This window comes from Falco biarmicus, chromosome 2 (assembly GCF_023638135.1).
Source record: "Falco biarmicus isolate bFalBia1 chromosome 2, bFalBia1.pri, whole genome shotgun sequence".
Taxonomy (NCBI): domain Eukaryota; kingdom Metazoa; phylum Chordata; class Aves; order Falconiformes; family Falconidae; genus Falco; species Falco biarmicus.
Genome location: NC_079289.1, coordinates 6,839,958 through 6,984,136, shown reverse-complemented (window position 1 = coordinate 6,984,136; position 144,179 = coordinate 6,839,958).

Below are 144,179 nucleotides of genomic sequence, written 5' to 3'. Positions count from 1 at the left end.
TAGGTTATCTGTTGCTTTTTCCCTGTCTGTAAAGAGAAATTCCCTGTCTGTAAAAGACAAATTTCTCTCCTTGTTCTTTTCTAAGTATTTACAAATAGTTTATTTATGATGGTACTTTCCTGGGACTTAAAGCTCCCCTACTCTTCCTTTTCTCCCACTTTAAAGATGGTCACTTCATTTTTCTTTCTTTCAGTCTTCCAGAAATTTGCTCATTTTCTATGAGATCTGAGAGTGGTTCTTGGAATACTAAAGAGAGAAGATCATTGGGTCCAGCACATTTGAAAGCACCTATGTTTCTAAGAATTATTAAATTTATTCTTCCTTTCTGCTTGTGTTAAATGTCTGACCACTTGTAACTTTTCAACAGAAGCCTGATGCAAGAAAGGTGTCAGATGTTTTTCCCTTGTAGTGATAGATTCATTGTACAGTAATCATTGAATCAACTGTTTCTTGGTTTATTCTCTTACACAAAATGTACTTACAGATAGTTTTTGCCTGTTTATTTTGTTTATCTTTCTGTAATTTTTATTTTTGACTTCATTCTTAAAATTCTGCTGCCATTCTATTTTAATTTAACTGTTCAATCTGACTTTGTTTTCACTTCCTATTTGTTGTGGAGAAAAAGTCCCTGATGGAGCTAAATGGACCTCATACTGCACCTCATGTTCTTATTACTTATTGCTTCTTATATACATGTAAGTCATGTAATACTTATTACATGGCGCAGTAGTTTTCATGTCTGAATTTAATGTTTTCTTTTAAAAGAACTGCTGATATTACAAAGGCTCAGACAGTCATTTTTGTGACATTTATGGCAATTTCCTGGACTGCAATTCAGGATTTTGCCTCCTTTTGTTGGATCTGCTTGATGAACAAGACACTCTCCTGGGCAAATCACTTTGCCGCAGTTTCCCCATCTGTAAAAGTAATATTTTTCCATATATATATACACACCCACATATATAAGATACAATATAATATAATATGATACAATATAATATGATATTATATAATGCAATATAATATAATATAACTTTACAAAGCCCTTTCAAACCCACCAGTGAAACACTGTGGGGCATTATTAATTAACAGAATAATTGAAATTCCCTAATGTCTTCTGGAACCATATACTATAATAAGCAAAGTGGTTCAAAGCTGCTGTTTTGACATTTTAAAGTGTTTTGATGATCTGTGTTTAAGCAAGTAGACGGTTTAAGGGGAAAAAAAGTTGTAAAATACAGCCTTTAAATTTAAAAACATGGTTTGACTCCTCTAGCAGTTTCAGCTGAAGCTTGCAATAATATATCTAAACCACACACATTTATATTAATAATATTTTCTCATTTATCCTGTTTTCTAAGCGGGTAACAACACATATTAATAATTAACTGGAAACACTAGAAACTTCAAAAGGGTAAGGTGTTTGTCATTCTAAAATGAACTGAATTTTCTACCTTTAGCTTGAAAGCAAAAGTGTTCAGGCTGACAAATCTATTAGGTAATGTCACCCATAATTTAGTGGTTTTTTGCAAATGTTAGCTACTGACAAGGGAATACAGTAGTATGAGAGTGAACTGTATGGCAGGCCATTCCATGTCTGATGCATCGCTTTAGTTGGTTGATTGTGCCAGCGAGCATGTTAAATTCTTAATACTAGTCAAATTTATTTACTGTATAATCCTTTTGTCCCCTTTCTTTCCTTTTTATCAGTGGTTCAGAGCCTTGAGGGCTTACAGAAAGAACTATTGATGACCACAGTGCTCTCTGTACATCTGGGATAATTCATTGTTAACAGTGACATTTTCAAGTCTGTGCTGATATCTGTTTATGAAGAAAACACTGTGCTGATTCTCCAGGGACTGCAGAGGGGAAAAAAGAAAAAAGACATGAAAAAAAAGTTATAATGTGGCTTTTATGGAAGAAGATGAAAGATTTGTTTTGTTCTCTCTCTTTTTGCCTACATCAAAAGTGCTGTTTATTGTGCAAAAGAATGAATGATACAGACTTTAAAAACTGATTGCTTTTGCATTTGCTCAGCTTTCAGAGTAATATTGACAGGTGGAATGCAGACAAGCAGAAAACATCAGGGACCTGTATCCTTGTGAGAGGTGAAGTGGGAATGTGGCTCCCATACAGGGCAGAATATTTTGCACAGGGCTACATCACTCGCAAAGTTTCAGACTTGTTTTCTTCTTTTGGAACTAACTATTGGGAAAAAGGACCTACTGTGCTTTTGTTGTGCCCTCTGCAGCTCCCTTTAGATATATAAAGATAACTTGCAACTGTTTATTTAGGGGTTTTATTTTCCAATGATAGCTTTTTTCTTTTTCCAAACAATCTAGTTCTAATTATCCTAGCTACACAGAGTCCTTGGAAGAGAAGAATCTGAAGAGGAAGCTGGAACATGAGGTACAACTGGGAAAGGTGAAGCAGTGGTTTGAGATTAGAGGCACTGTAGCATGTGGAAACAAGGTAGTATCTTTCCATCTGATGTGGTAGAACAGAAGAGCAGCAGTCCAGGTTTTCCCATTCTTTGACAGTTTTTCAAGGTTTTCCCTAGTGAGGACACTTTTTGACAAGCAGAAGCAGAGAATTTCCTTACGTCAATTCAGCTGTATAACTTTTCTATCCATTTGCATGACAGACATTTCATAGATGGTGAATTTACCATGAGCAAGGTATAATGTGTTTGCAGTAAGATAAAGCCATTCATACTAGACATCCATAAAAGCTCTACACCTTACAGAAAAAAGATGCAAATCTCAGCAGCTAAAGATCCCAAGACAAACTACTGAACAAGATGTGGTGGGTTGACCTTGCTCGGCTGCCAAGATCCCCATTCAGCTGCTTTCTCATTCCTTGTCCTCACGATGACAGGGGAAAGAAAAATTAGATGGAAAAGCTTATGGGTCGAGGTAAGGGCAGGGAGATCATTTACCAGTTACTGTCACAGGCAATACAGACTTGACTTGGGTAAGATTAATTTCATTTCTTGACAATTAAAACCAGAGTAGGACGGTGAGAAACAAAGACAAAACTAAAACCAACTCCCCCACACCCCTCCCTTCTTCCCAGGCTTAAACTGGCTCCTTCATTCCCGACTCCTCTATTTCATCTTTCTAATCCCTGAGAGGTGTGGGGGGATGGGAATGATGGGGAATGGGGGATACAGTCAGTTCATAACCCTTAGTCTCAGCCACTCCTTCCTCCTGACATTGTTCTCCTGCTCCAGTGCAGGCTCTTTCCCACAGGAGACAGTCCTTCATGAACTGTTCCAGTGTGGTTCCTTCCCATGGGCTGCAGTTCTTCAGGAACAGACTGCCCCAAGCATGAGTTGCCCATGGGGTCACAGTCTTGCCACAAAACCTGCTCCAGCCTGGGATCCCCTCCATGGGCTGCAGCTACTGCCAGGACCCTCCTCCTGCATGGGCTCTCCACAGGCTGCATCTTCCTTCAAGGCACATCCACCTGCTGTGGCATGGGGTTCTCCATGGGCTGCAGTGTGGCTATCTGCTCTGACACGGTACTCTCTTGGCTGCAGGGAGACGATGTACTTCACCAATTTTCTGCACCAGCTGCAGGGGAGTCTCTGCTCCAGTGCCTGGAGCACCTCCTCCTTCTCCTTCTGCACTGACCTTGGTGTCTGCAAAGGTGTTTCATGTTTTTTCCTTAGTCTTCTCTTTCACAGCTGCTGCACATAATTTTTTACCTTTTCTTCAATATATTCTTACAGAGACACTACCAGGGTCACTGATAGGCCTGGCCTTCGCCAGTGTCAGATTTGTCTTGGAGCCAACTGGAATGGTGTCTGTCCAGCACAGGGTTAGCTCCTGACCTCTTCTCACAGAAGCCACACCTGCAGCACCCCACCACTACCAAAATCTTGATACCTACACCCATTACACAAGTGAAACAACTTTAGGACACTCTCACAATATTAAAGTGTAGAAGGAACCATTTATACTATCATTTGTCACAAACCATTATTTTTATCCAGTTTCCCTAGTTCAAGTCTGCAGTTAACCCAAACTTTTTAGTTTGGTCAGGTATCAATGACATGTACATAACAGGAGACAACAGCTGATGGTAATGCTAAAACACCTTAAGGACACCAAATCAATTAGGTTAAAAATGTCCCATTTAAGTAGACAAAATGAAGCAGATGAAAGCAAAAATGTCTGCCAAGATATTAACTATGTTGAGGCAATGGAGAATTGTTTCTGACTCAGGTGAGCAGTATGAATTAAATGAACAGGTAGCATCACCCAGATAACTGAGATAGCTCCTACCTGACTGTTCCAGAAAGAAGGATTATTGTGCATAAAGCTATGGTAAAACTGGTGCTTCAGAAGTCCCAGAGTCAGGAACTGCTAACTGCAAGAGAGCACAACACTGGAGAACTACTATTTCTTACTGCTTTCTGCATTCTTCCCTACAAAACTAATTTTGGCAAAGGTTGACAACAACCTTGGGCTAGGTGGACCTCTTCACTAATATTGTATATTTGTTTTGTATGTGCCTATGATAACAAGGCACGTACATGTACCCCCTTCCCTCTCCAAAATGAAATTATGTACATTTATTCTTACATCTGCAGAAAATGCTTACCCCTGAGGTCATATTGTAACTCCTGTCTTAGTATGGTCTCACGAGCATTAAGCAGACAAGGGCAGTACAAACAGCAAACTTGCGGGCTGGTAGCTATAGATACTGGGTCAGAACAATTACTGTAGATATGCAGGCTTCTATCACAGGCATAGGCCAAGGAATGTCTCCCAGATTATGGCTCAAGGGTTCTTTTAGAAAGTCGTGTAATTTCATCTCTGAGATCTGAGGTGACTGCAGCCGAGAGATACTGAAGTAAACAGGAGCAGGGTCATTTCCCTTCGATTTCTTTGGCCCTCCCAACAAATCATTCCTATGTTTCCCTGCGTTCAGTGGTAGCAAATTACATCTTATTTCAATGTTGAATTTGTCTGAGTTCAACTCCCAGCTCTTGGCATGGTAATAAATTATGGGAATGGTATTATAGTCTTAGTATAGTAATACAATAAAATTTTATGAAGCTATCATCATGCCTTATAAAGTAGCAGGAAAGGACACAACCTTTTTTCCCCCCTTCTTCTTCTTTGCAGATCATCTACTACAGTGACAAGAACAATTATGGAAACAATTATTGCAGGAAAGAGCAACGATACTGAGGCCTAAGTTGCCCTGCATGAGTCTAGTTTTACAGTAGTTTAACTTCAATAAAATCAACCACAGTAACAGAAAAGGGAAATTGAGTGAAGAGGATCCTAAAAAATCCATCTTGATGACCTGAACGGAATCCTAACTGCTTATCAGGCTTGACTAGGTTCAATAATATTATCTTTGTAATTACATGTTAACTCAGTTGCTGCTGTCAGGGATCAGAATCGCTGCATACGTTGCTGTTAGTGACTGCTTTTTTTCCAGGAGGCTGTTGCTCCTCCTGGGTATCATCAAATAAATGAAGGTCCTGGGGAGCTGTGCTCTGCAAACATTTTATTTTTATTTTGTTTCTCCACTTCAGGAATCTGCTGCTTTTTCAAGTAGTGGTTTGTTGTGGGGTTTTTTAGCTTTTCTGTTATGAAAAAAATTCTAATTAGAATTAGGTCTCCCACAGAAAAACTACTCCAATAGCTTCAACTGCACGAAGAAATTTGTTTCATAGATCTATAACATTATTATGCACCTCCTGTTTATTTAGTTATACCTTGTTAAGGAGACACAAATAAGAGACCTATCTGTCAAACACTGGTCATGAATATCAAATCTTTTAATAAAACTATTTTGAAGCTAACAAAAATAAAGGATGGGATGGGCAGCAATTTTTATTGACTAAGGAAACAATTAACCTTACCTCACAGGTTTTGCATATTATTGTGCAAATTGCTAATTTGTTAACTCTGATGAAGTATAGCTGCCTCTCAAATTGGAGTTACCAAATAACAAGATATTTCAGCAAGCCAACAAAACCCACAGCTGAGGTAGGTTGGCTGAGAACATGTGTCTCAGTGGACTTAAATATAAATTGTGCTTACTCAGCACCTCAGTGAATCTGACTAGAAAACAGATCTGCTCAGAATTGAAATGGTGGAATTACGAGTCACTGAAGATCTTCTGTGTCTATTTGTATAGAAGGCGGCACTCTGTGAGCTTATAAAGAGAGCAGAACCTGTCGTCCCAAATTCACTGTTTGCTTAATGTTGGCTGGCTGAATGCAAATTACATTCTTTCACATTAGTTGCATGTCAATAGAAGATAAGATATAGATTCTTAACAGAATGCTAATGCTTTGCGTTACCCTGAAACTCCCAAAGAAAGTCTTTACAATCTGCTTTTTTTCTTTCTTGCAGAAATGATTAACACTAGCAGGAAGCAGGGTCAGTACTGAAAGCTGACCAAAAATCCAACATGGCATTTAACTCATAAATTAAATTATAACTCTTCTCCTGTGCATCCCCCACATTTTAGTTCTTAGTTATGTGAGTTCTGATTTTCCTCTATTTCAGAAATTTAGACTTAAGCACCTGTTAAGGTCATAGTACTGCGGCCACAAATATCACACCCTAAGTTGTCACATAGCCAAGTTTTCACAGCTACGTCGTACTTTTCTGTCTATAGAATTGACCTGACAGAAACTGAAGAATTGTTTTTCATATGGCTTGGATTTTTTTACATGCATCTGCTCTGCTAGAGTTAGTTTAGTAGCTCTAATCTGATCTGGGAGAGACACAGAAAGCCCAGGCAGATCAGCATCACATTCTGTGCACATTATGTCCAACGTGTCTTGAATGCATGTGTTTGTGCATGCACCCACTGCAGGCAAAATTCATTAGAGTCTAAAACTGACAAAGCTGTTGTCTCCATCTGAACTCAACTCCATGGCTTCCCTCTGCAGTCAGTGGAGAAATGTGGACATTACTGGCACAGTTTGTATGCCTGTAAAGATGAGGGGTATTTCACTGTGTACATGTAGGCGGCTAATAAGGTGTCTTGCCCAGCCTCCAACAGCCTCTCCAGAGCAGTGCAAGTGCCTCATGGATCTTTCATTCATTGTTACGTTGGTGTCCTGAAAACCTCAGGATACCACAATTGGCCTATAAATGCTTATGTTTGTCCATGAAATCCCATCCTGGTAAGTTACAGGCAGGGAGCTTGAGTCGTGGAGGGAAAGGAAGGTCCAAACCCAGCAATGCTCCTGTTGCACCTCCAGGCTCTGGGAAACCATTACTCCCCTTATAACTAAGAAAAAGATTAAAAGGAGGATTTCTGAAAGTATTCCATGCTGACTAGATTATGTTCTCATTGAATTAAATGGCAGATATCTTGAAGTGTTGAAACTTTCTCTCTTGCTACCTATCACGTTTCATTCAGTATTTGAATAGTGACACCAGCCCTCAGTCTGCCCATGTTCCTTACTTCCACTGACCTGCTCACTTTATGAACAAACAGCTGTGTATTTTGTCCATGGTGATTTTCAAATTTCTAGAAGGTGCATCTCAGAAACATTTCAAATACTTTGTGACAATGTATGGGGTTTGCATGGCCAGGTGTTGGTGTTGGGGGGCAGGCAGCTCCCCCCTGGCTGCCAGAGCCGCGCCGAGACCAAGTCCCGCAGCCGTGGGGTCATACCCACCATGGCAAACTCCTTCCTTTTTATTTAATAAACTACAGCATGTCTCTTCTGCAATTGCCCTTGGTTTTGGTATAAGCAGAACGCTTAATTGAGTAGTCAAAGTAAACTAATGTGATGAGATCCAGATACACTGAGCAATGTAATCTCTGTTTCCTTATGTTGTTTTATTTGGAACTACTTTTTTTTCTCTATTCTTGGAGATGAGCAGACATTTTCTTGCTGTGTATCTGCTGGCACCAAGCTAGGGGTCTCATCATGAATAGGTCTGGTCAGTGCTATGTTACAAAAAATAATTCACTTGATCAGCTTCAGAACTGTACAGTCATTACAATCCCCACTTTGAGATATTTTTCAAACAAAAACCCTAATAAACTGATATTCAGGTGATGACTGGATAAATTCTGGACATTTTAGCAGGATGTGGAGATAACCTCAATTTCCTCTCTGCATGTAGGCTGCAAAAATGTGATCCTGGACATAAGCCACAAAACTTTTACTTCCTATTGAAGTACTGCCAAATCCTGTCATGTGTGTTACAATGGGAGGACAACTGATTAGCTCTATTAATTTATGTACAGAATAGTCTTCCTTTCACATGCTTATTAATAGAAAGATTACTAGTGTAATTGACCAAATCCACTCAGCACAATTAAAATGGATTTTAAGGACTTTGATGTACATCACTGTAAGCAAAGGAAGCAACAGTTAAATCCCCAATTAACACAAAGAAAATATGAGACAGGATTTTGTATCATTTCACTGCAAGCAAACAGAAAGAGAACAAATCCCCCCCCTGTAATGTAGTTTACATCCTACGACAAGCAAAACCAATTTAAAGCTATTGTAAATCTTAAATTATTCATTTCATTCTCAATAGGTCATTAAAAAGCCTCTTCTATCTTCCAACATTTGAGTACAGTACTTGGTTTATAGCAAAGAACACACAAGGGAGAGGAAGAAGTGGAAACCCCAAAGGAATGTAAAAGTTGAAAACACAGAACAAGCAAAACAAAGCTGAAGGTCTTTTTATCCTTGGGATTTTCAAAGTGGTTTGAGGGGATTTACTGAGTGTATTGGACTCCCTCACTTTTCGTTGGCTGAAAAGCCAAGAGATCAGCAGCATGCTGGATACTGTCTTATTCTTAGTGACCCAAAGACTGAGGGTATGTAGGTAACGTGTCCCGCTGTGACTACCCTGGTGGGAGAATCAGGACATATTAACACTTGCAGAGTACAGTGTTAATGTGATTAAAGCTTGCTGCTATTAAAGCCCTCTGCTTTGCGCTACAGACATATATGAACATGCTCTGTGAAATCACACAGCTTCTGGAGATAGGGCTAAACCTCGGCATCCAGTTGACTCGCAGACTTTATCTTGTCTACAACTGTCTGTCTTGGCCATGAGACATAGGAATTAGTCTGCCATCTATGTCTTTACCCTGAGAGACCTGAGCCTTTCAGAGAACTTTCCTAGTATATTTCTGGAAGTATCATTCTGTGATTCATGTGTGAGTACTTCCATTTGATGTTATCACATAGAACATGTATTTTGAACCTTAAGGGAGCTTTAAACTTCAACCTTTGAATATTCTGATTGTTAGCAGCCTATGGGATACTAGCAGGCTTCATAGTTCAGCTTAGTGACTCACTTGATAGTCCTTCTGTGATAGAGCCATATGTGAATAATACTGACTGTGGAAAAGCATGTTATTTGTTAAAAATAATTGCACGTAGTGTATAAACCAGCTTTTCACTTGAAAGTATATTTACTCAAGTGGCAAACGTACTGGAAGATCTACTGTGTTGTAAGGTAGGATGGCCACTGTCTCTGAATGCAGAGTAATCTCTGCAGAGGTGTGCAGAAAGGGTGCCACAATCAATGTGACTGAAAGAATGGAGCTCATGAGACAATTTTCTGTTTAAAAAGGGAACAAAATAAAGCAATTTCTTTGTAACATGGGCTACAAGCCAAAAAAAATTAAAAAATCTGCCATTTCCTTCTGCCACTCAGGCATTTTTTTTCTAAATATGCAAAGACACTGTATGTGATGGAGGTAACAGCTAGCCCTTTTGCAATCGTTTTACTTTGTTTTCACTCTCTGATGTGGCTGTAGGGAACCTGTTATGCATATGTATGAGACTAGATAGAAGGCTCAGAAAAGTTGCAAGAAAAATACTAAAAGTAGCAGTACTAGAATTTGTCCTGCAATAGGATCAGTATGAAGCCTCTCTGCCTTCCAACATCTGTGAGGAGCATCTTTGCACTAAGGTAGTGCAGGATTTTAAGTGACTTGCCTTTAGTAGGGTAAAATCTGATTGTGACTGTGCTTACATGGAAAACATTGTCCTGGAAGGGTTTTCTGGTAGGGATTTTCTGTGTGTTTTGGTTTCTTTGGTGTTTGGGTTTTTAGACGGGGAGGAAGTTTGGTTTGGATATTTGTTTTGTTTTGTTTTGATTTTTAATTTTTAAAACTGGAATATGTGTGCCTGATTGTTAACTCAATTGAAAGTGACTGAAAAAGTCAGTCAGTCTTGCCCGTCTTTTCCTTGGTTTTGCACCAACTCAGCATGTTTCCTTGGCCTTCAGTACTGAGTCAGGGACACCTCTAACCAGATGTATTATCTATATAATGACCTATTTACTAGGTTCAAATCTTCACCATGTTCTGTGGTGAGAAATAGGCACTTTTAAGCAACAGTTCTTTACCTCCTAATACAGATGCCTAATGCAGTTCAGATGAACTGTACTCCAAAAATGACTGTGTGTCTCCAGTTATAATGCAGAGAACCTGGCATGAGTACCACAGGTGTGGATATTTTTACTCTCCAAAATCAGGTGAAATTGAATACAGGCTGTGTACCAGCCCATTATGGAGTCCTCAGTGGTGAAACCCCACTCTAAAGGAGTTTGAAACTATCTACACTCTTCACTTTGTAGCACTTAATTCCTGTCTTACACTTCGTCTCCAGCTTCCAGACAAAAGAGCTAGGATAAATGTTTATGAATGTTTCTGCTGGCTAGACAGCTCAAGAAAAGTAATGGTGAACCTTTTGAAGAGTTTTTCCCTTTGTACAGGAATCAAACTGATTTTAAACTAAAGCCCTGAATACAAAGCAAAAGCATTGGTGCAAGGAGTTAATCAAGAAGCACTATTCTTTCACTCACCCTCTGCTTGAAATCATGTTAAATTGCAAGGGTAGATTCAACTCTAGATAAAAGCATCTACATTTACGTCTACCTGTATGTATCTTCATGTGTCTTAGGTGACAATCCTGTCACCTGAATCCTGGAAAGCAATTCAGCTGGCCAGCAAATACATATGTACTGTAGAGTGGGCTAAATTTCTCCCAAGATACTTTTTTTTTTTTTTCTTTTTACTTTTTACTACATTAACTAGAGAATCAGCTAGAGTACAAGGAGACCTGAAAAACTCAGCTCACTGGAGGATACCTGCCCTTAAATAATGCTAATCTCTTAATCTACAGCTGAATTTCTTAGTATTTGGAAACTCCCAACTAAAAGGAGCTAACATACCAGTGAAGGCAAGATTTTCATGCACATTAACAGATCAAAATAAAAGATGATCAAGGAGTTCAAAGCTTCCCACCTCCCAGTTCAAGGAGATGCACATAAGAAGTTCATGCTTCTTCTAGGTATGTTGCAAGCAAACATATTTTCAAGTAGGTAGTTTATTAAAGAAGAGTGACTCATTTTGTTGCCTGTAAAAACAGCACTGAAAATAGACTGGCTGGTGTCTGGAAAGTTTAATTATGATTTAAGTGGATTATGCTGAGATGTTTGTTGTTCAGTCAATTACTTAGTGAAGGTAGATGCAATTTCCTTCAGCTTTCTTACTCCCTGGTAGCATTTCTGATTGAATTGACTGCAAAATGAATTCCTCTGAATTGCTGACTAACTCTGCAATATAGATTACATACTAGCACTCTGGGATTCTTCAGCAGTGAATTTTCAAGATGAACTGTGTGAAACAGAGCTTTAAATACCCTTATTCAGCATGGGTTTTAACTGTTGTCTGTACCATGCTACTGGGCACCTAATCAGTGAATAACTTACTGGCTTTTGGCAAAAAATATTCACCATAGATCATCCTGGTTTCAAATAAGCAACAAGTAAAAGAAAATGAATAGAGGAATTGTGTTCATAAACACATCCCAACTGATAAAGAGGGAGGAAAACACAGTTCCTTCCAGATTTCAAAGTGTTTGGAGAAGGAATATGATATTTTTTATTTTATATCATCGCATTTTCTTTTCTAATTTATGAATCACCAGGATTCACAATTATGTTGAATTGTGCTTATTACAACTATGTTAAGTCTTTAGCATGAGTTCTTCAATCTTAAATACTTAGAAGTTCTAAGTGAAACTGTGCAAATAACAGGGAAATATAATCTTCATTCAAGTTTAAGATAATGTCAATGACATTGTGCTTGCCATATGAGCTCTGTTCGTCTCCCGACGCAATTGGACTAGATGACCACTGTAGGTCCCTTCCAACTGAAATATTCTGTTCTGTTCTATTCTATTCAACAACCCAGCATGATCTGTTTTATTGTGAGTTAATCTTCAAACAGTATTTTCCATATCTATGTATAAAGCATAAATATGACAATCTCACTGAGATCTGCAGAATTTTATCTGATTTATATACTTCTATGAATGCTACTCTAATTTACCCCAAATGAGCATTAGGCTGTAAAAAATTGCTACTAAAAACAAAATTTGTATGTATGGTATGCTGATATAATAAGAAAATGTGTGAGAAAGGCAGGAAAACATTATGTCTCCATTTGAAATTGCCGTTCTTTGCTGTATTTTGTGTGATATAATTCTTATTGATGTGTCCTGTTAGGTTGTTGGTATCAAGCAAAAGCTGAACACTGACATTTTGAAAAGTAGAGCTATTGACAAAGACTCAGTGAGAAATTTAGAGGTTAAAGCCTTGTCATCAGAAAAACTTCTTAGCCATTTCCACAACATATATATATTTATTTTTTTCTGCTGCTTTTTCAGGTTCTATTCTCAAATTGTAGCCAGAAAAGACACCATGCCAAACCTTATTTTCACCAAAGTGCTAGTTAGGCAGGTAATGGAATAATTTATCATATTTTGCTATTTATAAAAGGTCTTCAAATGATTGTGAGCTCTCAGGTGGATTTATTATCTAAAATCCTTTTCACATTTCCTCAAAGAAGGCATCAGATTGCTACAGATCCCCTGTGGCTCCTTATTAGCCACAGAATTGAATTCCAGATGTTGTCTTCAAAGCCCTGCATGAAGGAAATAATTATTTTCAAAATTAACTCTCTACCTGTTGCCAGCTGTGGCAGGTGAAGTAAGCAGGTATACTTTCTTTCTCGTGCCCTGTTTTGAATGTGTGGGTACCATTTTCATTGCTGAATCTACCATGTTTCTTATGGTGTGACAACAATCCTCATAAAAAAATTCAGACAAGGATTAAAGCAATGATCAAATGAAGACATGATCATCCTTCAAAGAGCAAGCTTACCTCAAAAGAGGTCATGCTGTTTAATTTCACATTCTCAAGGGGCCCACTGTAAAATCAATCATTCTTGGGTTATGCCTGAGGCAGATGAAGGTCACAGCCTTTAGTTTGTTGGCAGTTCAGTCAAACTGAATCTCAGTATGGACTAGAGCTATCTAATGTTCAGATGGATAAATTAATATTCCCCTTTATCTAAAACTCTAGGAAAGAAAAGCAATCATGGCCTAAATGAGATTTAGAAAGAATAAGCCATTTTTAAGGAAAAATTGTAAGGTTAAGATAAAAGCAGGGGTAAGGATAAGACAGAGATTAAAGGTAAAAAGAGTGTTGGGGATCATGGACAGCACAGACACAAATGAACAAATTCAATCCACAGCAGTGGATCCAAGTGCTGGACCCGGCACTTCTCCTTGTTGAACCTCATTTGGCCTCAGTCCATGGGTCCACCCTGCCCAGACCCCTCTGCAGAGCCTTCCTGTGCTCCAGCAGATCAACACTCCCCCCAACTCGGTGTCATCTGCAAGCTGACTGAGGGTGCACTTGATCTTGTTGAGATCATCGATAAAGGTATTGAACTGGCCCCAATACTGAGCCCTGGGGAACACCACCTGGGACAAGTCGCCAACTGGATTTAACTCCATTCACCACCACTTTTGGGGCTCAGCCATCTAGCGAACAGTACACCCATTCAAGCCATGAGCATGTCTACAAGAGAATGCTTTGGAAGACAGTGTCAAAGGCTTTATGAAGGTCCAGGTAGACACCATCCACAGCCCTTCCCTCATCCACTAAACAGGTCATCTTGTCTTAGAAGGAGATCAGGTTAGTCAAGCAGGACCTGCCTTTTAAAACCCCACGCTGTCTGGGCCTGATCCCCTGGTTGCCCTGCACGTGCCACATGATGGCTTTCAGGATGATCTGCTCCATCACCTTCCCTGGCACTGAGGTCAGGCTGACACGTCTGCAGTTCGCTGTGTTCTTCTTCCAGGCCTTCTTGTAGATGGGTGTCACATTTGATAACTTTCAGTCTTCTGGGGACCTCCCTAGTTAGCCAGGGCTGCTGACAGATGATGGAAAGAGTCTCAGTGAGCACTTCCACCTGCTCCCTCAGTGCCCTTGGGTGAACTCCATTCGGCTCCATAGAGTTGTGTGTGTCTAAGTGGTGTAGCAGGTCACTGACCATTTCCCCATGGATTATGGGGGCTTTATTCTGCTCCTCATCCCTGTCTTTCAGCTGAGGGGGCTGGGTGCCTAGAGAAGAACTGGTCTTACTGTTAAAGACTGAGGCAAAGAAGGCATAAAGTACCTCAGTGTTTTCCTCATCCTTTGTCACTATGTTTCCCCCCCACATCCAATAAAGGATGGAGAATCTCCTTAGCCCTCTCTTTGCTGCTAGCGTATTTATAGAAATATTTTTTATTGCCTTTTACAGCAGTAGCCAGATTACATTCTAGCTGGGCTTTGGTGCTTCTAACTTTCTCCCTGCACAACCTCACCACATACTTGTAATCCTCCTGTGTGGCCTGCCCCTTCTTCCACAGGTCATAAACTCTCCTTTCCCTGAGTTCCAACCAAAGCTCTACATTCAGCCAGGCTGGTGTTCTTCCCTGCCAGCTCATCTTTCAGCACATAGGGATGGTCTGCTTCTGCACTTTTAAGTTTTCCTTGAAGCATGTCCAGCCTTCCTGGGCTCCTCTGCCTTTCAGGACTGCCTCCCAAGGGACTCTGTCAACCAGGCTCTAAAACAGGCCAAAGTCTGCCCTCCAGAAGTCCAAGGTAGCAGTTCTGCTGACCCCCCTCCTTATTTCTCCAAGAATCAAGAACTCATCATTTCATGACTGCCCAAGGTGGCCTCCAGCCATCAGATCACCCACAAGTCCTTCTCTGTTTGGGAACAGGTCCCATGGGCACCTTCCCTCACTGAGTCCCTCACCAAATGTGTCAAGAAGGTCTTTTCCACACAATCCAGGAACCTCCTGTACTGTTTCCTCTCTGCTGTCTGGTATTTCCAGCAGACATTTGGTCAGTTGAAGTCCCCCCAGAGAACAAGGGCTAGCAATTGTGAGACTTCTCCCAACTGCTTATAGAGTATTTTGTCTGTCTCTTCATCTTGGTTGAATGGTCTGTAACAGACTCCCACCATGATATCTGCCTTGTTGGCCTTCTCCCTGATTCTCACCCATAAAAACTCAACCTTATCATCACCACCATTAAGCTCTAGGACAATCAAAACACTCCCTAACGTACAGGGTTACCCCACAGCCTCTCCTTCCTTGCCTATCCCTCTGCTCTCTGCTTCTGCCAGTCATCCCACCATGTTTCTGTGATGGCAACCATGTCATGGTTTTCCTGCCGCACAATGGCTTCCAGCTCCTCCTGTTTGTTGGCCATGCTGCATGTGTTGGTGTAGATGGACTTCAGTTGGACTATTGATCCCAAAAGCCCTAATTTCTACATGACCATACTCAGGTGCTTCTGTGGATTCTAACACATCAACAACCCTTGTATCTTTGCTGCTGCGTTGATGTCCATCCCCTACCTCCACTGAGAGGGCAGACCAAAGGCACCTTGCTAGCACACCATCCCTCAAACACTGGCATTTCCCAGGCTTACCTCTAGTGAGCCTGGTTTTATCCCTTTCCCCCTTCATGTGATGCTTCAAGGTGAGACACTTAATCTATTTGATAGTCGGCCTATGTGACTGCAGTATGCAACTCTGGACATGTAATGAGGAGTTGTGGCTTTCTCTAAGGAGAACAAGAACCCTCTCTCATTCCACATGAAAAGCAGAAGGTGATCTCGCTGCAGTCATGGCATAGAGCTTGCTCTTACCGCATAGGCCCAGGAGAATCGGCGTACAGTCAATCCACTGGGGGACACTAGGTGTGAAATGTCACGTTCACTGTACATTTACAGAACCAGCTTCAGATGCAGCAGCTGAGCTGCTGGCTGGCGAAGTCCCTCCAAACACAAATACCTGCCCTGTGTACTGAAGCCCTAAATGGCACTGGCCAGGCTTCTCTGTCCTGCTGGTGCTGTGGTTCTGCTTTTCAACCATGGACTGTGGAAGCAACTCCATTTAATGCCTCCCAGCTCTCTCTTTCTGTGTGAATGGCATCTTTGAAGCAGTTCTTTGATTCTGTCTTTTTGCCATATGCATGCCCTGTACAGGGGTAAGAGCTGCAAGGTCAAACCCTCCTTGGAGAAGTCTCTTCTCAGCTATTCTTGGATTAACTTCCAATTCCAAACAACCTGATCTTACTCTTCTCCCTCCAATACCTTGATTATTGCTTTTTCAGCTTTTTTCTGTTTAATGGGGAAGGTTGGCACACTGCCCATGATGGCATAGATAGTCTGTCTCCCTTTTTACGTAGGGACATTTTAAGAACTTACATGATTTCAAAGCAGACTTAGGTGAAATGGGGGATTAAGGAAAAGAAAAAAATAACCTCATGAACAAATGCATGACTGATAAGGGAATTTTGAACTGTACATCTCCAATCATTCACTCCAGTGCCTGAGATTTTGTGGCACATATGGCCTTCTGTCAGGGGATTCCACAACAGCAGGCAGTTACTAACAAATAGCTCGCCATCATAAATAATGCAAAACTCAGCAACATTATTACTGCATACTGCCATGATCTATTTGTTTTCAGAAAAAAAAAGCGATACCTTTTTTTTTTTTTAAAAAAAATTAAATTCTAACTTTAACTACTTTAACAACAATTAAAGAGGAATTGGAATGTTTTGTTACTACAGTAGACAAGACACATTTCCCTTCCTTCCGAATCTAAGATTTAGATAGAAATAATACTTTTTTGGGATTTCATAAATCTGTGTCCTGGCTTCTCTTACACACTCATACCACACCCAGCTGGTCAGCTAGAAATGTAAAAGACATTCCTTATTGATCACTTTGGCCATACCCTTTTGAACCAGGACAGTGTTGTTTTGGTCATTAATCTTTTATTTTGTCCCATCTGGATTAATTTCAAGGGTGCTCAATGACAGCCTGTATTTTTCTAGGGATTTCACTTGTGGACTATTGGTGCTTTGCAGATTCTGGATAATGAAGACCTACTGCTGTCTTGTCAGGTAAGTAAGTATTACTATTGCCATTTGAAAAGGACAAGGGATGAGGAAATGAGGCCTAATTTGTGACCTGACAAAGATCATGGTGGAGGTCTACAGAATAATTTAGAATGGAAAAAAGTCTCCCAGGCTATGAGTTCTTTGTCTTTACACAGGATGGATCTTTGACAGATGCAAATAACTCCCTAATGAGCTGAGGATCATTCTAGCTTTTGAAACAGAGAAAGTGTCCCAGTGAATCAGGATAGTCCTCCATCTCATTCAGCAGCTTGTCTGTTAAAATTACCTTTGAGGAGCCAATTCAGAAGCGGACAGCCTGCAGTAGGACTTTTACTTATCCCCTCACTAGAAAAAAAAAATCTACTTAATTCTCCAAAGTTTTGTGATGAATTAAGATCTGAAGAATGCATACTTCTTTTCAGAATTCTTGGTTTTTAAAACTTACTGTTACAAAGCTGGATTTTAATGCTACCAGCTCATATCCAACAAAAACAGTTCAGTAGCTATCATTAATGGCAACTATGAACAGACACTCAGATGTCTTAAAGACCTAACTATAAATTTGAATTCCCAAGTTTTACAATCAATCCTTGATGTATGCACTTATTCATAGCTTTCACCACTCAGAAGATTCCAGTAAGGATGTACAAATCCTCTGTACTCTTCCAGGCTTCTCACTGGAAGCTGAATGAAATTCAAAGGAAATGTGCGTGGCTGTGATCTGTCTACAGTTTAACTGAAATGTCACCAGAGGCTCTAGAAAAGTTTGAGTTCTCCGACACAGTGCAACTTTATAACTTCCAGATAAAGTTCCCCTGCGCAAGAAGCATTTTTCTTAGGGCAAGGCTAAAACTGCGCAGGGAGCTCATATAGGACACAAAGATTTTTTTTTCTTTTTTTTTTCCTGCTCCCAATGCCAGGTGTATTTGTTCACTCATCAGTCTTTAATGTGAAGCAAGAGAAATGTGCACTTGGAAAGAGTAACAAACTCCTGCCAGTGATAACCTCTCAGCTGAATATATTTCTCAGACTAGATAGTAGCAGGGAGAATAAACTCTTCTTAGTCGTGCTGTTTAATGCAGTGCTGGTAAGTACTCAGCTTTTCTAATACTGTATAGAGCAGAAGGTTGCTTCTACCTTCTGTTCATGCTAATGCCATCCAGCTCAGGAAGGACCACTCTGATAGTTCAATCTAATCAATAGTTATGCATACATTTTGTCTCAATTCAGGAAGATCATACTGCAGCCTCCTGAGGATTCTGATTATTAAAATATTAAAAGATAGATATTTTTTGAGCTTGACAGAAACAAATGCATTTGTGCCCCATCAATAATATATCATCTGTAAATTAGTGTCTGAATCAGTGTTGTGTGGCTGCAGTGAAAAAAACCAGCACTGGCTTTATTACATAATAAAATGCCCTTAATTGTTGGACTAGAGCAGCTTTATAACATACCATTACTTTTGGTAACAACCTCTGCCTTTCATCGATCAGAAAATGTTATCAGTCAGAGCCAGATTGAAAGTAAAACTGAAGAATAATATTACAGGGCTGATGCAGTTGAGTGAAATAAATTGGTGCTGGCCTCGCTTTGAATTCAAAATGAAATATAATTAATAAGAAGATTTACACAATAACACATTTCCAACTTTTGAAGCCAAACGTTTGCATTCAAAGCCGCAAAGCATTACATACAATTTGACTGCATTTCTCAAACCATGGATGGCATGTTGTCAAGCCTCTTTTTCTTTGCTTGTTTGTTTGCTTTCTTGTGGCTTAATTAAAGAGCATCTCAAGGTATAGTCTGGAGTTACTTTAATGTCACTAAGCGCTCAGCAAGTGTGGCAGGCCTGGAGACTGTGATGGCAAGAGGCCGTTTGAATATTTTCTTGTTCCCATCTGTTTAAATGCAACTTATGGATTTAAGATCCCACCTTAAAGCACTCATATAATTCTTTTTCTATGTTGTTTGCTTGTTTGTTTGTTTTCTCCTCAGCAGAATTTTAAGAGCTAGGAGAGCATAGCTGGGGAACACTAACTGGGGGCTGTGATTTAGTTCCCAGTCAGACCCTCCAGCCTCAGCCATGACTCCGGAAAACAGACATATCTAAGGAACAACTCCAACAGGTCACTAGAACTACACATGTCCTTAACTGCTTTCTTAAATCTGTGCATTGGGCCATAATCCTTCTGGGCTGGAGCTTACATTTTAGAAAATCCTTAGCTCTGCCAGAACAGAAATGGTAACAATGGATGAGTTTAGGCCATTAATATGGAAAGCCTATATAATGATGTCAAGTTTCATGTCATGAATATAGCTAATTTGGGAGCCTATAATGAAATTCACTGCCAAGGTTATTTTCTACAGCTCTATACAGAATAATACTTATATTCCTGATAATCGAATTCGCTCTGCCTCACTCCCCCTTTCTCTCTTCTTTTCCCTGTGAGCAACACTGCTTGTGTAACTTTCCAGTGGTTCAAAGGTTTGCAGGTATAGGCAAGCATGCAAATATTTAAAATCTAGAGGGGAAACCTGTAACACAAAGCTCCATTATTCATCTCAACTTGATCAAAGTTTGTGGGTGTTTTATTTCAAGTGTGTAAGAACAAGCACGGGTGTGCCATGGGAGTGGGAAGTCTAAGTTAAGTTGCTGACTTAAAAGTGAGAACCAACTGTGGAGAATTGCAGAAGGATTGTTAAAGGCTAAAAGACTTGATGCTTAAGTGGCAGATGAAATTCAGGACAGATAAATGTAAAATGACATACACAGGGAAAAATAATCCAAACTTCACACATAAAATGATGGGCTCTGAACTAACTGCTATTACTCAGAAATAAGATCTTGGGGTTATAATATACAGTTTTATTGAACTCAGTGCTCAGCTCTGGTTTTTTTACCAGGTATGCAAACTTAGTGCTAACAATTGTTATGAAAGAGAATAAAATAGAAAATATCTTTAAATTACTCTGTAAAGTGCTGTTTTGCCTGCATGTTAAATTCTGTGTGCAGGTTTCAAGAGCATAATGTTATGAGGACAGGCCAAGTGAACAGTAGGAAGGCAATCAGTGGTGGGATGCAGATTTCACATGAGGACAGACCAAATAGGGTGTAACTTTTCAGTGAAAAATAATGGCAACTGAAAGAAGGTTATAACAAGGGTGTATAAAGTTCTGTGAGATGCAGAAAGGGCTCATAGGAATTAATTTTCTACTCTCTGTACCCATACAGAAACAAGTCAAGGTAGCTGGTAGCAGGTTCAGATCAAGCAAACCAAGAAAACGTTTCATTACACAACAGAGAATTAACCTCTGAAATTCCCTGCCACAAGAGGCGGTGGGTGTTGGAACTGTGCGTAGATAAGATGAACAGATGAATTATTGGAATAACAATACATTGAGGGCTAATCAGCTCAGACAACAGTGCCTCAGGCTGTCCCTAAGCTGCAAATTTTTGAGGAGCAGAGTTTTCTGGCTTAGTATTGCTGTACAGTCTCTGTCTCTGAATCCTCCTCCCCAGGCATCTGCTGCTGGCCACCTCTGATGACAGGATGCTAAGCTAGCTGACCCAGCACGGCTGTCCTTTTGTCTGTGCTTATTCTGTGTCATAAACTGCCCATACTCAGTCACCGCTATCGCATGTTACAGACTTGCAATGGTGAGGGCTGCAGAATTTAAAACTTCCCCATCTCCCTGCTAAGGCTGGTGCTGTTTCCACCTCAGAACACAGCATCCAGCCTCAGACAGAGTTTCAGTTGAGCCCATACATTTTTTTTTAATCTAAATCTGGATTTAGTCTAGCCATTAGAGAGATAGAGTTTGGACAATAAATTGAGATTAAAACCAGAAAGCTGCCAAGGTTCAACAGAGCTCAGCGCTTACGTTATCTCTCTCCATAAGCCGTCTAGCCCTGCTTATCCGCACAGAAAATGTAAATGCATCTTTCCAAAACAATGAAGAGATGAAATTAGCATCAGCAAGGCTCACTGCTTTCTCTCTGGCTGAAGATTGTAGATTGGAGGGAAATGTCTGGATTTGGTACATAAAAGGCAGCTGACAATTACTCCCTTTTCTGTATTTTCTCAGTACTTTTCCATTCATGCCTGATAGTCTATCTGCCCCACCTTCTCCTTCCTACAAGTGCCTTATCTCTGTATTCTTCAACTTATCACTGCAAAATTGAATTCTTTACAATGGAAGTAGTAGGAACTGAGCCTGCACCAAAGGAGAAAAAAAAAACAAAACCAAAAACAACCCACTTTTCAATTTGCTTAGAACTGCTGTGCAAATAAAAACAAGAAGAAAATGACTGATTAAAATGAAACTCCCAGCAGCAGACTTTTGCATTGAGTTTAAATTTCTGTTTCTCCTGAAGCATACTGTCTGAAAATTTCTGTTTATCAGCTGAAGTTCTTCTCTTCCTCCAGAATGTATCTGAACTCACATTTCCCAGCTCAAAGATGACTGAGGGCTAAATTGTGTGTTCTTTTATTCAGTCTAGCAATGCAGTAAGAAGTAATGAGATGCCTTCCCATTTGCTTGGTAGGGTCACTTGGAACTTGGGGCAGTCTCTTTTAAGAGTAGGGAGAATAAGGAGATACTTTTGTTGCTGTTTTTGCTATGTTTGTATAAAATACAGTCTCCACTATGCATGCTACAAAATTAAATACCAAGGTTTAAAGTTTACTAACCAGCGCTCCTGGTTTCAGGGATGACTTCATCTTCAGTGAGTAAATAAACTCTTTACAGTCACATTCAACATCAAGTATACTCATAGGCCTTGCTTTCATCATTAGGAAATGTCCAGCTACTTGTAATGACAGAGGAAATATCCAGCCAGTGAGTCTGTCTAACCTGGTATGCTGTCCCCAGAAGGGGCAACTGAAGATGCCATTGAGGGATAGTATGTGAGCTTGGCCACCTTCTGCAGTCCATTTCTTTCAAAGTCCCTGCCACTACTGCAGTCATTGGATAGGCATCCCTTCCTATTTCCTACTTTTGTTTATGGACCTGCTGGCCATGAATTTGCCTACAAGTTTTTTGAACCTGCTGATACTACTAACTGCCTCCCCCACTTCCTGCAACAACAAATTCCAGAAGCAGGTAAATAGCATCCTTTTGTTTATTTTAAAATCACCTCCTACCAGTTTCAGTGAACGTCCACACTGTTCAAGTAGAGAATGATTGCTAAAGGACATATTCCTTAAACATCTTTATATGCCAATTAAAAAATAGTTAACAAGTTTCTGGGTGAAGCGTTTAAGTTAGACTAGAACCATATAATCATAGAATGGTTTGGGTTGGAAGGGACCTTTAGAGGTCGTCTAGTTGAACCCTCTGGCAATAGGCATGGACATCTTCCACTAGATAAAGTTTCTCAGAGCCCCATCCAACCTGACCTTGAATGTTTCCAGGGATGAGGCATCTACCATCTCTCTGGGCAACCTATGACAGTGTTTTACCACCTTCATTGCAAAAAAAAAAAAAAAAAAAAAAAAAAAAAAAAATCTTCCTTATATCTAGCCTGAATTTGCCTTCTTTTAGTTTAAAGCTATTACACCTTGTGCTGTCTCTACAGACCCTAGTAAAAAATTTGTCCTCATCTTCCTTATAAGGTCCCTTTAAGTATTGCAAGGCCACAGTAAGTTCTTCTCAGAGCCTTCCCTTCTTCAGGCTGAAAAACCTCAACTCTCTCAGCCTTTCTTCATGGGACAGGTGCTCCAGACCTTTGATCATTTTTGTGTCCCTTGTCTAGACTTGCTCCAACAGGTCCATGTCTTTCCTATGCTGAGGATTCTGGAGTTGGACGCAGCACTCCTGCAAGAGTGGCAATATCACCTCCTTTGACCTGCTGGTCATACATCTTTTGATGCAGCCCAGGATATGGTTGGCTTTCTGGGCTCTGAGGGCAGATTGCTGGCTCATGTCCAGCTTTTTATCCAACAGTTCCTCCAGGTCCTTCTCTGCAGTGCTGCTCTTAATCCCTTCATCCCCCAGCCTGTACTGATCATGGGGGTTGCCCTGATCCAGGTGCAAGACCTTGTACTTGGCCTTGTTGAACATCATGAGGTTCATACGGGCCCACTTCTTGAGCTTGTAGAAGTTGTGCATCTCAAGTAAGTACCACATTTACATGTTGCAGGAAATGCTGAGACATATGTTCCAAATGAATCTTCAGTAATTTAATTTCCAGATGAATACATTTGGAGGAAGCAGCAGTCAGCATCTTGAGTAGAGATAACAACACATCTTGCAGAACTGTGAAATATTTAGAGTTTTCTAGCTGAATGAAAACCATATGGAGTGCAACCAGGAGTAGCAAACTACCCATCAAGATTTCATTCATATCTATGTATCCATTTTCAAAAGCAGTTATTAATTTCTTAAGTATTTCACCTTAATAAAATCAATTTTCCTTTCCATTTACTGAGTTGTCTAGTTTTCAGAGTAATTTTGACAGATGGAATAAATTGAAGGTGTCCCATTCTTCTGAGAATAGACACATCAAAGGGAACAGACTGGTCCATCCTAACAGCGCCTACAGTCCCAACACCAGTGGCTTCACATGAAATTTGTGGATGTTCCTCCAGCAAGTTGCAGAAGCTTTTCTGAGGATTGATGTTCTAGCTGTCTATTTAAGAAAAGTGTCTTCCGGCAGCAAGTCTTAACCAGATTATTGTTGACATTCAGCAGAACAAGAGGGATAATTTCTTAACCCTCTGAGACAAGTCAGCATTGCAAGCACAGTCTTTCTAACATTTAAGGGTCTTGGAACGGACAGCATGAGAAATGGGCTGAGATTTCACCTTGCCTGTCTGGGTCATAGGTAAATAAATTATGCTCTGATGTAAGCTGCAACAGTCTCCCACAGAGAGCTTGATAGGACCACTGTCAGAACTGAAAAAAGTAATATTGCCTTTCCTGGGATGCCTCACTATGCACTGCTCCCCCTGGTATCGAGATAAGCGCTTTGTTTAGCATCATGAATACACACCTTCTATAAGGAAGTATGACATCTGGAGAAAACCCAACCCATTATACTTACTTAGTCTTTGGAAGGGAAGCTGGCAAAGCTAAATAAAAATTCTTGTGCCATCAGAATTTCATCATTGTTATTGCTACTATTACTACCAACAGCCAGCAAGGGCAGCTGTAAAAGCAGCAGTCCATGTCATCAGGGCTTTTCCTTTAATTTTGGCTGTCCATTCTCTTTCCAGTTTTGTATGCTCCAGGTTTCTACTACCAAGCCTCCTTAATGGTGTACTCTCAACCATTTTATCCACTGTGCTTCCTAGTCCTTCCATTTATTCTGTTCCTTACATTTGTGTCTCTTGTACTTACCTGAAAACCAACAAAACCTTTCCTGCAACTGGCACCTTATTTGCTAGGCTTCACATTACTCTCTCTGATTAGGTAACTGTCTCATCTCATTCTCTATTCATTGTCTGACTGTTGAGATCATTTAGGATGGTGACTATGCACTGTTTTGTCTTTGCTCAGCACCTGACATGGCTGGATCCTGGTCTTGACTGCTCCAGGCAACAGCTTGATAATAACAAGACAGAATGTTATAATTCAGTAGTAACCTGTTGATATATGAAAATACATTAGCATGCAACAAAACCAAAGGATAGTGTCTTTCTTTCTATGAGCACGATGACGAGCCTTCACATTTAAGCTAAATCTCATACTTGTTTTGTGCAAAATGTAGATTGTATTACATATCTAAAGCCACACATAAGGACATCCATTTCTTGGCCTTTAATTACAAGGTTGTTGATTTGATTTCTGATATTATGAACCTATTTCTGTATGGTCATTTAACATGTCCATCAGTGTTAGCAAAAAATGAAAGCAGTGAAGATACACTCTGTTTATATATTTTCCCCTGTTACTTTAATTTGCAAAAATTGTCAAAGCCTTCAGAGCTCACTCAAATACTCCTTACAGTTTTCTAAAATACTAACATAAGGAAGTAAAACATTCACTCAACCCTGCCCCAAAATTCAAGAAGAGTCTCTCCATATGCTTTGTCAGCTTCTCCACATTTCTTTTGCTCTCTCTTTTCATTCTCCAAATTTGTCTTCAGATTGAGAATTCAAAGTAAACTTAAATCACACATGTATATCCACCTGCATATTCAATATAACAGCATGCAAACAAAAAGTAAGACATTCAAAGGTATCTATTTTGGCATACAACTAAGCGATCTGCTAGATAAAAATGCCAAGTTTCTGACAACCCTCAGTGGAGCCAACTGGCTTCTCACACATTTTAACAAAGATTAAAAAAGGATTAAGAAGCTTATCTTAGACATCTGTTTCTTTGGTCCTGGCCGTAGCATCTTTGGTTTAGTGGGGATCTTCACAGACTGTGAGGGAAGAACTGATCCCAGCAGAGGGAATGAGGTCTGGTAAGGTAGGTTGTACCAAGCCACAACACTGAAAATGTCATTGAAGGTGTCCACCAAGTTACAAAGGGACCACTGAAAGAAATGGATAAACCCAAATTGCAGGCAGCAACAGACTTACATTTAAGACCAGTGTAATATTAAATCTATATGACTGTGCAAATCCAATTGAGGAGCTGTGTTTTGGGCAACCCCAGTGCCATAAGCCATTGAGCATCTGCGGCTTCACCATCTTTTTGTGGTCAGGGAGCCTTTGTGGCAGTTGAGGGTGGCAGAGCCAGTGCATCATTGCTCTGTCTTAAATATAATGCATTGGCTTCCTGGCCTGGGAAGTCTTGCAACTGCTGTTTTCAATGGCAAACATGGACTCTCCTGAGGGGTCAAGGAGCTGACTTCAGGGAGAGAAGGTAAGAAGCACCCTTTTGCCATCTTGAACCAGGTGACAAGACCTCTCTCACCAGACCCTCCAGGCTCATGTTTCAGCAGCAATCAGAAGATGGGAGTTTTGTCCCCACAGGTACAAGAAGAAGCCTATGCAGAAAGTTCTGCATATCCCTGCAGGAGAGTTTGCATCTCCTCCACCATCCATGACATTTATTTAAATATCGAGAGCTTAGAAATAATTTCCATAAAAATTGAGTGTACAAAAAATAAATTGTCTCTATGAAGGAAATACCTAATAATGAAGTTTAAATGCTTCCCGTGAACTTAAATCACTTATATCTGCTTAGGGTGGGATGTAGGAGCATAGTGAAATGTAGGTTGTTGTCCTGTTGCTGAATGAGCTTGCCCCAATGCTGGGATTAGGTAATTAGGCAGTTTAGCTTCTCCAGTCAGCCAAGGTTGGACACAGTACCATGTCGATTTAGTGTATACAGTGCTTTGGCTTCCACATTGCTGCCGCTGCAAGGCTCTGCGCTTTGGTACTCTCAGCTTGATGGATAAATTTGTTATCTTACAATATATCACCCTCTTTGTGATTCTTACTAGACAAAGCCCCTTTCTGAATATGTTTTGTCAAGTTTCTTTAGACTAAGTAACAAGAGAAATGTTTGTACAGCAAACTCTTCCTTCAGATGCTCAGACAGTTTCTTTATACGTGTGCATACACATTCGTGATGCTTTCAATTGGTTTTTCTGGCGTATCTCAGAACAATTCTCTTCTGATGTTAGCTGTTGTTTGTCTGAGATTGTCTTTGTTTATGCAGTCTGGCAAAACTTAAATAAAAAGGCTTTTCCTGAAAACCTTTGAAGGCTGGGTGGCTCTGGATCCTGGGGAATGGCCGCACTCTCATACAGGGCGTTAATTTGAAATCATCATTAGTTTTGTTCTCTGCTATTATGGGTCATTTTCACTGGGGATATGAATGATTGAGGTAATATCCACTGTGCCAGACAAGCAGCCCCACCTCACAGCATACTGTCACTGACAACCATTAATGCAGGAGGTGGAATCAGCGGAGGGAGGGAAGGCTGACCGAGCAAATGGCACTGGGATCTCAGGCAAGTTGATGCTACAGCTGTCTCTGCTGTGTTTCTTCTGTGCATGACAGGAGGATTTCAGTTCACCAAGCTTTCAGTAAGAAGCACTTCACAAAGCCCTGCATTACATACTGTGGTAAGAATTAATATCTTTTGTTTTACCAGCAGATGTGATCTGAAACTGTGCAAGTTCCAAATAAATAGGCAGTGCAGAACACAGCACGTCAATCAGGATTTAAAGTCAAGTTATGTTTAAGCTCCAGAGTGCAGGAGTCTGGTTTTGCTAATAAAAAATGCAGTACTCATTTTCTTGAAAGACTTAACATGGCACTGACAACCAGATGGCACTTCTGATTTTTCTTCTCTGGGATAGGCTGGAGTTCTTTTTTCCCCCACCTTGGCTACTGATGTAGGAAAAAATTCTTGGCTACTTCTGCATCTCCAGATGATCATTTCTTGCTGAGGAAGTGGTGGTGGTGGGGTCATCCAAGGATTTTGCAAATGTGTATGAAGGCATGATAGAGTGACATGAAAGAATGTGCAAAGAACTGTGCATATGACAGGGCTGGTACAGAAACATGACTGTTGGGTTTTTTTTTCCCTTTGATGGGAAATGCCACAATTCTTGATTGTTTGAGTCCTTCTTCAACAATAAAATAATGTGTGCTCACTTTGGGGCAAGAATTGTATTTTTACACACGAGAATATCAGAGATACACAAAAATAAATCCACAGATGATGAAGCAAATGTGCTGCAAGGAGGAACAGGGATGTCCTACTCCAACATTTATGTGCCCACTATTTACTGTGAAAAATATTTTGCTACTTTTAAAGAAAAATCTTTCTTTTCCTGTTCAGGCTAGAAAAGATTAAGGCACTGAGCTGAAGCATAACATAGTAACGCATGTAAGTTGCACACAGGAAAGCGTTTTGTTTATAAGGGATGAAATTGTGTATTATTCCAACAAACAACTTTATACCACTTATACCCAGCCTTCCAGTTTAGGCATGAATTTTCCCTTAGGTCTGCATTGAGAGCCTCCTGAAGTCAATAGAAAGACTGCTGTTGAATTCTGATGGGCTTTGACTTAAGCTTTAATGGAATATATGCTCTTGCTTGACTGTGTGGTTTATATTTTGATGAATTACTTGTCATATTCCCTCAGATAATTCATGGCTTCACTGGAGAGATAAACCCAAATCTTGTTCAGTGGCCCCATCTTTTATAGGTATTGCAATTTACAATATATCAATCATCTGGCTGTCTTTAAGAAATTTACAGTAACATTGTAAAATTATATAAGACTAACATTTCAGAGATCAGAACTGGAGAGATTTTATTAGCACTTAAAATGCCCTACCTATATCCAATGACACATTTAATTTGCAATGAATTCCACTGAATACTCACAATTTCCAGAATGTTCCCATTAGTTATTACAATTGATACATTGCTATATGATGGACAAGAGGTAAGCAGGTAACGGAGCTATGTCCTGGAGCCCATCCCCAGGCACTGCACAGGGGCCTGCAGGATCAAGATTAGCTTCAGATGCCAGCACCACGTTACTGTCAATGGAAACCATGCTCTCAAGCTACAGGAAAGGCTGAGAGGGAGGTCAAGGTGTATTGTGGCTACAGAGCTCATGGGTGCATGGTCACCCCCTGCAGCAGCAATAGCCATCCTGAAAATCTTGGCCCTCAGCAGCAGCAGTAGCCAACTTGATTCTTGTCAAGAGCTTTTGCCCTCTCTAGCCCCTTGCTCTTGAGGAAGAAAGAAAATAAACTGCTGAGACATCTTGCAGTGGCTCTAAGCCAATGTATGCTTATATCCTGGTTTCAGCTGGGATAGTTAGTTTTCTTCTTAGTAGCTGGTGCAGTGCTGCGTTTTGGCTCTGATGTGAGAACAATGCTGACAGCACACTGATGGTTTTAGCTGTTACTGGGTGATGTTTGTACTAAATCAAGGGCTTTTCAGTTCCTTGGGCCCTGCCAGTGAGAAGGCTGGAGGAGCACGGGACATTGGGAGGGAACACAGCCAGGACAGGTGACCCGAACTAGCCAAAGAGCTATTCCATACCATATGACATCATGCTGCGTATATAAACTGGGGGAAGAAGAAGGAAGTGGGGGACACCCGGAATTATGGCATTTGTCTTCCTGAGTCCCCGTTACGTGTGACGGAGCCCGGCTGCCCTGGGGATGGCCGGACACCTGCCTGCCCAGGGGAAGCGGTGAATGAGTCCCTTGCTTTGCTTTGCTTGCATGCGCGGCTTTTGCTCTACCTATTAAATTGTTCTTATCTCCACTCTTGAGTTTTACATTCCTTTCCGATCCTCCTCCCCATCCCTCTGGGTAGGGGGAAGTGAGCAAGCGGCTGCGTGGGGCTGGGTTGCCGGCTGGGGTTAAACCACGACAGCTTAGAAGACCAATAACAGTAGCAACTAAGGATATGACCTTATGTCTATAGTATTTTCTTGCACTATCCCCCTGCTTTCTACTGGTACAGGATTAGGACTTCATTTCTGTTTCAGCCACATTTTATTATAATGATAGCTTGGAGGCCATCATATTCCTGAGCTTTATTTTTTGGCTCCATTCAAATGAGGCTAGTCAGGTTTTATGAAAGGTTAATAATGTACCTGTGAGAAGGCAGCACCTATTTCCCACTAATTGGAGGGTTTTTTGCTACAGGTCATGTTTTTGTTGGAAATATTTGGACAGTTTACTAGAGTTAGTTATCCAAATTCCAACAGAGACAGGAATGAGGGCTTGAGAGAAGGCAGCAAGGACTCTTAAATCAGCTCACATAACTATTCTTATTGGAAATGGTGCATGGTTGTGTCTTAGGAGGTTTTGTGATGCATCTTCTGCACCAAGGTCTTCCAGCCTTTCACCTCTTGTGTAGTGGCCAACCAGAAAAGCTCTGGCCATGTGTCTTACAGGCAAGTCTAGCAGACATGATTCATCTTTCCAAATTTTAGATATCTGCAGTGGCTCAGAGGAATGAAAGACGAACTTCTGGGCATGGTCCATCCTAAAATAGATACCTGAAGTATATTAGATGATTCACACTCTCTTAGTCTTTGTGGAATGGAGCCTAGGGTGACTAGCTCAGATGTGCAGGAGAATACTTAAAGTCAAGCAAAAGGTGTTTCATTGATAATGGCATCAGCGATGGCTGTGGACATTAAATTAGAGATGAGTGGTGGTTATCTGCTTGTTGTATTTGGGAATAAACATTGCTGGTCACAGCAAAAAGAAAGGTTTTCAAATACTTTTTGAACCAGATGAATGGCAAGTGTGCAGTTAAATGGGCTATACATGGCAAAGCTTTGCCTGGGTGTAAGTTATATCATCTCTAGTGTGTAACCCTCTCAGATTTGAGACTGAAGGAAAGCTTGGTGTAAGGATATCCCAGGCGCTTCACCATAAAGTGAAATGTGAATACATTTGATTTCAATAAATATGATTAAATAAACACTGCAGAGAGATCTGTAGTGACCTGTGAGTAATTTCTGCCTGGAATTAGGAAATAATTTTAGTTGATTTTATCTTTTTCCTCTGAGCAGAAGGAATAGAACAACAGCTGGGCCCAGGATGCCAGCATTTGTCCCTTTGATTTAAGGCTGGTTCCTAATCTTAAAAAAGTGTATGTGTGTGTGTGTCTGTGAGTTTTAATGAAAATGGCTCTCACTCATAAACACAACATTATGAATGCCTCAGACACTAACAGCAAAAATAATCTTGGCAAATAATCACCTTAATAATGATTTTCACTAATCTTTGTTCAGAGCTATTGTCTTTGATTGAGATGAAGAGGAACAGTAGGTAGTGCAAATTCAGAGCAATGCCAGGTACGTTCAGAAGATACTCTAAGGCTTTGCATTATAAAAGCTCCTTCTGATCTGCCATGTGTACAGAGAAATTGGCATGGTCCCTCTTAATAAAGGAGTAACACAAAGAACTTTTATCAGAATAAAGCCTGTGTTCTCATTAGATATTGCAGCATGGCTTCGCTATGAAATTTTCCCTTGTAATTTTCTTTCTGAGTTTAGTGCTTCTGTAAGGTATAGGAGTAAAATATTCACAAACTGCATGACAGTTTTATCAGGATTTGAACTTCTGACCACTTGAATGTAAAGCAGGATACTTTCCACTGCTTCAGAAAGACAGCGAGACTAATGCTGCTGAAGAGGGAAGCCTGAGATCTTCAGTCCTGAAAGTCAGGAGTGGGGAGCTGGAGGCTAAGAGGGCTTGTTCCTTTGATTTTAGGTCCACTGGCTTCTAAACCCTGATTTTGAATAGAAGTAACTTGTTATAGATGCTGTGTGCTCAAGGTGCTTGTCAATCAGGAGAGGAGACCAAAGCCTCAGCTTTTAGTCCACTCACCTATTAGTAAAATTAAAGACTATCATTATTAAAGACAGTGCCTGGGGTGCAGGAGCGGATGCTTAACAGTGCCTCTAGTTCCTAGACAGATGGCTGGTGCTTGGTAATATTTACCAACCTGTAGTAGACTAGACCCAAACCATATTAAACCAAATCCATGCAAACTAAGTTCAGTCACATTCATATATTTAACACTTTCCATAGTCTAATCGTCTTAGATGGGCTAGGGCTAGCCAACGGGAAACACTGAGAGCAGCCTGGGAACACCAATGACGTGAGCCTGCATGATATTTTTTGTTCTCTTATTTTTTAATCCTTAAGACTTGAAGTTTTGGATTCATTCAGAAACTGTATATAACCCCTTTCTTCCTTTTTGTAGTTCAGGAGACAAAATTAACATAATTCTCTAATCTCAGGTTGCGAAGACAACATCCAAACTGCGTTTCCTGTTGTGCTGCATGATTTCCAGGGACTGCAATCTTACCACTATGACCCCAAACAACAACCATGGTGGGTGGTTGTGGTCATGGTGCCTTCTGGCACTATGTGTACAGAAGGCAGCTCGTCATGGTGCCTTCTGGGCCCTGACACCAGGTATTTATTCTTGTGTAGTACTGTAAATACAGGGTAGCTTGGGAGTTACTCCACTATGGCACTGCTATCATTTGTTGTGTTTATACCTAGTAAATTAAACTTTGACAGAAAACTTTCCTAGGAACTGGAACTTGAGTATCCCTGCTATTAAACACTAAGATAGTCTCAGCAAATTTTTGGCCTGGACATACTCATGGTTAGGGGGATTGTTTGGAAAAAATAGCTTGCCGAAGACCATTTCCAGGAAGGACTCCATACACAGATGTCTAGTTTTTCAGGGTAAGAGGATGTGCATGGACCATTCTGTGCCAGTGGATTTCAGCACCAGGCACATTTGATTTGTGAGTACAGATACAGCTCATTCTGTTAATAATTTTTTCCCCAACTCAGTGTTCTCCAAGTTATTAAATTTAATTATTTTTATTTTGTTAAAAAAAAAGGTGTTTTCATCAGAACAGATAATTACTTGGTAATTTATTAATTTCTAAAGATAATTTAATTTATGAAGACTCATGCTTACATTTTTAGTACCTCCATCTACCTAGTAATTACTATGAAATTAATTTCTATGTGTTCTTAAGCCATGTTTGTTCTTCTTGTATGTCTAATTTGTTATTATTTTCTGTGTTCTTTAGATGAGTATGTGTGTGTTTGCATTAGGAAATGAAGTACTGTATAAAAATCTTGTAGAACAGTGTGGAAAAAAAAGCGTTAAGACCTTGAAAGCAGTGTCAGCAATACGTGTGTTCTTTACAGATGTTTGTCTAGTGTTTTTGAGGCCTTCAGTGATGGGAGTTTTGAAGTCTCCCCAGACAAGTCTTTCCTGGGCTCCATGAACTTTACCTTTACAAACCCTTTTGCAAGCCTGGCCTGGACCTCTCTGGTAGTTAAAGCTGTTGCTTTCTGTCTTCTTATTGCCATTCTAATACTTACTGTCTTTCCCCGTAGGATATTTCAGACCTCTGGTCCTTCCCATTGCTCTGCTTGATGTTTGTCCGTTCGGTATGTTTTTGTTTCTTTTGACTGATTGACTTTTGCCATTTTTTCGTGTTGCCCACTGTAGTGTCAGTCATGTCTGCTTAAAAACGTGTCGAACCTTTGTCATCCACCTTCGTGAAACTGTCCACAAATACAACATGTGACATAGCTCTCCATACCGTGAATGATAAAGTGGATGTTTCTATAACACCATGCCTTCTTCCTTTACTGTATAACTAGGTTGAGATCAGGAAATCAATGGCAAAACTAATGCAGTTTTCAAGAGGCCAAAGATCTCCTCTGCATACTCTGAGATGAACAACAGCGGGTGAGTGGAAAAACGGAGTGATTTGAATTGTCCTCTTGCACCAGTCCTGAAGGGCAGCTGCAAGTGTTGCCATTGCCAAGAACATGCGTATTCCATTGCATGTATGGATCTTTGAATCATGAGTAGAAAGCAATAAGACAAATCAGCACAACTGGAGGCAGAAGAAAACAAGCTGCAAGTATAACTTTAACAGTGAAATTATACATGGTGAAGATGTTTCTGCATAGTCTTCTGATTTTAGTCTGCTTCTGTGGGTGTCCTGTCTTTACCGCTGTTGAAAGAGCGAAACAAACGTGGGTCTTAAATAATATGCCATTTCCAAGCTAATGTGTGGAAAATCAAAGAAACGGGAAAATCTTGTAACAGTTTCTGTAATATTATTTCTTCATTTATGTACATCTATTGTTTTCTATTCATAATGTATCTATCAGACTCCTGTAGAACAGGCCCATTTCTATGGACATTCTTTGCCTTAACTTCCACCCTTTTAAACATTAATTACAATGATATTCTGAATGTGACAGTCCTGTGAGGATAGGCCTGTGCTTGTGTTATACCAGTTAGCTATTTTGGTTTTGTAACTTTAAGATAAACCATCAGTCATTTAATTTCTTTGCTGTACAATCAAACACATAAAGGCTTATCTGAAACTCCTGCTAATTGGCCCCTGTTAATTCGTATAAAGACACGTTTGATAACAGCTAGCATAAACGCAAGAGAGTAAAATTTGAAGCTGCGACTCAAACATTCCTGTACTAAATGGCTCCTCAGATTAGGTGGTGTGTGCATGCAAGTGGAACCAGCTATATAAGGAGTGCGACCAAAGATGTTATCCCTTCAGAAAATGGCACAGTGAATAAACACATAACTCTGTGGACATTCTTCCACCCCTGAATATTAACAGTACTGTGGTCTCCTGTGAGCCGAGACCCTGCATTTTGTTTCATGGCAATAAGGGATTTAGGATCAAAGCATGAACATAAAGCTTAGCTGTATGTTTAAAATGTACCTATACTGAACAACAGTTACACAGATCTTTGTTGTGTCACAGCACACCAAATTCTGCAGTTATTTTTTGTGTCCAGGATTTCTCATCACATTGATCACTTTTTTTTTTTCTTTTCCAATTTTAAGCACTTATCAAGGACTGGCTGAAGATCAGTCCTCTTTTAAGTTATAATCCAGACCCTTGGCTGGTCCTTTAAAAAAATATTGCCCTTAATTGCTTTCCATTAGGACATGAACGTTAAAGCTACAGTCAGTGACAGTCACCCATTAGAGACGAACCAAAAGAACGTGTGATCTCTGAGCCTTGAGGAAGATTAGATAGACATTACTGTGTCCTGAAGGTTATGGAAACTGCTGTCTGCTCTAGTTTCTCTGCAATAAACAGAAAACATGAGAACATTATCAGGTTTTGAGGTGACTCACCTTAAAAAAAATATATATATAGTAACCTTTGTTGAAGCATAAGAAAAGTTAATAAGGAAAGCATTGCTTCCCTGGCTAAGTAAATGGTGAGTATTTGTAAAGTGCAGCCTGAGCTGAGAATCATATTCTCTCTTCAATTGGAAGCACATGCAGCAGCAATTTATTAATGTTCTAATGCTGTGCAACCTGAACACTAGCTTTCAAATAGGTTAAATGTAGCACAGCATGTATAACATTAAGTATGGCAATTAAAAGGTCTTTGCATCCTATTCCTGATCAAAAATGATTGTCACTACATATACATGTTGTTGTCATTGATGTTCCTAATCAAAAATGTTTGTCACTACATATACATGCTGCTGTCATTGATGTTTCTGCCCTTAAACTTGCGGTTTCCTGGGTGTGATGGTCTGTCAGTTAAGTGCAATTACACTTAGGTTCCCTCATTTGGTGAGCTTGCTAATGTACGGGTCGGTGGCTGGGGATGGGGAGGAAACTGGGCCACGTTGCTCCTGCTGCTGAGGCTTTGAGAAGAAAAGTATCAGAGAGCTGAGAGGGGACTAAAGAGGATGCTCCTTCTTCCTTGGGTAGGTGAGGTGCATCAGCTCTGCTCTCCCAGCGGGGTGTAGCAGGAACAGCTCTGTTTGAAACCAAGAGTGCAACTCTGAAAGTGATCACAGGGCTGTTTTCCTTCAAGAGCTTGTTTCCCCAGATGTGCAATGATAAATACGTTAAATTCCTTTACAAAGGTGTTTGGAAGGTATAAATACCTAGGGAGTTTTATCACATCCTTTTTGAAGCAGAATTCAAAGCCTATTTTAGGAACCTCCCAATTTTTTTTCTGCTTTTGACTCTTTTCAGGATTACAGTCCCGCTTCTATTGATGTTTCCAGGCTTGCAACCTCAAGCCTGAAAATCACTGACTGCTTATCTCTTGTCCCTGCAACTAATAACTCAGCTTCTGCTGTCCCTAGAAACACATGCAGTGAAATGCCAAACAGGCTGTGCCGCTGAAAGAAAAAAAAAATATCCAGTTAAACTTGGGCCCTGATGCTACAAACATCGAACTGTTTGTCTGTTACAAGTTAAGGCTACAGATAAGTGTTGGCAGGATGGAGATCTTAGTCATAATATTTTTTTTATGATGAGAATTTCTGTCAGCTGTAGGTTTTGTGTTATCAACATCTGTCACTGAGGGCTGGGCTATGATCCATAAGTGTTTCAAGTAAAAGGAAACAGATTTTCCTCCTAAAAGTCAGAAATTGCCAAGCTGTTGTTTAGAGCAAAACCCTGCATTTAAAGCAATCTTCTCCTAATGGTTCAAGAGAGGCATTTAATTTCTGTGTGTTTTTCTTAATTCCAAGTGTCACCCGAGGTCTATCTCTTTGTCTCATAGCTGTGATCTCCTCTGTGTTAGTCACCAGGATATCAATATTGAGTAGCATGAACATACTAATTTTCTTTCCTGGAGTCTAAGTTTTAGCATTGCTGAAGCACACGGTAAATTTTTTATATATATATATATATGCTATGAAGAGTTTATTTACTGCTTTGAATGACTGTTGACTGAAGAAATAGCAGTACAGACTTGCACCCCCCTTACCCCATGAGGAACTGCTTGGAAGAGCTGCTTTGTTATGCATGGTGCTACTGTTTGTTACTTTCAAGAAATAAGCAGTCAGTGAATTTAATGTCCTAAACAGCGAACATATTGTACCTGATAATCTCTTGAGTTGCCATTATCCTCCTCTGTTGGAAAAAAATGTAGTCGTTATTCAGCAGACCACTCTGTTTCTGAAGAATCTAGTAGAAACCATCTTGTTAATTGGAGTTAACAGCAGCGTCAGGAGGAGGCTGATCCTCTCGGAGGTTTCTGTTGGCACTTCTATTTCTTTTTGTTTCAAATATTCTAACTTCCACAGGTCATGTATATACATTAATCATAATGCTGGCTCGAATCTGGTAGAATTGTTCAGATGCTGTCTCCATCTGCCAAAAGCTTACACTCCAGAAACTCCCAGAATGCAGCTAAATACTCATTTAGTGATTGTCATGCTTCCAGAGGTAGGTTTACCTGGGGAACAAGCTAAATGCGTGGGGCCAAATTCCTCAGCTGAGCAGGCTGAGAAAAATCGTCGAGTACTTGTTTGTGAAGCCCACAACTTCCATTTAAACAGGTTTCTAAAAACTGGGAATTAAGGGCAAGTTGTATTTCCTGAAAACGTAGAGCACTGATGCACTGGAACTCCCTATCAACATATGCTTCTTTTATATAAAACCTGAAGGAAGTTTTCTTAAATTTCTGTCCCTGTGAAGTCTTCAATAGCACATGGGAATCATTGAATTATAATTTGTTGGGCCACTGAAAGGCAATCATAAGACTCTGTACATAATAGCAGTATAATGGCAACAAAATAGGAAGAACTGACAGTCCTGAGGGCTTGTTTCAGCTGAGAAAAGATATATTTCAGTTGTCTGCCTAGCTGAAAGTGAATGGCTAGAGCACTTGTGCCCCATGGTACGAACTGATGTGACATCAAGTAGCTCTTGTTTAAATGTGATATAAAACCAGAGTTTATTAATTCAGACTCAGGGCCATGCTAATCCAGGATGGTTTATGTCCAGTTTGTGCTTCTTTACTCCTGTACCTGTACCTGGGTACCAAGTCTGTTCTGCATGTGTTAGATAACCCGTACCTTGTATACTGAGGTTTCTCACATAGCGGGGAGTATGGTATTTACTGATCAACTAGTACATCAAATACATAAATTCTATATGCATAACCTTAATTTCATTGTTTTCATATCAGTTAGGAAATGTAAACCATGGATCTATACAGACAGAAGAGTAAAGCAGAAATCCCGTAAAAGTTGGTGCTATTTATGTATGTAGCTGTCATAAAGGATGGAAGACTCTACTTGCAAGTCTATAAAAAGTGCAAGTTTCATGGCAAACATAGACTATAACAGCCAAATAGGTCTTCTTGTTAAAAACCGAGACAAGAGTCCAACCAGCATGAAACCTGGGTGTAAGACAGACTTCTGGCCTGGAGCTACCTCCAAGAACACGTAGAACTTGGGGCCCTAAACCACTCATCTCTCAAGCTTGACAGGGATTACGGTCATCTGACTTCAGGAGTCTAAAAGTCAGGCATCTGTTCTGAACTAGCTGTCTCATTTTCCTTTATGATCAATGGGGAGAGATCAGCAAGGTGATGATTCATTCCTCTTATCTCGGTCTGGCATGAATCATTCTTTCCACTTCTCTCTGTAAATTATTTTTTCTGTCCTATGCATGTATTCTGCTCTGTCAATTGCAAAACACTTCCAGCTGTTTTCCTCCAAGCTAGGAAAAAGCCACGGATTGCTACCAATGAAGAAATTACAGATTTATACAAAATTCCCACTCCGCTGCAGGTACAGCTTCACACGCTTCATTGAGAAGGCAGCTAGGGCTGTCCCTCCAGGATGGTGTGCCTGTCACCAGATGGTGCCACATAAAGGTGTAAATGAAGGTGACTCAAAATGGATGTTCAGTCAGGAGGAGATGCCAAGGCTTCACCCAGTTCCAGAAAAAGCTGCAAGATTAGAGCGCCTGACCTTGTAATTGGTATAGTAAGGGCAATTAGAGTAGGGGAAAGAAGAGGTTAAGCCTACAATCTGTGCCCTGCTTTCAGGTCTTCCTTCAGACCTTCCGGGTAAGTCAGAAAGTGGTTTCTATACAAACAACATATGCTGTTGTCTTAACCTTTTTCACAGAATTCCCTTCTCTTGGCTTTCTGTCTCCTCTCCAGTGTCTCACTTGCACAGTGTAGTAATTTTACTCCCCAGCACATGCAAGAAATAAAAATCATACCTACAGTATTCACATCTTGCAAACTAAAAGATAAATTTTCTTTCTCAATTGCAATGACTTTTTGAAAGGCTCCCCCCCCCCCCATCAGCAATCAGAAAGTGTCCTGTCTTCTCTCTAATTAATGATCATTCTTTTCAGGCATTGCAGATGTCTTCGCATATGGCTCATTACCCTTAAGACAGAAACGATGTAAGAGTTAAAGGTTTATTTCACAGGGTGCTTTGGGCAACCATGAAGGATGAAGTCATTAAAAATACTTTTAACTAAAGCGAGGGCTGCTGCACAGCCTCATATTTTTCTGCTCTTACAATATTATGTGGTGGTTATAACTTTTGAATCAAGGATTATGAGCATTTGTTCATGGTAAAATTTGCCTGGAACAGAAGAAAATTGAAACAATAGTAATAAAACATACATGTATAATCGAGATTCCAAAGAATTTACTTTTCTGGTAAACTCTAAATCAATAAAGTAAATTAATTAGTAATGTGTCTACATGAGTATTGATGAGCTGGCAGATTGTGTATGAGGATCCAGAATGCTAGGTGAAAGAAAAAAACTATGAAAATCAGAACAGGGAATAAAGGTTAAAGTTCAATGATACCGTACTACTAGAGGTTAAAGAGCTTACCGACACTAATGTCTTATTTTTTAATTCCCTGTTTAGCTTGATGGCTAGTAATTACTTCCTAATTCATAAACACACTGAATTAAATATGATAAATAATGAAACTTTCCAAAGTGACCACACAAACCACAGATAACATATGTACTTCATTAATATATGTACTTGAATACCTAAGCTGGATATTGCTACCCTTTCTGTCAATAGCCGTGCCACTACAGTGACTTTATGCGTGACATTTATTCTGAGGACTGCTGTGTGGCAGTCTCATCACCTTCAGTTTGTTCTTTGTGTTTGCAGAGTTGCATCTGTTAATAAAATGGCTTCTTTAATTTTTTACTTCTGACCTGTACCTCTGAGCTCTGGAGGCCTCATACAAACATGGCCACTTAACATAGGATCTTGTATAGGCATTCTGCTTTTGCAGTTCTGGAGTGTCTTTCAAGGAGTGTCCATCAAAGATGTGACTATGCCTTCTTTCACAATGTTTGTCTATCAGTCCTTCTCCAGTGGCAGAAATATGAGAACTATTTTTCTCTTTGAAGATTTGTGTATTTTTCCCTACGAAATGTAGATAAGATTGAAGATATATTTCTTGTTCCTGGAACAGATGGTTGCAATGTCTGTGATGATCTTAGTTCTGGATGCTTAAATACAGGCCCTAGAAAGTGTCATCTTCTTTGGAGAACTCAGCTGAGCCAGCAAAGATCTACTGTGGACCTGGTGGTCACTGGAAAGTTCTGAGCTCTTAGCTCCTCTGTGACTCTATGATCTCTATAATGGAGGGTATTTAAAAAGTAAAACTTGAGACCTTAAATTTGATCTAGATTTTATGAAAGAGTGAAGATAGGTGTGATCTCCTGGGAGAGGTGGTGATCAACTATCAGATCCTTTTCTGAGTATGAATCCAGTTTACACTAGCTTTTATATGGAATTGGCTAGTTGTAATGAGTATATCCATGATGCAGATAAGATTATTACAGAAGAAGGGAAAGGAACATTTCTAACCTAAATCATGCACTATTTTGACCAGCCATGTACTAATGAGAAGTCAAAGTGCTAACTGGAGTTCTAGAAATTCTGAAAGTCTCATGTCCAGTTATACCACATCACTGTGGTACCATCAAGAAAAATTTACAGCATTAATAATGACTGTCTCATCATACAGCAGGATAAGCCAGAATCTCCTAGGTAAACAACTCTAATAAAAATAGGCAGATGCAGCTTTATAGCACCAATAATGTCAGCCAGGATTCCAGGCGTTCTGTGAACCTACCAACAAATTTCATGATTTTCAGGTGTGTGTTCAATATCACAGGCTGCATTATGTCCATGGATGCTCACCTGTATCAACCCCCTGCCTGGGATTTGGCTTCAGCCAAACGTGCATTCCCATTACCTGATTTCATCCAACCAGTGACCTTTTCCAGGAATGACTGTATACCCTGCAGCTGTGAAGTACAGGAGCTGTTTTTATACATAGCTCCTGTGCTTCATCTATACATGAATGTCACTTGAGTTCAAATTTCCTCAACAATTAACTTGGTACTTCCATGTGCTCGTTAAAAATTATGAAAGAGAAAACTGGTCCTTGCTCCACTGATGGAGGACTCAGCTCTTGCAGGAAAAGGCCTGATCAGAAGTGACAGGAAGATTATGAATATTTTTAGGAATTTTAGCAGATTTCTGCCTATCACCTCTTTCAGGCAAGTCTGAAGCATCCAGAGGTGCCAAGGGAAATGAATTTATGTATAGAAATTATAAAATCTTCCATCTGTGGCTTTAGTTCCTAGTCCTAGTTTGAATCCAAATTATATCAAGCTTGGAACTGAATGTAAATTGGCTCTGGCTCTGGCTATGAATAAATATATCAGGGTTGGATGTCTAGAGTTTCTTGAATTCTATTATGTTTTAAGGTGCTTTTTGTCCTCAAATGCTGCTGTAACTGTTTCAGTTGAGGTTGGCATTGGTTGTTCCTAGCTCTTTTCTTAAATGTGAAATATTGGGGTAGAGTTCATTTTAACCAGCCCTTCTGGGTGTTCGAGGTTCCTGGCCGTACCGAAGCCTGGGAATGGGCATGTGTTGTGGGCTAATGGACATAAGCAATGTCCATAAGCAAAGTCATGCTGTATGGGAAGGCTTTCCAAATGTGCATGCTCTTTTTAGTGAAGGATCATAATTCACTGCAGGAGCTCTACTGTGTTCAGCAGAGGGCTGTAGGCACTTAGGATTGATGAAGAGGTTTAACACCCCAGATAACTCCTCGAAGAGTTCTTTGGCAGCTTCAGCAAAGTCTGACAGGAAGGTTGTAGGCCAGCAGCAGAGCCTTACCATTGCAGCTTTAACGGATGCATTGCATTTCATCTGATTCCATGTAGCGTGGCTAAGATTGCTGTTCCTTAAGCAAAGGACTTCAGAAAAAATATTTGATGAGAAAAAGGGGCTTGTTTAACCATCAGTGCTATGCAAAGATAATGATTTATTGTCCCATAGTGAGAACAGTATTAACTTTTCACATATTGTTGGAATCCCGTTTCCACTGAATCAGAATAATTTATCTCCCAGAAACTGGAAAGTCTCTTGCTGGTGTTCAAGACAGTGATTGTTTTATGATGTCCTCATGTGTGGCATCTAAACTGAAGATCGGGCTGGCCAGCTGTGAAGGCTGGGCCACAAGCAGTAGGTGACAGTTCTATTTAAGCAAATGGTTTTGAGTGTCTGTAGCCTTACTGAACTATACGTTGAAACCTCTCAGCCTAATGAGACAAGAGTGTGAGATCACCGTGATGAAAAAGACAATGGTGAGCTTTTTAGTTGCCATTAATCGTAAGTGATCTGCACGTAAGGGAAGTATCAATGTTAGTTTTAATAACTGGGCTATCTGAAACTGAACAAAATTCTTAGCTAGGACACATTTGCACTGCATGTCTGAAGAGTTTTCTCACTGTGTGACAGCCTTGCATGCTGCAGGTAGATGGAAGACAGTAATTCATAACTTGCTTCTTCTAGTGAGGTGTTAGTGGTGAAGGCTATGCTCACCGCTTCTTCACTGTGGACGTCTTCATTTTTACAGCAGCTATTCTTACTTCTATGACCTATAGCTTTATTTTGCATGCATCTGGTTTGGATGCAAGTTGTTGTCTTGTGCAGAAGACAGTTGTTAGATGCCCGTAACCAAGTTTCTTATAGCCATTTACTTCAAACTCAGCTGTGTTAGGTGAGGAATGAATAGGGCAACTGAAGATTTTTGGACTAAAGGACCTATTGTCCAACCCAGTAATCATGAGAAAGCCAGTTCATGTGCTGGTTTTGTACACTTACTGAGTCTGAGGAGTAGGCGGAGCTAGAATAATGGGTGTCTGGCATATTGGTGAGTGTACTGCAGACATAAAGATATAAAAGCAATGAAATAAACTATTCTGATTACAACTGGTAGTGCTGAGCTCTGCAATGAGTATCAGTCAGTACAGACACTAGTTTCTCTATTGGTTGTCATGACATCCTTTTGTTTTTCAAAGGTGGTGGATAGAAAAGACAACATATTTAGCTCTGTCTGAGATCTCAAAAAAAGTAGTTGGTATGAAAGTTGGAAGACTATGGCTAGAATTTAGGTCTCTTTCCCTTAAAAATAACTACATAATTTTGTTTGTCTTCCTTCTGGTAGTAGTTCCTGCATGAAAGCAATTCACAGCTACTGCGCACTTGCATTCGGCTATAGCCGTACAAATCTTTTTACTGGTAGCACTGAAGGCAGCAGGAAGGATGTTGTTTGGCATGCAAAGCTTTTATTGTTGGATGTGAGGTAAAGAGATAAGGAATCAAGGTGGTTCTTGGAGGCTGCATGAGTTTCTAGGGCAGGCTGCTATAGAAAAAGAAGGAGACTGTGAAAACATTGGGTACTTGTAAACTTAATGCATGGTTTTTTTCCACAGATGAACCACATTTTAATTCCTGATGGATTAAGATTCATATTTGATACTCTGCCTCTATAAGGTGATTGCCAGGGCTTCTAATATGTCAAAAAATACTCACACACAAGGAACACCAGTCAAGTCAAGCAAGCTGAAGTGGGACTACCCGAGTCTGATATCTGTCAGGTTTTTGTGAGGACTTGGATCTTCATTAATACTTGCAGCTAGGCACTGGAAAGGAGCAATTTCGTTATAAGAGAGTCAATGAGATTATTCACTACCAAAGTAAGGTGTTCGGCAACCACTTGTTTTAGTTGATATTGCAGGTTGGACTATGAAGACCTGAAATAGAAGGAATAATCAGAAAATATCACACTGTTCAGGTAACTCTGCAGCAGCGTCCAGAGCTAATATTGATGTGTAATCTAGTTAAAAGTTTCCTTGAAGACAGCCTAAAGTATCATGTAGAGCCCTGTTGGCAGCAAGTCCATCCACTTTTCACAGTAGGAAAATTCAGGTGCTCACTGAGCTCAAGACACATGTTTGATTTGTGTGGTGGTGAGAAGTCAGTGCTTCCTATCTTAACCTTGGAGTCTATGGTGCTTTCAGAAGGACCTTTGGAGTCTGGGCAGCTGCAGAAGGATCAGTTTAGACAGTTGCAAAACACTGTATAGCCACTCAGAGTAATTTTTCACACTAGAAATAAACTCTGAGGAATATGGTTCTATTTGATCTAATGTCCTTTAGAACTCGATAACCAGGGGCATGAGGAGGAGAATGAAGGCCTATTTGCCCCTGTTTCTGTAGATAGACCCATAATCTAGTCCTACCCGGCACAAACTGTGAAGGGAGAGGGCCACCCTCTGACACAAAGACTCAGTGGAGCTGTAAGAATAGACTGAATGTGCTTTGGTTTGATGTTCTTGAATCAGTGGTAAGGGCTCATCTTGTAGCAATGAATGAACTCAGAAGCAGTTGAGCTGAATGCAAGGTGAAGGATGGATTATGAATAAGGTTTTGGGGGGTTAATTTGTTTGTGGTTTTTGCTTCTCTTTATTTTCAGGTGGAAGAACAGGATATTATTACTGAGTTCCCTGTCTGGAAACAACAATCAGCTCTTGGGAGACTATACACAAAAGTAAACTCAGTATAGGTTTTCTTCTAATTGAGTGTTAATAAGAGATGCACCATTCTAATGAGCAGGTGAAGACAGACAGTCCTCTCTAACAGATATGTTGTAGTTGTGATAATGAGAAGCTATTAGTATTTTTCTTGATAATTAGTCTGTTGATTGGTTTGTATTCCCCTTGCACCATCAGCACTTTTATATATCAATAAAATGTTGATTTAACTTTTAGTGTTCCTACATATCCCTTTCAGCTGCTTAATTGAAAAATAATTGTATTGACTTAGTAATGCTATGCTTACCAAGCAAACTACATTCATATATTTTTTGCCTCTCCCCATTTTATTCTTCCATAGTAATAGGGATTGAAGCCAGCTGAACTAACTGTTCAGAAGTCAAGAAGCAAAATATAACATTTGATAGTTAATTCTGACTGTCTGAACACATCATGATATAGCAAAGCCCAACAGAGCATACAGAAGATCCCTATCTATAGGAAAAAAGAACAGACTTCCACATAGCTTGAAACCAGACATTGTCTCTTTTGTTTACCAGGGATGCTGCTGGGATCTTCCCACAGCACAGAGTGGCACCTAGTGGCGGCAAAGATGGTAAAAATAACTGTTTTTGTACAGTTCATACCCTCTGAGCCATGAATTTTCTTTAAATGCATGATCACAGTTCTGGGTAGTCCTTAATTAATCAACTTTTGATCCCTATGTTACACAGCACCCAAAATGCAGAGGAGAAAACTGCCCTTACCTTGTCAGCAGCATGCTGGCTGATTTGCAACCAGGGCACCTTCATTAATTATTTTCCTTCAAGTTTCTTAACAAATGCACTCTGCTGCTGCAAAGAAACTACATATTGGGAATTTTTCACCCCAACGTGAATATTTGAAAATCTTACAAAGAACAACTAACAAAACTAGAACAGCAATAACATTACTAAAGAGTATTGTTGTTACTGAAAACAAGCCAAAAGCAACAGAGAAGAAAACTCAAGTGATGGCTTTTCGTTCATGCATATCTTTGTGGGTTTATGGACTGTGACAGACCTGTGCCATTTTAAATCAGCCCTGAGTTTGTCTCATCCATACATGAAATAAAGCAAGTCTTACAATATCCAACTACCTTCACTGATGTATCTGATATCACAACACAAACACGCAAACATTTGGGAAAAGCACATAAACTATCATTTGGGAGATAAATTAATTTGAGGCTTAGAAATATATTTCTCCTCATGCAGTGTATTAGTTGCCCAAGTTTGAGTTTGTGATCTTTAGAATTAAATGTTCAGCACCTTGAGTTTTATAGCACAGTATATCAAGATACTTACCAAGCTTTCATCACTGCAGGGTTTGAATATGTCTTGAAGAAATAAAGAATAATAGTAGTACCTCATCTTGTTCTGTCCACAGTTAAGAAAGTCCTTTGCCAAAGACTCCTGGTTCAATTTAGCATGAGAGAACAGCACCATTTGCAGGGTGGTTCAGCACTAGAGTCAGCTGAGCTGGAGGCATCGTTCGTACTCACCTGCAGCACACTTTATGTTTTAATTTCTTTCCTGTCTCTTGCTAAAGAGAAGTTTATTTGTCATTTAATTGGATTTGATGAACGGTTTAACCCTTCCTGACCGCTCCATTGCCCAGCGTGAGCTCAAGCCAGGCAACCAAAAGAAGTGGCAGTTGGTTCCAGTGCATACCTCCCCACTTCAGAAAAGTGGCCTCGCAGGATGGACATTTTTTATAGTACTGACACCTGCTCTGTACAGGTGCCCAGGCAGTAACAGGCTGTGACATTTACAACCTTTACACCGCATTCATACTGCTTCACTGCCATTTCTACCACCAGGATTATGAAAAGGACACCATCTGCTATGACAACTGCTTCCCTAGAAAGGCTTCACACAGGTTGGGCACAACCACTTTTTTTTTTTTTTTTCTTTTAAAAAGACACTGCAACTCATTATGATTGCAGTTTGCATGGCTCGCATGAAGCCGGACAGATGAGAAACACAGTGCTATTTTGGGACATTTAGTTCAAGTGTGGGAATTCCCGTTGGCTCGTGGTCAATGGCACCTTTCTTTCCCAGGCACTGGTGTGAAGCCAGCAGTGATGTTAGTCTGTGTTTCCTAAACTTGCAGTGGGCTTGGACAACTGGAAAACCCTAATGTGCCTGTGGGTGGTTGACTCCTGATCATCTGCATATGGTTATCTAAGACAGACACGACAATTGTTTATATATTCTTTTACATATTTTTTAGCAGTAGAAAAAAATACATACTATTCATGGGGGATTTTGCAGTTTGAGGAAAACAGAAGTATAAAGTCAGATGAAATAACTATACTCATCATTTCTGTTTAAGTTCTGCTGATTTCGCTATTTTCTTTGGAACAACTAAGCACATGCTTGAATGTACATTTAATTTTAAATCAAGGAGATGTAAAGGCTCTGCACTAAGATGATATTAGACAATAGGTGGATCTGCTTTGTAGTTTATACTATACCATAGAGACATAGACTACATTATGCAGCCAAGAATTTGATGTATGTAATTATTTCCTCTGCTTCATTGCTGCCTGTACCATGGATGAAATTTGCAGCAAAGATTGAATGTTGGGTTTGATGGGGTATAAATTCATTTGAGTAGCAGAAACTTTTGCTTTTTTGGAAAATACTTGGAACTCTGAACCTTCTCCAGAGCTCCAGAGAATTAAACAGAGAAGCTTCCAGATCCAGCATAGAAACAGTATAGAGATATAATATACTGCAAGGAAAAATCCACAATTATTCAGCGTGAAGCATGCCTAACCTTTCCTATTTGTGCTAGCTTTTGTCTTCCATAATCTGTATGTTACCTTTTGAAAGTGGCTCCCCCAGACAAGCTCTGCTGGGATGTGCACATCCCAGCTATGCAGCTGAGTTCTGTTATCTTAATTTTAAAAAAGCCTAGATGTTTGAGCAATTAAAATATGTGTAAAAAGACCTTATTTTTAATAAGTCTCCAAGTCCACTGGTATCATTTCTGTCCTGCTCTGCAAATATTGTTCTGATGTACAAGTACCTTGTTATGCCAAAACATTTAAATTAGATACTCTGTTCAGATTCAACTCTTCTTTTGCACAAAATAAAAGAAAAACTTATGGGAAATTTCCTTTAAAATTCTAGTGTTGATTGTGTCTTTCTTAAACCAGTTTTATCTCATTGTTGTGGAGTACTCCTGATCTTCTCTGTAGTCAGATTGTCCCTAAATAGTTGGTATTTCCTGCTAGATACATGGACCTCTTTGGTGTTGTTTCAGCCAGCCCTTGTGCATTGGCTGTAGGTTCAGTTGTGCTTTCCACAAGCCTAGTGTGTCTCCTGAGAGGCCAGTTTAAAATGGACAAACATGTAATTCCATCAGGATGTTTTTGTTTTACAGGGTTTTTATCAGTCTAAAATGTTTTCTTTGAAAGGCCCACCTCACTTACAAGGTACTTTGCAAAATGCAATTGCATTGATATGAGCCATTTGACAGTAAGGGGAGGGAGGTTTTGTGGGCATTTTATCTTGAAGCTGCCCACTCCTACAGAGCGATTTTCATAATCCCTTTTCTGTTCTTCGGAAAGACCAAAAACTAGGAAACGGGTGAATCACTTCCTCTAAAAATCTCATTCAATGTGTTCAGTAATGGTTATGGGTTGCTGCTAAGTGGTGCTTGAAATACATTAGCCTGCCTGATGCTGTTAATCTTTCTCCTTATCTGTGGAAGGTTTGAGACTGACTTCCTGTGCCTGTTCCCACTTGTGCCTGGTACCTCTTTGAGCTGATGAGTGAGTTTCCCCTTGTTCATCCTTGCAGGAGTCAGCAAAAGAGGGATGTACTGTATCTCATGTGCCAAAAGACAAGCCAGCAGGGAAGAAGATCGGCCTGGATGAATTGAAAGCTTTGGCTGGAACTCGCAAAAAAAGAAGAGTTTACCACCATTGGAACAAGAGGCAGGAAACTCAGGAGGACTATAAGGATGTCATGAGGTTACGCAAGGTGAAGATTAAAGAGGTGAAAGCCCAGCTAGAACTCAGACTGGTCACTGCCATAAAAGATAACAAAAAATGTTTTTAAAAATACATTAGAAACAAAAGATGGGTCAAGGAGAATCTGCATCTTTTATTGGGGGGGGGGAGGGGAGAACATTGCACAGAGGATGAGGAACAGGCTGAGGTACTGAATGCCTTCTTTGCTCACTCTTTAACAGTAAAACCAATTACCTTCAGGGTACTCAGCCCCCTGAGCTGGAAGACAGGGACAAGGAGCAGTACTGATACAAGAATTTTTTACTTTCAAAAAAAGAAAAAGAGAGGAGAAAAAAAAAAGGTAAATATCTATAGTGAAAAACAAGAAAGAATTTGAAAAGCAGAGGTTGTTAGTTAAATCCTTTCAAACAGTTAACAAAACACGGCCTTGGGAGGAGGAATGCACACAATAAATATATCAAGCTGGGACACAAGCTCAAAAAGAACCAAGTGGTTAATGAGACTAAACAGAAAATTACTGGTTCCATGTGTCAACTATCCTAATTAGTATACTGAAAGATCCACCCTGGAGCAAAGACAGCCCCCTGCTAACAAAGACCCTCCCCACAGAACATGCATGATCAAAGAAAGGACACTGTACCTTGGTCAAGCATTGGGACAGGCTGCCCAGGGAGGTGGTGGAATCACCATCCCTGGAGGTGTTTAAAAAACACTACATGATTCTACGATTCTATGATTCATTAAGCGGACTAAGAAAATGCCATGTTGTGGTGATAAGCCAAAATTTCAGTACAGAGAGAAAGCACTGGGAAGATCAAGTTGCAGAAAGATTAAATTAGCAGATAGATACGGTGAAGTTATGGGTTTGGCTGTCTGGTTATGGGCTGGTCACCGAAATAGGTGAGAGTGGAAGCATAGCTGTTGCTTTTTGCAGCAGATGGTTTTATCACATTAGCTCCAGCATAAATCCCAAGTATATCTACAAGTCACCGCCCCGAAAAAACATCTGGACAATGCACATGGGGACATGATGTACCAGCTATTTATTTATGGAGGCACATGTCTGTAAGCAGTTCTGTTTCCAGGCATGAGCCCACAGGTCCTGAGCCCTGGGTGCCAGCAGATAAGGCTTTGACCCACCAGTGAAAAACAGATTTCAGAAAGTCTCTGTATAGGCTTTTCTCTAGCGGTTGTCAAATTCCCAGTCTGTTTTGAAGAGGATACTGGGCACAGCTTTTCTCAGAGCAACCAGCTGCTTTTCTGGAGGGTATTCCAGGTGTCTGGAAATGCAGTTGCTGCATGGAAAAGATAGTACCTGCAGTACAACACAGTCAGACCTGTCAGTACAGCCTGATGATACATCATAACATGTGCTGAGAGTCCACTCGGACTTTCTACTCCATGGGATGTGATAAACTGCTCTTTCATTTGTGATTTTTCCTTCTGGACCTGTAGAAACTCTGAAGGCTGAGGATAGCTCAAAATGTCTTTGCTTCTTCTGGCCCTCAGGGCAATCTGTCCTGTAAGCAGCTGGTGGGAAAGGGCCCCCTCTCTGTGCTGGAGTGCTTTGTCCACTCCCACATGCCTTTTAAATCAATGCAGGGATGGATGCATTTTGGAGTCCCTTAACATGCCAATGGCCATGTTCTGACACCAATACTTGGAGTAAATATTTTGTCACCACAGAGCGATGTCTCAGTGGAGGTACTGAGGACAGTACCACCAGCGTCAGGATATCTGAATGTGTCCCCTTGCTGCTTAAGCAATGAATTACTTTGAAAAATCATTAGTATGTAGGAGTCCTCTTACTCCCTCTGGTGTGCAAGTATTCACACAGATCAATGAGATTATTGATGAAAAATTACTCACTGAAAGCAGCGAGGGGCTGTCAGTTGGGTGCTAAATGTGCAGAATTCAGTTTTAAAAGAAAAATGTCAGGAAGACCTCTATGTTATAAAATCAGATCAAAATTTATAATGAACAGTGAAACCACACACTAGACCTAATCACAGTAATTAGGCAACAGTAAGGAACTTAAATACTGTTTCTGAATACTTATTTTAGTCTACATGCAAAGATGTCTTCTTTCTATGTCTTGCTGAGATTCCCATGCTATGTCAGGAAAATGGCAACTCTTGTAAGATTTTATGAGCTTTCAAGATCATTAAAGGGAAGTGGCAGAAAATGAAACGCAAATATGAAGAACAGACTTTGGACAACTTGATGCAAGTCCATCCACTTGTAAATTAAAATCAAATGCCACCAGATATGGAGGTTGTAAAAATACCCCTGCTTTATAAAGCTTTTAAAGGTCAGTTCAGTTAAAATGTCTTTACTGAGTACAGCCCTGTTTTCTTACTTCTGCATTCAGCATGCAAGCTGTAGTCAGTGTATTTTGAAAGGCTAAAATAGGATGTAGTGCCATGGCGGGGAGGTTTAGCATGTGCAGATAGGCCATGCTATCTGTGCTTTTCCATTATTCCTTCATAGGCATCCTGCTGCAACCAGGAGGGCTTTGTCACTGGCTTCGGTGAGCGTGACTTCAAACCAGTGGAATGTGGCTCAGCACAGAGCAAACAGTCATTAGCAGACGTGTCAGTTCTCCTGGCACAAAACCTCCCCATTTCTAGCAATGAGAGACAGCATGTTCTAGCGGATTGAAGAAGGCTCTCAGCCAAAACTGCAGAATTCCAATTATACCTGTGCTTCTGACTGCTAAGTCCTGGAACCATCCTGAGCTGCTGATACGTTGCAAGGATGATATGAGGCTAGACAGGGCAGAGTACAATACTGATTAGGTAACGCTAACAAAATATAAAATTGCTTGCTAACTGCTAAGACTGAAACAGTATTTCTTTTGAGAAAGGTAAAGCAAGTACCTCCTGGTTCGGCTGCATTTCAGCTTGCAGAAGGAAAGTGAAGCTCCGAGTAAGCTGCTGCCTCGTGACTGCAGTTTGGGACAAGTAAGCAGTGACTCCAGCAGAGATATTCCAGTAAAACTTCAGAAGTGTTGAGATTATGTAGAGGTTGCTTCTTCATCTGGAGCGAACAGCCCAGGGTGACAGGCTAGGAATGTGACGCAAAGAATGAAACAGTGCCCCTAATTCAGTGTGTAGCCTTGCCCGGCTTCTGGGGTCAGGGCTTTCGAATGTTCTGTCCTCAGGTCCTGCTGCATCTGTAATGCTCACTTACTTGATAGCTGTGCCACTGGTCCATGAGCACTCAGTCATCTGTTATCTGAAGTACTCATTTCCCATAGCCTAATTAGGGATCTCCAGTGTTTAACCTCAAACATCCAATTTTGAAAACACTTGTCCAATCTTTTTTTTCCTGCAGGCTTCTCCATTTGCTACTTTGGTTATGCTCTCTGACAGTATTTATTTCATTCTAAGGAGGTACTTAGTGTATGGACCGATGCAGATAAATCCCTAACTTCAATATTTCTTCTTTGGCTATGACTCTCGGGTGAATCCTGACTGTGGCAAGTCAACGCAGATGTGAATAGCAGCTATTTTATTTTCCTCCTTGAAAAATGTAATTTAATTGAAACGTGCATAACGTATGCCTTTTAAATGTAAAGAGGAGAATGCCTGAGTAAGTATGAAGGTAAAGACTCATGCCAAATTCTAAAAGAACCCAAATTTTGGAATTATTATTATATATATTTTCCATTTTTGTCTTCACCTAATTGTTCCTAACTTTTAGATATCTCTCCTTTAATGGACACATGAAACAGTCACTAAAGAAGAATGTGCAGGATGTAACTGCAGAAAGTTTGCTTTGTTTTGAACCTTTCAGTAATCCAAGTGTTCCATATTTTTATTCAGGTCTCTTTATAATATTCCTTTACAGCCAAACAACTAGCTTATGCTGTAGTTGCAGAAACAGATAATGCCTTTTTATTAGTAATTATTTAGTATGATGTTTTGCATTATTTTAATACAGCAGGAAGCTTCTTTGAGAAACTTATTTGGAAAATGAATCACAGAAAAGAAACATTGTTCATCAGCTTCTTTTCTCATTGCTCATCAAAGAAAAATATTTTTTGTGTTAAAAAAGGAAGTCATGGCTTTCTAGTCACTCAGGCAAGGATGATCTTTTTTCTAATCTTTTCTTTTTTTCTTTTTCCAATTAATTTTATAGTAATAGTCTTGGATAACAATTACCTACTCAGATGGGCAGAAGTGGGGTTTCTTGAAATACCACCTACATAAAAATAATATTTGACCACAGTCCAATTTTATGGTTTTCAAATAGCCTTGATATCTCCGTAATAGAGAAATAAATCAGTTGCAATCTCATCACTTCTATTGCTGAGTGAGCTTCCACATCTATAGAGAAAGGAAAAGAATCTTCCCTCTTCTTTTCCAATATATTCATAAGCTTAGTATAATTTAAGTGGAAATAATATTTGTACTGTGAATGACCCTACCAACAAGATCATAGAAAAGGACTGTGTAATAATAGATACCAGATTTAAAAATTGCAAAAACAGTCTTGCTTCTCCAACAGAAATTTTGTTTTGCAGAAATCTTGAGGATCTGCCTACTAGTCAGTTTTCTAGCTGTTTGTTCTAGCTGAATGTATTACTTTACACAGGATACACACACCACCTCCTGATGCCCAATGCAGCCACTACTAAATTCAGCAGAGTTTTACCAGTGCTAGTGCTGAAGTCAGCTGTGTGACTTGTTTTGTGTTTCCTACCAACATCATATCAATACTATAGAAATATACAGGAAAGAAATACAAATAAAACAAGACTAAAAAAAAAAAAGATTTCCTGACATGACTTGCAAGATGACTAGCACAGAAGTATATGCTAGTTTTTCAGAGTTGGAAGACAAACTTTGACTGCAAAGAGAACCCATTGGCTTGGCAATGAATGATTACTCTTGTGGAGTGAAACAGCAAAAATGAATCTACTAAAATGTAGAAATGCAATGAACCATTAAAAAAAACCCTAACGTTTCAAACACTTAAAACATATGAACTGCTAGAAAAGAGAGAATCTAAGTGGTTTGTACTTACGGTGGTTCTGTGAGATGAGAAAAGCAACCCTATGCTGGATGTGTGAACTCAAGGTATTAATCCTGTCCTGACAAAAATTATAACTGGCCTGGTTTATCCCCTGAAACTGGGCAAAGGGTAAAAGGTGAAAATGAGAAACCATCGCTTCTGTGCATTCATTAGCATACTGCTAATTGAGAATTTCCACCCTGCAAGCAGCCATGTAACCTGCCAGACCCAATTCCCCAAGTACTAATTAAATCAACCACAAGCAACATGGTCTTCTAAATCTTCTAGTGTGTATAATAAAGAGAAGTGCAAAAATAAATATACATAGTTAGCCAAGGTATCCACTGGAAAGGTGTTTGAACTATGCTCGGAACAAAATTTCCCAGGCACTGGGGAGAAAATCTAGCCTGTGCTGCAAAGAAACTCTAGTACTTCTGGCCAACTGAGTACATTGATATGGCAAAGCGGAAGGTGAATAAGATGGTGCAGTCCCTTTGGTGCCAGAAGCCTCATAGAAGCATTTTGTGGGATAGTCATTCTTTCTGTGAAGGGTGTTAGAGGACCTTCCAAGGTGTCTCAGATCCATATTGTTATGTCATCTCTATGTGCTCCATCTGCCACCTTTTTTGTTCCAGCCACCACTGTTGTTGATGTACTTGAAGCATCCTTTGTGCATGAGTTTGCTTCTCAGGACTTCTACATGGTGACTATTTTCCAAAGGATGTGGAAGTGAACTGCATTCACAGAACTTAGGGGTGACTGGTGGATGTTAAAATAAATCTTGGATTTCTTTCCATAATTTCAAGTTGTTCTGTGGCTCTTTCTGTTATTTTCCAAAGCAAAGAAACACAGAACAGTAGAAGCAACTTGAATGTGTAGAATTTGCCCTTTCATATTTGTTTATTCTTAGAAGATGTGGGTATTACAGACCTAGCTATATGCTTGTAATACTTTCATCTATGAGCAGAGAGTTAAAAACCCAAGAAACCACAGAATCTATAAGTGTGGGTTTCCCTCCCCATGTCCCTGGTTTTATTTGACCTTCCTGACTCTGGATAACTGGGCTGAGTTATCCACTGCAGTACGTTTTCTTAAAACATATCAAGGTGGGTTTCACTTGAAATACTTCTGCTTTGCCTTTTAAAAATGTTTCTGCTCTGTAACAAGTGGGGTTTAACCTGAGTGACACTGGTGGTTTTAATGACTGCTCTTTTTTTCCTGGTGGTTGTGGAAAAACATTTTGGGAATGAATGGTTTGAGCGCTGCCTTATCGATGATCACTGGGAAGCTATTTCTCTACTGAGATGAATTAAATTGTTTTCACTGGCTTGAAACAATGGAAGAAAAAATTTAGATAAAAAATGCTTGATTATTCTCTCGAATGTTCAGTTTCTCTGTGGTGCAATGTACCTAACATGTTCTAGAGATGAAATATCAAATGTACACTTTAAATGATAAAATGTAAATTTGATCATAATTAAACATAAAAGACCATGTGTTGGAATCAATCCCTACTGATTTTCAGACCATGCCTGGGTTTAGGAGATTGAAAGAAAACTCTAAATCACACTACTTGAAAAGATACTTCTAGGATTGTTTTTCAACCTCTTCATAACAATTCTATGGCTTTTAGTACAATGGTCAGGGAAATACTCTGCCAACTGTTTTTTTTCCTTTTCTTTTTTTTTTTCCCCTAAATAGTGCTGAATGGAAATGGGCATTTGGCTAACATGGAATAATGCTTCTGGTTCTTACTTAGTCATTATGGAACTAAACCAGCTTCCAGAAGGTTTAAAGGGAGTTGGCTTAAGTCCTAGAAGAGGGTTAGGACGTGATCTGGAATACCAAGGATCAAGAATTTGAGAAAGGAGAAGTCAGACAGACAACTAAAATAGCTTATGCAATAGCCATCAAAGTAGGGTTTTATATTCAAGAACATTAGCAGGGCATAAGGGTGCTAATTGTGCATGGGCAGTGGTGGACACACAGCAAAGAGGAAGGATTATGTAAGTAAGAAATAAAGGCAGGTTTATGCTCAGTGTGATGTTAGTTCTCCATAATCTTCATGTAATGTTTTAAAAAAACCCTCAAACTAAAAAACTAAACTAACAAATCCTAAAAAGCTGAAGATGGCATCCAAATGTGGTAGGTATGCTTGAGGCTGCAGGTGTTTACAGCAGGAAGAAGTTTAAAAAACAGAGGGGACAAGGAAACATGCTGACATGAGTTCACTACTCCTTAAAGCTTGGGAAGAAGACAGAAAACCTGAAGCTGGTTTGAAGTTGACCATGGCAATAACAATTCTCCATCTTAAAAAGCAAGATTTTATGCTAAAGGAACCTAGACTCAGAAAATGGAGGTGGAGAGGTTGGTGAAACAATAAGAAACAGCTACATCTTATACGGCTTTTTGTAATAACCCTGCCATTACAATTTGGTCTCTAGGACTCCGAGAGATGGCCACTCTGGGAAAACTGATTTCAAACACACGAGAAGGCTTTTAATTCACATTAGTAACAAGAAGGAAAACATGCCTTCCCCTATACAATGAGGTATATAGCCGGGCCATTTTATTTTGCGGAGGCTGCATGGCTCTTCAAAAAGGGGTAGTATTTTGGTAAGTGTTCTATGCTACAGCACAGAGAAATTTTCATTTGTACAAGTAAGGGAAGGTAGAACAGCAAATGATTTCATAACCACCTTCTGCAACCTATTACACTGTTGTGGCTCTGGAGAGATGAGCAAGACCCTAGAGGCACTAACCTCATTAGCTGATTGTCACTCAACCCTACATCAGATTCTGAAATGATACCAGCTTCAGATTACAAGTAGCCAAGCACACAGCCCTCCACAGTCAATGTATAAAGAGGCAGAACAGTTTTTCTTGAGAATAAGGAGGAATTCGGTATAGAAGCCAGAGTCTCCCCAGATGATGTCATTCAGAAGTTTGTAAGTAAAAGCATGCTGCAGCAGGCCCAGTGCTGAGAATCAATATACAGGAGACAACCAGAAAGAACCAAGAGACTTTATAATGAAGCATATAAAAGCAATATTACTGTGTGGCCAAAGAGCACAGGCAGCCTGGGGAGTCTTGTTGCACTGCATCCAGATGACTGTGGGGAGGACGAGCAGTAGAGGGAAGAAAAATGGTAATTTCTCTTCCTTCCCCCTTCCATTCTTGGAGAAAAATGAATGTAAATTGTATTAAATAATTGAATTGCTGCTGAAATCCTTTCCCAATTAGATGAAGAAGTTCAGACAACCTTCATCTCCCAAATGGCCAAACATCCCTTATTTAAATCTTTGTGAATACATTGTGCACATGCCTCTGCCCCCATTTTTGGCTTGTTTCTGTCTGTCTGCATGCATCTATTTTTACAAGAAAGAACGTGGGTGGTCGAATAAGAGCAAATGTTTCTTTGTTACTCTTTAGTGTTTTCCACCTACAGCCTATCCTTCACGTCCTTCAGAAAAGAAGGTTGCATATTTATGTATAGTGCTTAATGAGCAAATACATCCCTGCATATGATATGCTCTGCTTCCTGTCATGTACTCGTTATTCTCTTTGAGTTTACCAGTGTTCTCTGGTTTATAGATTCATGATTAATTTATTCTCAATCTACAAGAAAGCTCTTTTAATTCCAAGAAGTGGGTTAGATGAATTATGAGACGCTACTTTATTTGGCCTGCTTATCTACTGGAATATTTGCAATTATCATCCCATGCCTTTCCTGATAACAACAGAAATCAACTGTTGATGAACGAGGTTTGTGAGAGACAGGGGCAGTCTTGCAGCTTTTGGGATGTCTGGCAAGAGCAGAGTCCCAGCCAGCAAGATATGATGTCAGGAGGGAAGCTGCCCTTGATGGGCACCGCTGCTGCCTTGAGTAGGGCAAATGAAGGAGGACAGGCTGTGTCTGAGCTCCCACCAAAACGTGCAAGGACACCACGCAAGGCCAAGCTCTTGCAGTCTCCAGTTGCCCTGGGGTGCCCATGGCCACAGGCAGCCCTGCTTGTGGATATGCCAGATGTGTGCGTGCCTGGCCTCAGCTGTGTTCAGGGACTACATTTGCTCATCTGCTTGTTAAGATGAAAGCAGCTTTCACGTTGAATGAATTTTGATTATCAAGGTGCTTACTCTCAGGTACCCATCAACCATTATGTACGTTGGGTGGAATTTCAAGCACTGAGTGGCTGCTGAGCGAGTGAGGAGGCAAAGTTGAAACCTAAACAAAACAGATCTGCTGGGTGTTTTGTGCCATTGGGAGGGTGAATCTGTCAGGAGGTTTTCCCAAACGTGTTTCAGTCACTTCAGGTGTAACTGTTACAACTGTGAATCAATCCTTTAAGGGACAGAACAGCACAAAGGGCGCTGGGTGAGAATCTGGGACACCTGAAGTCTGTCCCCAGATCTGCCCATTCTCAGCTCCAAACTTCTATCGGTATAGCTTGCGCTTTCTTGCTGCATATGTATATAACACCTGGAAATGGCAGTTCAAGTCTGGAGTGGGTCCTTTAGGTGCTGCTGTACGAAATCTTACCAAATTTTAGGAGCATGGACTTAAGAACACGTATGAGGAAGGGTAGGATGGGAAGCAAGTGCAAAGACTTTATGTATCCAGTATATGACGGCATATGGGTGGGTAGAAAAAACACCCTGTCTGCCTTTGTGCTTCCAAAAACTGATTCTGTCATCTGAAGGGAAAAATGTCACTGTAATTGGCATAATTGGCCACTAAATGTTTAACTGAGTCTTATGTAAAGAGGAAGGATCACGTGACATATGCTTAGGAGCACATTTCCTTTGGGAAATTTCAATCCTAGTAAAAATTTTGAGGTCACATAATGTTACAGCGACACTAAGGTTTCATACTTGGATGGAAGAAAATAGATGTTTTGCCTGTATTATACCTCAAAAAACAAGGGATATTTTATTCATTCATCTCCATGAAAATAAAACCAGGCCTGTCTCTTTTTTTACCATGAAGATAAATTGATGGTGTCTTTAAACTACTATCTGTGAGAACAAGGGAATACTATGAATTGGTATAAAACTTTAAATACTGAGAAAAGCATTTAACAATCACACTCATCTGCTTGAGGCAGGTGGAGCTAATAAGCAGGAAAGGAAGGAACAGCTGTATCTTGGATAAAGGCTCCTTGGCCATACAAAGATAAATAGCTAACAGCTGGTTTCCCACATGGGGTATCCTTGCTGTAATGCCCCTGGTTCTGCTCCCTCGCTTAGGAGAAACTTCTCTTAGGCCAAAGAGGAAGACATGTTTATACATCACTGAGGCAGATGCTGTCATCCTTGAAGACAATAATTTGTCCTGGCTATAGAAAATTAGCTCTCACTGGTCACTGTGGGAGTGGACACAGATGTTTTGTATTATGGTGTTCAAAGTCACGCTCATTATTAGGGTAGTAATGTGGCATAGCTTTTCTAGACATGTGAAAAATGGCAGACAGGGATGTGCTTCTTCATGCATTTGAGTCCTGGGTTTTATTGTGATTTATGAAGATTGGCAAGATACTGGTGCTGTTCTGTCGCAGCACTCTCCAAACTAGCTGGCTGCAACAAGGTCTTTTACCATCTCATACCAACATACTCTTCATGCCAGTCCTTCTGCTGCCCTTCTCCCAGTCTCCCTCATCCAGGGCATGCTCGCTCGCCCTCTCGCTCACTTGCTCTCCTCTCTGCTTCTTCCTTTCCTGTCTTCCTTGGCTGCCCAACCTCTTCACAGAGCCAGCCACAGCTGCACCTTATCCCATCAGCCAGCCCACCACCCCTGAAGCCAGCCCACAGCTGTATGCTAGCAATGATAATTTACCCAGCTTCATTCCTCTACAATTCCCCCTTTTTTATTTTTTTCCTTTTTAACAATTCATACCTCATGTTTTTACCAATCATCACAAACTTTTTACAAATAAATTTTTCATACATCTATAATTCCTCTACACTGTTTTTTCCTTTTAAAAGAGTATGAGAAGGAGAGAGAGTTTCACTGGATGCTTTACCATCCCTTCTAATTTTGCAGCTGATATTCTGACACAAACACAATATTAATCACAGTAGGGCTGCAAATACAGTACACAAGATATTTCAGTTAAATGGAAAGGACAGTCTTTCACTTCTAAAAGCACTGATGAGCACCTCAAAGGGGCTGACCAGCTCTGTGTAAGCCTGATCTTCCCATCTTGTTTTCTCTACCTGCAGGATGGTGAGCCACTTGTGCCCTAAGATGGTGCATACCCAACAGCAACTGAGCTCTGTTTTGCTGACTGTCATAAGTGGTGGGTTCTATCTTCAAGCTTGCACATAAAGTCTAGTTTCATTTTTCAAGAAAACTGTATGAATACAGACATGTAGCAGAGTTTGCAGAGTACAACACTGAACTGTTATTCCTCCTCCCCTTTATGGAAAATGCAGGGAGATCCAACCCAAATTTTTGCTTGTGTTGTTCTTCCTTTTCTGCCTGATATGTATTGTTATTGGTATACAAATAGCTTTTTTTTTTCTGTCTCTGGAACTGACCAGCAAAAATTGATCTTCTGGGTGCATTATTGACATATTCTCCAGATTTCAGAATGGTATCTAGGATTGGTGCTTTTCTCCAAGGAACACATGCAATTCTGCAAAGCCCAGAGATGCTCACCCATTTTTTAAAAGCCTGATCTCTACTATTTCGAATTAAATTCTTTCTTGTTCCTTTTGCTCCCCAGCATGTACTATAAAACAGCACATGTCCTACGATCTCATAGGACTGTTTAACTTACAGTGAATCTTCAGACCTTTTCAGATTCTTGATTTTGCATTTCTACATACAATATGGTTATTAATGTGTGTATATATATATATATATATATATATGATGGCATACAGTGTCACTTGTTATGTTTGGGATATAGCACCTATCCAAATACATTTTAAGTGAGTAGAATATTTAGTTCCAAGGTTTAGCTGAAAACTGAGTACTTGGATGGACCTTGTAATTATTACATGGTAGATACAGACAAATCTAATACAACGTAAGTTTCACCAACATAACCTACAATGAGAGAGAGAAACATGTGAAAGAGTCTGAGAGACTTTCTGGTAAATCACATGTCATTATTTATTAGAAGCCCTGCTGGAGAGAAAATATATGCCGCCTCCTAGAGTATCATCTAAGGCTGGCCAAGAAGAATCGGTGATTTGTATATAAAAAGTGTGAGATAAAGGAAGTTTTCATGTTACTGCATCCATCAATCTGATATTCTTTCAAACTCTTCCACTTTTATGGGCAATTAATATATTTTTTTGCTGTTTCTCAGATTTCACAGAAGTTTATTTAAGCCTAAATTGTAAGCTGAATTATAACTATAAATTTTGAGCCCTTAACTTAAAAGGTAATTTATCTTTAATGTTACCTTTTTATTCTATTAATTGGGTTGCATCTGCACATTACAAGCTGAATTTACCAGAAATGTAAGCTTTCAGTTCCAAATGTTAGGATACTATTACCTACTCTGCTTTATCTTACATCCTGATCCTTCATATTCCTAAATATACAGAGGTCAACAGGAGCAGAGGGTGTAATTTATATTAGCTTGACAGAGATTCAGTGCAATGTGACTGTTGCTGAGTCAGAATATAACCTATGTAACAAAACTAATCTAAAGAAAAATCAATTTGAAAATTAACATTTTATATGAAAAGTAAATTTCCAGCTTTTCCAGGATACAAGGGATTATTTATTTATTCTGCAGGGAATTTAATCAATAATTACTTGCTTTTCTTATTAAATACTTCTCTTGTTTGTAGTGGTTTAACCCCAGCCATCAACTCAGCCCCACACAGCCCCTTGCTCACTCCTGGGGTGGGATGGAGGAGAATCAGAAGGGTGACAGTGAGAAAACCCATGGGCTGAGATAAAGACAGTGTAATGGGTAAAGCAAAAGCCGCGCACACAAGCAAAGCAACCCAAGGGATTCACCCAGCGCTTCCCACGGGCAGGCAGGGGCTCAGCCATCCCCAGGGCAGCCGGGCTCCGTCACGCGCAACGGGGACTTGGGAAGACAAACGCCGTCACTCCCCGCGTCCCCCCCTTCCTCCTTCTTCCCCCAGCTCTATATGCTGAGCATGACGCCATATGGTATGGAACATCCCTTGGGTCAGGGGGGTCAGCTGTGCCGGCCGTGTCCCCTCCCCGCTCCTTGTGCCCCCCCAGCCCCCTCGCTGCTGGGGTGGGGTGAGGGGCAGCAAAGCCCTTGGCTCGGTGTGAGCTGCTTGGCCACAGCTACAGCAGCCCTGCGTTATCAGCAACACTTCCCAGCACAAATCCAAAACATGGTCCCACACCAGCTTCCACGAAGAAAATTAACTCCGCCCCAGCCAAAACCAACACACTTCATGAAAGAACATTTTCTGATGGAAAACTCTCCCGTTAATGTTTTCCAGTGAAGTCTGAAGTACAGACTGCACAGATTTTCAACTGTACTGTGGGATTATTTATACTTTTTTTTTTTGTCCATTTTGAAGATACATATTTGAAAGTCAAACCCTATAGGGTAACAGGGACATTAAATAAGAGTTTTGCAAATCTAGACTAGAACTTTTTTCCAGGGAAAAAAAAAAAGAAAAAGAGCAACTAAATCTTTTTATTAAAGGTTTGAGTTGTATTTGTTTGAATTAATTAAATCTTATCACATTTGTATGCACTTTCTAATTAACAATTAGCCATGTTTTCTTTGTAATAAATGAGAAATCTTTCAGGAACATGAGAATGGATAAAAGCATGCAGCGGCTTAATGAATCTGTATTTAATCTCTGAAGAGCTAAGTTAAATTTAGCAACAGTGACAAGCAAAACTGTACACTGGTTTAGGGTCTAAGATGTGACAATTTCTGTATGAAATCAAGTTTCTGCAACAACACAATGTTCCAAAAATAGTGCTGTTCGGTACATAGTCTGAATACTCCAAACAAAAGTGAAGAAAGTAAATTTGATTTAAATAATAGACTAAAAATATTTAGAAGAAATGCTGCATTTAGAAAGGCACTTTAATGTACAGAAACTGAGGCAGTTGATAACACCTATATTTGCCTTAAGTTTTTAAGAAGTCTTCCCTTCAAAAGATTTCATCTTTGGTAGGGCAAAAAATGTGTTACTGCCTCTGTTCTCCCACATCTAATAAAATTTTACAGTTGAATAGTTGGCAAGTAAAGGTAAACTGCAAACCTCTGCAAAGTCATCACCCTAACCAGCTAGTTCATGTTAAAACTAGAGCCTGCTTTCCCTGCAGCAGATTTAGCTATATGTGAGTTGGTATGTTTTGTCTAGCCTCTATTAGAAACATCTTTTTTCTTCTTGTACAGTCAGAAGACCTTGATGATTAAAGCAATACTTGCATGAAATAGATTTTCATCACAAAGTGCTGTGTTGCCTGTATCTATCTAAAGCCATGTCTCCTACCAGGCAAATAAGACACACAAACCCTGCACATCAGCCAGGCTCCCCTTCCAGGCTTGCCTTCAGGGGTTAGTTCACTTTGCGCAAATCACATAGTTGTTGGGCTAAAGAGAGACCAACCCTGTCGCTCTGTAATTAATATCTTCTCCTAGATTGTGGAAACTTTTGTTAAATTGCTAGGTTATTTAGGGGTTGAAGAATCCATCTCAACTTTTTAATAACGCTTTAAAAGCTTTGTATTTGAAGAAAGAAGGGGGATTCTCCTGATTCTACAAATATTCCTCAGATGGCAAAAAATCTCCTTCTCCATTATTGATCTTAAACTCTTACCATACCATTTTTGCTCATGCATGCTCCCTTCATATCTACTTAGTAAGACGTTTTTTGACTAATGCCATTTTCTCTGGGAAGGGCCTATTTTATGACCCAAATTTTGAACAGCAGATGGTGTGATCAATATATATTACTGAACACTTTAAGAAAAGATCATCAGCTCTGTGGTTTAATTCTGAACATACCCAGCTGGTGCCTGGTGCCCCTTGGATGTCTAGATGGGTACGCTGGTTTCCAGAACCATTTCCTGCAAGAGGACTTCAGCGCCTGGCAGGGTGGTGACTGAGGCAGCCAAAATGAAGCTTTGGAGGTTCTTGGGCCAATTGCTGTCTCTGTGTATCAGCGTTAATGATGTCTTTGGAGACAGTGCATTTGAACACGCAGTGCCAGAGGCGCTGCTGACGGATTGGTACAGAGCGCTTGGTGCCAGACTGAGTTGTCCTTGAGTCCTGTTGACATCAATGGAAATTAAGAATCCTCAATATCTGGCAGGATTTAACTCAAAATAAATCTGGCTGTGGTGTGTTTCTTCTGTGAATTTAAATGAATTGCATACCCACGGAGGGCACAGTGCTTTCATTTCAAACGTTGGAGGCAAGGAAGTAGGAAGCTATGTGGTAAAGGCCCATATTTATATGGGCCTGTAGTTATATATTTTTATCACCAGTATGAAAAACAAATTAGAAGTTATTTAAAAAAAAAAAGTAGCTTTTTATCTGTTGTGTTAGTTCACTTTTCCCCATGACCAGCACTACATGTTTTAAGCTGCAGATGCCTATTGCAAATAGAAAACTATTGCCTTAGTCTTGTGCATTTAAGGAGATGGACAAAGCTTTCTAATTCCAAAACCAGTGGTTCCTTCATAGACTGTAAGGCTTGACAATGTCAATCTTATAATGTAAAAACTTCTTGTTGATTGATATTTATGCCATGCCCCAAGGCCTCAGCTCTACTGAGTTAGGCAAGTTGCAGACTCGTAATGGTGATTAATTATGTGCTTTGATGGTAAAAATCAGAAGACAGTCACAGAAAAATGTGGCTGTACAAGAGGTGAAGAGGAAAGACACCTAATGATAAACAGTTTAAAGTATTCTTAGAACTAAGCTTGTGTAGGACAGCCATTTTATCCAGAAGATTATTGCTCAGTACCCACCTCTTCTCATATTTAATAGAAATGCCACTAGGTAAAGGGAAAACAGGTGGACAGTTGTGATCAGTGCTCTTAGCTGGCTAAGGAATGCGAATGCACTGACATTCCGGTCATCTGGCTTTTCTTATCTCTCTTGGACTTCTTTTTATCCATCTGTTATGATCTAAATAGTTATGGAGTACATTTTTGGGTTACAAACTCATGTGATTTGGATAATTATCAAAATAATAATAATAAAGGCATTTTTAGACTGTTACTCTTACCCAAACACCTGAAATTGCTTTAAAATTGAGCTGCCTAAGCTTTTTAAGTGTGCTAAATATTATTATGCCCATTAATGATCTACATTCCTATGAAGGGGATGTAGATAGTTGAAGATTTTGTTGAGGCAGCTGTGGAAACCGAGAAGAAAATTTTATGTCAGCTTTTACTTCTCAAACATGAAGGTTGTCCAGGGTTTTGTAGACACTTAAGTCATTTTTCACGTGAGATTTTCTTGCACAAACTTCTAATTCCACAAATTTATTTGAGAGAGAATGACATGATCACCAAGTCCTAACAAGTCCCTTCAGTCTTCCCTTCTTCCTCTGTTGATGTTAACTTCTTGGTGGCCTCAAACAGAACAAGTTGTGGCAGCTTTCTCCACCAGATCTGCAATACCAAAGAACAGTGATGGCTGAGCCAGCGTTCTGTCCTTTCCTCTCTTGTTACTAATAACGGTGAAAAGCTACATTAATTTCTTTCGTATCCCCAGAGTCAAAATCCCAGTCAACCTGTGTAGGGTCTTAAGAAAAGGTCTGTGTCTGCTTTACCTGTTCTTGTTATAAAGCACATGAAGAAAGGCACACAGTAGGCATGAGAACAATAAGAAAAAAGTAGCAGGTAAGATTTAGAGCCTTGCAACCTTTCCAGTGTTTGCTTTTACCAATTTGCTTGTTATATTTTGATGGATTAATAGTCCAGACAGGCATAACTCATCTTTGCGAACACTTTGCCAGTTTGCACTTTTGCTTTTCTCTTTACAGAAAATGCGAGCCTGTTACCTTGTGTGCCATTCTGCTGAGAACCTTCATCTGTAACAATATAAAACCACTGTCAACAGAGGAGAAGCTGTCAAGAATGTGAGACCAATGTTTACTTCTGTTGCACAAGCTGATCATGGTGATCTTGGAAAATATAACTAATCTATATGTGTTTCTTTACTCTTAGGCCAAAACAATCATGTTTTCAACACCGACTGATAAAATCTTTCTCTTAAAGGCATTTTTAGTTTTATCTGTGGGAACCATTTTCTTTTCCTTACAATGAATAATATTTTGCAAGGTCAGAACTATCTAGGCTTTCTCCCAAGACTAATTATTTAAGAATCTCTGCAAAGAAAGAAAGAAAATTTATTCCAGTTGTTTGAAAGTGATGATACAGCAAAAGTTTTCCATGAACAAAAAAGGTATTTCAAGTCCAGATTGCAGAAAATGTTTCTTAAAACACTAAACTTCATGTAAATCTGAAGTCTGCTTCTGCTTTATTGATCCCATCAACTGGACATGGAAACAGAACCCGCAGTTAGATTTTGAGTTTTTCTCTATCTCCTTGCATAAAATCTTGAACAAATTACTCAAATTGAAATGAGGAAAAAACAAAGACTGGAAGAATACTTCTCTCCTAGATAATTTCAGAGGAGTTATTTAGTAATGTTACAGGGATGTCCTGAGGGCTAATTTCAGTGATTAAGCCCATAAGGCATGCCAAAAGCAATACATTTCAGTAAATACTATCCCATAATATTTTTTTTGTGTTGGAAATGGCAGTTTATACCACAATCCAAGGCAGATCCACGTGTACTGCAGAGGTCAGTCTGCATTGTCAATTCTCTGTGTCAGATTCACACAGAATATGGACTTCTTCAGACTCAGCTTGGAGCTATTGTCTCTGTCTGTAGCAGATTGTGTTTGGGTATTTTGTGTTTTTATCTCAACAGATTTCTGGGTTTACAGACAAGGAAGGACTGGTTGGGATGTGAAGGCTGGGGGCAGACTTGGCTGCTGTGACCATGGAATAGTGGAGTTCGGGATGCTGAGAGGAGAGAAACAGACAAATAACAGGATCACAACCGTGGACTCCAAAGGAATAGACTTCTTAGTGTTCATAGAACTGGTTGGAAGATTACCATGGGATACTGTCCTGGAGAGAAGAGGAAGATCAGAAGAATCATTTGGTTTTCAAGGATCACATCCTCCAAATTTGAGACTGGCCAGTCCCTTAGAGCAGGAGGTTGTGCAAACATGGTAGGAGCTCCTGTGATGAACAAGGAGACCCTGGCAAAACCGGAATATAAAAAGGATCCACACAAGAGGTGGAAACAGGGACAAATGACCCAGGACAAATACAGAGTTTTTCAAATTGTGCAGGATTGGGGTTATGAGAGCCAGCCTGGAGTTGAATATGGCAAGGGGCATAAAGGGCAACAAGGACTTCTGCAGGTACAGCAGCAGCAAAAGGAAGACTGGGAAAAATATGGGCCAGCTGCTGAATGGGCACAGGACCTTGTGACAAAGGACATGCAAAGGTACTCAATACAATCTTTTCCTTGCTCTTTACTGGTATGATTTACCCTTAGGAATCCTGAGTCTCTAAGAGAATCCTCTCTTTCTCTGAGACTCATGGGAAAATGTGGAGCAAGCACAGACTAATCAGGAGTCTGTCACAGAATCACAGAATGGTCAGGGTTGGAAGGGACCTTTGTAGACCATCTAGTCCATCCTCTGCTAAAGCAGATTCTCCTACAGCAGGTTGCACAGTATCACATCCAGGTGGGTTTTGAATGTCTCCAGAGAAGGAGACCCCACAGCCTCTCTGGGCAGCCTGTGCCAGGGCTCTGTCACCCTCAAGGTAACAAACCTTTCCCTCATATTCAGATGGAACTTGTGTTGCAGTTTGTGCCTGTTGCCCCTTGTCCTGTCACTGGGCACCACTGAAAAGAGCCTGGCCCTGTCCTCCTGACACCCATCCTTGAGATGTTTGTAGGCATTGATGAGATCCCCCCTCAGCCATCTCTTCTCCAGGCTGAACAGCCCCAGCTCCCTCAGCCTTCCCTCACCAGGGAGATGCTCCGGTCCCCTCACCATCTCTGTAGCTTCCGCTGGCCCCTCCCCAGTAGCTCCCTGTCTCTGGGGAACTGGGGAGCCCAGCACTGGACCCAGCACTCCAGGTGCGGCCCCACCAGGGCAGAGCAGAGGGGGAGGATCCCCCATCTCCACCTGCTGGCCACACTCCTCCTGAAGCCCCCCAGGGTCCCTTTGGCCTTCCTGGCCACAAGGGCAGACTGTCCAGTGAGAGGACAAGAGACAATGGACACAAGCTGAAATGGAGAAAATACTATATTTAAGCACAGGAAAAAAGTGGTTTTGCAGTGTGTGTGGTCAGACCCTGGAACAGGCTGCCCGGGGATGTTGTAGAGTCTCCATCAGTGGAAATATTCAAAGCCTGACTGGACATAGCAATCTGCTCTAGCTGACTCTGATGATCTCCATAGGTCCTTTCAACTTCATTGTGACTCATAAGCTGTGACTTACTGTTACACATGCTCCTCCATCTTCGTGGGTAAGGGTCACATCAGCTTCCTCCTTGTGGGTAACAGTTCTTTGTGGTGACTTGTTACCTGTAATAACCCTGAGAAGTTGTTGCCACTCTGTGCAAGGTTCTGCACAACATTCGTAACTTCAGCTTTTGCTGCCATGAAGAAAGTACAGCCTAAATATGAAGTTAAAGCAGGTGCACAGAAGACAGCAGCAACACAGTGTAGTGGGTGAGAATATTAAAAACACTCTGACATTCACAACCAGCTTCCTATTCAGTTGCCACAGGCATCAGAGCAGAGGAGAAGGTTAAGAAAGCAGTTGATTGAGAAGGCTTTGTAAATGTTGGGGGGGTTTTGTGCCCTCCTTCTATGTATGTGGCAGTGACACCGTTATAATCTGCTTAAATTGCTACTTGTTTTATAACTAATATTTTAAGAAAAAAGCAGTAGGTTTGCTATTTTATTGCCCTCTTTCAACAGGATGTATATTTTCTTAGTTTTCAAAAGTAGAACAAAATACAGTTTTTAAACATCTATTTATAGCAGCTGGGGGAGCTGTGTAAATCTTTAATATTATGTACTTGTCCTCGAGTTTCCTGTCATCATCCATAATTTAAAGCAAATAAATCTTGGATTTAGAAAGGTTCACTCTGCACTCACCATTTAGCTCAATCCAGAAGCAACATAGAACATGCCTGTTTTATGTTTAGGGTGTTAAGAATGAAGCCTGAAGCTTTGATGAGGTGATAAGATACAAGGATGTTTACAGAAATGTGGAAGGACCATGACATGTATCAGGCATAGCACCACAGCCTTAGGCTCTCCTCTGCTGCCAGCAGCTGTGAACTTCAGCGGAGTGTTCAATGGAGAGTAACATTTAATTAGAAGTGAATTGTGCCGGGGTCTTCTGCCTTCATTCTAGACATGATAAGAGTTGACAGCACCTCTGTCCACTCAGGGTGAAATTTATTGTGTGCTAGACTTCACTATCGTATATCAACTTTGTGGAATTAAAAGGAGTCAAGTAAAATGCTAGTGAAAAAAACCCTAATGATTTGGGTTTAAAAATGTCAGCCTTCCATTCTTGCATCTCTACCAGAAGTGCAATTTTGTAGAGCAGTCAAGAGTTATCTAAGCAATTGCAGCTTTGTACTGTGATAAAAAAGGGGTTGCTGCCTTAAATCATTTGCCCTTACTTAATAAAACCTTATTTTTTTTTAAATTAGAACAGCAAATGACCATATTAGGAGACAAATTTCTTTAATTAGTGTTCTGTATCTTTTATTTGCTTTCCACTGAAGGCTTAAATCAGAGGCAAACAGCAGAACACAGGGCAGCAATGCGTTACTTAAATCTACTTGGAAGTAAAATCTTCTGTCTCAATAAGAATTGGGAGATTCTTCCAGGATTAAAATACTTAAGCACATTTCTTCAGATTGAGGATATCATTAACATTTACCATATTTAAGTATACTGCAAAAATGGGTTTTCAGAAGGTCCTCAGATGTATCACAAAATTTGCAATCTAAGGCGCCCAGAAGAAAGATGACTAAAAAAAAATAAATTGCAAGCTAAAATGTAATTTTAAAACTAAGCATAATTTTCTGACCAGAAGGAAACATTTTAGGTCTATATAAATCACATAAGGGCTGTAATTCTGAAAGACTTCCTTCAAAATCTGTCACAGCACTCTCCAAACTAACCAGCTGCAACAAGGTCTTTTACCACCCCATACCAACATACTCTTCATGCCAGTCCTTCTGCTGCCTTCTCCTTGTTTCTCCTCACCCAGGGTGCACGCACACATTCTCACTCTCTCTCTACTTCTTCCTCCTCTCTCTTCCTCAGCTGCTCTCTCTTCCTTGGCTGCCCAACCCCTTAACTTAACCAGCCACAGCTGCACCTTGTCTACATCAGCCAGCCCACCGCCCCTGAAGCCAGCCCACAGTTGTATGTTATCAATGCTAATTAACCCAGCTTCGTTCCTCTACAAAAATCATGGTCATCAATCAGTAGGTAGTTTCCTTCCAGCATGATACTAATTTTTTTGCTTACAGGTCATGGCTGATGGTCCCATCTACACTTTGGGTGCTGCCTGTGTCAGCATGGTTTTGGGGTATATATGCAGACCTTCCAACCTTCCTGTGTTCTTTACCAGATCGTTCCAGGCTGAGCAGTTCATCTCTTTTGTACTGCTGAGACTCACCACGCTACCTTCTCCACAGCTTTGATGCACAGACCATGGTGTTTCTCAGTGGCTCACGGAGCTGCAGTCTACTGCTCATTGGCTTCTGATGTGTAGGGTCTTGAAACAGGAGAGAAACTACTCAGCAATTCTGTGGCTGAGGTCTGGTACTTTGCAGGACCACGCATACCGAGGGGTGCCAATTCAGCCACTGGGGGAAGGAGATTGCCTGGCACATGTTTTGCCATGCTCCTGAAGGGATGCAGTTCCAGTCCTCTACATAATTTTGTCCCTGACGCTATTGCAGTGAACTGAAAAATGCCCACCCTGCTTTATTATCAAACTTGGTGTTTTCTTTGTTAATTGCTGTACAGTAATTTTAAGAAAAAGTAGATAAACATTTTGGGCTATGATTAATTTCAGGTCTGGTGTAAGTTATGTGTGAATAAACTCTATATTGGCCAAAGTATAAATGGGTGTCCTGGTTTACTCTAAACTACACCATTGTCATTATCCTCATAGATATGTTTGTTTGACTGCACTGTTTACAGAAAGGCATGGATGCCCTGTTCTCCATTACGCAGTATACTTAGGATGTTTCCAAAATCTAGACGTAATATAAGATGAACCATAAGTTCTGACAATTCTTTCTTGATTATTTGTGGAATTTGAAAATGGCATTGACAATCAGCTGGTGCTACACAGTGTAAGTACAATGGGAATTAGCAAGAAGAAAGTGGTGGCACTGAGGAGTGGTGTGCCCTTCTGACAGGTATAATTATCACTTATATGTACCTTGTAATGAGGAAAACAGGGGAGGGAGGGAGATTAAACCATACACATTAAAGTATGTGTATGCATATGTATGTGTATATTTTCATCTGAAAGGATGGATAGCCAATATGTATATAAAGTTAATGTATTGCCAAATGTCTCTGAAGCAATGAAGCATTAGAAGTTTACATCTATGTTAGTATAGCAACATTGCCAGGGCATAAGGTTTACATGATGTCCATATGGGCTGCTCGCCTGGCATGGCTTTGGTGAGGGTCAGCTCTCTGAAGCAGCAGCACTCAGGCACAGCTCAGGGTTTAGCATGGGCTGTGGTCCACTTCAAAAGTCCGTTTGGATTTTGGGTTTCTGTGCTGGGAATGTGAAGAGGTTTATTTGTTTTGGTGCAAAGTGTGCTGAAACAGTTGGCTGACAGATCAGGGCATGGTACCTGGTCTTTTTGGTGTGTTTTTGCATACATAGCCATTAATAGCAGCGTGGATCTGTTCAGGTAGGAAGCAGGACTGTGGGATGTGAGCTGGAGGACTGCCAGTACTGCAGTAATTAAGCATGGATTCCCATAAATCCTGGAGAGAGCAAACTCTACTGCAGAATAAATTTACTCCTGTCCAAAAAGTGTTAAATCCTGTAACGTCAAGGCTGCAAATGAATCTTTCTTGGATTGAGCTGGTGTGCACGTTTCAGGTATGCTAAGCACACCAGGCCCTGTAGAAAAATACGCTGATTACTCTAGTCCCAGGTGGCTTACTTGCAGCTGTTCAACCTCAGAGATGATTCTTAGCCAGTGTTGCTGCTTCTCGACAGTCCCAAGTGTGTCATTTCTCTGCAAGCTGTGTGCAGGGAAGATGGCTCCCAAACCTGGAGCTGTGTAATGGTCTCAGCTGAGTCTTCTAGTTACACTGGTGCCAGAAGTGCTGGGTGTGATGGCATAGGACACAGGTATTCAGTCTCAGCTCTGGCTTTCCAGCATGTGTTTGAGAGCAGCCAGGGACAGAAAACAAATGCAAAGCCTTGATTCCTCAAGCAATCTTTGTATTTGAATGCAGGAAGCATGTTTCCATGTTTCTTGTTCTTTTCAGAAGGAGAAAAAAAGTGGTGGATAAAATATGGTAACCTTAGTTGGTGAAATGCACGTGAATGGCCCACCGACCAAGAGATGTGCTAACTCATTATCCTCTTTCATGCATTCTTACTAGCTATGTTTTATATTAATAAATTATATTTGCCCAGGACTTGCCTCTGGAGCTAAGCCCAACTGGCATGACATGGTCTATTTATACTATTAAAAATTCTTTCCTTCTGAAACTCTTTCCAATTAAAATGTCTGTTGGGAATGGGTCCTGGCCCAGTCTAACTCCCCAGCTGTGAGCAGGAATTGCTTGGCAGACTGTTAGCTGGCCAGGCCAAATGCATGCTGGGGACATGCACTGTCTTGGTACAGCTCCTTTCCTGAGTGCAAGGCAAGAGCAAGTTGGATTCAGCTCACTCCTTGCACTGTTTAAAATGTGCCGTCACAGATCTGACTCAGACCACTAAGCTATATTTGCAAGCCTGTTTTAGTCTGTTTTGACCCTTCACAGGTCACTACATCTCTGTTCCTGCTGTTACTCCTCTCTGTTGTTTAGAAGCAGATAGACTTTGTTGGGTTTTGGGTTTTTTTTCAATATACTTATCATATCCAAGTCAGTTTGTTTAACCAGATGTATTTACTTTATGTAGCAAGGTTTTGGTAGCAGGGGGGACTGCTAAGTGGCCTCTATGAGAAGACACCAGGGGCTGCCCCCATGTTGGACAGTCAGTTTCAGCCAGCTCCAAGTTGGACTCACCACTGCCCAAAGATGAGCCCATAAACCATGTTGGTGGGCACATCTGTGATAACGTGTCGAAGAAAGGGTAGAAAACACTGTGCAGCAGCTATGAGAGAAAGGAGTGAGAAAAGATGTGAGAAAAACAGCGCAGCAGAAACCAAGGTCAGTGAAGAGGAAGAAGAGGAAATACTTCAGGCACTGGAGCAGAGATTCCCCTTCAGCCTGTGGAGAAGACCATGGGGTAGCAGGTTGTATCCCTGCAGCCCATGGAGGATCACGGTGACGCAGATAGCCAACTGCAGTCTGTGGAGGACACCACACTGGAGCTGGTGGATGTGTCCTGAAGGAAACTGCAGCCCACGTAAAGAAGCACACAAAGGAGCAGGTTTTCTGGAAGGAACTGAGATCCATAGGGGACTCATGCTGGAGCAGTCCATTACTCAAGGAGACTGCACACATGGAAAGGACCCATGCTGGAGCAGTTTGTGACAAACTGCAATCCATGGGAAGGACCCATGCTAAAGAAGTTCGAGAAGGACTGTATCCTGTGGGAGGGACCCTGCACTGGAGCAAGGGAACAGTGTGAGGAGGAAGGAGCAGAAAGGTGAAACATCATGAAAATGACTGCAACCCCCATTCCCCAGGCTCCCTGTGCCACCTGGGGAGGGGGATTCATGAGTGAAGTTGAGCCTGGGAAGAAGTGAGGGTGGTGGGAAGATGGTTTTAGTTTTTTCTTTTTAAAAATAAACTGGCAATAAATTCATTTAACCCTCCCCAGTTTGACCCTGTTTTGACCATGACAGTAACTGGTAAGTAATCTCTCTGTCTTTATCTTGACCCATGAACTTTTCCATCCTATCATCTCCTGCTGTCCTGTTGAGAAGGGGTGTGAGAGAGTGGCTGCGTGGGGGTTTGGCAGCCAGCAAAGTTCAACCCACCACATCAGGATTAAAAATCAACACTTGATTTCCTCCAGCTCCAGCTCTTCTGCTTTCTGCAGTGGAGATATATGCCTGTTGTATTCTATACCCTGTAATTCCAAAGTAAAAATAATGAAGAAAATAAATGAGGGAGTGAAAGAAATAATTAACCTTCTCAGAGCAGTTCTTAGCCTTTGGATCCCTTGTTTACACTCTTTCCTCAGGGCTGTGCCTAAAGGCATAACCTAACTCTCCTTTGTTGAACCCCATGTACTTTATCAGGCTTACTCCAGAAGAATAAAAGTGGCAGAATTTGGTCCTCTGGGGTTTGCATGCAGAAAATAGTGCTTTTGCTTAAATTTAACCTCCATCCTCTCCCCTCCCTCCTGAAAACAAGAGGCATGAAGAGTAAAACTTGCGTTAAAGCTTGAACTGCAGTATGCAGTGTACCTGCTCCTTTATCTGCATTCTGGGTTTTAGCACCGTGTATAGCAGTGCATTGCTTCAGCAACCAAAATAACTTGCTCAGGGCAAAAACAACAATAACAACAAAAAGCACAAGTCCCAAGTATAAGTAAGCACCTGGAGGCGTGCGAGTGAAACAAACCTCACTGACACAAATTGATTTGGCAGTAACAGTGAAGTAGGTGGAAAAGCAATACGGTGGATTAACCTGTTGTCCATGTAACACAAATGAAATAAAACTAGTGAGTGGTCAGAAGCTCCTTGAAAATGAGAACTGCAGCTCTCAATATACTCAAAATGATGCTGACTTGCTGCTTATTTTTCCTAACTTCAGAGCCTGTTTTTAGCACTTCCTTGAAATGTGCTGTTTCCCATAGCTGTTAGTAGAAATCACAGCACATGCTTTCCCCACTGGCTTTGCTCTAGAGTAGCTGTACTTTGTTGTGAGTATAGATGTCTCTGCTGAGTTTTTCGCTCTGAACAGTATGTGTGCCAGCATCCAGCTACCCCAGGATGCAGTGCACTGGCGATATGAGGTGATGACCAGCTCTGACCATGCTATCCATCGTCTAGACAAGCGAAGGAATATTCTATCCAAACAATCCTGCTTTGATGAAGACTAAAGGTTTTTGCTTTTGACTGGTATGCTCTGGATTTCAGTCATCAGCTTTCATATATGTTGGATTTATCTCTGCCTCTTCTCATACACTTACATTATGAAATCTTGATGTGTTGAATTAAACCATTAGAACAGCCTGAAGCATCTTTGTGCTCTCCACTTATTTTGTATCTTGCAAAGAAGACATAACATTTTGAATTAAACCAGACAAAGACGTATTCAGAATCACCCAGGTGCTCATTGCTTCTCTTTGCTGGCTTTGGGTTCCTACCCATCTAGTATGCAGAACTTTCAACATACATATGTATATGTTGATTCCGATGCAGTCTGTGGTGGAAGGTGAGAACCTTGCGTGGGTACTTTCTTGAGAGACATACTGTTCTTTATTTAAGTCTTGTGGAATGCATGGGAGAAAAGGGATTAGGCTGAATTAATGGAAATGCAATTAGATATCAAAATATCTTTTTAATGAATCCTGGTCTAGGCTTTGTTAATCATTCTGCTTGCATTAGAAACCCATTTGTCAGGTGTTACAATAGTAGTTAGCCACCTCAAGTAGGAGGGAGTAAGAGCTGCCTCCTTTGTGATGAATGGCAACCTGCATGTTCTAATCCAGCAGGAATTTCAGCATGTGTATTTAAATCACATCTTTCTCAAAAATCTGGCCTTTCTTATCCCAGAAATATGACTATATTGGAGTTAATCTGATCTTTATAAAAATACTGGCTAATGCTTATGGTGAAGGACTCTCCTCATCCATTCTTCCTAGGTAAGGCTTTTTGCTGGGAAGGTAGCATATAATTAATTACATTAATGATCCACTAACAAGCCGAATATGAGAGAGAGTAGGTGTTTTAGTGATCTGATACTCACTTAAACAGTCACTGGTATAATATTTAAGAAAACATTGGTTAGCACCTATCTGGAACCTCTGCTTCATGGTCCTTCACCCTGGATTAGGAGAAGTGGTCCTGGCTGCCCATGACCCCTTCCTGTTCCCCACTTCCACGAGCTGAGCAGGGGCTTCGTAGTGCACAAGCATTTAGATTTTGCCTTCTAAAGAGTAGCAAAGATATAGCCAGACCTTTACTGACCAGCTTTTAAAGGCAGCTTTCAGGGATCCACATGGACAGAGAATTACCGCTAGTTTGGAGAAAGGACAGACACTAAATCCCAAATGTAACGATTTGATGGAGACTCATCTCATGTCTTGAAAAGGGTTTTCCTGCATAGGGGTCAATGGAGAATAGATGCTTAGTGCCAAATGAGCATGTACTTCTCACTATTCATTTCTGTTCACTTTTTTCCTCAAAGTCTATTTATGAGTTCAGTTTTACAACATTATGTTCTCAAACAGATTGTGTGAATTTTCCTGACCTTGGTGTTAAGTCCTATCCATAGCTGCATATATCACTGTAAAAATTATCTCTGGAGCTGCTCATCTTGTTTGTTGAGTGTTATCACAGCTGAAAAAAGAGATTAATAAAATATCCCCCAAACTGACAGGGCTTCTCAGAGTATGTCAAACCCCACATTAGTGAAACTTTTATATGTATTTTAGATTTGAACAACAAAACAAAGACAAATACAGATGTAAGTACACAAAAGGAGGGGTGTGGGAAGATTAATATGATGGAAAGGGACAAATATAAAGAGCAAAGACTCAGTATGTCTCAATTTTAGATTTCACATCAGAATTATGAAGTGTTTTCAAAAGATTCAGATTAATTTACTTTTGATGAACTCTGTAAGTTCCTGAGGTGAAAAGAAATAGGTCACAATTCAGAACACCACTTCTGTGTAAGTGAACAAAACTGACCAGGAGATGAGCCAAAGGTGATGTCTACAGTGTTGCTCATTGTCACCAAGGCCATTTTTAGGCTAACATAAACGCTTATTTTCTTTGCATATTCATAAAAGAACCTTTTTTACTCTTCATCCTAGGAAGATTACTTGATCATGCTCAATATGTTCCCGTAAACCTCCAGCAACCCCATAAGGCCTTGCATTGAGAAGCCCAGGCAGGAATGTGAACAGAAGTTGATCAGGTGATCTTGTTTTGACATAACCTGCAACCAAGACAGGTGGAATTTGTAGGTAGCCTGAACTTTTAAGCTAGAGCAGTCTGCTTTCATGAGAAAATATAGATTCCAGATAGTAGGACTGCCCTTGAATTCAAAACATAACCAACTATCCTGTTGGATAGTTGAATACAAAACATAGCCAACTGGATTTCTGTAGGGTCTTTTACACATTCCCCACAACATCATTCCCTCTAAGTTGTAGAGATATGGTTTTGATGAGTCGACTGTTCAGTGGATGAGGAAGTGGTTGGATGGTCACACCAAGATGTTTCAATGTCCAGATGGGGATCTGTGACAAGTGGTGTCCACCAGGGGTCTGTACTGGGACCAGTACTGTTTAGTATCTTCATCAGTGACATAGACAGTGGGAACAAATGCACCTTCAGCAAGTTTGCAGATGACACCAAGCTGAGTGGTGCAGTTGACACACCTGAGGGACTGGATGTCATCCAGAGGGACCTGGACAAGCTCAAGAAGTGGGCCCATGTGAACCTCATGAGGTTTGAGGCCAAGTGCAAGGTCCTGTCCTGCAGTTGGAGCAACTCCCATGACCAGTACAGGTTAGGGGATGAAGAGATTGAGAGCAGCCCTGCAGAGGATTTGAGGGCACTGGTGGATGAAAAGCTGGACATGAGCTGGCAATGTGTACCAGCAGCCCAGAAAGCCAACCGTATCCAGGGCTGCATCAAAAGAAGTGTGGTCAGCAGGCCAAGGAAGGTGATTCTGCCTATTTACTCTGCTCCCATAAGACATCACCTGAAGTATGGCTCTGAGGTCCTCAGCATAGGAAAGACATGGACCTGTTGAAGCAGGTCCAGAAAAGGGCCACAAAAATGATTAGAGGGCTGGAGCAGCTCTCCTGCAGAGACAGGCTGAAGCGTTGGGGTTGTTCAGCCTGAGGAAAGAGGCTCAAAGGAGACCTTGTCGCAGCCTTTCAACACTTAGAGAGGGCTTACAAGAAAGATGGGGACAAACTTTTTAGCAGGGCCTATTGCAATAGGACAAAGCATAATGGTTTTAAACTGAAAGAAGATAGATTTGGGGTAGATTTAAAGAAGATTTATTTTTTTTTTTATGAGGGTGGTGAAACACTGATATCAGTTGCCCAGAGAGGTGGTAGATGCCCCATCCCTGGAAACATTCTAGATCAGGTTTGATAGGGATCTGGGCAACCTGATCTGGTTGAAGATGTCCCTGCTTATTGCAGGGGGGGTGGCCTAGATGACCTCTAAAGGTCCCTTCCAACCCAGACTATTCTATGATTGTATGATTCTATGATTCTATCCTACCTGGTGCAGTGTAGGTGCAGTATACCAATACCATAGCCTGGATGTCGTGTTGATCCAAACTGTAGAACTTTTGTGGACTAAGGGTTAACAAAATTTTTTTCTAAAAGTAATTTAATGGTATTATTTCTCAAGGTTAAACCACTTTGATGAACCTAGGTTGGGCATGTTCACTCATCATCTGCAGCATAAGCTTAGGATTGATTCGTTAGAGGAGCCTGATGCTGGCCAGGTGCTGCAAAAGAAGTGGTAGGTCAGGTTGCTTAAAGAATTGCCACCAAAGAGTTTAAGTGAAATAAGTTTAATATGAATACATGGAAATGCGACTACACAAGATTCGATGGCAAGAGTCACTCTATTATTTCTCAGAGGGAGTAAATGCACAGAGGTAAATCACACTGAAATCAAATCAAAACAGAGGTAGAAACAGTTTATAAAGGTCAAAGGTATAAAAGGGTAAAGGAGATTCTCCCGCTGAGTCATGAGGTTTAGAGTAGACTCCCTTGCTTTCTAAAGTCTCACAGGGTTTAGGTGTGGCTGGATCCAATCTTAGTCTCAGACTTGGTCAATGGTTTATATCTGAAAGGCAGATATGTAGAAAGTGGGGTAAAGAATAAGGGAAACCCTTCCACTGAGTCATGAGGTTTAGAGTAGACCTCCTTGCTTTCTATGCTCTTGCAGAGTTTCACTGTGGCTGGATCTATTCGTAGTCTCAGACTTGGACAAGGGATTAGATTTAAAGGAGAGACAGAGAAGAGAAAGTTTATTCACATTCCATAGGATTTTAGCAGCAAATCTTTTTAAATCATAAAATGACTTAATCAACCTAACTACTTCAAGCTTGCAATGTATTTCAGCAAAGGTACACCTACTAAAAATTTGCCCTTGAGTTCAGTGAAATATTTCTTATGTCTTATGCCTTCATCAGCGGGTGAAGTGTTGATTCTCAAGGAGCAGGGGAATCAGCCCAGGCTCTGTCGTCAACTTCCCGTGACAGTCCCCCTAGTATCGCAGACTTAGTGGTCTGCGAGGCCTGAGCTGTGTCCCACTCAGAGGGAGATGCTGGTCACAGCCTGCTGCAGTGCAGGAGAGCTCAAAGCACCTCACTTCAGGACCGCTGTTTATAAGGCTGTGAGATGATTGCCTCTAGTCATCAGCAAGTTTCCAGCCTGACTGCAACCTGAGCTACCAACTTTGACAAAAATTCCAGGAACAATGTATTGTTCCACTTGGTTGCTACTTGGGCTATGGTCTGCTGTGAACATTCTGGAGTTGTCAGGGAATAACAGATTATTTCCATCCTTCTTCCCTGTTTTGACCAGTCAATGGGAGTTCTAGCACAGGCAGCATCACTGTCTGCCTCGGTTGAGTAGGAGTTACTGTGCAGTCAACAGGTCCTTCCTGCCCAACTCATTACTCAAGGTGTTGAGGCTTAACTGAGAGCTCTTGGCACAGACAGTGCTGTTCTCTGCCCTGGCCAAGCAAGGGTTATCGACACAGTCCTGGTGTGCTTAACTGCCCAACTCATTACTCAAGGCACTGAGGCCTAGCCAGCATCTCCTGAGGTCATAGGACAACCAGAGAAGGGGGAGAAGTATGCCACCACACCAGCATTCCAGGTTCCATTCTCCAGTCCCACACATGTCCAGAGACATCTCTTGCTGCTGGGCTGTAAGATGAGGCATCTATTGCCTATCTTGGACCATTTAGTTTTCTCAGACTAGTTGTACCTGCACACAAATTGTCTGAAAGTCCAATTTTGGTAAGACTGCTTTGAGCACATCAAAATACTAAGTTCTAAATTCAAAACAATACTCTACAGGCACAGCTACACTCATTTCTAATCAAGGCCTGGCTTGTGTACACTAGCTTAATGGCAATGATAACCATGCTACGAAATGGTAGTTGTGGATTCTGTGTGTCCTGTCTAGACTGAAATGGTTGATGCTCATGATTTACCCCAGAGACTGCTGACTTGCAGTCAGGCCAGGAAAGGTCGATTTGCCATTCTTTCTGTTGAGGCTGTTACAACAGCACAGAAATCATGCATTGATGGGGTTAAGAAGAGGGAGTCAGCACTTTTTCTATCTGTATCAGAGAGACAGATAGTTTTGGAGAAATGATCAGTGTTAGGTCTGGATTCCAGACTTTGTCTTCAGCGATGTGTAAGAGTTTTATGCAATGTTAACTTGAATGCAAAAATTAAACAAATCCCAGAAACTCAGTAGTTTCTAAGTGCATCTTTGAGGTTAAACATGCAAAAGTAATGGATACATAGGTTCTCTGAAGATCAAGATATGTTTAACATTCAGATTCTCTCTTTTCAGCCAAAGGATAGATGGAGGTTTAGCAGAACGTTGCTTATACAAGTGGTTAAAGCGCAGGAATAGAGGCAAACAAAAGTGCAATATATGAGAAATAAATGCTTGAACATCCTTAGATTAGAATCTGACCAGTAGGCAAATTTTTATGATACAGTGAAAGCTTTTTAAATAATTTGGAGCTACTTTGCAATTTACGATTGTTGTAACCATTTGCCTGAAAAAAAAAAACCAAACAACCAAAACAAACAACATTGAGAAGGAGAAGAATAGCTTAAAATGAGCCAGTCCTTAGCAAGTGTTGAATTATTTAGAGACTTTATTAGAACTACTAGTTTTAAGTATTGCCTTCTTCTTCAAGTAACCTACAATAATAACCAAAACAAAAGATTTGGGGACTTGGCAGGCAGAAGCTTGCTTTATCACTGTGTTCCTCCTCAGCTGTCAAGTGACCCAAAATCATAGAAGCATAGAATCATAGAGCCAAAGAATGGCTTGGGTTGGAAGGGACCTTAAAGATCATCTAGTCCCAACCCCCCTACCAGGGGCAGGGACCTTCCACCAGCCCAGGCTGCTCCCAGCCCCGTCCAGCCTGGCCTTGAGCCCTGCCAGGGATGGGGCACCCACAGCTGCTCTGGGCAGCCTGGGCCAGTGTCTCACCATCCTCACAGTAAAGAATTTCTTCCTAACATCTAATGTAAATCTCCCCTCTTCCAGTTTAAAGCCATTCCTCTTGTCCTATCACTTCATGCCCTTGTAAAAAGCCCCTCTCCAGCTTCCTTGTCAGTCCCTTCAGGCACTGACAATTGCTATAAGGTCTCCCTGGAGCCTTCTCCAGGCTGAACAACCCCAACTCTCTCAGCCTGTCTCCATAGGAGAGGTTGTCCAGACCTCTGGTCATCTCTGTGTCCCTTCTCTGGACTTGCTCCAACAGGTCCATGTCCTTCTCATGTTGAGAGCTCCAGAGCTGAGCACAGCACTGCAGGTGGGGTCTCACAAGAGCAGAGCAGAGGGGGAGAATCACCTCCCTCGACCTGTTGGCCATGCCGCTTTTGATACAGCCCAGGATTCAGGTACTTTCTGGGCTACAAGCACACACTGTTGGGCCATGCTGAGCTTCTTTTCCACCAGCACCCCCAAATCCTTCTCCTCAAGGCTGTTCCAAATCCAATTTCTGCCCAGCCTGTACTGACCATGGGAATTGTCCTGACCTATGTGCAGGACCTTGCAGTTGGCCTTGTTGAACTTCATGGGGTTCGTTCAGGCCTGCCTCTCAAATTTGTCAAGGTCCCCCTGGATGGCATCCCTTCCCTCCAGTGTGTCAACTGCATTGCACAGCTTGGTACCATTAATATATATAGTCACTGTGATTTATGTTCCAACATAACAGTCAGAGTCCTGTGTAATTTAACTTGAAAAGGAAGAAGCCCATGGCCAGGCATTTCTGAAAGTGTACCTGGTGACTTTAAAGGATCTCATAGCAAAAATCTCATAGCTAGTCACATTCTCCTCGTCCTTCCGTACAGACCTAAGAAATGTTGTTACTATGGTATATGAGCCGCATACAATGAAAAGCTTCTGGAAGCACAATAACATCATCTTCCTTCAAGGAAGAGTGTTGTACTCCAGATGACACCACAAGCAAAATGCTGTTCTAACTATTCTTAACTCTGACCCTTTTCTCCATTTTCTGAAGAATCTGGTTTTTTGTGTATAGATTTAAAATCAAGCATTGCATTCTTAATGACCTACTGCTTGAGGGCGATCCTGCAATATGCAGTCCAGAGTTGTTCTGGAAGAGTTTTTTAAAGTGTTGCCAGTTCTTCCCTAGCGGAAATTTATTCAAAGAAAATAAACATCTATCATTAGTGGGCTTCTGCTCCCATTTCATCCTGCTAATGAATCCCTTCTACAAGGATTAGATGTTGATTAGATATAATGGCTGTTAATGATCTTATCTACTAAATTAAGGCAGATGTTAAGGGATTTATACTTAAAAATACCTCATGTGGTAAATCTCAGGAGTGTGTAGAGGGAAGGCAATGCTGTCTGCATTCATTGTGATAATAAATTAACTGTGAGCTGAAGAGGTCAGGAAGTGTGCATATTATTTGATTAGAAAAGGTACAAGCAAAATTCCTAGTCCCACATGAGCATTTTTAAACACAATGAAATGAAAAAAAGTAGTTTCTAAAAAGACTGTGAACCTGACAATAATTTTATAGAATGTTATTTATCCGTAAGATACGAAAATGCTTCCTGGTAGAGGAACTGTGAGTCTTGTCTGCGTTACACTGTTATGAAATCTCAGCTCATCGTGAATGTTAGTCATGATCTATCTACAACAAAACTTTGGGAAGAGATCTAGAATAATCTTCTGTCTAGAAAGAACATTTAGAAACTAGAAAGACAAGACCTGATGATTTCTTTGTTGTTAGTCTTCCCTAAATGCTTCACCAGGGAGAACTATATGCCATGATTTGATAAAAAGGAATAATTTTTATCATTGTCTTCACAGTCTATTTTTGTAACGGTATCTGACTGCAATTAAACTTAGAGTTTAGAGAATTGGGATGCCCCTGAAAAATAGTGACAAAAGGGGAATGTTCTCCCCTTTTCACTGGGGTGGCTCATCTTGTTTGTTGAGTCTGATCACAGCTGAAAAGAGATTGATAAATTATCCCCAAAACTGGAAGAGCTTCTCAGAGTATGTCAACCTTCTCATTAGTGAAACTTCTGTATGGATTTTTAGATAAAAAGAAAAACTATAAAAATCTAATGCTGTATTTGGGCAGTCTGCAAGGTGCTGTTTCCCTTGCTATTAGCAGCTGGTGAGGTAATTTTTCATGTGGCTGATCTTACTGGACTGGGTAGTAGCAAATTCCAGGAAGATTAAGCAAACAGCTCCTTTGTGAATGAGAGCTGGATTGCAAAAGGAAAATTAGAGAATGAAGCTCACTGGCTGAACATGTGTGTGGTAAAGGGACATGTGTGATGTGGGCAACACTTCAGGAATAATAACTTGTGGAACAGTCCCCTAAGAAGAGGAAACAAGCATGCACCACTGCCAGATCTGCTGGAGAGGCTCCACAAAAGGCCGCTTATGCAGGTCTCTGTTCTTCATTTTTCTTTTCATAATGCCCTTGTTCATAGTATTAGTGATATCTCTAGGGAGGGGTATAGCTTTCTAAGGTCTTTGACTTGATGGAATGCTCAAGCTTGGTTATTTAGCAAGAAAATGCCTGGAATATGGCCCTCTTAGCTGAACTTAATCATCTTTCAGGAGTTTTATAATACTTTGAGTATCAAAATAGACTCTTTGGGGGATCCTTCCATTATTGCCTTTTAATGACCAAGATCCTCTGAGTCCTCCATAAAGACAGCAGAATGTTGTATCATGCTCAGTATTGCAGGCAAGCTGGCATTCATGCTTTTATTTTTTGGCTCATACGTTTAATTCTGTGGAGTCCTGATGTGATTATTAAGAGTAGGAGTAATTGATAAAATTGCATTGATGGGTGAAATTTATCTTGTGCAGAATGGCAGCATGAGGCTGAAGTAAGATGTATGTGAGATATTAGCCTCTGATGGTTCTCTGCTAAGGAAGAATTTAATTAACAATAAATTTAATTATTTTATTTTGATATGAAAGGTTTTGCAGGCTTTTCTGAGTTTTTCAGCATAGCTAAGAATCTAAGGGATGAAGTGGAAATGAGGGTCAGATTTTTGAAAGCAGCTAATCGTTTTGGATAGTATAATTTTTTGAGGATTCTTGGAAGGAAAGAGAGGTTCTGATATAAGATTTGAGGCATTTTCAAGGGAAATCTTTTTCAGAAAGCACTGGGGATGTTTTCATTGAAACTCAGCACCTCGGGAAAGGGTCTCCAGGTGAGTTCCCAAAGTCATTAGCGTTTCTTGAACACCTGAGTTTGTTCTGTCTTTCTCATTCCTCTTTGCTTATTAAACTTTTTATGTCAACCTATGAGTTCTTCTTGCTTTTCCTATTTGCATTCTCTCCCCCATTCACTTGGGGGTGGGGAGGATTGAACAAAAGACTGTGTGGGGTCAGCCCTCTGCCAGCCAAGGTCAACCCCACCATGCCAAACGGCACTGTATTACTATTGAACATATAAACCATTTCCAAAATGATCACTTTTTCTTCCAGTGGAGCTAGAAAAATCACTTCTGCAGACAACTGAATACCTCCTCATGTACTCAGCACTGACTCCAGAGCTGCTGCTGTTGCTGTTGAGAGGAACAGGTTGGATCAGAGACATAACTGCACGTAGGCTTGTGTCTGGTCCAGTGCAGAGCCAGAAGCTCTTGTATGGTTACTTTACATCACTAGGGTCACTGAAATGGTTAAGGGATTGGAACAGCTGCCGTACAAAAGGAGGCTGGGTAAACTGGGATTATTTAGTGTAGAGAAGGCTCAAGGGAGATCTTGTCAGTGTATGCAAATACCTGACCAGAGAGTAAAGAAGATGGACCCAGGCTCTCCTCCACTGGTAGTCAGTGGAATGAAAGAGGCAGTAAGTACAGATGGAAATACAGGAAATTCCATTTACTTGGTCTCTCCAACAATCAGTTAAAACCCACCTTTTTGGTGTTCTCTGAAGTAACTTTCTCACTGACATCTGGCTCCTGCCCTACAGAATCTGGAATATTATATAGAGTATCTAAAAAGATATGACAAGATTTGTTCCAGTATTTCCCATTGCTTCAGGGAAGTAAATCTTTCAGCTGCAAGTCCTTTAATTTACAGAGAACTGATACCCTGAAATTAAGGGATTTAAGACTGGCAGAAAGGAAGTGAATTTCTATTGTAAAACCAGGAGCATCATGAAATGGAAAGTTAATATTACTTTTGTATAGAACATTGTGGTGGCTTAACCTTGGTTGGCTGCCAGGTGCCCATTAATCCACTCTTTCACTCCCCATTCTCAACATGATCGGGGGATAAAATAAGATGGAAAAGCTCGTGGGTTGGGATAAGGACAGGGATCTTGCTCAGAAATTACTGTCATGGGCAAAACTGATTTGACTTGAGTAAGCTTAATTTAATTAATTACCAATTAAAAATAGAGTAGAATAGTGAGAAAAAAAGACAAATCTAAAAATGTCTTCCCCTAACACTTTCTTTCCAGGTTCAACTTCACTCCTTCATTCCTGAGCCTTCTACTTCCTCACCTTCAAGTGGCACTGGGATGATGAGGAACGGGAGTTATAGTAATTTCATGATGCTTCATCTCTGCTGCTCCTTCCTCCTCACACTGTTCTCCTGCTCCGGCGTGGGTTCCCTCCCATGGAAGGCAGTCCTTCACAAGCTTCTCCAGCATGGGTCCTTTCCATTGGCTGAAGTTCTTCATGATCTGCTCCAGCATGAGTCCTTCCCATGAGACACGCTGCTTCAGGAACAGACTGCTCCAGTGTGGGTCCCCCACATGGTCAGTTCCTGCCAGAAAACCTGCTTCTCCAAGAATTGAAAATTATCATTTTGTGATCGCTGTGCCCAAGGCAGCTGCCAACCATCACATCACCCACATGTCCTTCTCTGTTTGGGAACAATAGCTACAGTGGCACACTTTCCCTAGTTGTCTAAATCAGGAAGTTACTTATCTTCCACACAATCCAGGAACCTCCTGGACTGTTTCCTCTCTGCTGTCTGGCATTTCCAGCAGACATCTGGTCAGTGCAAGTCCCCCTGAAGAACAAGGGCTAGCGACTGTGAGACTTCTCTTAGCTGTTTCAATATTTTGTCTGTCTCTTCATCTTGGTTGAATGGTCTGTAACAGACTCCCACCATGATATCTGCCTTGTTGGCCTTCTCCCTGATTCTCACCCATAAAAACTCAACCTTATCATCACCACCATTAAGCTCTAGGACAATCAAAACACTCCCTAACGTACAGGGTTACCCCACAGCCTCTCCTTCCTTGCCTATCCCTCTGCTCTCTGCTTCTGCCAGTCATCCCACCATGTTTCTGTGATGGCAACCATGTCATGGTTTTCCTGCTGCCCAATGGCTTCCAGCTCCTCCTGTTTGCTGCCTGTGCTGCGTGTGTTGGTGTAGATGGACTTCAGTTGGGCTGTTGATCCCGCCACTTTTCTGGGGGGAAAAGCCTTAATTTCTACATGACCATTCTCAGGTGATTGCATGGATACTAACACATATACAACCCTTGCATCTTTGCTGCTGCATGGATGTCCTTTGACACCTTTGAGACCTTTGTTGTTCAACAAAGGGAAATAACAAGTTCTGCCTCTGGGTCATAAGTCAACCACATGTAACATGACAGTTTGGGGAATGACCAGCTGGAAAGCTTTGTAGGGAAGGGCCTTGGAATCCTGGTGCACAGCAAGCTTGCCATGAGACAGCAATGGCCACTTGCAGCAAAGAAAGCCAAGTCTCCTGGCTTGCGTTAGGAAGAACATTGCTAACAGGCAAAGACGTGTGATCCTTCCCCTGTGCTCAGCCCTGGTGTGCTGTGTCCTTTTTGGGGCACCCAAAGCAAGAGAGACTGGATGAGTCCAGTCAAGGATCATGAAGAGAATTAAGGGGTTGGAGCGTTTTTTGTACAAGAAGAAGCTGAGAGAGCGGGGGCTGTTCAGCCTGGAGAAAAGAAGGCTTAGAGAAGATCTTTTCTATGTGTATAACTACCAGATAGTAAAAAGCAAAAAAGGTGGAAATATACTCCTCTCAGTGGTATCCAGTGGAAGGACAAGAGGGAACAGGAACAAATTGAAATACAGTAGTTATTTAAAGAAACCATTTCTATAATTCCTTGAAATGCCTCCTGAGGTGGTTATATCTATCCAGTGACAACAGGAGATTTAAATAAACAAATTAGATGCCTAATTTTTTGGACGACAGGATAAATATGTATAAATGGCCATTTTACCCCAAAACTGGTTTAACAATAATAAAACTATTTATCTATATATCTGCCTTATGATCTTGCTTATGCCTGATAGCACATGGACAACATGGACAACAGAGAAACAGTGAAGACTCCCTAAGGCATTAACCACCAAGATACTGCCTGTTTGCATCATGGAGAACATTTTTTACTGGAGGAGCTTTATTTCAAGAAAAGTGAGTTCTTGACTTCCAATCTATAACTGTTCGGTGAGATGGCTGCTCCCTAGCTTTGCGGGCCTGGTCATTTTTTCTTGTATGCCACAGGATATTGCAGCCTTTTGAAACTCCGATCAACGACGAGGTGGAGTTTTCTACTTTTTTTCCCTAAGTCTGCTAAGGCCTTGAATGGAACTTCTTTTCTGTAAATCTAGTTAATTTTCTGGATTTTGCTCAGGTTGATATCAAACTATACAGAATTGTAGTCAGCTGGGAAATACAAATAAGAAACAAGAACATTCCATCATAAACCAATAAAAATAATTCAGTATCTAACAGGCTGTTCTTAGCAGCAATTGCAGTACTTCGAAGTAAACACAATGTAGTATTGTGTAAAGACATTTCCTTAGGCCTCAGAAGAATGATCTATTATTAGTTATCAAAATCATTAACAACAGTGCTGGTGTTGGTCAATAAAAATCATGTTGAAAATCCCAAGGTGGTACTGACAGCTTTATCCTATTATTCTTCTGCTTTTGGTGTGGAGGTGATTTCAAAGTATTTGTTCTCCCAGCTGACAAGACACATAAATTCACAAAAACTGATTGTGGGAAGTAGGAATCATGGTGGTTAAAGCAGCTGTTGATAGGAGGTAATATATGGCATGTGAATTGTGGTGCACACTTCAGTACAATTGTTTAAAATAAAACTGGCAGATTGAGAAGAAAATATGAGTTACGGGGTGTGAGAGTTGAGAAATATTGCCTACACTGAAAGGAGCAATTTATTGTCTCAGGAATGACACAGTGAAGATGTTACAAAAGCTTAACCATAAATGATTAGTTTACATATAAGAGCCTGATTTTGCTTATTAGGTTTCATTGAATTCCAAAGCATGTACAACAACTTACTGTATTTAAATGTATTCTGCTGTTAATTAGCTACTGAGCCCTGAAATGGACAACATTTTTGCTGTGAGCCTAAGTGGAAAGAGAATTATATTCTTTCTTTAGTACATGCTCACAGCTCCATTAAAGTTCTGTCCAGGAGTCATGACCTTCTGAATCGCATATTGCTAAAGGGAAAAGTGGCTTTTGTGGATTCATTGAATAAAGGATATTGATAACCTTGTCATGCAGAGAGGCTGCTCTCTCAAAGGAGGAGACTTTCTCACCTCCCATATTCTGCAGTTCATTACAGTTAAGCAAAAGGATTTTTCTATGGCTCCAGAGCTGAAGAATACCATATTGCCTAGACTGAAATTTTCTCAGAAATGGAAACAGAAATGTCAATGCCCCACTACAGATAAAAACGTGATGGTTTTTGGAGGTCCTGAGCATGTGTGGTCTCAATGGTTGCAAGTATGCTAAAGAGTCTTAGGGGACTGGAATTACCTAATTAATGTGACCTAATTAATGTGACCGGGAACACTTTATATGTTACAGGGCATGTGATGGATAATCAAGGTAATCAGTCGGTTTACTTCCCTACTGGGCTCATAACTTAGTAGATACGTCTGAATTTGAAGGACTAATTTCTACCTTTCCTGTGGTCCACATGGATCATTATGTGACCAATGAAGTTATAACTGCACCTTCTACAAGGAGACAAAAAGAGCAGCTCATACCAACCTTCATACTGGTAAAGCACAGGAACACTGCGTCGCGGCGGGGGGCAAGAAGAGCGCCAATGCTAGTTTCAGTCACAGAATAAGAAGTAAAACTCCAAATATGACTTTGCACAAAATGTTACAGCTCGTTATCCACTTTTTCCTCACATTGGGATGCAAAGAATATAAATCAGCAAACGGCTTTTCTATAGTTATATAGATTAGCTGCTGGTGAATTGGTCTGGAGTGAGTTTCCTCTTGCTATTATTAGATTGAGCAACAACTTTATGGATGGCTGGTGTTGTGTTTGGCAAGCAGATGTGACTTCACTCTGGCTCACACCAAGCGAGCTGGATACAAACCTTCCCTAAAGTGGAAGCTTAAAAACTGTAATAAATATGATAGCAACACTAAATAGGGCTTTTAGCTCAGGCTTAGCACTGTGTTGGTGTGCTGTCTGCCTTCCTGTCAGCTCAGAACACAAGTTAAGCAAGTCAAACTTAAAATGAAGAATACCAGAGATATGTTTAGACATCAGCAATCACAGGGATTTGTTGATTCACTTCTGGGATCTCTCTGGCAGAAAGCAAAGCATAAATGGAAGCACAAAGTGCCCACGCATAGATTTTTGCACCTTGCAGAACTGTGTTGTGCAAGCCTCGTAGAATAAAATTGCTGCCTCAACTAGATGCTGTGACTCTCCCTTTGGAAATAGGCAGCTGTGTCCATTGACTGTAGAGAGCCTGGTCTTCTCACTTGGAGAATGGATTTACCCAGAGATGTCCTACTTGTCACTAGAGACAAGGAAATTTCACACTAATTGAAAATGAGCAAACCCAGCTCCTGGATCTGATCTATGCAGCCCAAGGCTCTATTCCAAGAGTTTCAGCTGACCTTTTTCAGACTACCATGAAATTCAGGAAGAAAAGCTGTAGGCTAGTGATGAGACTCTAAAGGGGAAGGAGATGGTAATTAGGAGAGGATCTTCTGTCTCCATAGTTTTGTCACAGTGTTTTTCTGGGGTTGCTATACCCAATATTAGGATACATTGAGAGTTATTGCTAATAGGAGCTTCTTCTGTTGGGGATATACTAAAATTAGATGATGTTAACACCATTTCTACCTTTATGGCTAAAGAGAGCATATTGGAAGGGTTACCAGGAAGTAGCTCTTGAGATACACATGGTTTATCAGTCACTCAGATGCATTTCCTATGACAAGTTGCATCATGTTGCCAGCTGCAGAACTGTGGAACCTATCTGGGTATAGAAGAGTATAAGGCTTTGAGTAAGGATGCTGAGAGATATGGAATGACCTGTGTACAAGGAACAATGGAATTATCCAAGACGCAGCTGGGAACAGAAATAACTATTAAGGTGGGGGTGTGGTAGAGAGCTACAGAATCATGAATGACAAAAAAACCCAACAAAAATAGTATAGCTATGGATTGATTGTTCATTCTGTCTTAACAAAAGGGGCAGCTCAAATAACTTAATGACCCAAGTTCAACACAAACAGAAGGAGGTGGTTCTTTGTGCAAGCAGTACAAGAGCTCTTTTCTTTCACTACAGATCATGACTTCTGGGCCACAAAGCTTTCCATATTTTCCAGAGTCTTTCCTGACTGCTTGCCAGGGATATTGTGAGTGCTAAAAAATTTATCTTGCTTCCAGGGAAAACTGCACAAGTCCATGAAGGAGAAATGCTTTGAGTGTTACTAAGTATGTGGAAATGAAATTTAACTGAAGAAATCCCTAAGGGGATGGGGAGAATTTTAAAAAGTACAATGCACACTCACTCAATTCTTACTTTTCCCTAAGTATCTGCTATTGGCCATATTTGAGAACATGACCCATCGAAGCTGTTCCTATATTATATTCTTATTAATGGGCCAATAAGGAAAGTAGGCATTATTGGAGCTCTCTGTACCCCAGAAGTAAACCCATTCAAAACTTACTCTGCAATGTAATGGTGAGATCATTGGGAAGGGTTTTTATTTGTAAATGTCCAGAACTTTCTTTCTCTCCTTCTTCAAAGCATGCAGTATGTTTCTTATGGCTCTTGACTAAACAATAGGTTTTGTACTTGGATTGGAGAATCAGTAAGATTGGCTACATTTGGAAGTATTCAGAATAGCAGGAGACATATTGTCAGTTCTGTCTTTTTTGTGTGTTTCCAAGTTCTCTCTGATATCCATACAGAACCAATGAAGGTTGTACTCTGAGGGGTCAGTTATCTCTGAAACTTAACAATATTCTATTTCTCATTAGAATGTTTTCACCAGAGAGGAAGAAGAGTTAAATAGCCTAAGAAGATCAATAGGATTTTTGACAGGAAAGTTATGTTCTTTGGAAGATACATAATTTTCAGATGTTAATCCTCTGTAAATATTTATTTCATTGATTTTTCTCCCACACCCTTTATAGTTTCTTTATGCACGCCTATCAGAAACAACATTTAACAGGCATTTTTACTGCAAAAATGAAGTAATGACTGAAAAGCTTGATGACTGCAGGAATACTGCTAATTAAAGGTAATGTGACTATGTACTGTTTCAAAATTAACATCAAACATAAATAAACTGAACTTTTTCACAGCCACACATAATTAAAAACCTTTCTCAACTCATATTACTTTGCTTGAGGTGTTACGAGGACAGATATGCTTAGTACACATATACATGATACGAAAACATAATCCCATCTTGTATGCAGCCTCTATTATTGGAAAATAGTGTGGTTTATATCAGATGAAATATAAGCAGTTGATTGACCTCCACCTCACTTTAGTTTGTAGCTTGAAGTAGTACTGAATCAGAATCAGACAGATATAAAATAGATTGCACACAAAGTCTGCAAAAATAGTACTAAGACTGACAAATGAAGCTCTCAGAAGTCAAGAGATTCCGGGAATCAGGTTGCCTGGCCAATTAATTCTGCCCTCTTTTCTCTGTTCATACTTGTACAGCAATGATATTTCTCTCTTAGAGATTCCTCCCTTATTCAGTGCAGAGGAATGGACAATGCTCACTTGAAATATTGCAGTTCCTTGAGAGAGCGTCATGTAGCGAGGCTGTGGAATGGCAAGCAGGAGGACTAATGGGCAGCCACTGTAAGAGAAGTGGTTGAGTTCAGACATTCTGTGGGGACACTACCTATTGGTAGGTGGTGTCAGATGCTTGAACAAGCCCCAGAAGATTCTGAAACTCCATGAAATACCTCTGCAGACAGAAGAAAGCAAGACAAAATAAATCCAACAAATTTGACTTGGCAAAACTTAAAATGTAATGTAGTTATAGCCTATTAAAAACAGGTTCTTATAAAAAGAAGTGCTGGGCTGTCTTAATAATGATATACTGGGCAATCCTGCCCCACATGACTTTGTTTCTTTTCTTTCTTCCCCTTTTTTTTTTTTTAATTTTATTTTATTTCTACAGGTATAGATAAAAGTTATAGCATCAGATACTAAGGTCCCGCTCTGAAAAAACTTAAGTGTGGGTACACATAAACAAAAATGTATCTAGTATGACTCTAACTGATGAAGAAAGGTGCTGTTAGTCACCATTATGTGAACTCTGCATGTAGTGTTAGTTATCACCCTTTTTGGCTGAAAGATTAAATAAGACCAATATATGGAAAAGAGAGCTGCAAGCATGAAGTGCTGTCCAAGGTGAACAGCATGTCAGATCTACTGCTCTTTGTCCAAGCAGTTAACCTGAGCACAAATGCAATACCTGAAATCTTTGAACTGCAACACATGTGGAATGACCACAGGAGCTTGAAGAAGCAGTTCTGTGTTCTTGAAAGACGTCAGAGATCCAGAGCTTCTTGGAAGGTAACTAACAGGACCTGCAGTATCTCTGTGGATTAGCTCTGAGGAAGAAAAAAAGGTTTTGTCTGCTTTTTATTTGGTTTGTTTTTTTTTTTTACTTTATTTTAAAGGAAACATGTTCACATCCTTGCAAGACCATTTAAGGCAAAGGAGCAGCAACACAATCTATTTGTCTTCTTGTATACAAAGGTACACATAAAGATAACTGCATATATACAGAATGCACAAACAGTTTTTGAAAAGTGAGATGAGATGTCTTGATTTGTGGTGCCACTTTTGCAGCACCCTGAAAAAATAGTTTTCAGAAAATGCTGTTTCTCTTCCTCTAGTGGTTTACTTCAAGGTATCTCTAGATAAGCAAATGAAATAATATAGTTCAAATCATTAGTCACTCGAGAAAATGTTGGTCATCATTCTTTTCTTGATTAAAGCCTCAGAACTGCATGTTAGACCTTAAAGATTTATCTAGGTCCTGTTGGTTGCTGAATTTATGTCAAAATAATATTATCAAACATTTCCCTGACAAAACAGAGGTTTGATCAATACAATGAATGTCAGATCTGCAATGCTAGGTTTAGGCAGATTGCTTTTTCACAGTCCTTTTTTTTCCATAATATAAATGTATTTTTAATGAGTTCGTTTTCTGTAAACTTTTCTCTGTTATTTGCGTTCAAATTTCCCCCCTGAGTCAGTTTTTTTTTTTAGCACTGCCTATAAAGATTATTTCACTGTTGATTTATTCATGGCCACAGCAAAACCATCTCACTTATGGGAAATACACTTCTGAGGAAATAATTTACATCATAGAAATTAATGAATTCTACTATAGGGTTTCACTTCATAAATTGCTAAATCAGCAAATGGCCAAAAGTGCCAGGCAGTTCAGTTCTGTGCTACCTGACTGGAGATGCATTTTGCACTGCTTTTCATGTGTTCTCATATAATCTCATGTTTAGTTCTCCCAGATATTCTGTATTTGAGTTGTTGTTCTGCTACTTTGTGTGTGACTTTGGGGAAAAAAACACAGTTAGGTGTAGGTGTGTTAATTCCTATTATCCTTAGCTCCAAAATATTGGAATTGTGTCTCTGAGATGTCTGCCTTTTAACTTTAAGGAGGTATTTACAATTGCCAGCATATTTTTCAGACACCCAAACTTAGCATTTTAAAATGAGATGTATCTTGAAACCTCCCTTCTTTAGCTGAAAGGCAGCTCTCTGCATTCTTATTTTAATGCGTTTTACACTGAACAGTCACTGGATAAAAAGATAATCTTATAAACAGGGCTTTGCTCTGGAAAGTATCTTAGTGCACATGGGAAAATTAAGCCTAAGTCTACCTATGTAGCAATTAGCTCTGAGTCAATGTTGCTGATTATTCTTTTTTTTTTATTTCAATTGTGTTACAGTGGTAAGAGCTAAAGAAATGCCCTGACTCTGATACTGACTCTGCCACTAACCATGTGTCTTGGTTTTGCTGTCCTATCTCCAAAATGACAAAGTAGACCAAATAACAGGATAGTCAAAAAACAAAACAAAACAAACAAACAAACAAAAAAAAACCCAAAAAACAAACCATAATGTGAGGTAAGGAACAGCTTGTGATGAAAAAGTAGACTAGAAATCTTCAGTCTTGAGATTTATGAAATTAGGAATAACGTGGAGGCTGCATGTTTCATAGTACACAATACTAGAAGCCGTACAATTAAAATATCAAGAAGCAGGTGGATTTGTAATTTTTAAGATTATTATTTATTTTTCACAGAGATGAAAAATAACTGAATTGTATGACATTATCTGAAGAAGTTCTGAACACCCCCAAAATTGGGCAAAGTCTTGGATAAGAGATAACAGACATTAGTGGTGGTAAGTAAGCATGAAGAAAGCACCTAGAATCACTTTGTACGTGACTGATTTCTAATATCCTTTCTCTAAGTCTATACCACTGGCCATGGGCTAGCTTGGCCTTTGGTTTGATTCAGTATAATGGTTCTTGTGTTCCCTTGTGCACTTCATGCTCTTTCTTCCACTACAATTCTTGTACTGTTTATTTCTTGGAGTTAGACTTCAATAGCAGACATGAGCACTGCTGTGCTCAGGCAACACCTTGATGATGAGCTGTATAGTACCATTAAGTTGTAAGGGGTGAGAGAACTGGTTGTGTCTGGGTCCCCTCAGACTGAGAAGAACATGGAACCAAAGCCTTTTTACTCCAGGTTGTGGACTACCATCACTAAGTTGTTTTATCTAAGTGGGTAGCATCACTTGTATGTTGATGTCTGTAGTTTTCTCTTGAAATCAGTCCTCTGTGTTAGGCTTTACGGTGCTAGTTTCTACAGGTAGTTGTATTGGGGTTACTTGGCAAGGTTCTGATAGCAGGGGGGATGTAAGGGTGGCTTCTGTGAGAAGACACCTGAAGCTGCCCCTGTGTCAGACAGGTCCTGCTCCAGCCAGCTCCGAGATGGGCCCACTCTTGGCCAAGGCTGAGCCCACCAATGACAGTGGTAGCACCTCTGGGATAACATAATTAAAAACCAATAAAAACACTGTGCAACAGCAGCTGAGAGAGAAGAGAGAGAATATGTGAGACAAACAACCCTGCAGGCACCCAGGTCAATGAAGAAGGAGGGAAGGAGGTGCTCCAGGCACCAGAGCAGAGGCTCCCCTGCAGCCTGTGGAGTGGAGGAGACCATGCCATGAAGCAGATATCCACACTGCAGCCCATGTGAGCCCACACCAGAGCAGGTGGATGTGTCCTTAATGAAGTTACAGTCCATGGACAGCCTGCCCTGTAGCAGGCTCGTGGCAGGTACTGTGTCCCATGAGGGACCCATACTGAAGCAGTCCTTTCCTGAAGAAATGCATTCCATGGAAAGGACCTATGCTGGAGCAGTTTGAGAACAACTGAGACCTCTGGAAAGGTTCCATGTTGGAGAAGTTTGTGAAGGACTATATCCTGTGGGAAGGACCCCACACTGGAGCAAGAGAAGCGCTTGAGGAGGAAGGAGTAGCAGAGATGAAGTGTTATGAAGTTACCACAACTCCCATTCCCCATCCCCCTGCACCACTCACGGGGAGGAGGGGGAGAAGTTGTGAGTGAAGTTGAGCCTGGAAAGAAGGGAAGAGTGGGGTGAAGATGCTTTTAGGTCTGTTCTTATTTCTCATTAACCTTCTCTCTTATTAATTGCCAATAAATTAAATTAAGTTTCCCAAATTGAGCCTGGTTTGCCCGTGACAGTAACTGGTGATTCCCCTGCCTTACCCCAAGCTGTTTGTATTATTTCCTCCCCCTGTCCTGTTGAGGAGGAGGAGTGATAGAGCAGCTTGGTAGGCAGCTAGCAGCCAGCCAAGGTCAGCCCACCACGGTAAATCATCAAATCATTTAGATTGGAAAAGGTCTTTGAGATCATCGAGTTCAACTGTTAACCCAGGACCACCAAGTCCACCACTAAACCATGTCACTAAAAGAAGAATATTTCAGGGTAATCTTAGGTGATTACCACTAAAGGTCTCTGCCAATGGTTTTAAATTCAAGCCAATATCACTGAACGAACACACTAATTCCAGAATGTGGATGTTCTTTGTCTTGTAACTGCAGTGATATGAGTGCATGTACAAGCTAATCAATTCTTGGAAGAAGAGAAAAGCTGTTAAGTAGGTGACAGATCTGTGGTATGGACACAGAAAGATGCTGTGAAATCATTTAATTGAGCTTTAAAAAGCCTACGCATATATTGCTATTGCATATTCTATTAATTTACTTATTTTGTTATTTTTTCTTGATTAAAATGGTGAGATGCTGCTGATTTGGCATATATCAACAATAGCTGCGTGTGTACTAAATGTATCGTACTGGAATAGCTTAGAAAATCAATGGGGATATTGTATTAACACGCAATCCAGCACACCTGCTGACTCATGTCATGACAGTGTAACGCAGAATATTTTTGTGTAGATTAGGGTATTCTGTTTGGAACAGACTGTTACTAAGATTCCAAGACTGGAAGATATGGAGGCATGTTTATTGATAGAAGAAATTAAATGATGTAATATCAAATAGCAAAGTTTCTGAATGGATGCTTTTTTTGAGTAGGAACATCCCTTCACTTGTGGCCCCCTATGCGGGGCAGTCCTTCAGGGTGAAAGGACAACATAAGTAAAAAGAGATCCCAAGACAAGATATGGCTGTAGGTTCCATGTTCCAGTTTCACAGGGCTGTTTAGCAGCATCTTTCAAGTCCTTAAGTCCACATTTCTGATGGTGAAGTCCTTCCTTTTGACTTTAATTCTAGGTAAGTCTAAGGTTCCCCTCCAACCATCTGAACACTGGCTCTTGCAAAATGTTCTTGCCTGACAAGGTACCCTAAACACTGCCCTCAGCCTTACAATTTTGACTGCCAGAGCCCAGTTGGTAACATCTCAGGCACCGCAGTACCAAGCACCTTAACACCTACAGCTTTTTGATGGATGTTGACCTGGGAACCTTGTCTAGATCTTAACAAAGTCAAGGTAGAGCTGCTCCCTGGTGCCTGTGAGAACTCTTCTCATGTGAGCCAGTGTATTACACAAGACATTAAAAAATACAGTCTGGTGCAGTAAACCTTGCAGGTGTACAGAGACCTCCTAAGTTATTTCAACTTCTCTGCTGCAGTTTCCCAGGTTCTCCTCTGCTCACAGAGAATTTATTTTAGGGATCAGTGAACAAACACAAGTTTAAATTAAATGCCCCTTTAATTTAAGCTATTAAACACAGGTTCTGATTCTCTGTTGGGCCATCAAGGTAGTCTCCGTAGCAAATGCAGTCCTTTTAAAAAACCCCACCAAATGGATTATTCGTGCCTGCAGTTTTACATCATGACAAATTCTCTGTTGTATGCTATTTAAAATGAAGTTGGGTACAGCTCTGTAATGGCAAACACCACCAACGTATAGCAATTGTACAGTTTAAGGATGTTATAAAAGTGTACTCAGCATGAGTTATGTATTAGAGATTATTGCTTATTATGGTCACTACCATTCCGAGAAATACCAGATCAAAGCACACTCTGACTTGTAATTTAGACATTGTAATACATGTTTAGAAAAATTCAAATAAAGTGTGTATTAGCATAAGAATTATGAGCTGGTAGCGTACCCCTTTTGGAAATTATGTTCTCTGTTAATTGGTGTTATTACATGTGTGACTGTTCACTTTAATGTACGGCTGATTTTGCAAGATCAGGGCAAGATTAAGAAATATCCCTTAAAGACATTACAGTGGCATTACAGTGAGGTGGGTTTGCTGGGGTTTTTTTTGTCTTTGTAATGAGATATTGACTCTGAAGTGGTAACTTTAAAAGGGAATTAACTTATTCATATGCGTGTAGAATATTCTGAAGATTCCTAAATATTTCAAAAACAGAGGTGTAGATTAGGAAGGGCCCACCTGTTTTACAAGTGAGACACAAAGAAAAAAGATATATCGATTATTTTTAAAGGCATATGTATTTTGAGACTTCAGTCCATATTTATGTGTACAAAGGAAAGCAGCTTTGCTTTCAGAGTCTTGATTCTTTTTATTTTTACTGTCCACCAAGTACTCCCTCCAACTTCCCAGAGACTGGAGCAGAAAGTGCACGTCAAAACTGGATTTCTCAGTTTTCCCCCGATGATACTTCGGGTTAGTTTTCCAAAGACTCACATCCATAGATCATGTTTTGAGGTGATGGCTTTCAAAACCATTCCAAATTAGATCTTTTCATATTTCAGGTGTGCCACAAAGGTCTGGATATTTGTACAAAGCAAATGAAGCCTTAACACTCGTTTTAACATCTAAACATAGTTTTGAATATAAGAGTTGTCCTGACTGTCAGACAAGTTTGTCCATTCGCCTTTCACTATCATGGTTAACATTTAAATTTGTATTAATACAAAGCCTTTTTGTCTAAAGGATCTTAAATTTGTCTTTGTGAATGATCTTTCAAAATGTTTTCATTTTATATTGCAAATGGATGGAAAAATGAAAATTTAAAAGGCATTCCTAAAACATTAAACCAATCAGGTAAATCTTTTTAATGAGGATTTTTACAGGAATATTTTATATTACTGGAAAACAACAGTGAAAAAATATTTCAGATTAATTCATGCCTGTAACTTTTAGAAGCAGAATCTCATACAATGCTTGTATGAAACTTTTGAGGTGTAGTCTATTTTTCGAAGGATTTCAAATTGTGTACAATGAGCATTTACAGCTCATGGCAAGAGTTTTTAATAGTTAATTGTACTGATTGTTTAAAAACTGCGTCTTTTTTGTAGTCTTGAGTTTTTCTGCCTTTCAGCCTCTGGGTTCATTTGGACCTTTTTATCTTCTAGTTTAAAGAGCTATTTGCAATCAAAGAGAACTCTCCTGCATGACAGATACAGACCTTAAATGGGTGATCTCTTACACTTCTTGTGGAAAGAACTTCTTTCATCTTTCACTATGGATCATGACTTATAGGCCACAGAACTTTCCTTTCTCTCTTTTCCAGAGTCTTTCCAATTAACAATACTCAGTCCACTTGGGATTCTGATCATCTGGCTTAATTGAAAAATCACATATTCTTTCAGCCTTCTTTTCTTTAACAGTTTCTTCAGCAATATTGTTTTTTCTTTTAGCTAGCTATACTCTAAATTTTCTCAAATTATATTTATTACACATTGTAACTTTCCGATAGTTTCCCTGCATCATTTTATTTTCCCATAGATAAGCCATAGACTGAAACTTTATTGCTAATAAAATGTAACTTGAGTTTATAACATAAAAAAAAAATGTCAGAGCTGGTTATTCTTTTGGTTCTAATTAATATAGCCATTTAAGTATTCTATTTATTGCCTACTATTTTTACATTATACTATAACAAAGTATAATGGATTATTCCAGTGACACTCTGTTTTAGAATTAATAACTTAGATACTATTATGGTGAGCACAATAACAGAAGTGACTGATTCTTAAATAACTAGGTAGTGTATTTATCCAAACTATCATTTCAGGCAGTTTAAAACTAGAGCAAAGAGGTCATTGAATATTTTTATCTGTAAGTGCCAGGCCTGTTTCTAGGACTACAACTCTCAAAAACCTGGTTACAAAGCATTTTGCATAAGAGGTGACTTGGGCTCTTGCTCAGGGTTCAGGATAATGAAATTCAAACCTGTCTATATCAAAAGATATTTAAAGATATCAGTTCTCAGATCATTGACATAATACTATTCTGATTCTCTGTTTCTCCTTCTTGAGACATTTTCAACTTCTCTCTATAAGTCACTTCTGCAGAGACCTTACCTTGTCTTTGATACGTGTAAACTGGAGTTTCAGTTTAAAATTCTCCCAGACTTTTACTTTCTTTATCAACACTGTAAATCCAAGCAAAGATACTGTGCATATTGGTCATTTATGAGTTCTGAAAATATTTTTTAAATTTAAAAATTATTTTAAAAATATATTTTGTATATGTTTAAAGCATAAGGAAAGTAGACTTGATGCAGGTAGGGCTGTACAATTTATACAGAACTTCAATGAAATTAAAAAATGGATTTGGTTGAGGACTCACTCATTCTAACTCAAAACATTGAATCCAGCTGTACTGACATTAAAATTCACAGCAAACCTTCCATTCAGTGTCAGTACAGGTCAACAGTATATGTAAAGTTTTCTGGACTGTGGGGACAGAAACGGAGCAGCTGGTCTGCTGTCCTCTATAACTCCAGTTGTAGCATTTAATTTTGTTTAATACTCTATGGAGTAGAGTATTAAACAATTTTTTTTTTACCTGATTAATACAGGTGTCCATAGTCTTGATCTGAAAACATGTGATGATGGAGATTACACCATAACCTTTGCCAGTTTATTCTTGTGACTGATTACTCTTGCTGTTAAATTAGAAATAAAACACGTATCTTTGCATTTAACCAGTTTCCTCTTGAACTATTTGTCCTTGTGAAGACTTCCTAAGTAACCTATGGTGGTTTCCTCCCATAAATGCACCAACCTCCCAACTGAACCACCTCTTTGTTTTTAAATAAACAAAAAGTATGCCACTTGAACAACAAATTTGTACTGAAATAGGTAACATGTGAATGTGAAGTTTATTGTTCTAAATGAGAAGATACTTTTTTTAGACTTATACAGAAGATTGTGATAAAATTAAGAAGATGGGACATTACATTGTTAAACAGAAGACAGATACTCACACCTAAGGATGGAAGGAGGAAACACCATCCAAAAAGGTTTCATCATTAGACATCTAATTCATTAGCTGTGCAAGTAAGGCACTTGCATTGGAATGATTGTATTGGGTTCTTATCTCCTAAGGACCTTTGAGGCATTTGTACTTGGTACAAAATACATAAAGCCAACTAGAGAATAAAAAAAAACTGTCTTTCCCTTTTCCATCTACAGAAATATTTGCAAAATATTCCTATAAATAGAAGATGTAAATTGAAAATAATATTTTTTACTTCCTCCATGGCTGCTTCCAAAACTAAGATGCTATTTAAAAAGAAGGATAGAACGCTGTGTTATTAGTTTTTTAAAAGAAAGCAGAGCTACTGCTGGATTTTATGAAGAGCCTATTCCTAGCAGCATGTGATTCACAGATCACATCTTTGGGATGGATCCTTTCAAGAATCCTGAGTGTAACATTTTTTAGTTTCTAATACTTAATTTAGGTATGAAGAGATAAGTGATGCAGTCAACATAAGCAAGACTGAAGGAACTCTTAGTATGTGCATAAATAGAATTGTAAATACTCAGGGAAATGTGAAGACAAATGAGGAGGTTCCTATGGATTTTGGATGCATCTATGCTTACACAGTGCTTCAGAAGGGATTTTCAGCCTTAGAATTTTGACCTTATTCCAAATTCATTCCATGCTAAGCAAGCAAAGTTTTTTTCTGGATCTTTCAATTTCTTATTATGGTCAGAAAATGAAATTATGAAGTTATCGCACCACTGAGGATAGTGATATCTATTTATAGATTAAGAATAAAAACTGATACTCTCCAAAGGGAAACCTTAAAAATTATATGGAATTATGTGACATTGAATTCATTAGTTCATTGAACTTAATTTCACTTTTCTGGGGTTAATTGGAGGGAAAGGAAAGGAAAACATTTACTAAGAAGGACATTCTGAAGAGCAAATGAGCCACTAAGTGTGAGAAAAATTCAGAACATAGAATTAATTTGCTTTATCTGTTTGCCAGAACTTTGTGTCCTGCAGAAAACATTTAGACTTTGGAGTGTAACACATTTTAGTCAATAAAGCAATGATCATCAAGTGAAAAACAAGATTTATTTTACAAAATGGCTTTGTACTATGATTTTTAGCCAAGGTATTTAATTTGCCAGTAAATGTAATTAATGGACAAAGCAGATGCTGGAAATCATAGTAGTGCATTAATTTAACACATCTACATCTTTGATATATAATGCATATCCTTGAGACAAAAGTAGGCACAATTCACTGAGGCATTCCATTTTGAAATACTAGAGCTCTGAGCTTTTAAGCTCAAGGAAATGCATCAGATGTCCTTGGTTATTTTAGCAACAGCATCTCCAAATAAGTCAAAGTAGACATGAACAGCGCATAGCTAGAGAGTTTGGTGTACCCACTAGAGAAATATTGATGAAAACGTATCCATGGATATTGGGTGTGTGTCGGGTAGGCACCCAAAAAGAATGGATTCCTAGTCAGCTGTATCTCTGTCACCTGAAAAACATGGAAAGCTTGCTACATTGTTCTGGATGCGCTGGCATAGAGGGAAGAAGATGGGTATAACATTAAATCCATTGCTAGTCCTGAATGGACTCAGGCTGTGCAGACAACTGTAAAAATGAAAGTTTTATATTTGTCCTGTAAGGACAATCAGAAAATCAAAATTTAGGGATTGTGACATTTGGTGGCAGTCCTGTGAAATATGTCACCTATTTATATCAACCTGAAAATATTCTATTTGGTGTTGGAGGTTTCTCTCTCTTTTCTGTTTTCTTTGACACAACCATTCAACAGCACCTTGGACAGATTAACTGGTGAATACGAGTATTAAATATTTTGCTCCAGATAACTCATCCTGAAGAAAGCTAACCCCACCACTTGTGTTCCCCAATGCTCTATTAGTATATTCACTGTACGTTGCAAAGGAGTTCATGTTTAGGCTTTTAAAAGTGAATCAGTAGAATTATTGGTCAAACTGTTTCAAATCGATATACTGTGTACTTTTTTGCTTTCCTGTGGCATAACACTTTCAGCATCTATCCACCAAGTTTTTTTCTGTTCTGGTTTACAGAACCACACCAGCAGTTTGAAGTCAGGTCGGTTCAACCTGCTGAAGTGTGAATGACTCCTTGCTTGAACTGACTGTGGCCTTCATGTAGGTTCTTCCTTGCTGCTTATTTAATACTTGTGTTAACAGAAAATGGTAATACAAGTTCACTGTTGAACTTTCCTTCCTTCACATGCTAGCTACCTGTTCCGTACAGCCATTTATACTATTGGGTCAATAAAAATATAGTGTCTGGGGTTTGAGGGAGGGGATACACCCTGACTGAGGTAAAAGTACATGATGGAGAGCACTTACAGGTCTTGATCTTCTGATATCGGTGTCTGAGAGCTGGCTGACATGTGCCACAATCCCCTCCTGACCTGCATTCCTGGTAGGACTGTCTGAGAGGGAGGGGACAACTTATGCTTAGATCTGGACTTGGGGTTGGGATCATTGAACTCACACACAAGCTTTACCCACCCTGCCGCTGACATAACCATAGTGCTAGGCTTTGCTGACAAACTTTTGGCCCTTGTAAGAAATTCAAATGTCTGGATTCACACACTGCTGTGGGTTCCTATTATTTCTTCTGACGTTGACTTTTGCAAGGGGTTCACCTCTGTGTGAAAAGCATCTCATGATTATGCTTGAAGTTACTATTAACACTTTATAAGGTCTTCTCTAGCAGGAGGAGGACTAAGGATCTGAAAAAATACTTCTCTGTCCTTCCCTGGTCATACCTGCTCCTTGCTGCATGCCATCTGCTACTTATTTCAACTGCCCACTTCTGGGTGCCAGCTGAAATGTGATATTCAATGTCTTGTAGCATTGCACCAAGTTAACCTGCACATTCTTCCTTTGCAGCTGCTACTCAGTGTCACTGAAACTACAGGTGAAAGTAGCTCAGAAGCACCAAGAATTAGCAAAGCCACATTCCTTACCTGGATCATCACAACTACAGCACGACCTTTTCTAATGGCTCTCTCTCTGGGAGAATAGTTTGGGCTGACACAAATCATTCTGAATGTACAAGGTGCTGAATATTTGAAAGATACTTAGCATTTCACATGCTAACTAAGAAATTATTTTTCTGAGGCTGATTATAATGACATCCGGAGAGCTGGTGGCAAAGTCTCCAGATTATTCAAGGGAAATGACCTTGAAATTGATCAAAGACCAATGAGTTATTAAAAATTCAGTAAAAATTAGTAGAGCAGGAGCAAATACGACTAGTGCTCAAGGTACCTAAATTGTAAATGCATCTTATTGACTCCATCCAGTTCCCTGAAGAATTTAAGAATGCTAAGATTCCACCTCCTCTTTAAAGAATTTTTAGACTATGGTTGTACTTCAACATTCCACCACATTTCAAAGCCTGCGGATGATGAACTCGATGCTCAGTGGCACACTTCTGCTCAGCCAGCCTCCAGTTAGCTGAAGTTAAGTGTGTCAGATCACTGCTGCTTCTTACCTATTTCTAACCTCAGTCTGCCCTGGGTTTATAGGTGGGATCACATGGTCAGATCACTCTTTTGTGATGCTTCCTAGGAGTTTTCCTAATGAAACTTTCTGCCTACTGTTCAATTTCTGCAAATCAGCTGTTGAAGAAGCCTATAGCCATGCATCTTTTCTCTTTCCATGTGAGTCAACAATGTTGCCTTTGAAGTCAGTGTAGTTCTCCAGCATGAATAAATGGAATAAAAATAAATTGGGACCAGTGAATTGCACTAACATCAAAGCACCCAAATGGGAACTGAGTGGCCCAATGTATAGTGATAACACTGCTGTGCATGAATAGAAATCATAAGTATGCAGAAATCAGAGTATGCAATGTGTCTGCATCACAGTCGTGGTCTTTAAGTTTCCTAAAGCCATATTGAGACTGGAAGGACTGGTGACCTTTTGTTGTTCCTTTGGAGTAGGCATGTTATGCAGGATATGTTGATTTATTGTCAGATTATATGAAACAACAGAGTAACCAGAAACCGTATGCTGTGTAGCAGATGACTAGCTTCTTGTTTATGATCTTGATGGCCCAGATGTTAGTTGGGAGACAAAAGATTTCCTTTAACTGGCAAGGTGGTTCTTCAGTCTTCAGTTCCCACATTATTTGTGTTCAGCCTCTTTTTTTGGGGGGGTGGGGGGTGGGGAGCAGGGATTAGACTGCAGGTTATAGTACCATTAACATCCAACTGACTATGTTTAAATGCTCTTGCCTTGGAAGAATCTGTGCCTGGTGCTGGTCAAAACAGACTCCCATGAGGAGACAAACTGTCAGCCAGTCAGAGAGGTCTGCAGCTCCCTGATGCAGGCAGGAGCTGCTGGTGACAGTCAGAGGAGAACGTTGCCAAGGGCAAGCAAGACACAGTCTGTGAAGCTGGGGCTTCATGCCAAAGGGTGTTTGCCTCTGGGGGGTCTGTGGCTGTGAGTGGCCCCACATTGGAGCAGAGACATCCCTGAGAGACTGCAGCCATGGGTGACCCAAGCTGAGGCAGGGAAAGCCCTGAGGGACTGTGGCCATGGTCAACCTACACTGGAGCAGGGACACTCTCAAGGGACTATGGCCATGGGTGACCTACCCATGCTGGGGCAGGGACACTAAGGAGCAGAAGTGACAGAGGACAGCAATGAAGACACAAGAAGTGGAGGAAAGCCAGGGGCTGGCAAAAGGAAACTATTACATGCATGACCCCAACCTTCTGCACTGCTTGTTGGCTACCCAAAGGGGTTGGCATGGGCTAAGTGCAAAGTGCAACCCACAGCAAAAATGAGGGAAGGTGGGACTTCAAAGAGAGAGGATAAGAGTTTGGCTTAAGGTGAATTTGGAGAAGGAGGAAAAAAGGTGTATTATTATTATTATTATTATCATCATCATCATCATCATCATCATCATCATCATCATCATCATCATCATCATCATCATCATCATCATCATCCTTATATTAGTAACTAGCATTAATTAAATGTTTGTCTAATTACTTCTGTTTTCTTTATCTCAATACCCAAATCAGTGATTAGATATTTTTGAATAGTTCAGTTAAGTGAAAACTCCCTGAGCTGAGAATGTTTTGCCCACAACAGTCACGTAAACAAAATGAAATCTATGTACAGAAAATGGTTCTATCTGGCTATATTCAGACCTAAAGAAATTGCTGTTTCCTTATACCCTGTGGGTATCTTGGGAAAGGAACTAATTACAGTTCTCAGAGTGATACCTAAGAATGGATGTCATTTCACCATGCTGGGATGCATGGGAAGGATGCCTTTGTAATGAGGACAGGAAGGCTGCATAGTGAGAGCCCTGCTAGAAGTTACACACTATACTACATGTGAATTGATAATATGGGAGGTGCTATGGACCAGAAGTTACCTTCCCTAGTGATAAACCTGCCCTGGAAGCTAAATCCTAGTACTGTGCCACCAGTCCTGATGACAGTCAGAAACTTCAGGTGATTTTATAGTTCTGGTCCACATGCTTCCTCAGTTTTTCTCCCAGACCTTATGCAAGGTAGGAAATTGCTGTATTTTATTTCTCTTATGTGCACCATTGCAACAGTCCAGGCTGCTTTAGTTCTAGACTGAAAACGAGCTACTACTAGAATCCCAGCCTCTGTTTTTCTGTGTTTATTCAAGCATTTATCACTGCTGTATCTAGGCAAACAGATATTTATAATGCTGTCTTTGAGCAGGCTTAGTTAGCCACAGAATTCCCCAGATGCATCCAGCTCCACTCTAGGGTTATGTGTATTTTGTTCAAGCTTAGTCACTTGTATATTTTTTATCACCATTGATGTCTCTGTTTGGTTCTCCTTTAAATGACATTTTGTGTAAGTAGCAATAAAAGAAAAAGTATCCTCAAACCTGGAGATTCTTTAGAAGTGCATCCAGACTGCTTTCATTTGGAAAACGACTGTGAACTGTGTCTTCACGTGAGATATCCAATAACCTCTGTTTTCAGCTGCACTTGAAATGTTTTGAGAATGATTTGTCCTGCCTCAGCTCAGTATTCTGCTTCCTGCTTCTTTTGGTTTCCTTCAGATCATTTGCAACACAGGTGGATCATGTAACTGTCCTGGTTTCAGCTGGGATAGAGTTAATTTTCTCCTTAGTAGCTGGTGCAGTGCTGTGTTTTGGGTTTAGTCTGAGAATCGTGTTGATAACACACTGGTGGTTTAGCTGTCACTAAGTAGTGCTTACTCTGAACCAAGGACTTTTCACGTTTCCCGTGCTCTGCCAGTGAGCAGGTCACAAGAAACTGGGAGGGAGCAGAGCCAGGACAGCTGACCCGAGCAAGCCAGAGGGATATTCCATACTATAAAGCATCATGCTCAGTGTATAAGCTGGGGGGAGCTGGCATGGGGGCTGCCGATTGCTGCTCGGGGGCTGGCTGGGCATCGGCCAGTGTGTGGCGAGCAATTCTATTGTGCATCACTTGTTTTTTTCCTCTTGGTTTTAATTCCTCTGTCTTTCGCTCTCCTTTTCATTACAATTGCTGCTGCTGTTGTTGTTATTATTATTATTATACTTTATTTCAATTATTAAATTGTTTTTATCTCAACACACAAGTTTTACCTTTTTCTGATTCTCCTCCCCATCCTACCAAAGGGCAGGGGCAGGGAGTGAGTGAGCGGCTTCATGGTACTTAGTTACCAGCTGGGGTTAAACCTGACAGTAATGTAGGACAAGCCAAGCAAACTGAAGTGACTGTGTCAAACACTATGTCACCCTTAAAACAGTGCATTATTCAACTGTGTATGCATATAATGCATTCCTCCCCAGAAGAACAGAAAAAATCTCTAGATGACACGAATGATGTAGCCTGTATGTCTGTATCATGTGTAGCATACATATTTCTCTGTATCACATGTAGGATGGGATGTTTGTCTGGTTCTGTAACTTCATCAAGGTACCACTGATCATGGCACTGGGATGTTTTTGTGAAAAGTTCTACTGTTCTGACATTTTTACCAGAAGCAAGAAAATCTTTATCCTCATCTTCCAGATGCTGCTATGGTTTTGTTTTATCTGGGAATTTAAAACCAGGCATTTCTAATTAGAAATATTTCTACTTCAGCATATTTTGCTGAAATTCCTAATTCTATTAGTGTGTTTAGGTAGTTAAGTAAATCAAATAAAAGCTACGTTAACAAATTTTATCATCTGTTCAGCTAAACAGATTTTGTTCAGCAGCTCTGCTGGATACCAGCTGATACAGATAACCAGGTGTGTGGGAGACAACAGTTCTTTGCAAAGCATGTTGATCTGTTTGTGGCCCACCCCCTGAAATGAGTTCCTTGAAGAACCTATGTCCCATCAGCATTATTTTGCTGTGGTTCATTGCTGGATCCTGAGATCTTTAGAATCAGTATGCAGTGATCAACTATCAGTGGGTAATGGTTTCCTCTGTGTTCAGATGAATTGTCTGTTAATTGCTGCTAATTGTCTGAGATCCTGTGCCATTTCTGGTCATATTTTCTGTGATCATAGCTCCTTGTCTTGGATCTGATGCCAAGCTTTTTACCTTCTTTTGTGCACTACAAAGATCTCTGGATACATCTTCATCAAGATACAAAGATCTCTGGATCCTCAAGCCCAGTCAGTTTTCACTTCTTTGCATGTTGCAATAAGACTGCTGGCTTGCCATAAGACAAGGGGCTCTGTGAAGCATCTGTCAGTGAGTTATGGAAGAAGACAACTGTCCTCTGCTACCTGCACTTCAGGTAGCATTGACATCCATGCTGCACAATAGATAAGTTTCCTGGGTAGTTTCCTCTCCTTTAGAATTCAGTTTATGTGCACTTTCTAAGCCAACCAACTGGAGTTAAAACAATTCAGAGATGAAGTGTATTTCTCTGTGGGTTGACTCTGAGTTGATTATGAAATCTGATTCATAATTTCCATTATTTTTCAGCTTCCTGAAGTTTTCAGTTTCACTGGATGACTATGAGGACATTAGAAGTATCATTTTGGTGTGCCTGCCTGCATTAATCAACTCATCCAGGTCAAATTACTTTAAGCATAATTACTGATACTTTTTAATAGTAAACACAGAGTTTAGCATAATCTGGACCAAAACCTTTCTATCTGAGACAGGTTTAGAAACCAGAAGACAGTCTCCAAAGCATCCTGTTCTGGTGCTTGGAATAAAAAAGTTGAAACATTTCACTACAAGGATGCAGCCAAAGTTGTTCCTGTGATATTTGTCGATATAGATGTGGCTGTAGGTGTGCGAGAAGTTGCCCAGCTGGTGGCTGGAAATGATGCAGAAATCTTCCACGGTTCACAGAATAGACTGTATTATAGCTTATGAAATATAAATGTACAATTATATATATAATATTTTTAATACATATAATATTTAACTCTTCTTTGGATTTATACTGGACTTGCTGAGTTAATAGGTATTATAATGAGTAAAGAGATTCAGAAATGTTCAGTGACAAACGGCAGTTACAGTAGGGTTTTTCATAGATTATACTCAGAAGAAAGTATTGTAATATTAATGCTCCATTAAACTCTTGGCTAAATTCTTGAACAGCTGGGCTATCATAATTACTTAATTTGAAGAAATAAACTTTTGTTACAAAGCTTTGCAATAATATGGACACAAATGAAGTATTTCTTAGCCACACAGCTTGAAAAGTTTTTTACGTACAGCCTCACATCAAGCTGGAAAAAGGGTCCTGCATTATTAATGATGTCTAAGAAACAGAGACAATTCAGTTTTTAAATTGTTAAAACCTAACTAATTGATAAGAAAATAAACAGTTTTCCACATTGTTCTATAGAGTAGAAGACCCTAAGAACTTCTTAATAACAGAACAGTTTTAGAAAACATTACTATTTATAAATTCTAAGGAATGTGTTGTGTATTTTATTGTAAACGTATCCAAAAAGTGGTTTTTTTATTTTGTTGCTTTTTCCTCTTCGGTTATATAACAGTTATAAGGCAACATCTGGAGAACTGCACAGCTTTAATTGAATGAATCACCTATCAATTACTCTGGATGGTATATTGTGGATATTACTATAACAGAGGAAGAAACAGTAAAATGGGAAATAATGATAGTTTGCTTGGTCTGAGATGACATGCTGAGGAAGTCTTTAGAAATTCATTATAATTTCTTGAGGGAAGGCTAGGTGCCCAGGCAGAAAGTATAAGTAATACACGATGGAACATGTTTAAGTATTAAAATAGCATTAATATTTATTAATGAAGTTCTGGAGAATGTAAGGAGGGAAAATAGCAGAGGTACTTCTGTAGACTTCGTATTTTTATGGATCTCATTATGATAGTGTCCAAAGACCTCACAATCATTATGCATTTATTCCAATGTATATTTAAGATCAGATTTAATACATCTTTAGGGATGGTAATTGAGCTCTAAAGAAATGAAGATCAAGAGATTTAAACATTCCTAGGTGCAGTATCTGAAGGTAAGCAATGAGCTCGCTGAACCCTTCAGAAAGATGACAGATGGATATCTGCTCTCTCCTGGACTGGTTTAGTGACCCAGTTCCTTGACCAAACACTTTCTCTTTTGGGCATTAGCTAAGCTTGGTATCAGTCAAATGGGGAAGCAAAAGTAGCTGTATGTAATTTTCCTGCTTCTTCCAAAAGTTGGTAGGGTTTTAGTGCCAAGACAGTGCTACCTTAATTTAAGAGCAAGCAAGTGTGCCTCATTCTCTTCCTCTAGTGCATCCTGCATGTTGCATAGCTTTCTGTATACTATTAATTTCCTGAATTCTAAAAGAAGCATTTAGCTTACAGTGCAATTTGCATATTCATAGAATTTAGAGTTGCCTGAAGCAAGGGTTGACTTGGACCTCAGGTCCTTTGGATTTTGTTAACCATTCAATTAAGTGGAATTTTCATTTTGACATTAGCTGCCTTTTTGAATATACAGATGTATGTTTCATTCACTGTGGAAAACTCAGGAAGTTTGATTTTCTTCACCCTGTGACAAATCCAGCTGAAATCTCCCCAAAGCCTTTGAATCAAACACTTTCAGAAGCACATAATGTTTTACTTGAGGAAATTTAGGATATTGTCAAAAAGTACACTGTTTTTTCCTTGGTGTTTTTGGCTTAGAATTGAATTTCAGAAGGATGGAAATATAGTGAGGAAGTCGATGAATTCAAAACCAGTGAATTTATGAAGCAGTTTAAAATAAGCATGCTGATTTTTTCCTTATAAATATCCCCAGTTATGGTTAAGGAATAAAACCCAACCAACCAAAAATAATAAAAAATGTATAGCAAGTTAGGATCTAATTCAATCTAACACAGCTGTATAAAACATTTCTATATCAATTATTTAAACTAGATTAAGTAGTGCTGATGAAATTTTCTAGTGCAAGAGTTTTCCGTTGTAAGGGCTGATGCAACAAAAGCTAAATATTTCCTCAGAGCATTAATTTCACAGTACCCTGGTGAAACGTTTCTAAAGAACATCTAAAGAATTAGGTAAGTCTGAATTCAACCTCAAGTTGACTGACAGAAGTAACCCACAAGATGAAGGAGCCTAGGCCGTTGTCTGCTTGGGGCAGAAGGAAAAACGTCCCCCCTTACCCTAAAGTGCCCCTGCGTGACAAGTACAATGCTCTGGGGGTAAAGGATGAAGAAACGTGAGTAACAGACAAGACCCAGAAGTCGACCATGCAAAACTGATCCAGCCACCCACTTGCATTAGAACCAGTGCCACCAGAAAAGATGCGAAGTATTAGTAATTGGAGATTCCTGGCTGAAAGGCAATGAAACACCCATTTGCCATCCAGACAATTTCTCTAGGGAAACCTGGTGTCTACCAGGAGCTTGCATCCACAATGTCGTCAAGAGGCTGCCAAGCCTGATGAACCATACAGATTATCATCTGTTCCTACTATTCCATATGAGATCTAACAATACTGCTCTGAGGCAACTATCAAAAAAGACTATATGGCCCTCAAAGCAATGATAAAATGATCTGGAATACAGGTGGTTCTTTATGCTACCAGTCAGGAGGAAGGGGTTTAGGAAGGTTGAGGTGAATGAAATGTGTGAATGGCTGACTGCATGGCTGGTGCCATACTCAAGCTTTTGGCTTCTACGATCATGGATCTGCCTTTAAGAGTTCAGGTCTGTTGGGAGCTGATGGGATTCACCAGAAGAAGTGGGGCAAGAGGGTCTTTGCCAACAAGTTAGCCAGACTTATAAGGACAGCTTTAAACTAGATATAGCAGGGGAAAGGGATGGTGTTTTGAGCAACAGAGAAGAGGCAGGGGGTGTTGATGTTGAGCCAGGAACCAACAGGGAAATATCTGTGAAATGCCTCAAAGGAATTAGTGTGTTCCTCTAAGAAGGTGACACTTGATTGCCCAGCTGAAGTGCCTCTACACCAATGCACACAGCATGGGGAACAAACAGGAGGAGCTGGAAGCCACTGTGCAGCTGGAAATCTGTGATCTGATCACAATCACTGAACTGTGGTGGGATGAATCACATGACTGGAGTGCTGCGACTGGTGGCTATAAACTGTTCAGAAGGGACAAGCAAGTAAGGTGGGGAGAAGGGGGGAAGGTTGCTCTCTATGTAAAAAAAAAAAAAGACTGAATAGAGCTGTCCTTGAAAAACTGTGATGAACATAGGAGTTATGGGTAAAAAACAGGCACCAAGCCAGCAAAGGAAAGCTCATGACTGGTGTTTACTACAGGCCACCTGATCAAGGTGAACCTGTTGACAAAGCATTCTTACTTCAACTATAGGAAGCATCATGTTTGTAGGCTCTGATCCTGCTGGGGTACATCAATCACCCTGACATCTGTTGGAAAAGCAGCACAGCAGGCTGTAAGCAGTCCAGGAGACTTGGAGGGCATCAAGGATAATTTCTTAATGCAGGTGATAGACAGCCTGACCAGCGGAGAAGCATTACTAGACCTATTGCTTACCAACATGGATGAACTAGAGTTTTCAAGACTGGTGGCAGCCTGCACTGCAGTGATCATGCCCTGGTGGAGTTCATAGTCATGGGGGATATGAGACAGATGAAGAGTAGAGCGTGACCCTGAGTTTTAGGACAGCAAACTTCTGTTTGTTTAAAGAATTAGTGGATGTGATGCCGTGGGACAAAGGAGCTGAACAGAGCTGGTAACTCTTTAAGGGCATTTTTCTTAAAGAGCAAGAGCTCTTGATTCCCATATATAAGAAATCAGGCAAGGAAGGCAGGACACCAGCATGGCTTAATAAGGACCCCCTCATCAAACTAAAGTATAAGAAAGAAAAGCACAGGCAGTGGAACCAGGGACAGGTGTCCTGGGAGGAATATTCCAGGGATGTTATCTATATGGGTAGGGATGAGATCAGGAAAGCTGAGGCACAGTTGGAGGTGAATTCACCAAGGGATGTGAAGAATAACAGTAGTGGCTTCTAAAGGTAGTTGGACAGAGAAGGAAGGTTAAAGAAAATGTACCTCCTCCTGATAAATAAGACAGGAGATGTGGGGACAACCAACATGAAGAAGGCTAAGGTACTCAACAGCTTTTTTTGCCCCAGTTTTCAATGGTAATCTCTCACGCCTCTGAAACTCAAGACAGGGACTAGGGGAACAAAGTCCGTGATATCGTAGGAGAAGATTTGTTTGAGACAACCTGAGAAACCTGGATGTACACAAGTTCATTGGATATGTTGAGATGCACCTCAGGGTCCTGAGGGAATTGGTGGATGTTATTGCCAAGCCACTCTCCACCATATTTCAAAAGTCATGGCAGTTAGGCAAAGTCCTCATAGAGTGGAAAAAGGTAAACATTATCCCCATTTTTAAAAAGAGTGAAAAGAAGAACCCTGGGAGCTACTGACAGTCAGCCTCATCTTGGTGCCCAGTAAGATCATGCAACAGATCCTCCTGGATGATATGTCAAGGCATATGGAATACAAGGAGGTGATTAGAGGCAGCCAGTATGGCTTCACCAAGGAAAAATCATGCCTGGCTAAGTTAGTGGCTTTCTACAGCAGAGCGATTGCATCAGTGGACAAGGGAAGTGTTACAGATGCCATCTACCTGAATCTCTGTAAGGTCTTTGGCATGGTCCCTCACAATATTCTGCCCATTAAATCGGAGAGGTATGCGTTTGATGGATGGACTGTTAGATGGTTAAGAAATTGGGCAGATGGCTGCATCCAAAGAGTTACAGTCAATGGCTGAATGTTGAAGTGGAAACCAGTAAAGACCTTATGGGTCTGTACTGAGACAAATACTATTTAATGTCTTCACCAACAACATAGTCAGATTAAGTGCACCCTCAGCCAGTTTACTAACACCAGGCTGAGTGGAGCTGTTGACATGCCTGACGGATGGGATGCCATCCAGAGGGACCTTAACAGGCTTGAGGAATGGGCCCATGTGAACCTCATGAAGTTCAACAAGACCAAGTGTGAGGTCCTGCACCTGGGTCAGGGCAACCCCCATAATCAGTACAGGCTGGGGGATGAAGGGATGGAGAGCAGCCCTGCAGAGAAGGACTTGGGAGTACTGGTGGATGAAAAATTGAACATGAACGGCGGTGTGTTCTTGCAGCCCAGTAAACCAATCATATCCTGGACTGCATCAAAAGATGTGTGACCAGCAAGTTCAAAGAGGTGATTCTGCCCCTCTGCTCTGCTCTGATGAGACCCCACCTGGACTACTACATCCATATTTGAGATCCCCATATATACAAGAAAGACATGGACCTGTCAGACCAGGTCCATAGAAGGAACACAGAAATGATCAGAGGGCTGGATCACCTCTGAAGACATCTATGAAGGCAGGCTGAGAGAGCTGAGGTTGTTCAGCCTGGTGAAGAGAAGGTTCCAGGGAAACCTTGTTGTGGCCTTTCAATATATAAAGGGGGTTTATAAGAAAGATGAAGAGAGACTTTTTACCAGGGCATGTAATGACAGGACAAGGCGTAACATTTTTAAACTGAGAGAGGGTAGGTTTAGATTGGACATTAGGAAGCAACTTTTTGCAATGAGGATGGTGAGACACCAGCACAGGTTTCCCAGAGAAGTTGTGGATGCCCATCATAGGATGTGTTCCATCCATGTCATGTTGGATTGGGCTTTGAACAACCTGGTCTAGTGAAAGGTATCCCTGCCCATGGGAGGCAAGCTGGACTAGATGATGTTTAAAGGTCCCTCCCAACCCCCAGACCATTCCATGATTCTATGATTCTATGATGTTTTTGATTCATGCACTACCTAAAGGGAAGGCAGTACAAAAGCTTTCTTGTAAGTTATAATAAGTGCTGAAACAATGGAGTAAACCCCATTGTAATGAAACTTCTATATTCTGGAATAACATTTGTTTTCTATTTTTTAGATTATTTTTTTTTCTTAAGAAGAGTTGATATTTCAATTATTTTTTGATTTTTTTCTTCAGATCTCTCTATATCAGTGATCATTCTGCCTCCCTCACTGCAATAACTTGTTTAAGAAGTTATTGTATATTCTTGACTATGAAAGTTGGTTACATCTCCTTTATAGTTCATAGTCATACTATAATATCACTCACTTAACTCTGCTATTCCACCACCATTTTACCAGTCACTGTATATTGCTAAACTTTTTTTTTTTTTCTGATGATTTTACAATCTCATACTTTACAGTGTAACTGGGATGTTGCGCCTCATAGCCCTTTGACGTGTATGTTGGAGCAGAACAGTTATAAAGGCTCTGTACTCTTAGGTCTTCTCCTGGGGGTGCACATGACAGAGAATGGGTAGGAATGTCTTGATGTCTCCCTTCCACTGCTTATTCACTTGCAAGTATCCGTGAGCTGGGGAATGAGAGAGTAAATGCAATTTTCCTGCACCAAACAGTTCCTTATTTTAGATGGTTTTGTGAAAATATAACAACCTGATGGGTTGTTTGGTTGTTTTTTTTCATGGAATTAGGAATTTAGCAAGACACAAAAGAGGTCATGTGCCTATCTTTATCAAACTGTGTTTGTGCATATTCTAATTAATGCCAGAAGGCATTGAAAAGAATGCAACGTTTTGTGCTACAGGACTAGTGTTATTTGCTAGAAACTCAGTGCAGCTGAGTGTAGAGGCTGCATTTTTTTCTCATCTATCTGTTTTTAATTTCTTGCACCTTCTTCTTACTTCAAGTGCTTCCAACTACAGTCAAAATCAGAATTCTGGATTATGTTGATTTTGAGGGTGTTTTAGTTCACAGTCTCTGTGTTGCAGCCTAGCCTAAACCAACAAAGAACATTGTCAGATAACTAACCAAGTTCCCCTTATTTGATTAAAAAGTGCTTTTTCCTTCAGCCTTGTGAATTGGAAGGATAATTATTCTTAAATTATCCATTAATCCCTCAAGGACAGTGATCTGTCACCTTCTTGTTTCATTGGAATATGTTTAATACCAACAGTAAAATCTGGAATTCCTAACAGTTGCTCTGCAAAGTCAGACTAAAACCCTTTAATCTCTTTCATCAGTTCTGGTGTCCTCAAGTTTCCTCTGAGGAAGAAAGAAGAGGAGAATTAGAAGAGAAAATTGTCTTCAGGTTTAGTTCCCATATAATGAGTTTCTGCTATGAAATGGGGAGGGGGAGGGGGTGGGATCTTTCAGTCCTCTGAAAGTGTCACTAATATGTGTGAAAATATAAACCATGAAAAACCTACAAGCATTCCTTACTCACGTAGGCAAGACCTTCTCAGTAGAAAGACATTTGCGACATTTTTCTGCTGCTTACAAAGGTTTTCAAACTTAAGTCCCAGACCACTGCAGCAAAATACTCAAACAGGTGGACATCTTCTAATGATCTGATTGTGCTAGGGGAAATATTAATGAGCTCACACTTATGCTAGACTTTCCTGAAGTTCTTAACTGATTGGGTGCTGAATTTTCCCTTTAAACTATAGTTCCCTCTCCTTTTTACATTATTGACCAACAAAACCCAGTTTTTCTTAATGACATTGATTTTCTTTTTCTGATACTTAGAATCTAAAAGGGCAGAAAGTGTCAAAAATGAAAGTTTAAAAATTATTTTAAAACTTCCAGGAAAAGTTTCAGAAATACATAAAAGTTTTGCTCGTATTACTGCTGTGAATTGTTGATTTGCCAATGCCTTTCAGGGCATAATGGAGTGACATTACAAAATTCCATTTTTAAACATGAATAAATCAGTTGTAAATGGAAGCTCATAAAGATTGTGGTGTGTTTGTTATGTTCATTTGATTGCTTGTTTTGATGGAAACAATGCTGACTCTTTGACATAAATTTTACTGAAGAATTTTCTATTTTTTAACATAGTGGTTTATTGATTTAGTAGGTTTGATCCAAAGGCATGTAATTTGATTAAGTCCCTTAGTGAGTATTTGTAACTCTGCTAATAAAAAGCACATACCATAGGTTACAGGATTTCTTCCTAGGATTTTTTTCATGGAATTTTGAAGTCTCTAACTTCAAAAGAAGTCACTCAAGTAATTAAAATAGTTTTGCATTGCTATGTAGTTCAAGCACAAGTTCAAGCACAGAAGACAGAAGGACCCTATCAATTTGCTTATAAGCAGGACTGGAACCTTCATAGTTCCTGTATTCACCCTTAATTACAAGCTCTGACAATTGCAATTAAAAATTACTTTGAGCGATGCAGAACCAGCTAGGGTGTAGCAGTTAGATTAATCTCACCATAGGTGCCCATGGACATTAACATTTTCATCAAGTTTCTCAGAAACTCAGAGTTCTGTTTCACCATGGCCAGAAGTGGCCCAGAGTTGAAAGTGTGAGCAACAATATTTCTTTTATGCCTGCCTTGTCAAACTTTACAGAAAAAGGCATTCTTCTTATTATTTAGCTTGAAATAAAAAACCCAAAACAAATCAACAAGAACAACAACAAAAAACCCCCTAACCCACAAACCCTCAAAATCCCACAGTATCCTGTTTTTAACATGTTCATGTAGGGATCAGAATAGTTGTCTTGGTGGCTCAGTTTCAACTGTGAACCCGTATGACCCAACTTGCAAAGTACAGTTACATTCTTCAGCAAAGAGGGAGTATGGATAAACGGATGAGAGAAGCAGTATCAGTCTCCATGGTTTAGAGGATTCACTAAGCCTAAGAAAATGAACATAATTCTGTAACCCTATAGTTAGGATTTGTACCTCAATCTAGTTCTTTCTTTAACTAAGGTTTCTATACTTTATGCTAAAAAGTCACCAGCTAAGGAAGTATTGCTGAAATGTTGACCTCCTACACGGTATAGAACTGAGCAGTTAACTTCTTGAGAAGCAGATTTAGACTCCTCAGTGAAAGAAAAGAATTAAGTTTGGGTTTTACACTTCATAAAGGCTTGTTCCAAATAATAAGAGCATGAGAGGTAGTTTAGAATAAATGAATGAACTTCTCTGCTTGCACAAAGAAAAGAGCTTAGTTACTGTGTTCTGGGAAGGGTTTCAGGATGGTTAGTCCCAGATAATGCATCTCCCAGATTGGTTTTGGATTTGAGGTACATTCTTTGATAACAAAAAGGTTAATTGGTTCCTTAGTCTCAGACTGGCTCCTGCATGTCCTGTTCTATGATGAACAAATCTCTCCGTGCTTATTAGGGAATCCTTCTACCCCACAATTCATGGGTTTGGATTCTACTACAGGAGTCAGCACTGAGAAGTTAGGCTCTGAGATTAGCAGTCTCTTTTTCATTCTATCTGTGAACCTCTTAAAAACGTCTCTCCTTAGAGTGTCCCAGGCTGCTAAAACCCAGAGGTTGCTATAAACACCACAGCATCAGATTTACAATCCATTTGCAATATGCTTAGACATGCAAAGTAGCTGTTATATTTCAACAGGATTATTTGACATAGTGATTTATTTATGCTTTATTGATATTTTATTAATGAAGCTCTTTAAAGACTCTATTGTGTCTTTGGGCACAGTCCTAACCAGTTATACTGACTCAGAAGTCACCTTAGAAAGTACAGGCTTGCTCTGCTTCTTCTGCTTCTGGAAGAGTCCAAACCATCACATACACCTCTGTGCATGCTCCCGGTCCTGCCCCCACCACTCCCTTCCAGTGGAAGAGTGGGCAAGCTGCTCTTGTTCCACTTAAGGAGCTACACTGTCAAATTAAACAGAACATGCCCTTGGATGAGTGGAAAGATTCTTGCGTTTGGGGCTTAATGGCTACATCTACAAATTAAATGCCTTCTCTTGAGGTGAAGTGGTGCAATGAGGTTTTGTTTGCTCTGCTCAAAGCTCTGTAAACTTACCAGTAGTGCAGCCATACATGCCTTATACAACACAACCTTGAACCTTCTTAGATTTCTTTTTGAGCTCCCTGTGGCCCTAGAGTATAAATACTCTTTTGGGCATTTTTGTTTTCGTTGTAGCATCTGAAACAGTAAGATAGCTGAGCTGCAGCCCACCAGAACATCATTTTTCTTGCATAGGACTGAGTATGTGTGTTGATGGCTGGGATGGGACTTCAAGGTACTTAAACCAGTTTGCAGCCAAAGCCTATTTTTGCAGTGTGGAATAGGGTGTAGGAAATCAGACCTGATGCTATCTTATCCATACTGACTGTTGCAAATTGTCCTTGAAATAAATTATCCCAGAGTTACAGCAGTTTCTTCTTAGGGTAGAGCTAGCTTACCCTACCAAGGGTTTCAGAAGAAAATGAATGGTTTTTTTAGTATTGATGACTGGGGAGCTGGGACACAGGAGTTAACCATGAAGTTAACTTAGCTGATAATGTGGATGTGCAGAATGTCTGTCATTCATGTAGCTCCCACACAGCAAAACTGAAGGCTCTTCCAATATAATTTCAAATGATGAATGGGTTTGAGAATTTTGCCATCTGCTTGCTGACACAGGAAAAAAATATGTAATTCACTGAATTCATTATTCCTTCAGGTCTGATAACAGCAACAGATTGTTTGGAGGGTGTAAACATCAAAGAGGGAGAAATGTTATTCACAAGGAAATGGCTTCATATGGTGGGATTAAATGAACAGAGTAGGAATGCTAGATTTGGGGGAGGGGGGGAGAAGTGGGCTGCACTGACAAGCAAGATCGAAAGTCCATTGAGATAAGTAAGAAATCAGAATATGAAAGCAAAAACTTTAACTCAGAACAGTGTTGGTAGCTTTCTGCATTTCTTATATGTCAAGGATAATTTGGTTAAGAAGATACCAAGGTTAGAGAAAAAGAAGGGTCATGTAGACTGGTATCAAAATTGAACCTATGGAAGTCCCAAAGGTAAGAGAAAATAAACCTTGACTTGACAATGCAGAAGAGCAAGTACCACTGGGTGACTTTGTAGACCTTTGGTAGATGACTGTATCTCTTTTGGGTAATAAAGCTTTACAAGTATGTCCAAGGATAAACCATTGAAGTGTTTTACCTACACATGTAAGACAGTGGTATTATTCTCATCCCATGTTGGTAGAGTACACCAATCAGATCTGAAGGCAAAGATGTATGCATTCTTAAGTGCTAATGACATAAATTCTGCCAAATTCAGATACAGAATTTAAAAAAATAATTAATGATATTTTGGATTTTTTAAAAAAAGTATTAGAAGCAATTGTTTGGAACCTCTGTCAGTTAACATTTAAAAAATGCCAACAGATGGCTCTTCCTGCATCCATGCAGCTGATGATTCCAAAATAAGTAGTGCTGAGAGATTTCTTGGTGAAGCTAAGGGACAGGAAAGGCAGCTGTCACTGAATATCTTAATTACAGCACTTACAAAGTTCTAATTAATGTAATGGTGTTTCTATAGCTATATTAATGTAACACCCATTAGTATGTCATTGGTTATACTTTGTGAATTAAATTTGGAATTTGGCATGTATTTGAAGTTCGTGGAAGCAAATGTTTGATCTAACTCTTCAACATTACAGGGGGAGAATGCATTTAAAATACAACTTGTAACTTGAAAATGTGAAGTTTTCAGATGATGTCTCTATATAAGAAAGCATTTATAGACATTTAGTGAGTCTGGATGCATAAGTCCTTTTGAGCAGCATTTCATAGCGGTGCTGCAAAGACCTTTTGCTTTTGAACTGTGCTGTTTAAAATCTCAGAAATGGTTTAGAGATCAGGAATAATGTATTCCTCTAGAATATCAACATTCAGTGGCTTTTCAAATGGTAAATTTTATCAGTGAAAAAGTTTAAAAAATTACTTTTAAAAAAAAGCTAAAGAAAATAAATTCTTTTTATAAACTGAAATCAGATATGGATCAACTTATTTTAAATAAACATTAAATATAAAATTGAAGGTGATATTTTAGAATTGCATTCATTTCAATATTATTCACCATTTTTTCCCTCTCCAGAAATCTTTTATCCTAGTACTCAATTAAGGCTTAAAATAATGCTTTCCTTTCCCCTAACTTTTCTAAAGTCACGTAACAATTTCAGAATAAGGCATGGGAGACTGCTGTTAATAAAACAGTCTTTTATTCACAGAACAACCACTTTCAATGGATCTGATCTAATAAAGCACTAGTTTTTCCTTTACCCCTTTATTTCCCAAATGCCACCCATGTTTGTTCTGACAAGATAGTTAAATATCACTGTGCTCTGCTTCCAAAGGCTGTCACTAAAACAAGGAAGTCCATGCATGTGTACTTCTGCTTGGTAAATCTGTGTTTGATTACACGGAGATACCATTTTTCAGCTTTCCTCTGATGACCAGAAGAATTTTCTTCAGTACTGGCCAACTGGGGTTGAAGAAGAGTAAGGTGTCAACATCGATGTTGTGTCTTCTGTAGACTAATAAGGTGAAAGCAGTTGCTGTAAATAGAGAAAGAAAATATAAAGTGGTGATACAAGCCCTTACCTCACCTTGTTTCAGCCAGTTTTATATGGCCACATGATTTGGCTGGACAAAGCTAGCTCTGTTATTTAGAGGATTGTGAACTAACGAACACCAAAACAAATGTTTTTCCTTTGCCTTTTGAGATGTACAGACTTGAAGCACTGCAGTACTCTGCACGTGTTGCTACTGGGTATGGTGCTTGCTGCTGTGAATAATCATATAGAAAAACATTTCCAGATGAAGTGCTAGGTGAAGAACACATTGCAAAAATAGCTGCAGACCATGGTGACTGAAGCAAGGCTCGGAAGTATGAGAAAATCAGTGCAATACAGGAGAAGATTACTTGCCCTTTTGGGAATGTAGTTTCATGGAGAGCAGATTGTTTGAATTGATTATTTTCTTGTGTTGCTAGTAGCTTACCTAGGGTAAAGCATTAAAAATTTTATTCTCTAGTGCAGAAGGTAATATTAAAAAAACACCAGCCAACGAAACCCTGTAGGTTTCCCACTGCAAGACAATTGAAACGTAATGGAAATTCAATTGATTTTTGGTGGGGAAAGCTGCAGGGCACCAATTATCTGTGCTCTAGAATTGTTGCTTGAAGTGAAGCTACACATTGAGGAGCCAATCAAATGTATTTCAGTCCCTGCGTGCAATATGCTCCTGAAAACAGTATAAGGATGAAATTTTTCAGCTTCTAATTAAATGGACATATCAAGACAATCTTTGATTGCCTTTTAAAAGGCCATTTGAAACAGTCCTGAAAAAAATTTATGCCAAAACAGTTGTGCAAAACTTACATAAATTTCACTTTTAGTGATGATAAATTGTATTACCTCTGCATATTCCAGCTCATGATCAGTATGTCTATATCAGATTTGTGCGAAGGGGAAGTGTTAATTGAAGTAGTCAAAAAGGTTTAAAACAGACTTTATCTTCTCTTCCCTGATCCAAATCCAAAGACATCTAATAGTTGTTAGGAATATTTATTGCCTGCACACAGAAGAATTATTTTTGAGGCTTTACGGAAGAGTTCTGTCATTCTGTAGGCCAGCTGCTGATGGACAGCTAGAAGATAATGACTTTCTCAGATTAAGTAGCAATTTCACATCAACATTTATACATAAAAGTAACCTGAAATATTCTGAGCAGCAAGATAAAGCAACATGGCACGGATTTGACTCCTAAGGTGAACAGGTAAAAGCAATTGGAAATATTTATTGGGTCATAACTTTCTGTGGTTTCTGAGGGATTTTTTTCTTTTCAGTATTTTTCAACAATTTTATTATGACATGGGTAACAGGAAAGAGAACACAGTTATTACATTTATAATTCAAGAAGAATTGCAATTTTTTAGGCAGAAATTTTTAGCGGAACAGAACAAAGAAGAGGACAACTGGTTAGACAGCAGTTTTAGAGAAAAATATTTTCTACAGTGTGTCTTAATTTGAAGGAAGTGTTAATGACACGCACTGTATTAAATAAGAGTATATCTTACAATAGAGACATGGATTAATCATTCTGCTCTGCTTGGTATTACTAAGCCCTTTACTCAGAGCTTGAGGCACACCAACCTCAAAGAAGAGGTATGCCAAACAGCAAGAGTACAGAACGTGATTAGACATCTTGAAAAATGATGAAATATGGAAAGACTTTGAATTTAGTTTAGGAAAAGAGAGACTGCAGGAAGACATGACATCCATTTTCAGATAAGCTGCAAAAAGTAGAAATTAGTAAATTGTTCTCTGGGTTCCAAAACATTTACAGTTCCTTCAAGCTTTGTATTGACATTTTCATGTTTAATAACTGTATTCCCTATTCTGTCATCCGAGACAAGAATAGGCTTAATATTCAGCAAGAGAGATTTCGATTGAGCATTAGGAAAACATTTCTGGTAGACCAGCTAAGGAATGTCGACAGAAGTAACAAAATCTGCATCATTTAAAGAATGATTTAGGCAAACATCTGCTAAGAATAACATTATAGTTTTTCTTGCTGTGAGCTTGGGTGGAGAGCTAAATAACCCATTTTCCTCAAGACAGCTTTACATTAAATTTGCAGACAAATGTGCTGAAATTTTAGTAGCTGTTGTTCATACTTTTCTTATCCCTCAGATAAAAGAGAATATTTGCTTGGTATGTAAGACTAACAGGAAAGTGACTGTCATGAAATAGGAACTTAAGTGACTTTCAGACCTTGTTCTGCTGTTTTCACGCTGGGCTAAGTTTCACCCCTCTAGAGAACAATATTCTCAGGGTGCTGATTGATAAAAGATATTGCCGAACACTGCACATTTATCATAGACAGCATTATGTTGTGTATACCATTAACTCTGCCATATATTCCTCTTTGTTTCACTAGACTACTTACAAAGTAATATACTCCTCAAGGTGAGAAGAGGTCAAAGGATCCCAGGGAGAACAACTGCAAGTCAATTGGGAGGTACAAGTAAATCATTTCATCACTGAAGAAATTAACAGAAAGGGTAATCTGGAATCTAACTGCTTTGATTTGCTGAGATAGCAAGAAAGTATCAGTTATATGTATTGCTCTGACAATATATAATATTGCATGAATTGAACAATCCACAGATATTCTTTCAGAATATATTTTTTTTCCTTCCTTATTTTTATCCTTCCTAAACTGGACTTCTTTCTATAGCATATGAGATGCAAGTATTTTGCCCAGTAGAAAGAAATAGAGCTGTGCCAGGTGGGGTTTTTTTGTTTTTTTTTTTTGTTTTGGTTTTGGGTTTTTTTTTTCTGGGAGGATAACAGTAGCATTTACATAAATCTGATTTTTGTCCTTTGCCTTCTATTAGAACCTCTATCAATAGATGGTGACATATCAATTTCTCTGCTTTAAGCTGACTTTACACTTTCATAAATGGCTGCACAGCATGTAATTGTGCAGAAATAATTCTCCTGAATGGATTCTATAGCTTTGCTTTTAACACTGGGAATTTGAATTTGTTAAATAGTCACCCTTGTCCAGCTGAAGGTGGAAAGAAACAACAGGAGAAGAAAATCAAAGGAGGTGATTTTTTTTCAGTGGTGTCACTACCAACAGCATACTGTTTGAGAGCTTCTAATTTCACTCAAGCAAACACCTCAGATGTATGGTTCAGCTCCGTAATGAGACTTTTAGCTGTTAATATAATCAGTAGAGCCTTAAGAGCAATCCAGATCTGAAGAAGAAACCTAAATGAGGATTCAGTTGTCTAAACATAGGTGTCTAGTTATGCTATAGGTACTCGGGGGCTTCTTACTTCATCCAGCTGCTGTATCAGAAAGAATATGGGTCTCCCAGAAGTCCTATGCCATATTTCCCAGCCTGATCCCTACGGTAACTAGGCTGATTAAGGTGATCTAGAAATAAGAAAATGAGCCCTAGATTCCAGGACGGTACTGAGATCTCCATTGACAAGAGTGGGAATTTAGGGTTGTGTTACACATCCTGGCAGCTATTTTTGGGTCTCTTAAAAGTAAGCTGAATTTTGTTCTTCATGTGTCTCTCTGTCCAGCCTGATTGTATTGACGTATACAAGTTCTTCCTTTCTTCAAAAGGATGTGGAGGTTTATTTAGTTAGTGTAGTACACTGAAATCCTGAAAACAGTAGGCAGTCAATTGTAAAATAATATGTGAAAATTGTAGGAAAAAATATACTATAAACCCAGAAGTGTTCCACTAGGTTAAATTTAAATGAATTTGCTACTAGAATTTATTTCTGCCATCCCAACTGTTTTAAGTATACTTTTTGAACCTACCCTTTTTATTTTTTTAATAGATAATAATTTTTGTCCTACAACCACATATCCTATAGTTTTTATTACAAAAAGCTTGAGTGCTTGAAACTAAAGTCTTTATTTTGATACTGCATTGCAGACCTGCCCTTGCACAGATCACTTCATAGTCAATATACTTATTCTTGTTGATCTATTTGCTGTTTAAGTTTGAATTGATGTATCATTTATTTCCATAATGGTATTTCTCACCTTTACTTTATTATGTCTTCTGAAAGAGGTGTCTGTGGTTTCTCTCATGCCTGGGGGAGGTAGCACGGCAAAGCTAAGTATTTGCTTTTGTTGAATCTTCTGTAAAAAAATTTCTTTGATAACATATCTACAAAATCTTTGACTACTTTGTAGGCATACTGCCAACACCTGAATGACACTACCTACTGCACCAGCCACACAGGTTCTTCTTCCAGCATGTCCTCCTGTCTGCATTCATCTTGGGTATTTTAGTATGTATTTATAAAGCATTGAGGAACAGGAAATAAATTTGAACAACACCTTTCACAAAAAGGTCATAATACCTAATATTAGTTCAAAACTCCTACACTACTGTAATACAAATAACTATGGAACCAAATTTGTACTTTGGTTTGGGTTTATCTGTGCTTTTGTCATTCTGTCAGATATTTCTTACAACTTGGTTCCTAGGGAAATGTTAGCTGCAGCTCAGATAATTAAAAAAAAGACCTTGAGGACTGCTGTGAACTTGCCAAGAGCTGTGCTAAACGGAAGGAGTGTTTATCATTACACTCTTTCAAGCATGTGACAGAAGTTTCTGCTAAAATAAAGCTGGTCATAATATAAGCTGGTCAAAATAAAGCTGTGATTACATTTGATCCAGAAAAACACACCCTAGGATTTTTAGTCTAAGGATGTATCCCAGCAAAGATTTGAGATATCCTTCAACATAAAGCACAGAGCTAATGAATTGTTGATGGGTTCATCTCATAGCAAAACCTGTGTTGATCATCCTGTCCTTTCTCTTCAGAAAGGTAAATTTCTTCAACCAGATGGCAGGGTTGGATTTCTCCCCCCACTCCTGCCTTGATTACTCTCCTGCCTGCAGAGAGAGGCATGCCTTTAACAGGAATTTGAACTATTGCAATGAAATTCATCCTGCTAGATAAGCAGAATTTTAGTGACCTGTCATTGTCAATGCATAATTTTGACACTATAAGAATTGGTCTTCAATCTATAGCTGGTGAAAGTATTTCTGAAATGGAAAATAAGAAAAAAATCATTAAAGCTTTTAGAGAGGCAATTAATTCCCTGCAGAAATTGCTTTCAGCGTTTAAGAAACGAACTAAACAATTTTAATGGTATAAAGTGCTATAGCAGCTGTTCATCAAGGAAGAAATAAACACCACAGCAACTTCCAAGTGTACCATGATTACTGTTGCTTCTTCAATCTCTTTACCAAAGGTTTACACAAAAGTTGCTGTAACAGCAAAGAATGAGCTTCCATACAACACAAGTGTTATTACACCTTTATTGTATTTGGGTAAAAATTAAAATATAAGATCTTTTCTCCAATATTCTATGGTTATATGAGAAGAATGTAACTAATGATGGTTTTGACCTTTATTACTTTTTTAGTTCCCCCCCACACCCCCACCCCCTTTCCTTTCTGTTGGCTTCCTTGATTCTTACCAGCTGAGAAATCCAGTAGGGCCTAATTAGCAGAAAGGGGTCGAAGCAGTGTTTGTCAAACACATTTTTTGTGTTAGCTGGATATGTAACTGTGACAATTTCAGGGTGGCTGAACTGTTCCTTCCATGTGGTTGAGCATTAAGAATAAATTTTTGTATCGTGGCTGCACATGAAATCTGTAAGGAAGGTGAAAACAAGGGATTAAAGGCATAAAGAATTAGTGATGAATTGTAAGGATACTTCACTCTGCAGAAATATGCATCTGAGAAGAAGGTCACCTTCCTCTACAATCATAAGCCTTCCTGAAATGCTCTGCTTATTGCATGCCCTCCAATTTTTGATCAGTGTTAAGGGGTTTTTCATTAAAGGTTAATATTCAGAATATTTCTCGAGGTTTCTGTTGGGAATTACACAGCTGAAACTAAGGCTGTACAGCACCAGGCACTTGCTGTTCTTTTAAGCTTTTCACAACCTGTGTGTGTGCTTCTGAGCTGCACCGTGCACTACCTCCTGAGCAGTCCTGCAGTGTGGAATGGATGCAGAAAAAGGTACCAGGTAAGCTCTGCCATCCATTCAGGAACAGTTTGTTTCTCCCTGTACCTGTGTGTCACTGGTGGCCAGTACACAGAAAGGTCGATCTGCTGGCCCCTCAGATAGTGCTGTTTCCATTTGCATGCATCGCCATAACCACTAAATAATCTGCAGTCAGAGGATGCCTTCTTTATTCCTCAAAGTGAGCTAACTGCATCTTGAATTGCTGAGACTGTAAGGAAGTGAAACGTCAGGCTTTGCCTTGTTAAATATGTTTACCGGATACCTGTGGGTATTTTTAAGGTATATTGACTCAAATGTTTCATACCTCCTTTCAAAAATGAGAAAAGTGCTTATATGGGGTCATGCTATAGCATGGCTGAACACAGGACCTGAACAGGTATGTGCATGTCACCTGCAGTGCTGATAAAGCCTGCCGAATAAGCTCAGATTTATTTTATTTAGTTTTAAGTAACTCAGTTTAATGTATGTAGAATCTACTGGCTTACTATTTTGTGAAGACATCATTAATAACTAGAAGAAAAAATGCTGGAAACAAGTTTCCGTGATGCTTTATCTGATTAACTACTAGAATAGTAGACGCCTATCTTTAAAGATCTGAAAGTTTCATAGGCATCTTTTTCTTTGTTTGAAGAGTACTGAAGCTGGAAGATTCTGCCTTTCCTCTCTTCCTAACTCATTTTTGTCAATGACTCTTATGCTGTGCTCCATGACAAGTACATAGCTGATTAACCCCCTCAAATCAGATCGTGGCCTGCCTGCTCCATGATATATTCTTATGTTGTACTTCAATATCAAATGTTTTATTTTCAGAATACTATAGGTGCACACAGATTGTGAGAACAGAAGTGTTGGTAGGAAGGCAGTATACAAAAGTTTGTCGTAATGTTACTCTGAAATTACTGTGGTACTCACAGGAAAACAAGATTATTTCTTTACCCATAGAGAAATGCAAACAAAGGTGGTGGAAGATCTTCACCTTTCTAGTCAATGTGTCATGGCACAGATCTGGAAAGGGCAACCAAAGGTGAGAAATTAATCTGGTATTTGTTTCCAGTCCTTGACTTCTCCAATGAAATGGAACTGAGACCTTGCACGAAGCCCGGTTGGATTGTTCTTGCCAGAGACAGGGAGGGCAAATGATGTCAGAGCAAAAAAATAAGATTCTTTCCTTCCCTCTGACCCACTTTGAACTTAAACTGAAGTGTTTTTGAAAGTGAAATTATGAAGATCCTTCATGTGTGTGACAGATCCTTAGATTGAAACCTTACTCGGTTACTTAAATGAATTGGGTCCCCAAGGGCTGGTGACTTCTGAGATATCTTTGTGAAGTGTGAAAAAATCATCCTAACTAGAAGTAGCCTGAGCTGAAATACTACAGGACTGTTCTGAGATTGTTCTCCTTGTCTGCACTGCCATCACTGCAACACAACCCACTAAGTCCTGAGATGCCAGCTGCGGGAATGAATAGAGAAAGTTTATACAGATACTGAACACTGAATGCTTATATAAAATTTGACAATAGAAGTAAACATTAATTTGGCAAGAAACAGATGACTTTCCACCCCAGAAGTTATGTTATGTGACCTTACAGCACTGTTTTCCTACAGTACAGGTCTGTGTTCTATGACCTAATTTGATGCTAAATTTATCTCCTTTCTGTGTTTTTCTTTCTGCTAACAGTTATGCCTTCACTGTGTACGTACAAGATCTCCAATAAATGGTTACAGAGCCCGCACTCTGGAAGAAAAGCTTGACACATCCAAACAGAGGGCTCTCATCTCTGAACTCCTACAAGAGCATCTCTCGTCCTTAACCAGCTTCACTTTCAGTAGAGCAAATAAAACTCTTAGGAATATAATAGAAGTTTGAAGGGTGAAAACTAGATTGTTTCCTTTTCTTTGTAAATTATTATTGTGGCATAAGGAACACACCAATTCTAACCCAGTGTAAGTAGAAATCTAACGCTCCAGTCAAGGGCATTTTTATTTGAAAGAAGCATTAATGGTATTCAGTGGGAAGAAAGAATTTGTAAGTTGCATATAAATTAAGTAAGAATGAGGCATAATTTGTCGTTAAGATTTCTCATTAACAATTTAAATAAACTTTTCAATTTTTTAACCAGTAGGATCAGGCTCATAAATAGCTATGGCATAATCAGATATGCAATCTGAAAGACGAAGGTTTGGCCTTTTTTGGTGGCACAGTCAGAGTGACAGTTACTTGAGTCCTTTTTGTCCAGGAACCTCAGCAAACAGCTTGCAGATTTATAGTCTCATTACCTTCCACAATAAACTCTTCCAAAAGTAATTCACGTGCTCTGTGACTGTAAGATGAGTGGGAATGAACATTCAAAAAAAAGAGGCAGGCTGGCCAGGCAGTAAGTGGCCTTTAATGTCTCTAATTTGTAGAGTATTTTTTCATAGCTATCCAATTCCTCCTTATGAGCCACTAAATAAAATGGAAAAAAAGGGAAAAAAACCCGCTCTCATAAAGTTCTCCATATCTTCAGAAGAGTTATATTTTGCAGTAAGGATAAACAGGTTTGATGGCATAGAGAAAGGTCCTCAGTTTTTGTACATAAAAGTGAACATTTTTTTTTTCTTATACTTTCCATCTTATTTATTTTATAAATATTTGAATTATTTTTCTTAGAAATTATTAAAATAAGAAAAGGTACGACACATGTCTAAGACATACAAAAAGAATCAGTGGTCTTGAGCAGGTTTGCACCAGATGAGGTAGCTGAGCCGCAGAACAAAATATGCAAAATGACAAATTATATTGTCATGGAAGCTCATGAGAAGGCAACAAGGGAGGAACTTTATCTTTTATTGTTGAAGTTCCATAATTCTGGTTTCTGCTGTAATACTGCTAAAAATGTAACATAAAACTTCCATTTTCACTGGATTTTACCTCTTTTTTTTTTTTTTTTTTTGTGTGACTTTAATCCATTTTTGCTTCTGGGCTTTGCCAACAGCACATGTCACCTGTCACATTGGGTGGTCTCTAGGTTTTCCACGTAGGGTGTTGCCTTGAGCAAGTCTTAGTAATGTTTCATTGCCTTATCTCAGACCTCTCCATTGTTCTTATCTGGTCCTAAAAATACATGTAGACAATTTTCTGTAGAAATTTTTTTATTGATAACATGTTTCACAGCTGCTGGTATGTGATCGGCTCATCATGGGAAAGGTGTGGATTTTATGGAGCCGCTGCTCATGTTCAGAGCCACAGAGTTTTCTTTGTGTGTTGCCTACCTACCTCCATAGCTGACAGTCAAGTGCAGACTAAACTCAGTGGAAATCACAGAAAATTTACTGGCAGTCTAGTGTGTAGTGTAGTGTTAAATTCATTTGTTTTGCATGTTCCCTATACTGGCAGAAAAGGAAACTTTCCTTTAGTCACAGAAATAACTAACATTTTTAGGTTAATGTAGTTAAAATAAGAACACATATTTGCTTGTTAATGATTTTGGTCCCATGTTGGTTTGTTTTTTTCTGATTCTGTTAGGCACTGGTAATGGAAGAAATCCTGTCAAGGAAGTTGATCCATTATTTCTACCCCATATCAATTATTGTATGATACCCAGTGATAATCTAGCTGCTTCAGAAACAGTAGGAAGAGAGCTTCTCTTTCCAAACTAACTCAAATGGCAGTTTTGGCAATTGATATAGAGGAGTCCATGCGTTTCATGGTGTCCAGGCTGAAAATTCAAAACTAAAATTTTTTATGTGCCTTGGCGAGCTTTTAGGGATAGTTGCTTTAAGGCAGCCTTGGGAAGGAGCATCGGGTTGAGTATTTAGTCAAACTGTGCTACCATCCTTGCATTGCTCCTGGCCTGTTGATATCCTTCAGTAAGCATCTGCTGCTCGTGTTAGCTATCTGAAAGCTAAAGATAACAATGCTAATTTCTCCTAGAAGTAACCTGAGGCCCAAGTGTGGAAAGCGTGGTATGAAAAGTGGTCTTACCAGATATATGCAATTGCTCAAATTAAGGCTGTCAATTAGATGTGAACACTTCGATTTTTCAGTTCAGTGAATAAACAGCTCTAATGTGAGTGTACTTGTGGCATGGCATTAACAGTTTAAAAAAAAAAAAATGAAAGGAAGGAAAGAATCAGAGCCACACTAATTGTGGAGTTTAATGGCTTAGTGGACTATAGATGAGATGTTTGTGGGCCTCAGAGGACAAGAAAGGACATGACCATATGACTGGGTAGGGGAAAGAGGTTCAGCTGTGGTTTATCTGATTTGCAAGTGTGCAGCTTCTCTGGATGTAGAAGAGAGAATACAGCATTTTTCAGTCAAATTTTCAGATGAGTTGCACATTTCTGAAGCCTGGAAATTAATCCTGCCTCTACACAAGAGGTCAGGTAATGGCAGTTTTAAAGAAATGCAAACAGCTAGAAGCACAGAAATTGAAACTTGTTAACAGGGTGGAATAGATACAGCTTTGGAAGAGCAATGTGGTGAAGGCTGAGGTCGTATGGTAAGTTTATAAATGTGGGTCGACTGAGGAAATGTCAATCTGGTATTAGTCTTTGCATCCCAGTTCAGGAGTTCAAATTAACTGGATAATTGGACCAGATGAGGTGCATTGCAGAGTGCAGAGGGACCCCACTATTGTCATTGCAAGGCCATTCTGTATCTTCTTTGAATGGTCAAAATAACCAGGGCAGATTTGTGACAACTAGAAACAGGCAAATAAAATGTCATTTGTAAAAAAGGACAAAAAGGAGGACATGGCAAATTCTAAGTCTAATTTAGTCCCTGGAAGGCTGTGGAGCAAATCCTCCTGAAAGCTGGATCCAGGCATGTGAAGGACAGTAAAATGACTGTAAACTGTCAGCATGGACTGATCAAAAGCAAGTTCTGCCTTCAACAGTGAGACAACCAACTATGCAGTTAATGGGAGACCGTGGATGTCATTTACCTTGATTATAGCAAGGCTTTCAATCTGATTTTCCATACTCATATTGTATTCAGAAGGTCAAATCTAGTCAATATATAAACGTGTTGACTACAAAGTGTGTAGCAAAATGGCTGGACTGCCACGCTCAAAGAGTAGAGGTCAGTGGTTTGAAATCCCACTGGTGGCCAGTTAAGAGTGGCATTTCCCTGGGTCAGTACTGCTTTGATGCATTTTCCTAAAAGTAATGACTTGGAGTTTGAGGTGAGTATGCCAAAACCAAATTCGAACCGGGAGGGGAATGATTAATTTGCTGGATGGAAGGCAGAGCTTCTTTTTAGAGGGATCTCAATGCACTCAAGAAACAGACTGCCACAAACTACATGACTTTTGGCCAAAAGCACAGTCTGGGGATTGACGGGCTAGAAAGCAGCTTTGCACAAAATGAGCTGGAGGTCCTCCTGCTGAACAAGGCAAACCTAAGTCAGAAGTGTGCCCCTGCAGCCCTGAGGGTGAACCACATGCCAGGCTGCATGAGTAGCACCACAGCTAGTAGGCTGAGGGAAATGGTTATTTCCTCTATTTAGCCTGTGTACGAGCGCACGGGAAGCATTACATCTGGGTTTGGACTCGGCACTACGAGAAAGACACTGACATACTGGAGGGAATCCAGAGGAGCATCCGCAAAGATGATTAGGGGACAAGAGCACATGACGTGTGAGGGGATGCTAAGGGAGTTAGATTCACTCAATCCAGAGAAAAGAAGGCTGAAGGGACACTTTCCTTTTTAGCCTGGGCATTCCTGATCAGTTGTGTGTGGGTATTTAACTTCTGTGCGTTATTTGTAGATAAGTCCAACCACATTCTTGAGTTTCTATTTGAACTGAACTCAATCTTTGAATATTTCACTCACTGTCATCAGAAGTATAATACTGTTCACCTCATTAAGAGTACATCAGATCCTAACTATAAAATCTTAAGAACCATGCCCCTGACCTCATCTGATGCTTTAACTTTTCCAACCGTTTAACTTGGACTTCCATTTTCGTTGCTACTTGCAGCCACATGAAGTTTGTCACGTGATATTTTCTTGACTTGCCTTTGTTTGCCTGTGGTTGTCACGATCCACTTAGTATATTATTTTTCCAAAAATGCATTTTGCTTTTCTGTTCTGATGCGCTGCAAATCTCCAGACCCTGAAATTAGAAGGAAAGCTCTGATTCTATCACTGGGGGAATTACGAGCATTTACTGGAGGTTTGTGTGTTTGATTTTTTTTGAAATCTTAACTGCAAGAAGAATAGATATGAAAAGCTTCTCTAAAACAAACAAACCAACCAGAAACAACCCTGGGAATTGGAGCTGCAGTCATACAGCTAAGCCTGCCATATTTCCCAATTCCTGGGAGTCTCAAGTCTGCGGGCCTAAAATGAAAATTGTTCTTAAATCACACTGCAAGTTTCAGTGTTGCAGGGGTCTGGTGGAAGACTGCTATATTTTCTGAACCCCAAGGAGATGAAGAACTGCAAGGCTAAAATGAAAATATGTTCTCAAATCGCAGTGGGAACTCAGCATCATAGAGGACCAGCTAACGAGTGCTTCTGTGGATTTCCTTCCCTCTTAGAGTTTGAAAATGGTAGGCTTATGCTGAAATAAATCAAATTTACTCCTCAGAAAAAGTGCTACTAATAAAACTTAGGAAATCACAGGCAGGAGAAGCTCAATAACATCTAGATTGTTGCAAGTTATTTGTCAATAAAGTATGAAAATGAGGACAGAATTAGGAGAGCAGATTTCCTCTTTCACTTTCCTCGGTATAAACTGAGAATAGAAAAATTGATGACCAGGGGAAGTGAGAACATATTTGGCCCAAGGAGAACTAATTAGAAACTCATGCCAAAACACTCTTTTTCAATCTGTCTGTGGATGCAAATCTCTCCTCTGCAGTGCAGAATTCAATTCCACATTCGCACTGAGAACTTCACCCAAAACCCATTCAGTAGGGAAAACGGTCCAGCAGTTTTAAGACCTTTTGCTTTAGACTTTTCCTTTGTCTGTGGAAGACTGCTTCCGTTTTTCATATGGAAATGTGGGGTAAAATATTACTAACTGAACATACAATGTAACCAACAAATAGAAGTTTGTCTGGTGTTTTAATTTTTTATTAAAATGTAGGCTACTTTTTAATGTTTGTAGCCTTTATAAAAACACCTTTTATCACAAAGACACATCATAGGTTAGTACATAGGTAGGTATACAGGTAAGTACCTTTCTTATAATGTTAAGTACTTTTATACTGCTTTAATAATGGTTGTCAGATTGGTTTAAACAGAGAGATGGGATAAAATACTCAGGTTGAAAACACTTTAGTCAGTACCTGAATCATCAATGTCTGGTGACTTCTAGAAAGGAACTTCAGTTCAAACTGCTAATATATTTCATATTTTTTTACAAAAAAATAACTTTTTCAGTCCTGTGCTGTGGTACTTGGAGACTTGTGGTACTTCCCTGGCAAAAAGAGCACCTGGTGAATTATTATGAATTAAAATACCCATTCAACAAGGAAGCACGTAAAACATATTTGGCAAAATTAAGAAGTACTGTGGTGTCTATAAAAATGGGGGAAGAAAAATCATGATGTATCTAGACCCTGACCTACAAACCATTTAAATCAACAGAGGTCTTTCTATCAACTTAATCCACTTTAGTTAAGTTCTATGGTCCATTAAGTCTGTACCAGTGTAACAATGAGTTATGCTCAGATTTAAATCTTAGCTTTTAACATGACTTAGGCATATGCTTAAACTTAAGCAGAACCTTAAATGGTTTCAGTGTTGAAGGATGTTGAAATGTTTTGTCAAACTGCAATGTCAGCGAAGGAAGAAACATACATTAACATGAGCACAACTTCTGCATGGGGAATTAGTCCCCTGATGCTATGGGCAGCTAATCTGTGATATAAACAAATCTAAATTTGGAAGGTTCTCTTAATGTCCTCTGTCTTCCTGTGATATTTTTAATAGCTTAGAAATTCTGTTGGAGAAAGAATCTTCTGATTCTCACTGATTCTCAGACTCTTGCCTAGTCCAGGCTCTTTGACATATCCTACTACTTTCTGTTCAGTATTTCAACATGTTAAAAATTCTTCTTGCAGGCAGACTGCTCTGTAATTTTTGGTGAACTGGACCATTGATTGTGATGTCAATACTTGTTATCTCTGGTACTGAAATATGAATGTTTTCAACTGAGTCATGCATGTACATAAATCATATTTGATGCAATAGCTCCAGTATACCAGTGGGATTATTTATTTTTTTTTAACGAAAATTTTATGACATTTACCTGCTTGGCATTTTTTTAAAAGAGCTAATAATTTTTTAATTTCATCATCCACAGTGTATTAGGAAAAAAAGTTCATACACTCTGTTTTTGCTGCTACTAAACACAGAAATGACACTTCACTATTTATACCTCCCTTGCATTTTTTTGCTTTCAGTGCCTTCTGTTGCAGTGAAGGCTGCAAGTATATTTTCTGTGACGAGCAGCATGACCACCAAGACACATCAATGTATGAATGTTGAAGCCAGGATGACACAGAGCTTACACAGTTCCAGAAGATTTTGACAGCATAAAATAAGTCTGACCTCTCGTGAGATGCAGAGGAAAAGGTGTCATCCCACAACTTCAGCATAAGCATCATTCTATTCAAGTTTTGGCCTGCCTTTAACAGTGGTTTCACTATTGCTTTTAGTTCAGTATGATGGAGACTCTGGTATGTCTGAAGCCTGAAAAAAATAAAGACTTGGTTAAAGTGAATTATTAGTCATACTTTGAAAAAAAGCTCTCTTTATGATTTCACTTTCAAAGAACCGTCTAAAACTTCTCGAAGTTCCACACTTAAAACAAACAGCTACAACAAGCCACAATGAAGGAGCAATACTGTTTTGATAGTCACGTTTCAAATGCAATAATAAGTTTGAGCATCTGATATAAACCAGAACACACTAATCTCTAAAAAATTAACCAGATATATTCTGAAAACCTTAGGTTATGCTGAGGACTCAAAAACACAGCTAATATACTGTTTACTGCCTTGCAAATAGGCAAAAGGGGGGGAAAAGAGCCTCAAGAATACCTCATAAATTGCAGATTTTCTAAGTACATTATGACACATCTGAGCAATAGGAAAACTGCTAAAGAACAAGGAGCAGCTCACTGTAGAAAAAATGGCATTGTTTTTTTTGACATGAGCCTTTCTGATATATGTCAAAGAAGAAGAAAAGTATTTATTTCTGTTCTTACCTCTGAAATAGGGCTTAACAAGCCCCACCACATCTCGGTCATACAAAATACAGAATGCAAGTTAGGTTTAATGTAGAATTGATTTAAATTAATTCACCATTTGACCCATAATGGAATGATTTATTCTGAGGCTTTTAGAGTAAAAGACAAGGAACCACATTTGGAAAACTGAATGTTGTTCACTGTACCTAATGATTCAGAGACCAGGACATTAGTACAGTGTAAGTATGAGTCTAGTATGGCTCTGTTTTAGCTCTCTGCACTCCACACCTCTCACCAGAACCATCTCATGACAGTCAACGCAGTGTGAGGAATAAATAATGTCATCAAGGATATTTTATTCTTATAAAATTATATCTCCTTTTGAGAGCCAAGTGATCTTTTCCTTTCATAAAATGTTTTATTTGCCAAAAGTTTTCAAGAGCAGCTGTAAGCTGTACTTGAAAACCAGCTTTTTGTAGAAAGGCTGTACCATTTCATCTAGAATCGTAAGAAATATGTTTATTTTTAATTTCAAATTGCATATTGATTTTCAGTTATCTATATCACAATGAAACTACCTCCACATATTTCATTTGGAGTGAGACAGAACATTTGTCTAATACAAAGTCATTTTGCATATATTTTAGTGGGTGGCCCAGAAGCAACTGTCCCTTAAATAACTGTTCACAAACTTCTGAAATTTTTCTTTTTCTTTTCTGTTTTAGAGATAAGGACATTTGAAGAAGCTTATAGTGGTCAGTGTGACAAATGAAAATTATTTCTAAAATGTAGAAGCGGGGAAGAACAGAGTAAATACAACATTGCATTCAGTGATCTGAAAGTTGCTTTTGTCTACCTCTACCTTTTTGCTCCAAAACACTGAGAAAAATTAACTGCCAGTAGCATACGGGACTTTTACACAACCCTGTGGAGTTAGTGCTTGGAATGAAGGATATAAAAGATAGAAATCTCACCTAGAATAAATCTGCCTAGCTTCACTGATTTCAGATTGGCTGAGCTAATTTATAATAGGTGCAGTTCTGCCCCAGAGATATAGCTGAAGGTAAACAAAGGTAAACACTGTCTTCTTACTTGGAGCTCAGGCAATTTAAAGTTTATCTACTTATCTGCTTCTCATCTAGTCCGAACAGAAGATCTTCCTCACTTTTTTCCACTATATATACATATCACTTTCCCCTGAATATAAATTACGAACTTTATGATATCAAACTTACAATACAGTTTTATTAGAAAATAACAGGTAGATTATGCAGAACCAGAATGAACCTAATGATTAATATGGTTTATGAAAAGTTAAGCCAGACGAATGCTTTCAAATGTCCCCATAGCATTTTATCTGTTTGGTAGTGTGTGATATTTTATTGGTGAGGTAATATGATGGGGTAGTCCACCAAGGTACCCTGAAGAATGAATTCACAGCTAAGGCTTAGAGCTGTGGTCTGTCCATGGCATCTGTCATTAAGACTTCCTGGATTTTGTCTAATTTAAATGTACTTTTGCTGGTATATTAGAAAATGAAGAACACTTACAAAGAATACCAAATGAACACTTCCAGTTCAGTGTAACAGGACCAGCACCTAACATCAGGCAGTGGTTCCACAGCAGACCATGTCATTTGGTGGTAATTCAGTGGCTAAGGGTAGGAGTCCAGGCATGCTCAGAGTGTTTTAGTGCAAGTACCACAAAAGCAAAGTTTTGCCATGAGTCAGAGAGAGAAGGTCCCCAGAGTCCCGATTCATCAAGTGTATGCTCAGACCATGCCTAATCCACCGGAGAAGCATTGAGTGCAACACAAAACACATCATTCACAGTCATTTTCATTCAAAAATGCACAGTGAGGCAATGTAGCTTTACCAGCGACCTTGATTTGCATAATATCTACTTGTTCGAGCAGACCTGTCAATATGGTCAGGTCCAGAAGCAGCAGGTTCCCCCTGTCCTGAGTTCAGCAGATGTTTGTTAGTAAATCTGGTAGCCTGCTGCCCAGATCATTATGGCCAGTAGCTCTTGGTTGCAGTTCCTACCAAAGCAGCAAAAGACATAGGCTCAGGTGTCTCATGAGATGGAGTGGGATTACAGCCACATTTCTTCAGGAGAATGACCTTGTCACTAGACTAGCAGGCTGTGATGGAAGAGAAAGATGAAAGGGAGCTCTCGATGCTTTCAATGGAAGCTGGGAGGCTGTTGAGCAAGGGATGCAAAGGTCATAAGCCAAAGATCCAACAAGGTGGAACAGAAAAGGAGGGGAAATCCTGGATTTTGCTCTACACTGATTTGTTTGTGTCCTTTGCGTTTAATTGAGTTTGGGTATGATGCCCGATACTAAGAATGGAAATCAAACCCATTAGTCCTTCTTTAAGAAAAGCTTGCTCCTGAAAAACATCCCAGAGATTTGAACGGCTCTTTGGAAAGACCTGATAGTCTAGCTCAGCAAGGTTAGTTTCAGGCACTGGAATATCCAAACAGGTACACAGCAGAGACAATGTGCATGTCACTGCAGCTCTGTTGGCTGTCTGGGAAGCAGAGATCAAAAAAATACGAGCTCTTTACTAAGTATGTGACAAACCTCTCATACAGAAGCTGTCCCTGCATGCTTGTTTAACAACACACCAAGGAACCAATCTCACTGCAGGGCCTCTCAATGTCCTTTAGTAGTCAAACAGGTAACTTTTTATTTAAGATTTCCTTTATATGAGAATTATGAAGGATTCATAAATTATTGGTAAGTATTGCAAGCAGACTTGTTAATGATGTATTATAAGTAGTTGCTAAACTTTCATTAGAAGATAATTAGATTTTTTTTGAGCTGTGGGTATCAGTGATCTATTGACACCACCACTGTCCTGTCTGCCTGCAGACCCATAATCTTGGCAACACTGCTAACTCATGCCACCTGTGCAGACCCAGCATCTGGGTTTTGCAGACTGACTCTCACAGGTTCTCTGAGACAAGGGCTGTGCGTAATTCTGTATTCCTACAGTAACCCGGTATATTTTGATCTGGATTCCTATAGAGACTTACAAAAAGATGTTTTTCCAGGGTGCAAACAATGCATGCCAGACTGTAGATTAAAAATAAAACATAAATCTTTTTGGAAAGAGTACCTTAGCATAAGACAGAAAGAATATCTTATAAAAGAAGGCTAGTTCCATTTCACAGAAGTTTTTCTTATTTTGAAATTTGCCTGTATTTCGATAAGTGATGAGAAAAACGAAGTGCTTTTCTGGGAAAAGAATCATACCAATTTTTAGACTCAGTTAAAACTTCTAAGGGTTTAGACATTTACATGATCCACAGGAATGTTTGGAATCATAATAGTTAAATCAATAGCTATATGTTGGAGTAGAAATGAAATTTGGCTCCTGAGATGATTTTTCTTAGTCTTCCTAGACAAGATACTGGCTTGCTGAGAATATAGACTTAATTACATTGTTATTTCCTATGCCCCTATTAGTACGGCCCCATTTTTTTTTAACTTATGAACCATAATCAAAACCATGGGGAGATCATTCTAAGTTTTACAGTCCAGAAGACTGAATACTAGCACCCAGGAATGTTCTCTGGTTCTGACTGATTTACTAGCGTAAAAACGGCATCAAAATTTGTACTTCCTACCTTTTCCAACAAGCAGGAACTGCCCCAGTTACCACTATATTTCATATATTTTTGATATTTCAATATTTCATAGAGCTGCCACGGGATTTGTCTCACACATGCACTTACCTGTTTTAGAGTCAGAGCTGACAGGTCTTTAAGCTGCTACAATCTGGCCCATGTCTGATGCCGGAATGGCAATTGCAACAACAAAAGACCCAAAACTTGATTGTTTAGAACTTCATGTTTGGGAATTGAGAGAGATCTAACTTTTATGGATAAGACACAGAAGGGACAAGCAACTTGTGTTACACCTGTGTGTTACTGCAGATGGGTGTAACGCTTAACAGAATATAGCTGGAAAGACCTTGAGAGATCTTCAGAACCACCATACCTATTTAAGTACATTACCTGTTTTTAAAAATCTCCTATGATGGAGATTGCACAATCCTCCTAACTATTCAACTGTTTGAATTACTCTTTTGCTGTTATTCTGGTCTGAGTCTCTGAGGCTGAGACACACTACGAGCATTCCTTGTCCATTTGTCCTAGATGTGCAGAGTAAGCTGGGGAAGCCCTTTACGTGTTTGAAGACTTCTGATTTGGATGCTTCGCACTCTTCTCTGAGTTAAATAACTCCATTTCTTCCACTGCTTTCTCACAGGACATATTTTTACTGACTTCTGATTGCAATGCATGTGCTCCTAGAACAGAGGAGAGCTGACGTATCTCCCAGAATGCTGCAGCTGCCTAATGAATGAGGCAACATCTACTATTAGGGGAAATCCCTGTCCTAATTGTGTCCCATTTGGTATTACACTCAGAGCAATCCATAATGATAAATCAGATGTGGCTCCCTGTGCTATTGACATCAGGGTTGAAATGCCAGGTTTTACAATTTTCTTCCTCATACTGGACTCACTGTAGAAGTGGTATTGGGTATATTTAAGTAGTATCAAAGAGATAACATGCATCTTTTAGCCATATTCCTGTTCGCAGCTCCTTTGCAGTGAACTGGAACACATTGGTACACATTGATATGTATCAGGTCAGATCCTTTTTTCTCAGGACTGGTAAGGGTATCCTTTTATTGATCATTCTCTGGCATCAGAGTCTCCTTTTATCTCTGCATGGAAGCCTTCCCTTCTCTTGATTTCTGTCTGTGAATACTGTCAGTACGTAAAGAGAGACTGATGCTACACCACTGTTTTTGTTCTTTTATTCCGACCTGAGCTGTTTCACCTCATTTCGTTGTTCTTATCTCCTTTTCCATTCACTTTAGCAACTTTAGTAACTGTTTCATCACCTATCTCTGCATTTCAAAAAGGAACATGTTTCTTCCGACTTTCCTTTTGCTGACCCCTTTTGTGTGCATATACCACCCTCGTGGGAAGTAGTATGAGAAGTGGGCTAGACAAAGTTCTCCTTTATCAAAGAAATGTTCTAATTCCACTGGCAACAGTTCTCCACCAAATCAGGGAGGTGGGGTTTTTTGGTTTATTTTGTTTGGAGTTTTTTTGCATAGCACTCAGCCAAAGCTGCTATGATGGCAATATAGATGTTTCCCTACACTGGCTGGTGTACTTTCCAATAGCAATAATATTTTAGCCCTGGTATCAGTGCCACAATTCTACCAATAGTTGAAATGTAGCTTAAAAAGTCTCCAATAGACCTTTTTTTTTTTTTTTTTTTTGTGTCCCTAAATTGACCCTTCTTTTATCTTATGATGTAGCCGGCAGAAAGGTAAATCTGGAGTCCCTGAGAGCTCTTTTCTAGGGGAGTGTTTCTCCTGTAATACTGCCCATCATGTTTACAGTGAGTGGCACAAAGTAGCTGTGACTCCCTCCCATGGATTAAGGCAGGATCAGAAGCACAGGTAGGAAATTGAGCAGAATTAAATGGAAACAAGAACTTTCCACAGTATTTAGCAGTCTTTCCCCCCCACCCCTGAATTTTCCTCATTTCCACTGACAGTTTCAGACTGCAGTCAAAAGATTTTTCTAAATAAGGCAAGTTTAGTCCATTGAGTAAGTGGTTTTGGCAACCACTTTGTATCCAAAGCTGATTCAATGAAATCTGCTGAGCTCCAGTCTTACGTTTTTGAAAAACTTTCAAATAAGATGTCCCCAGGGGTTATAATCTCTGAAGCAATGTGAGTATACATGTTGTGCTGAAAAATTAAAATGTATTTCCTTGTTAATGGTTTACAGGTGTTGTAAAGACAATGTTTAAAGATCAGCACATAAGTTACGCAATGTGCTTTTCACACAAAATTGTAACGGATCTCCATGACTATCGAGGGGCCAGCCCCAATGTACTGCCTTGCCTTGGAAATCCTGGCCATCAGTTTGTAAAATCCACAACCGCAGGTTTCTGTGCAGTTTTTTTTTTCAATTTGCTGAGCTACTTACAGGATTTGGGTACATGTCAACAGTCTAGCACTGCCTACCTGCAGTGATCTTGCAAATGACATAGCATGTAGGTGTCTCTACTCTCATGGATAGTATCAGTGGAGCTGTTTCCCTGAATAAAGCAAACTAGTGCATTCTGCATCTGCAGAGTCAGAATCAAAGCCAAGAAGCTACGTGCCACAACACACTTGGTTACAAGGTGCTTCTTGCTTTCTCAAGGAGAAAAAAGCCCCACTTTTGTTTTTTGTACAGTGTAATAATGCTGTGGTTTATAACCTATAAATCCTCTGAGTGTTTCCATCTTGGTACAGTTATCACCTCTTAGATAGGAGGCTCCATTGTGTGGTAATAAGACTTTTCTCAGGTTCAGACCTCAATAGATTTAATTAAAAACAAACAAAAAGATCAGGTCATATTTCAGGATTTGAGATATGAATGTGATAATGGCTTTCTGACATATATCTAGATTAAAAAAAAATAAATGCATATGTGGCTTAAGGAACTTCTTTTTTAAAAGGCCTATTTCACCGTTATTCACAACTTAGTGGCTGGTTTAAGATATTAGTGACCGGATTTATTTTCTACTGAATCAACATACATGAAGTATTGTGGCACTTCATTTTTTAGGAAACCGCTTTACTGGGTATAATTTTTGAGTGTAGCTATATTGTGAAAAGCTATTATTTTGCTAGCATCTCTTCTTCACTCAGGGACACCAGTATATATAGGGCTATTAATGAAACTTTCAATAGCAACTTTTTTAAATCCTCAAGTCAATGTTGCCAAGACTTCTAAAATAACTTTATAAACTTCTTCCTTTGCCGAATTGCTTTATCCTATTGGTCACTTCTGTGTTGGATTCTACATTGAAAAAAAAGGATCCATTTATTCTCCTGACACCTTTTATATCTTTTATCTCTTCTTTA